Below are 129,768 nucleotides of genomic sequence, written 5' to 3' on the forward strand. Positions count from 1 at the left end.
GGATGGTGCTTGTGAAGAAGGGAGAGGGGGCAAGGGAGAGGGGGGAAGGGAGGTCGTGCAAGGAGGCAAGAAAAAGAGACTGGAGAAACAGAGAACAGAAGAGAAGAGAAGAGAAGAGAAGAGAAGAGAAGAGAAGAGAAGAGAAGAGAAGAGAAGATGTGCGTGCTGCAAGGGCGGGACAGACAGCGGGGTGAGGGGAAAGGTGTTGTCTTGGGTGCTCTCCCCAAGGGCTCCATTTAACCACCGTACATATTTGCCCACTTCCGGCTTGTATTGACTTTGCCTTTTATTTATAGTTGTTTTCCTTTCCTTTTCCATTAGCTTTAAAATAATAACCCTAAATTCCCAGTTACAAGTAAGACCTTTTTAAACAGTCTTTTTAAACGCTGCGTTCCAAAATCTCTTCCTCCCTCAGCCCCTCCCCGCTCTTTGGGAAGACAAGCAGTTTGACAGAGATGATTGACGGCGTGCAAAATATTTCCACGTTAGCCGTGCTGCAGAAGCAAACTTAAAACAGGTAAAGAAAAGAAGGAGCCGCCACCAATCTACTGTTGGACTTCATGCCTTCTGCCTATGAACCGGAGCAGCATTGTTCTTTGTGGGTCCTTTGTGATCGTCTAGAATTTTGGAGAACGGCTGAGCCGTTCCCAGGCGATCATCATACAGTATGCTGATACCGTGTACAGTGTATTCTTCTAGGTCTGCCCAGTTCACTTTGCCTGAGGTCCTGATAGTCTCAACAGGCATTACCAAAATCACCCTGCTCCTCCTTCCTTATGCCGCATTTGTATTCCATCCCAATCTTAGACCACCACTTGTTGAGCTCTCTCCCCGTTGATGGACGGGCCCTCACTTTCCGAACCATTGCCAGCACCAGAACAGCCGCCATAAATGCTTGTGTATCAACAAGCTCATTTCCCTTTTCTTTCATCTCTTTGGGATGCAGACCTGGCAGGGGTATTCCTACGTCAAAGGTGGTGCATACTTTTATGCTTTGGGAGGCGTACTTTCAAATTATTCTTTGGGATGGCGGAACTAGCTCAATCTCCGAGGATGATGCATTAGGGTCCTGCCTTTTCCCCATCCATCCCAGCATTTCTCCTTTTCTTTTTCTGGCATTTGAGTCAGTCTCCTAGGTGTCCAGTGGTATCTCAGAAATTTTTCAATGTGCATTCCTTTAGGGGTTACTCACTTCCACCATTTTTCTCAAGTCCCTCTTGATTTCTTTGCTCAATCTCCCCATCGCCATCTTTTGAGTGCTTATCAGCTCAAGAAGGCTTCTTCTGTTTAAAATTTAGCTCAATTCCCTATATCCTGTGGAAATGAGGACTATATCAGAGAAACTTCTTACCAAACCTGTGCCCAGGTTCTTGCTTTTGCTGTATTTTGTTTCTGCAAAAGCTTTCCGTTTCATGTAACTTCAATCCATTTTTCTTGGGCAATCTTATATTTTGTTTGCCCATAAGGTGTTTTCTTACCCATAGATTGGGTAGGTACATTTTCCCACATTCCTCTAACTTATTTATGATATCACTCTTTTTTGGTCTGAATCATTGGTCCATGTTGATATCCACCTTGGTATACGGTATGGAAGGCTGGCTTATACCTCATTTCTGCCACAGACTCTCCAGTTTTCTTGGCAATTTCTTTCAAAAGCTGAGTCGCTTCCCCCCCCCCAAACCCTGTATCTTTGGGTTATCACGTACTAGATCGATTCAGCCAGTCACTGCTGTGTAGCGTGTACCTAATTTACCCCTGCTGATCAAGCAGACCACTCTATTTCTTAGCCAGTAATAGACTGCCCTAGGGCAGCTAGGTGGTGCCTTGGATGGAGTGTTGGGCATGGAGTCAGAAAGACTTCACCTTCACCTTAGATGCTTATCACTTGTTCCTTCCTAGTCACATCACTAAACCCTGTTTGCCTCCGTTTCCTCATCAGTAACCGAATCTAGAGAAGGAAATGGCAAAGCCTTGTAGCACCTCTGCCAGGAAAACCCCAGTAAACATGAGAAAGGCCTGAAAGTAGCTGAACCACAATGCCGAATTGGGATGATGATGGCCGCTTTTTCATACAGTTTGAAATCTGGAACCGCTTGGCTTTTTCTTTCATTGCTTCCCTTGATATGCTTGCCATTTGTTCTTGCACATGAACTTCATTATTTTTCTAGTTCCATAAGATTATTTTTGGTGGTTTGAAAGATATCGTCCTAAATACATACATTTGATAGAATTGTCATTTTATGCATATTGGCTTAGTCTGCCCATGAGTATTAACATTTCACCATTTGTATGAATCTGTTTTTATGTGAAAGAGGTTTTGTAAATGCTATACTTTGAGATTGTCTTGGCAGGTAAACTCCCAAATAGTGAAGTTGTTTTAAGTGGAATTCATTTTATTGTTTCTTCTTGCTGGGTTTTGGCGGTAAGGTATAGATTCCCCAAACTTAGAACTTTTTGCTTTTGAAACACATGATTTCTCTACCTATTTGCTCCTACGAATTATATTCAAGTCTGTTTTGCTCATCTACTCTTTTGTTTCTTAACCTGTTCCAGACACTTTTTATAATTACTTCTTTATAATATAATTTTAGATCTGGTACTAATTAACCCCCATCCTTTATCTTTATTTTTTCAGTAGTTACTATGATATACTTGAACTTTTGTTACTTTTATGTGATTTTATCATTTTATTCTAACTCATTAAAAGCATTTTGGGTGATTTAATTGGAATGACATTGAATGTATAGTTTAAACAAAGTCTCCAATGTATTGTATTGGCCCCACCTACTCAACCTAATTAATGAAATCTGATTTTATTTGTAGAAGCATTTTTTTTAAAAAAACAATTTTGTTCAGATGCTACTCAGATTTGGGGGGGGCAAGTGTGCTCCCAGATATGTTATAGCTGTGTAGAGATATTTTTAAGGCTTTATTTGTGATATATAGGAATGCTGATGAATTAAGTGTATTTACATTATATCTGGCTACTTTGCTAAAAATTACCAATTGTTTGAATTAACTTATTAACTGAATCTTTAAGTATTGAATGGGTATGTCACCTTATTTTGCAAAAGGAGGAAATTTTATTACTTCATCTCTTATTCTGATTCTTTCTATTTCTTTTGCTTCTCTTATTGCTAATTGCTAAGATTTCTACTGTAATATTGAATAATATTAGTCATCATGGGCATCTCTGTTTCATACCTGATTTTATTGGCAAAGCTGATTCGTATTAGGAATAATGCTTGCTGATGGCTTTGGGTTTTTTTATTTAAGGATCAACTTATTTAAGGATAAATCCATTTGTGCATATACATTCAAGTGTTTTCATAGAAGGGAATGTTGTTCTTTATCAAAAGATTTTCATGCATATGTTAATATTATCACTGATTTTGTTTTTTTAAATATAATATAATCAATAGTTAATAAATTTCTCTATGTTTAACCATCCCTTCATTCCTGGTATTAATGTTACTTGGTCATAATGTACAATCTTTGTAGTACAAGTTAAATGTTGATACATTATTTGGAAAAATTATTTGAAGATCTGGCAATCATCTAGTTAAAAATTGGGCATAGAGAAATATTTTGAACCATTTACCAAGACAAGGTCTGAGTGAATACCTAATTTTGATATAAAGGGAAATATTGCGAAAAATTTGAAGAACATGCGTTTATTGTCTATCAGACTTATGCATAGGCAAACTCATGAGTACAAAAGTGATGGGGTCTTCAGTGTTAAGTGTGGTCAGTAGAGGAATGGATCTCTGAGGTGGGCAAGGAAAAGACTTTGATAGAAATCCTATTGGCTCCATGGAACCCCCTCTGGACAGATGATCAAGTCTGAAATTGAAGGTATGTCCAATATGAGAGAAAATATTTTAAAAGCTTCATTATGGAGTAGGTGCGTATAGCATAGGCAAAGTGAAAGAATCAGTGGGCGCTCAACAGAATGAATCATTTTGAGGGAATGTAAGCATTTTAATGGAAAACATTCAGAAACAGCATTTGAATCACTTGAAAGTAAAGGAGAAAATTCTTTCAATTATAAACAAATGCGCTGTTAAATTTTGGGTAAAATATTTCAGTGACAAACCTGAAACTAAGTAAAACAGGTTGTTAACAAAATAAAATCGCAAGGTATCAAGTCAACTTAAAATGCAACCTTTATTCAATTAAAGTTTTTTCATACACTTGTGATTTCAGAAAAAGACCGTAAATTATGCAAGATTTGTCTCTTTTCTAGAGTTATTTAGTGCTAAGCATCAAAACTATTTTAAGCCCAATCATTCCAGAGGCAGGCCATTAACCCAACATTCAAAACTCAATCACAGTAAAGCTCAACAGATACTTCTCTTTGAAATTAATATAGATGTTGTTGTCTCTTTGGTTCTTCATATATAACTAGACTTACTGTTCTTACTGAAACAAACAAATAATAATACAAAGTGCTAAGATTTTTCGGTAACTTTCCATCATCAGTAACACAAAAAGCCAAACTTATCAAGTGGGTACAGTTTTTGATGTTAAAAAAGGATTTTTCCTTGTGAGGAAAGATCTGTCATTGTTTCCCACCCCAAATTCAGTATATGATGACAGGAACAAATTCAAGAAGTCTCTAGATCAAAAGGAATATCTGCATGGAAAGTGAAAGTTTGTCAGATAGATATTTTCCATGCAAACACAGGATTAGGTAGTTATAAATGTATATATATATTCATAATGTTCATATTCTTTTTATTTTATTTTAATTTTTTCTCAGTATTTTGGTTTTCTTCAGACACAGCATTGGTTTTTAAAACTTTTTTTTCATTACCTGCTTCTTAATTTATTGTCTTTGGAGGTCTCAAAATGCCACTTGAATATTTTTCAGCGCAAACATTTTAAACTTTCTAGTAATATGAAATGTAACAAGGCGTTCTTTCTGGATGTCATGGCTACCTTCCCTGTCTAAACAACTTTTTCTAAAGTCAACATTCATATTATCAAAAGGAAGCATCACATTTTTTATGCAAAATGAACCATTTTAAAGGGAAATAATTCATGAGTTTTTTTAAAGGCATCTCATTGGAGTTATTTGAAGTAATACCAAGATTTGAGAAGTTACTCATATAATAAAATGATTGTCATAATAGCAGAGACCTGACTGCAAAATTTAAATTCATTTGAATTAATTTTCCAATATATGTTAAAGTGTGTAGAGCTTCTGTATTTGGAACATCTCAGAACTTGAACTGACTTCTCAGTGACTCTCACATATTGAAAAGATGGGCTTAAACATGCTAAAAATACTTGTTCCATGAAGGAAAAAATAAAAAATTTCGCTCATCATAAATAAATATAATCGTTAATTTGAAACAAATGATATAACAAGTCTCATGCCATGAGAAAATAGGTCCAATATTCCCATGTCAAAAACACAAATTTAAAATACAATATCTTTCTCACAAATAGGTAGTTTCATGACTATAATGAATGTTGTTCACTTTGCCAATTACCTTTGGAAATATAAACTTCCTTGAATAGCAATATGAATAACAATAGACATGAATTGATGTAGCAATAGATGATAGCTAGGCTATCTCATATTAAATTTAGGGAAGTTTTGCATCTGTCTTAAACATAACTAACAGATAATAAAAATTCTAAAAAGTAAATATCTTGATTGTATTTTTTATCGATTTCTAGACTAATTCTTATTATTTCTCATTGCATATGGAGTCATTTTTCAGGTTATTTCATAACAGGAATTTAAACTTCTAGGTAGGTTAAAATAAGTCAAATAAAATCATTGTTACTAAAAGTTTTAGTTTAAGGATCATGTGAGTGTCAGCTTTTAAGCAAGAGGTCTAGAATTTTTCTAAGTAATATACGTTTAAACAGGATGAATTATTTCAAATACTGTGAATTCATATATTTAAATAAACAGAAAAAATTCTGTTTTTGACTAGCGGCTACCATAAGATCACATTTAATGTAATCTGCCTTTAAAAGGGCAACATTATTACAAAGAGTATCATTCTTCCTTATTTATAAATTGCTGATATCCTAACCTGGATTGGGTTAATGCCTTTAAATTTAAGATGCTCTGACTCAGAATTGTAAGCCCTTTAACAAAATTCATATGAACATAACAGAAATAACTTCTATAGTTTTTTAAACACCTCATTCTACTCTAGTAAATATTCACATCTAGGCACCACTACAAACATTTTAAAAGTTCTTTACAATAAATTTTCTTAAACATGCATTCATACTGTGTTTAGAATTAAAGACACTAAAAGAAACAAAATAATTAAAAATAAGGAACTAAAAGGAAATGCAAAATTTAAAACTGCATCACTTTTGCATCATGTTGAGGATCATTTCCAAATTAATTTCTGTTTGTGGTTCTTCAACATCAGTTGTTATCCCATATACAGCAGTAACCATTTCATTTGTCGCATTCTCTATGTTTAGAGTAGAAATATCTTCAATTGGCATCTGCTCAATAACTTTACATGAAAAAAGAGACAAAAATAAGCATTAGCAATGAAACATTAAAATCAGAATTTACAAACTGCAAATGTATAAATTTGTGCTGAAATGTAAGTTGATCTGTAGCATAAAATCCAATATTTTAGAGCATTAATCCATAATGATGGTATAATAAAGACACTTCCGTTTTTTTCCCCTGTATTGATATGGTTGTTTTAGGCAACAAAAAGATATATTTTGAAGACCAACTGAGTATTTCATTGGCTCTTTTTACTCCAAATCAAAAATGTATTCTAGCAAACAAATATTTTATTTCATTTATCTCATAACTATCTAAATTATTCTTTCTAAACAGTTTTATTTCTGTTAGAAACAGGACACAAATAGTATCATTAAAAAACCTGCTACAATCCATTTCTCTACTACTTCTAGTTTGTTCAAATCAATCAGTGTTTATTGTGTTCCTTTCACATCCAAGGCATTAGCATATGAAGTAACAGATTTTTTTGTTCCCAATCACAGCAAACTTAAACCCTATAATGGGGATTAAAAAAATCGTTCCAAATATTTGCACAAGTAACTGTTATTCATACTATTTGATACACTTTTTTATTGGCCATGAACATCCAAGTAATATTCTACTGCTACAAACACTAGAAGGAAGAACAGCTTTAATTTAAAACATCACAGGGGTTTTGAAAAAGAAATGCCAACAATTTATATCAATGAGAGTGTTTTAAATTTGTTTCCAATTCCTGTTTTTAAAAAAAAGTGACACTGTACTTAATCTTCCCAAGAGGTCTAGCAATAGTTAGGCTATTTAAGACAAGTATGCCAAAAAGCACAATGTTCTCTTCTCACCAGTGGAATAAAGTAGAAGCATTAGATAATAATCTGAGTAAAATGAGAGAAAGCATCAACTATGAAATGAAGCTTCTGAATTCCATTGTTCAAAATAATTTCATCAATTTTATGCTTTGCTCTGGTAGTGCAGGCTAACATGATTTTTTCACGGTTAGTAGCATTCTCCGTTGACAACAGTGAAAAGTAGCCAAAATGGGGAGACAGGCATTTGACATATTAGAGAGTGTTCTGGATTTGGAGGCATGAAAAGCCAAGTTCAGAATCCATGACAATTGTTAATTGTGTAAATTTAGCCAAATCATTTAGCTTTCCTGATTTTGTTTGATTGATTTCTTAACTCTTGGGCAGTTTGAAATCCAAATAATACTAATATTCATCTTTTTAAATGAATCATCTTGGAACTTAATTTTAAATTTATGCTTTGTTTGCCCTCTTAATGTTTTTTTCTTACTTACCCCCATACTTTGATTCATAGTAAAAGATACTAATGTTCAATTAAATCCATAAATATCTATTCAAAATGGGCTAATAAGGTAATAACGTTCCTATCTTAATTGTCACCCATACTTTTGCCTTTTATTGTCTCCATCTGAAGAAATTTTACAGATTCAAACGTAGTCTGAAAATGGGAAAATAAATATGAACTGAAATGCAACTTTTGTATATTTGTAAAAAATTTCCAACCTTGACAAGCATCAACAGTCAAGATCAGCAGTTACTAGATTCTAACTCTAAGCTTAACAAAGGTGTGTTGGTAATCAAGTGTCTAAGCCATACCAACAAAAATTTAAGGTCCTTTTATTAAATATATCAATCTTTAAACTTTAAATGTTTTGCTAATTTTTATTTGTATTAGGATTTTTAATTGCAAGAAATTACCAGAAGGTGCTTGCATTTCCAAATTTACTTATTGTATCAAAAATATTTAGTTATTATACCCAAATATACATTTATTACTCAAATCAATATCCACATTTTTTGGTAAAAATTGTGTATGTATTGCTCATTATTTAAATAAAAGAAAAAAAATTAAAACTATATCTGCAATTGTAATACTTTATAGAAATAAATAAATATTTACTCAGGATGCTTTTCTGCATTTTTTCTGCATAGAGTCTGAATATTAGGACATCTGAAGTGTACATTATAATTTACTGATTATACTTAGAATATTATTATTTCATAATCCCTGCTATGAAAATTAAAAATATTCATTAGATGCAATGAAATGATTTAGGAAAATCACAGACTAGCAGTATAACTTAAAATAATGCATTTTCCTATTTGTATTTCTAGTGATGTAGTTAATATCTGAAGAAACAAAATATATGGTTTTAATCAATTACTAAAAGCTAGTAGAAATGGTCCAAATTTCTGGGGAAATACAAAAACCAAACTCTACCCTATAAGGCCAGAGAATCTGCACTATTATCCTTCATCTCATGAATTTCCTGTGGCTCTTGAAACAGTGTTTACCTTCTTCCCTTGCACCTTGTCCTGGGCCCTTTTGTTTTTTCTCGTTTTTTTTTCTTCCATTTGCTGATAGAACAACAGCCTTTCCTCTCACCACTTCACAATGCTCAGAATGTTTGCGCATATTATTCTGTTGGTAAAATGTTTTAGACTCAGTATAATGAAAGAACTAATATTTTGGTAAAATATATATGATGTAAGGCATTAATACTGAGAAAACACTGAGCCAAATCTTCCTTTCGCCACTTGTACAAATAAAGATGATGCTATTTATTAGTAGGGATATTTTCATCCATGTACATCTAAATGATTCATGGTTTTGTAGAATTAACAGAATTATGCAGATCCTGTAGAAATGAAACTTCGCCTATTAAGAATTTTCAGTTCACCTAAAATAGCATTTGCTTAAATGTTCAATCATAGACTTGTTGAATAAATCCTGTTAGGAAAAGGAGAAAGTAAAGTCAAACTTAAAGAACTGTGAATGTGCAGGAGGAATAAGAAGAAATTGCTATCATTTGATAAAACAACATAATGTGTATCAAGATAAGACTTTGTTGCTAAGAAGGCAGAACAATATACCATTTAGGCCAGCCACCTCATTTTAAGAGTTGGTGAAGCTGAGGCCCAAAGAAGGTCAGCTCTTTGCCCAAAGTCACAAGAATGATGAATGGCACAGCTCAGACTTAATTCAAACTCTCTGAATCTTACCATTCTCTCCACTAGGTCATGATACCTTCTTAGACATAAATTTCTCCAAGCCTCTGAATTTGCAGGACAGAAAATGAGACCCAGTGAAGAATGACTTGCTCAAGATTACACAGTTTTTTAGTAGGATGGCCATGATTTAAATACATTTCTCCATACTCTTAGTCCAGTACTCTGGTACTGCTGATAAAAATTACATAGAAAATTCTAAGCATATTCAAATTAAGTTTATTTGAAGTGTTAGTGCCCTTTTCTAAATTTCTAAATTTTCTAAATTTCTTCTGCGCCCAACCGGGTATCTAATATACCCGGTTTTAACGCTAGATTATACTTCTTTCTATTCTTTTTTCTTTTTTTCCATTGTATTTCTTGTTCTTTTTTTTAATTTGTTAAAATTAATTTTATAATTATAACTTTTTTTGACAGTACATATGCATGGGTAATGTTTTACAACATTATCCCTTGCACTCACTTCTGTTCAGAATTTTCCCCTCCTTCCCTCCACCCCCTCCCCTAGATGGCAGGCAGTCCCATACATGTTAAATGTGTTTTAGTATATCCTAGATACAATACATGTGTGCAGAACTGAATTTCTTGCTGCACAGGAAGAATTGGATTCAGAACGGAAAAATAACCTGGGAAGAAAAACAAAAATGTAAACAGTTTACACTCATTTAACTTCTCTGGGTGTATCTGATCCATCATTGATCAACTGGAACTGAATTAGATCTTCTTCTTGTTGAAGATATCCATTTCCATCAGAATACATCCTCACACAGTGGTGTTGTTGAAGTGGGTTATACTTCTTTCTAACCCTGAGTTTTCCATCCAAAATTATTTTAAGAAAAAATAAGCAAAAAGCATGTGGTAGTTCTGGATGGAGTCAGACTGAACAACTGTCAGAACAGTCTCATAAAATAAATATGTAAAATATTTAAATAAACATTTAAATAGAAAGTAAAGATTTTGGGAATTCTGAAAGCTTTTCAGCAATTGACATAGATGTCATCAACATTTAGAGTGCTATGTGCACATCACTTTAGAGTGATGATTCATGTCAAATTTCTATTTTTAATCTAAACTTTGGACACAGTGTTCCAACTGGATGGAATCAATAACGGGAAAAAAAGAACATAAGCACATGCCACAATAATCCATCCATAGCATCACCTTTGGAAACAGGAAAACCACTGAAAAAACACAGAAGCTGCCCCAAACTGGTGAAATGGTGGAACAAGATATGGTGGGTGAATATAATGGAATATTATGTTGCATGAAATTAAGAATAAGAGAACCTGCTGCAGAATGAAGAACTTAGATCCAGGAAACAATGCATACAACTACAACAATAATATAAATGAAAACAACACTGAAACCCATTAGAAATTAGATTAAATACAATTACTAATACTCATTCTAAAAGGTCATTGATGGGACATTTCCCTCCCTTAAGTAAACAGGCACCAGACTGAGTGGGAAATGCAGCATGTCTTGTCTGACTTAATTGCTGCATCAGTTGTTTTGAATTGACTATTTTTCTTTGTGGAGAGGGAGAAAACGATAGGAAGAATGCAATCACTGAGCAGCATCTTGTAACAAACAAAAAGGATCAAAAAATATCGCAAACGTTAAAAGCAACAAAAGAAGAATAAAAATGATCTTATAATTACATTTTAAAGTATTAAAAGTGTCTAAGTTGTGTGCCTTGGAACAATAAAGGCATAATACATGTGCTTAGTGACTTGCAAAGCTTTAGCAATAGAGAAAAGTTGGTTTCTAATACAATTCTCATCTCTATCACAACAGAATCTTTCTAGAATTAACTGTCTTTGTAAATTAACTTACCAATCGTGAAAAACCTTTACCACAATTAGGACATTCATGAACAGGAGCAACAGACGTTTCTTCATGGTGTTTCTTAAAATGAACTTTCAGAAGTTGTTTCTGCCTGAAACTTTTGTTGCAGGAAAGGCAGGTAAATGGTTTCTCTCCTGTGTGGATACGTTTATGTATAGTCATGTGCTGTGCCTGGAAAGAAAAAAAGCCAAGTAAGCAAAAACCCTAAAACAGCAGTCATACTATGCATTATATTTTAAATGAATTGTTCTCTCTTAAAGAACTTAAAGAGTGGTCAGTAGTAGATAGCATATCCTCAATAAATATTTGGTTGATTGCAATTTTGAAAGATCTCAGAAAAATCTCCCCTAAAAAGACTGAGTTGCACATAAAATATTGTAAAAAAAAAAAAAAAAAGTATCTGCAGGTATCTATTTTCTCCTTGCCCTCGAACAATTAACCACACAGATTATATATGATATCTGGTCATTTCATTACTTGCTGATTTTCTAGATTTCTACACACTGTCCTGTAATGGAACCTCATATTAATGGTTTGCCCTGCAAAAATAAGTTATGAGTTTGAATGTTAATTATCATATTTATACTTACATGGATTTTATTGCTAACATGAACATGCAGGTTAATAAATTCTATGGTGATGCTGAGTTTGTCAAATTTATTGTTCTTTAAAATCAGAGTACCTCTAGAATTGTAAATAAATTCTCCAGAAATGGCATATTCTAACACTCAAAGTTTACTACAAATAATTTTTAAAACATCCCAATAAACAATTTCTACCTAATACATCTGGTAATATGAGTTGGAAAGGACTTTATGAAATCCATGCTAAGAAATCTGAGCTTCGTTTAGCTAATAATGGGAAAGGCCTGCAAGTTTTTTTCAGCAGCAGACACAGAGATTTGGAAAGTAGGATGGATTCTGGGGAGAGGGGGCAAAGAAACTGGAGGCAAAGGTATTATAATAATCCAAGTTAACAGAAAAAAGAGCCTTAATTAGGGTGGCAATCTAAGTAAGAGTGTAAATGAGGGTAGGAATGCAAGAGACATTATGAAGGTAGAATCTATAGGACTTAGCAGCAAAGTGAATGTTGGAACTAAGGCAGAGGAAGGAAGCTAAGGTGACTCCAAAGCATCCACTTTATAGGAGGCTTAGAATGCAAGTAACATTGATAGAGATCAGGAGGTTAGAAAATGAAATTGATCTTTTGTAGATGGCATAAAAGTGGGTACTAATTCATATGGAATAATCCATTTTTACCTATGAATGGCAAAATATCTTTAATAGGAGATAAATTTTAAAGCACCAGCTTATGGGAGATTTCTCTTGATTCTGAATATGGAAATGGATCTATGACCTCATCCATGTGGATATTGTTTCAGATGATGCATACTGTGAACTATCCATGTCTACACCCTGCGTGTACCCTCCTCCCCTAAGTTCATCATGGGGTGAGGGAGGAGCAGGCAGAGGTGGGAGTCCATTCCCTTGTAATGCTGGAGAAATTGAGGCAAGAAAGAGATTAGAAAGTATTTAATAATTTATTTGAAAGGGAGAGATTTACTGGGACCAAATGAATCCATAGTTTGGTCCCAGGGCTGAATGAGATTATCGTCTCCAAGAATCCAGCATCCAGCATCCAGCATCCAGCTGGATGACATATTTGTACACAGTAGCTAAACAAAGGCAGGGGGGTTGAGTGCAAACTCTGGTGAGCGGAAATCTCCAGGCAGGAGCCACAAATCCAGTTCTGATAGGTTGTGGGGTAGGACCATAAATGCTAAAATGCTGGGAGTTAAGAAAGTGTCTGGCTAGAGACAGAATGCCTGGGTTGCCCCTTTTTGAGTTTACACGTTGACAATTTACAACCTCAGAGCAAATAGCCCTGTGTTCATGAACCAGAGGAGGGGTGAGTTTGCAAGTAAGGGGATTGAGGCAGAACAATTAAGGAAACTAAGGGAGGACCAATTAGGGAAACTGAGGCAGAACAATTAGTGAAACTGAGTCAGGACCAATTGTGGAAACTAAGTCAGGACCATAAAAGAGAACTGTGGCACAACAGAGTATTCTAGTGGAAACATTCTGAAATTTTCCTTTAAAAACAGGAGGGGTTCAGTAAGAGCCTAAAAATTCCAGGAACACCTGCAGCATTCTATCAGTTAAAATACACTATTGCCACGTCTTCCAGAACTTCCATACACTCACACAGAAAATACCTGTTTGCAGGCATAACTGCAGACATCACATTTGAACCGTTTTTCATTTCTGTGAGTTTTCTCGTGCTGGATGAGAGGGTAGCGTTCGTGGAATACAGCGGTGCAGTAACGGCATTTCATCTCTGTAGCACTATAGGAATGCAGGTTTCGCAAATGGACACCTAAAAGCATTTAACAGAACAACCTTGTACCTATCAGCTCCCAATAAGATTGGTCATTCTTTGCTTCTCTGAGGAAGCCATCTACTAAAATCTCACTTCAGTAACACTCATCCCTAGAGAATGGAATTATTAGGATAAGATGCTGATGTAGGTTGACTGCAGAACCAGATGATGGTTTTAAAGAGTTTTTCATATACTCCCCACATTCTAAAGAAACCAGGGTCCTTTCTTCTATTTTCAAATTTAAGAACACATTTGGAAATGGTTAGTTCACATTCTCAGGATTCAAGCACTAAGAATACAAGAATACTACAAGTAAACACCACTTCAGGTGTCTCTTGTCATTGATAGGTTTATCAAGACCCAATTAAGCAAATTTATTGTGATTTCTGCTCAATTGAATCAGGCTTTTGTGCATCACAATTCAGCTACACTCTCTGTGACAAACCAAAGAAAAAGCTGATAATTGCATCCCACTGATGCTGACTCCTGCTTATGCAAATATCTTCTGTTAAGAATACCACAATTTGCAAGCCAATTGGCTAGGGCAAACACACCAACTTACTTTGGGAAGTATGGAATACAGTTATTCCATATATGATTTTGCTTTGTATGATTTGGTGAAGCTATTGAGGTTAAGGGAGGTGCTCAGAGTCAGACAGCTAGAAAGAGTTAAATGTCTGAGGCCACATTTGAACTCAGATCCTCCTTAATCCGGGGTCGGGATTCTCTCCACCGTGCCATCTAGCTGCCGCTGGAATGATTTCTTTTCTTTTCTTTTCTTTTTTCTTTTCTGAGGCAATTGGGGATAATTGACTTGTTCAGGGTCACACAGCTAGATAGTGTTAAGTGTCTAAAGGTAGATTTGAACTCAGGTTCTCCTGAGGTCAGGGCTGGCTCTTGGAATGAATTTTTTCTAGAGTTTGTTACATAAATCCATGTGTTTGGGACAAAAAGCCCTACCCAAAATGACTACTACAGAGATCACTCATAGAAAGCAGAATTATTTAATAGAATCTCGAGATGCAGACCCCATCCTGGTATGTGAGACAGATTTCATAGCAAGATACGGCCAGAGCCTTAAATATGATTATAGCTTTTAGACTTTTCAGACAAAACCTCCAAAGTCCCGCCCTCTGTATGTTGTGATTGGTCACCTAAGCCTGTATTCCCCTATTGGGTCAGTGGAATGTAGCAGACAGGGTGATATACAGGTTCTTTGGCCATGTATATATATTTAATCCCTTCTTGGGACAATTGACTGTAGTCCAGACCTTAACTAAAATCACATGACTCCACATCAGCTGAAACTGAGGCCTATAGGCTTGATCTACTTTAGCTAACAGTCTCTGATCAATATAGGCTTAACCTGTAAGTTGTTCACCTTTCCACACACATGCTATTTTATGTTAATAGCCTCTTCATGTAACAATGAGCTAAAGTAAAAATTTCCTTTTTTGGCAGCCATTAATCTATTAGAACCAGGGAGAATTATCCGTACCCCGATTTGGGCAAGAAATCAAAGAGATACTTGGGAACAAGAGAATTGAATCTTTTAAGAGATATAAATATACTAAAACTCCTGTCATAGCATTGGTTAATGTTTTCAACATTACTTGCAAAAGTACTGAACCCTGATCCTTATGAGCTCCAACTTCCACAAATTGAATCATAGCAAAGATCTGATGATTCAAATTAATGTTTTCATTCCTTGAAGCAGATTACTGGACTTAAATATTAATTCAAAAATCTCCAAAACGAATGGGAAGGAGAATGCTATTATGGAGACCACTGGTTCAGAAGTCAAACCTGCAATGTGGTCTTCTCTTTCTCAGTTCCCAGCCTTGTGCACGTCAATCAAGGGCTCTTAGCCTCAGTATCCTCATCTGTACAAGGTGGAGAGAACAAGGCCCTGCCTACCTTCAAGGCTTTTACAGAAACCCAGCAAAGCAACTCTATGTGACACAGCTTTGACACTCAGCTCTACAAACATGAGATCACTGTGTGATGGACATGTACTTGTCACTGTAGCCACAAGGGGGCACCAGATCACATTGTGAAAATATTACTTTTAGCATCTGGGACAAATCAACACATGTGAGAAGGAAAATCAATGTACGGGGTGACTGAAACCATCAACTACTCACGTAGGTCGCTTTTTCTTCTAATGAGCGTAGCACAGTGAGGACACTGATATTTGGGGGCGTTTTCACTATGTTTCTGAAGTATATGTATCTTTAAGGTACCACTCTGGCTGAATCTGGCAGAGCAGATGGAGCATTCATAAGGTTTTTCACCTATGAGTCAGGATGAGAGATGAAACAGATGTGTCTGGGTTAAATGGGTCCAGTAAAACTGCCTACCATTTCACAAAGCAGGGAAGGAAAGACAGGAGGGAGAAATCACATCTGGAACTCGACACACCAAAAAAGTTAAAATAATTTCAACATATAATTATGGAAAAGCAAAATATTTTAAAAATAAATAAATGGCTCTAGTACAATGAGAGACACGTTGTGGTCCAATGCACACAAGCAATTCAAACAAAGAGCTAAGAAAATTCTACTTCTGTTAAATATGCAAGACACTGAAAATACAAAATCAAAGTAACTTTAAACCCGCCACCTCAAGGAAGTCATAAGCTACTGGGAAGGATTCAACATAAGTAAGTTTAAGATAATTTTTAGAGGGGGGGAACATTCTAACAAATGCAGGGGGTAAAGAGAAATGAAGAAAAGCTTCATGAAAGGCATGAGGCCAGTTTCTATCTGAATTTTGTTTATTCCTTTGTTCCTTAGCCGAACTATTCATTTCAGTCCCTTTCTGAAGTGCTAGTTACCTAATTAACTCAGATGACTTCAGTCAAATGAAATGAATATATATTTGGACTTGAAAGGGATCTAAGCAGTCCAGTCCAACCCTATCAAAGGATCTAAAGGACAATTGGGAAAAAGGAAGCTATTTTATATGGCTTTTCATCCACTAAATAATAGTCAGAGCTCCAAAAAAGTAACCTAATTAAAGTTTATAGAATTATTTTTGGAAATTTTATTTTAAGTATTACAACAATTCAGAAAAGAAAACATCAGAAAATGAAACAAAAATTCAGAAAAGACCATGTTGTAGTCTTCCATAAGTATACCTTAAACACAAATTCCTAGGGACATGTGACTGTTCTTGATGTTTAGTAAAATTTATACATGTTAAAATCTCAGTATCAAACTTTAAGATTCAGGATATACTTTTGCAGCATAAATAACTTGAGATATGGAAAGACAATTGGTACCCAGAGGATTTGAGTTCAAATCTCAGCCATGTTATTTGTGTGACCTTTGATAAATCCTTTGAATTCTCTGGGCCATTTTGTACTCTTCTCCAAAGTTAAAATATTGTACTAGTTCAATTATACGATCCCCTTTAGCTCCAAATATGTTCTGTAATAATTCTATACTCTTTATATAAATTCCAAAATTCTACTGTAAAATACAATTGTTCCATTACTAATCTGTAATTATCCCTGACTATCACATTTGAACATGGTGGTACTTGGGCCACTTCAATACAAAAAAGCATTTACCTGAATGAGATGTCATGTGTCTTTTCAGTTTAAAGATATCTTTGCTGGCATAGTTACAGAAATCACAGGGAAAAGGGCGTTCTCCCGTATGTGAACGCATGTGACGTTTCAATTTGCTTGCCTAATACACAAGTGAAAGATATAAAAAGAGAAACGTTGTTGTAACACCAAAAAGTGGAAAAAAATAAACAATTGCCAGGCTTTAAAATATCTAGTAATTTATTGAAAATGGCTTAGTATTTTTTGTATCAATTGTTTTTTAAAGGTGTTTTTAGACTAGATATGTAAGTCACCATTTTGATAGACATTACTATTCAAAATTAAAAGAAGAGTGACTACAATTTCTTGCAAGATAATATCAGACTTTAACCATGTGAAAAGTAAGTATTTCGGAGCATCTAGAACTGCACTTACTTCTACACTAGCATAGTTGCACATTGAACACTTAAATGGTTTCTCATGAGTATGTTTATAACGCCTGTGTCGCACAAGTTCACCACTCGTCACAAATGCCATTTCACAGTCGCTGCATTTATATGGTCTGGTGCCTGTAAAAGACAATTTTTTTTAACTTTAAAATTTTGTGAATGAAGCTTACTCGTTACGTTTCCCAGCAAAAAAATCAAAGATATGAAGATATGTCAGGCCTGGACAAAGAACATTTAAGGAAATGGATGATTAAAAAGACCACATTTAGGCGTCTGCAATTAACTTCAGGTGGTTTCATTCTGGGATGACTGATTTTCACATTTAAAAAAACAGAAATATTTAAGATCATGCCACTATTACCTCTTGGCTCCTTCCCTTATTAATTCCCACAGTGAGAAAAGAGTATCTTGATGACTTTATGATTCAAGTATTTAGTTTCAAGCTTGATTTGATACTGAAGGAGTATGTTGGCACATTCTGCAAATTTGATTCAATTTTGTGAGTGTCAAGTCATAAACTATTAGACATATCCTACAAAGGTACATAGGTATTCCTCTATTCTCTTCTCTCCCAGGATGAATCTCCCTTTTCAACTTTGTCTCTCCTGAACATGTATAATTAACCACCTCTTTAATTACACTCCTCTTTAATATGGCAGCATCCCACTCTTACAGGTCTTAAATCTTTTCACCCATTTAAAAGCCATTTTCCCTTCTTTCCTTCTTGTCCCCTTTACCTCAACAGCTACTCATACTTATTGACTTAAGTTACAACCACTTTCCAAATACAGGATTTTGGGTTAATCAGGAAGTATTAATTACCTATGTGATATTTTTGGATAATTTTGATAATTATTTGCAAATATGTAATTAGAGTATGTTACTCATCCTTTGGCTTTGTTTGAAATGGTTCATGCTGAGACCCACCTTCCTCTCAAACTCTAATCCTATTGCAAGATGCAGTTCTTACTCTACTCATGTAATATGATTCTGTGTAAGAAGATGAAGTTTGTTCGGTTTTGATAACCATCAAATAAATGTATTTCTCACATTGTTTTACCTGTATGTGTATTTAGATGATTCCGTAGAAGAGTACCAGTACGAAAGGCTTTTGGACACAGATGACACATATGAGGTTTTTCATCAGTGTGAGTTTTCATATGCCGATTCAAACGTGACATTTTGGAAGAGGTGAATTCACAGATTTCACAGTGGAAGGTCCGTTTCCTTCCTAGGAGAGAGAAATATTGCATTGACATTCACTTAGAAAAAGTGTTCTTCATTCGTGAAAAATGTGCTTACCCTTGTATTCCATTAAACATATTTAACCTGAAAACTGCTCATTTACATATCTGACAGATGGAAACATATTTAAACAATGAGGGAAGAAAAACCCCATTGTATTGTAGGCACCAAACATGTAAGGATGACTCCTCCAAAACATCAAACTAATTAGGAAATGAATTTACTTAATATTTTAGAATATCTGTGATTCCATCAAAGTGTATACGGTCAAATCTGTGCATGTCCTGAGGGATGTAACTCACAGTACATCAGAGTTTATGATTTCACAGGGTCATGGATTTAAAGGCAGAAGGGACTCCAGAAGCCATCTAGATCAGCCCCTTCATTTTAGATATGAGGCAACTGAGGACAGGGAGTTTCAGTGAAGTGGTCAAGGTGATAGGGCTAGTAATGATCAGAAGTGGGATGAGCAGGTGTTATGGCTAAAAAATATCATTCTCCGATGGGTAATCTTCCAGTGATGAAATTTTCAGACTTAACCTAGTTTTATGTTACATAAAACAATAAATTGATTAGTGATCAAAATATACATATCATTAAAATCTTTGCAACTTGTCAGAAGTCATGTTCTGCCAGGATAATCTTTTAAAAAACATCTCTTCTATAACAGGTTGGAACTCTACAATTTGTACTCAATTAAAAATTAATGTGTATTCATTACGCTCCAATTAATCAAATCATCAACACTTAATTATTATTGTGATCTGGAAATAATTCTGAATTCTCAAGGGCCATAACAGCAAAATGTAAACTCTGGCCTATGTTACAAGGGTGAAATGGGTCCAAATATGGGTCAAACAAGAGATCACATGTATTATCTCAACACCAGAATAGCTAAACTCAGATAGATTTTACCACCACAGTAATGGCAACCTGCTGACAGTCTTTTTGATCTAATTACTTTATGAAATCATCTATTAGGGGCATGGAAAGGTTTGTGCTCAGCATAGAAGCATTTCTGAAAGTGAAACTGAGGATCTTTAAAGTATTAAAGTAAAACATAAACAATATATTCAAAAGGAATTTTAATTTAAACTAGTTCTCAATCGTGGATAATTGAGAGAATAATTATCTCTAAATTCCAATCTACCAAAATGTCCCAAAACTGCAACCATAAAAATTCTTAATTACTCACCTGTGAAACGAGAGAACAAAAATAACGGATTCCTTCTGATGATACTAACAATGAAAAAATGGAGACCCACTTGTTTTCATTCAGGTTGAAAACAGCAAAATTAAACTTTTTCTGTGACATATGAAAATCACTTTTTAAAAAGAGTTTAGCTTAACATCCCTTAATACCATATACTAATTTAAATGACTTGAGGATACCTACCTTGTTTTCCCATGGAGAAAACACACTAAATAGAAAATAACAATCTAAGCCATGAGGTAGGTCTATAGAACCCCAAATAAGAAGCTACCAATATTACAAAAATGAATGTTTTGATATGTGTGAAACATTGCAGGTGTTAACCTGTGATACATTTTCTGTGCAAATAAGCTCTAGGGTAACATAGAAGGTTGCCTGTGAGAACACATCATCATACATGCATTTCTACTGCAGTTCTAAAGTTAAATCTATATTCAGTTCAAACATTTTTGGCTATTTAAAAATAATTAATTTATTCAAAAATAATTAACTTTCATACTAGCTTTGGAATCAGGAAAACTGTTCAAGTGCAATTTTGGACAAGCAAGGCAGTCAACCTGTGAGTGCTCTGGATAATTCTCTACAAAATAAATGAAAGAAGACTTAGGACTTTTATCCATATTGGAAATTTCCAAAGCGTACATGTCAATGAAAAAAAAGAAACCTTGAGTTAATCAGATATCCATTTGTCATCTGTCATTTGAAGACAATTCAAAATTACCCACTTGTAACAGCACCCACTTTACATGACATGAGATTACTTTAATTTTGCCTACCCTTTGTCGCTGCTTCATCTTTTGCAGGTCGGGAAGCCTCATCAAGGCCTTGCTGTGGTGAATGTATATCTTCATGCTCTTGTGTTTCTGAGTTGGCAGGTAGCAGAATGATTTCTTCCTTTTCTTGGTCTCTGAAGGTTTCAAAATTAACTATTTCTTCTTTTGGATCAGTATATGCTCTCTCTTGCCAGAATTCTTGGGCTCCCCATTCAGCCCCATATATATCTTTGCCTTGATACTAATACAGAAAGATATAGTCATTTACAGAATATCAAACTTGTGCAGATTTAATACATTAACTCTATTTCCCACTCTTAAATGTAAATGAAAATGTAATCATTTCAATGCTAACATGCATCTAAAATATACAAGGAAGCTCTTTATTCACTCTTCATCTCAGGGCATGTACCACATTTATCCCTGAGCACTTTATGTAGATTTGTGTTTTAATTGAAAAAAAACAAAACAATAATGCCATCTTTAATTCTGCAGAGAGTGACTAAAAGTTGTTGCCCTCAAGAGCACTGTACATATATATATAATAAAAGTTTTGTACCTTTAATGATTCTGTGACTTCATGAAAAGGTAAGTCAAGTGTCCATTTATCTAGTTCATCGAAAAAATGAGCATTTTCTTCCCTGATATAATTCTCTATCATCTCCATTTCTCGAAGTGAAAAGAGGTGTTCTGGAATGCTTAGCTCAACACAGCGGGGCAAATTCTGTTGGGGTGTCTCGTTTAACTCGGGCTGGTCATCGATGTATTGCCCCAGCCCTAGCAAGGGTTGTAAACCACTTTCTCCCTGCGGCCCCATGACGTGCATCCCTTCTGCTGGCTGCACCGCCAAGTGGCTCATCTCCGGGTCAGTGTCATCTGTGGTAAAAGGCACCGTCTGCAAGGTGAGTAGGTGCCTCTCATTCTCTTCATCTGAGGGACCCAATTCCAGCTCTCCTTCCACAATCTGGGCTCCAAAGGTCCAGCCATCATCCACAACAGGGCCTGCTCTTTTAGGGAAGCGTGGTGCTGAGCGGGGGGCTTCCGGCCCCATTCTGGAGGCCTATTTCAGGGAAACCAAGAAGGCTCTGTCAGCGGCCACCCGGGCCCGGTGCTTCACCATCTCCCAGGCCTGATCTCGGGCCCCGCCCAGCTGCTGCCCTCCACTCGGAGCCATCACTTTCTTTCTGAAAACCGCAGCCAGTGACCTCCTGTGAAACCCAGGTCAGTGCGGGCCTTTGGCTCCCTGGGCTGGCCCCCGGAGACTGCTGACCCAGGCGGGACAACGACCTTCCTTCCGCAAAGCAGGACTGGCCCCTTGCCTATCCCGCAGAAGGGCTGCTACAACGGCTTTCTGGCCACTGGGGCCCTGCTGCGTTCTGCTGACGGGGGTTGAGCCATAGCCTCCCCGGAAGCAGATATGGCCCGTTGCCTTCTGCTGATCCGGGTTCACACTACCGGTGTTTTTTGTGGTTCTCTGACCACCTTCCGCTAATCCGGGTTCCCCCATAGCCTCCCCGGAATACGATGGGCCCTGCTGCCTTCCGCTAATCGGGGTTCCCCCAATGGTGTCGAAGGTCCCGCCGCTTCCGCTGAGGATTCGCTCATTGCCTCCCTCTAACAAAACATGGCCTGCTGCCTTCTGCTCGCTGGGTGTCGCCAGGATGGGGTTTGAGGTGCTCGCGCACGAGCTTCCGCTACCGGGAGCCCGCCCGGGCCTTCATTAGGCCCCTTGTTAACTCGTGCTGGGGTTGCCCTGGCACTAACCAAAGCGGGGTCCCGTTGCATTCCACCAAGTTGGGCCTTCTGCCCCACCCCCACCGCGAATGCAGGCGGACCCCAGCAGCCTAGCCCAGGCCAGCGCGTCCCTGGATCTGGACCCCGCAGGCACTTATGGAGGCCCACCTCCCAGGACTTCCCTCAAGACCCCCTCACTTGCTGGCCCTGTAACCCACGCTGACTAAATGCCGGCTGACAGGCTGTGCCACGAGCCGCAGGCCTCCCACCCTCAGCCCCGCGCCTCGCCTTCCCGGCCTGACCTTCCCTCCCGCTCAGCTCAAAATGCCAGCCTGCGGCTTCCAGCCACGAGCTCTCTTCCCCCTCCTCCCGACACCCCCAGAGTTCTTGGGCTTTTCCTTGTGATTCACCTCCCTCACCTCCAAGGGCCTCCTCTGCCCTTTTCCAGCCTCCAGCCGGGAGCTCAACTCTGCAGCTCCTGCCAGCCCCTGCCGAGCCTCTCGGTAATCTGGGAGAAGAGCTCCCTCGGATGGAAGGGAGGGATGCGCCCGGAAGTGTGGGGGCGCGCCAGAGGGAGGGCCACAAATAAGAAGGCACAGGCCTTGTGCAAGCTCAGCAGCAAGACCAAAAGGAGGCTAGAAAAGAGCGGGAAAGGACTGTGTGGGCGGGGACAGGGGGGAGGGGGAGGGATATTGTAGGGCTGGGGAGAGGGCAGGAACGTGGGGGCGTGGCCAGAGGAGGCTTGGGATGGTGCTTGTGAAGAAGGGAGAGGGGGCAAGGGAGAGGGGGGAAGGGAGGTCGTGCAAGGAGGCAAGAAAAAGAGACTGGAGAAACAGAGAAGAGAAGAGAAGAGAAGAGAAGAGAAGAGAAGAGAAGAGAAGAGAAGAGAAGAGAAGAGAAGAGAAGAGAAGAGAAGAGAAGAGAAGAGAAGAGAAGAGAAGAGAAGAGAAGAGAAGAGAAGAGAAGAGAAGAGAAGAGAAGAGAAGAGAAGAGAAGAGAAGAGAAGAGAAGAGAAGAGAAGAGAAGAGAAGAGAAGAGAAGAGAAGAGAAGAGAAGAGAAGAGAAGAGAAGAGAAGAGAAGAGAAGAGAAGAGAGAGAGAGGTGCATGCTGCAAGGGCGGGACAGACAGCGGGGTGAGGGGAAAGGTGTTGTCTTGGGTGCTCTCCCCAAGGGCTCCATTTAACCACCGTACATATTTGCCCACTTCCGGCTTGTATTGACTGCCTTTTATTTATAGTTGTTTTCCTTTCCTTTTCCATTAGCTTTAAAATAATAACCCTAAATTCCCAGTTACAAGTAAGACCTTTTTAAACAGTCTTTTTAAACGCTGCGTTCCAAAATCTCTTCCTCCCTCACTCAGCCCCTCCCCCGCTCTTTGGGAAGACAAGCAGTTTGACAGAGATGATTGACGGCGTGCAAAATATTTCCACGTTAGCCGTGCTGCAGAAGCAAACTTAAAACAGGTAAAGAAAAGAAGGAGCCGCCACCAATCTACTGTTGGACTTCATGCCTTCTGCCTATGAACCGGAGCAGCATTGTTCTTTGTGGGACCTTTGTGATCGTCTAGAATTTTGGAGAACGGCTGAGCCGTTCCCAGGCGATCATCATACAGTATGCTGATACCGTGTACAGTGTATTCTTCTAGGTCTGCCCAGTTCACTTTGCCTGAGGTCCTGATAGTCTCAACAGGCATTACCAAAATCACCCTGCTCCTCCTTCCTTATGCCGCATTTGTATTCCATCCCAATCTTAGACCACCACTTGTTGAGCTCTCTCCCCGTTGATGGACGGGCCCTCACTTTCCGAACCATTGCCAGCACCAGAACAGCCGCTATAAATGCTTGTGTATCAACAAGCTCATTTCCCTTTTCTTTCATCTCTTTGGGATGCAGACCTGGCAGGGGTATTCCTACGTCAAAGGTGGTGCATACTTTTATGCTTTGGGAGGCGTACTTTCAAATTATTCTTTGGGATGGCGGAACTAGCTCAATCTCCGAGGATGATGCATTAGGGTCCTGCCTTTTCCCCATCCATCCCAGCATTTCTCCTTTTCTTTTTCTGGCATTTGAGTCAGTCTCCTAGGTGTCCAGTGGTATCTCAGAAATTTTTCAATGTGCATTCCTTTAGGGGTTACTCACTTCCACCATTTTTCTCAAGTCCCTCTTGATTTCTTTGCTCAATCTCCCCATCGCCATCTTTTGAGTGCTTATCAGCTCAAGAAGGCTTCTTCTGTTTAAAATTTAGCTCAATTCCCTATATCCTGTGGAAATGAGGACTATATCAGAGAAACTTCTTACCAAACCTGTGCCCAGGTTCTTGCTTTTGCTGTATTTTGTTTCTGCAAAAGCTTTCCGTTTCATGTAACTTCAATCCATTTTTCTTGGGCAATCTTATATTTTGTTTGCCCATAAGGTGTTTTCTTACCCATAGATTGGGTAGGTACATTTTCCCACATTCCTCTAACTTATTTATGATATCACTCTTTTTTGGTCTGAATCATTGGTCCATGTTGATATCCACCTTGGTATACGGTATGGAAGGCTGGCTTATACCTCATTTCTGCCACAGACTCTCCAGTTTTCTTGGCAATTTCTTTCAAAAGCTGAGTCGCTTCCCCCCCCCCCAAACCCTGTATCTTTGGGTTATCACGTACTAGATCGATTCAGCCAGTCACTGCTGTGTAGCGTGTACCTAATTTACCCCTGCTGATCAAGCAGACCACTCTATTTCTTAGCCAGTAATAGACTGCCCTAGGGCAGCTAGGTGGTGCCTTGGATGGAGTGTTGGGCATGGAGTCAGAAAGACTTCACCTTCACCTTAGATGCTTATCACTTGTTCCTTCCTAGTCACATCACTAAACCCTGTTTGCCTCCGTTTCCTCATCAGTAACCGAATCTAGAGAAGGAAATGGCAAAGCCTTGTAGCACCTCTGCCAGGAAAACCCCAGTAAACATGAGAAAGGCCTGAAAGTAGCTGAACCACAATGCCGAATTGGGATGATGATGGCCGCTTTTTCATACAGTTTGAAATCTGGAACCGCTTGGCTTTTTCTTTCATTGCTTCCCTTGATATGCTTGCCATTTGTTCTTGCACATGAACTTCATTATTTTTCTAGTTCCATAAGATTATTTTTGGTGGTTTGAAAGATATCGTCCTAAATACATACATTTGATAGAATTGTCATTTTATGCATATTGGCTTAGTCTGCCCATGAGTATTAACATTTCACCATTTGTATGAATCTGTTTTTATGTGAAAGAGGTTTTGTAAATGCTATACTTTGAGATTGTCTTGGCAGGTAAACTCCCAAATAGTGAAGTTGTTTTAAGTGGAATTCATTTTATTGTTTCTTCTTGCTGGGTTTTGTCGGTAAGGTATAGATTCCCCAAACTTAGAACTTTTTGCTTTTGAAACACATGATTTCTCTACCTATTTGCTCCTACGAATTATATTCAAGTCTGTTTTGCTCATCTACTCTTTTGTTTCTTGACCTGTTCCAGACACTTTTTATAATTACTTCTTTATAATATAATTTTAGATCTGGTACTAATTAACCCCCATCCTTTATCTTTATTTTTTCAGTAGTTACTATGATATACTTGAACTTTTGTTACTTTTATGTGATTTTATCATTTTATTCTAACTCATTAAAAGCATTTTGGGTGATTTAATTGGAATGACATTGAATGTATAGTTTAAACAAAGTCTCCAATGTATTGTATTGGCCCCACCTACTCAACCTAATTAATGAAATCTGATTTTATTTGTAGAAGCATTTTTTTTAAAAAAACAATTTTGTTCAGATCCTACTCAGATTTTGGGGGGGCAAGTGTGCTCCCAGATATGTTATAGCTGTGTAGAGATATTTTTAAGGCTTTATTTGTGATATATAGGAATGCTGATGAATTAAGTGTATTTACATTATATCTGGCTACTTTGCTAAAAATTACCAATTGTTTGAATTAACTTATTAACTGAATCTTTAAGTATTGAATGGGTATGTCACCTTATTTTGCAAAAGGAGGAAATTTTATTACTTCATCTCTTATTCTGATTCTTTCTATTTCTTTTTCTTCTCTTATTGCTAATTGCTAAGATTTCTACTGTAATATTGAATAATATTAGTCATCATGGGCATCTCTGTTTCATACCTGATTTTATTGGCAAAGCTGATTCGTATTAGGAATAATGCTTGCTGATGGCTTTGGGTTTTTTTATTTCAGGATAAACTTAATTATTTAAGGATAAATCCATTTGTGCATATACATTCAAGTGTTTTCATAGAAGTTAATGTTGTTCTTTATCAAAAGAGTTTTATGCATGTGTTAATATAATCACTGATTTTGCTCTTAATTATTAATAAAATCAATAGTTAATAAATTTCTCTATATTTAACCATCCCTTCATTCCTGGTATTTATGTTACTTGGTCATAATGTACAATCTTTGTAGTACAAGTTAAATGTTGATACATTATGTGAAAAAATTATTGGAAGATCTGGCAATCATCTAGTTAAAAATTGGGCATAGAGAAATATCTTGAAAGATTTCCCAAGACAAGGTCCAAATGAATACTTAATTTTGATATAAAGTGAGAACATGCATTTATTGTCTATCAGACTTATGCATAGGCAAACTCATGAGTACAAAAGTGATGGGGTCTTCAGTGTTAAGTGTGGTCAGTAGAGGAATGGATCTCTGAGGTGGGCAAGGAAAAGACTTTGATAGAAATCCTATTGGCTCCATGGAACCCCCTCTGGACAGATGATCAAGTCTGAAATCGAAGGTATGTCCAATATGAGAGAAAATATTTTAAAAGCTTCATTATGGTGTAGGTGCGTATAGCATAGGCAAAGTGAAAGAATCAGTGGGCGCTCAACAGAATGAATCATTTTGAAGGAATGTAAACATTTTAATGGAAAACATTCAGAAACAGCATTTGAATCACTTGAAAGTAAAGGAGAAAATTCTAATAATTTTCAAACAAATGCGCTGTTACATTTTGGGTAAAATATTTCAGTGACAAACCTGAAACTAAGTAAAACAGGTTGTTAACAAAATAAAATCGCAAGGTATCAAGTCAACTTAAAATGCAACCTTTATTCAATTAAAGTTTTTTCAGACACTTGTGATTTTAGAAAAAGACCGTAAATTATGCAAGATTTGTCTCTTTTCTAGAGTTATTTAGTGCTAAGCATCAAAACTATTTTAAGCCCAATCATTCCAGAGGCAGGCCATTAACCCAACATTCAAAACTCAATCACAGTAAAACTCAACAGATACTTCTCTTTGAAATTAATATAGATGTTGTTGTCTCTTTCCTTCTACATATATAACTAGACTTACTGTTCTTACTGAAACAAACAAATAATGATACAAAGTGCTAAGATTTTTCGGTAACTTTCCATCATCAGTAACACAAAAAGCCAAACTTATCAAGTGGGTACAGTTTTTGATGTTAAAAAAAGATTTTTCCTTTGGAGGAAAGATCTGTCATTGTTTCCCACCCCAAATTCAGTATATGATGACAGGAACAAATTCAAGAAGTCTCTAGATCAAAAGGAATATCTGCATGGAAAGTGAAAGTTTGTCAGATAGATATTTTCCATGCAAACACAGGATTAGGTAGTTATAAATGTATATATATATTCATAATGTTCATATTCTTTTTATTTTATTTTAATTTTTTCTCAGTATTTTGGTTTTCTTCAGACACAGCATTGGTTTTTAAAACTTTTTTTTTTCATTACCTGCTTCTTAATTTATTGTCTTTGGAGGTCTCAAAATGCCACTTGAATATTTTTCAGCGCAAACATTTTAAACTTTCTAGTAATATGAAATGTAACAAGGCGTTCTTTCTGGATGTCATGGCTACCTTCCCTGTCTAAACAACTTTTTCTAAAGTCAGTATTCATATTACCAAAAGGAAGCATCACATTTTTTATGCAAAATGAACCATTTTAAAGGGAAATAATTCATGAGTTTTTTTAAAGGCATCTCATTGGAGTTATTTGAAGTAATACCAAGATTTGAGAAGTTACTCATATAATAAAATGATTGTCATAATAGCAGAGACCTGACTGCAAAATTTAAATTCATTTGAATTAATTTTCCAATATATGTTAAAGTGTGTAGAGCTTCTGTATTTGGAACATCTCAGAACTTGAACTGACTTCTCAGTGACTCTCAAATATTGAAAAGATGGGCTTAAACATGCTAAAAATACTTGTTCCATGAAGGAAAAAAGAAAAAATTTCGCTCATCATAAATAAATATAATCGTTAATTTGAAACAAATGATATAACAAGTCTCATGCCATGAGAAAATAGGTCCAATATTCCCATGTCAAAAACACAAATTTAAAATACAATATCTTTCTCACAAATAGGTAGTTTCATGACTATAATGAATGTTGTTCACTTTGCCAATTACCTTTGGAAATATAAACTTCCTTGAATAGCAATATGAATAACAATAGACATGAATTGATGTAGCAATAGATGATAGCTAGGCTATCTCATATTAAATTTAGGGAAGTTTTGCATCTGTCTTAAACATAACTAACAGATAATAAAAATTCTAAAAAGTAAATATCTTGATTGTATTTTTTATCGATTTCTAGACTAGTTCTTATTATTTCTCATTGCATATGGAGTCATTTTTCAGGTTATTTCATAACAGGAATTCAAACTTCTAGGTAGGTAAAATAAGTCAAATAAAATCATTGTTACTAAAAGTTTTAGTTTAAGGATGATGTGAGTGTCAGCTTTTAAGCAAGAGGTCTAGAATTTTTCTAAGTAATATACGTTTAAACAGGATGAATTATTTCAAATACTGTGAATTCATATATTTAAATAAACAGAAAAAATTCTGTTTTTGACTACCGGCTACCATAAGATCACATTTAATGTAATCTGTCTTCAAAAGGGCAACATTATTACAAAGAGTATCATCCTTCCTTATTTATAAATTGCTGATATCCTAACCTGGATTGGGTTAATACCTTTACAGTTAAGATGCTCTGACTCAGAATTGTAAGCCCTTTAACAAAATTCATATGAACTGAAATAACTTCAATAGATTTCTAAATAACTTATTCTACCCTAGTAAATATGCAAATCTAGGCACCACCACACACATATGAAAAGTTCTTTACAATCAATGTTTACAAACATGCATTCATACTGTGTTTAGAATTAAAGACACTAAAAGAAACGAAATAATTAAAAATGAGGAACTAAAAGGAAATGCAAAATTTTAAACGCATCACTTTTCCATCATGTTGAGGATCATTTCCAAAGTAATTTCTGTTTGTGGTTCTTCAACATCAGTTGTTGTCCCACATACAACAGGAACCATTTCATTTGTCGCATTCTCTATGTTTACAGTAGAAATATCTTCAATTGGCATCTGCTCAATAACTTTATGTGAAAAAAAGAGCAAAATAAGCATTAGCAATGAAACATTAAAATCAGAATTTACAAACTGCAAATGTATAAAATTGTGCTGAAATGTAACTTGATCTGTAGCATAAAATCAAATATTTTAGAGCATTAATCCATAATGATGGTATAATAAAGACACTTCCGTTTTTTTCCCCTGTATTGATATGGTTGTTTTAGGCAACAAAAAGATATATTTTGAAGACCAACTGAGTATTTCATTGGCTCTTTTTACTCCAAATCAAAAATGTATTCTAGCAAACAAATATTTTATTTCATTTATCTCATAACTATCTAAATTATTCTTTCTAAACAGTTTTATTTCTGTTAGAAACAGGACACAAATAGTATCATTAAAAAAGCTGCTATGATCCACTTCTCTACTACTTCTGGTTTGTCTGCTCAATCAATCAGTGTTTACTGTGTTCCTTTCACATTCAAGGCATTATCTTAGGTGGTATGAAGCATATGAAGTAACAGATTTTTTTGTTCCCAATCACAGCAAACTTAAACCTTAAAATGAGGATTTTTAAAAAATCATTCCAAATATTTGTACTAGTAACTATTATTCATACTATTTGATACACTTTCTTGTTGGCCATGAACATCCAAGGGAATACTCTGCTGCTACAAACATTAGAAGGAAGAACAGCTTTAATTTAAAATCAAATGGGGCTTTAAAAAAATGTTAATAATTTATATCTATGAGTGTGTTTTAAATTTGTTTCGAAATCCTGTTAAAAAAAAAAGTGAAAAAAAAAAAAGTGACTAGTGACTTAATCTTCCCAAGAGGTCTAGCAATAGTTAGGCTATTTAAGACAAGTATGCCAAAAAGCACAATGTTCTCTTCTCACCAGTGGAATAAAGTAGAAGCATTAGATAATAATGTGAATAAAATGAGAAAGCATCAACAATGAAATGAAGCTTCTGAATTCCATTGTTCAAAATAATTTCATCAATTTTATGCTTTGCTCTGGTACTAAAGGCTAACATGAATTTATCACGGTTAGTAGCGTACTCCTTTAACAAAAATGAAAAGTAGCCAAAATGGGAAGACAGGCATTTGGCATATGTGTTCTGGATTTGGAGGCATGAAAAGCCAAGTTCAGAATCCATGACAATTGTTAATTGTGTACATTTAGCCAAATCATTTAGCTTTCCTGAGGCTCAGTTTGATTAATTTCTTACCTATTGGGCAGCTTGAAATGCAAATAATACTAAAATTGATCTTTTACATGAATCACTTTGGAACTTTATTTTAATTTTTTGCTTTGAGACTCTTCATGTTTTTTTCTTATTTATCCCAATACTTTGATTCATACTAAAAGATACTAATGTTCAATTAAATCCTGAATATATATTCAAAAATGAGCTAATAATGTCATAACATTCCTATCTTATTTGTCACACATATTTTTGCCTTTTATTGTCTCCATCTGAAGAAATTTTGGAGATTCACAAGTAGTCTGAAAATGGGAAAATAAATATGAACTGAGATGTACCTTTTGTCTATTTATAAAATATTTCCAATCTTAATAAGTATCAACAGTCAAGATCAGCAGTTACTAGATTCTAACTCTAAGCTTAACAAAAATGTGTTGTTATCAAGTGTCTAAGCCACAACAACAAAAATTTTAGGGCCTTTTATTAATTACATCAATCTTTAAACTTTAAACATTTTGCTAATTTTTATTTGTATTAGGATTTTTAATTGTAAGAAATTACCAGAAGGTGCTTGCATTTCCAAATTTACTTATTGTATCAAAAATATTTAGTTATTATACCCAAATATACATTTATTACTCAAATCAATATCCACAGTATTTTGGTAAAAATTGTGTATGTATTGCTCATTATTTAAATAAAAGAAAAAAATTAAAAGTATATCTGCAATTGTAATACTTTATAGAAATAAACAAATATTTACTCAGGATGCTTTTCTGCATTTTTTCTGCATAGAATCTGAATATTAGGACATCTGAAGTGTACATTATAATTTACTGATTATACCTAGAATATTATTATTTCATAATCCCTGTTATGAAAATTAAAAATATTCATTAGATGCAATGAAATGATTTAGGAAAGCCACAGAGTAGCAGTATAATTTGAAATAATGCATTTTCCTATTTGTATTTCCTGTGATGTATTTAATATCTGTAGAAACAATATATATGGTTTTAATCAATTACTAAAAGCTAGTAGAAATGGTCCAAATTTCTGGGGAAATAAAAAACCAAACTCTACCCTATAAGGCCAGAGAATCTGCACTATTATCCTTCATCTCATGAATTTCCTGTGGCTCTTGAAACAGTGTTTACCTTCTTCCCTTGCACCTTGTCCTGGGCCCTTTTGTTTTTTCTCGTTATTTTTTCTTCCATTTGCTGATAGAACAACAGCCTTTCCTCTCACCACTTCACAATGCTCAGAATGTTTGCGCATATTATTCTGTTGGTAAAAGGTTTCAGACTCAGTATAATGAAAGAACTAATATTTTAGTAAAATACTTGTGATGTAAGGCATTAATACTGAGAAAACACTGAGCCAAATCTTCCTTTCGCCACTTGTACAAATAAAGATGATGCTATTTATTAGTAGGGATATTTTCATCCATGTACATCTAAATGCTTCATGGTTTTGTAGAATTAACAGAATTATGCAGATCCTGTAGAAATGAAACTTCGCCTATTAAGAATTTTCAGTTCACCTAAAATAGCATTTGCTTAAATGTTCAATCATAGACTTGTTGAATAAATCCTGTTAGGAAAAGGAGAAAGTAAAGTCAAACTTAAAGAACTGTGAATGTGCAGGAGGAATAAGAAGAAATTGCTATCATTTGATAAAACAACATAATGTGTATCAAGATAAGACTTTGTTGCTAAGAAGGCAGAACAATATACCATTTAGGCCAGCCACCTCATTTTAAGAGTTGGTGAAGCTGAGGCCCAAAGAAGGTCAGCTCTTTGCCCAAAGTCACAAGAATGATGAATGGCACAGCTCAGACTTAATTCAAACTCTCTGAATCTTACCATTCTCTCCACTAGGTCATGATACCTTCTTAGACATAAATTTCTCCAAGCCTCTGAATTTGCAGGACAGAAAATGAGACCCAGTGAAGAATGACTTGCTCAAGATTACACAGTTTTTTAGTAGGATGGCCATGATTTAAATACATTTCTCCATACTCTTAGTCCAGTACTCTGGTACTGCTGATAAAAATTACATAGAAAATTCTAAGCATATTCAATTTTAGTTTAATGGAAGCATATTCAAATTTAGTTTATTGGAAGTACTAGTGCTCATTTCTAAATTTCTAAATATTCTACATTTCTTCTTTGCCCAACCGGATATATTAGTTTTAATGCGAGATTATACTTCTTTCTTTTTCATTTCATTTCTTGTTCTTTTTTTTTTAATTTGTTAAAATTAATTTTATAATTATAACTTTTTTTGACAGTACATATGCATGGGTAATGTTTTACAACATTATCCCTTGCACTCACTTCTGTTCAGAATTTTCCCCTCCTTCCCTCCACCCCCTCCCCTAGATGGCAGGCAGTCCCATACATGTTAAATGTGTTTTAGTATATCCTAGATACAATACATGAGTGCAGAACCGAATTTCTTGCTGCACAGGAAGAATTGGATTCAGAACGGAAAAATAACCTGGGAAGAAAAACAAAAATGTAAACAGTTTACACTCATTTAACTTCTCTGGGTGTATCTGATCCATCATTGATCAACTGGAACTGAATTAGATCTTCTTCTTGTTGAAGATATCCATTTCCATCAGAATACATCCTCACACAGTGGTGTTGTTGAAGTGGGTTATACTTCTTTCTAACCCTGAGTTTTCCATCCAAAATTATTTTAAGGAAAAATAAGCAAAAAGCATGTGGTAGTTCTGGATGGAGTCAGACTGAACAACTGTCAGAACAGTCTCATAAAATAAATATGTAAAATATTTAAATAAACATTTAAATAGAAAGTAAAGATTTTGGGAATTCTGAAAGCTTTTCAGCAATTGACATAGATGTCATCAACATTTAGAGTGCTATGTGCACATCACTTTAGAGTGATGATTCATGTCAAATTTCTATTTTTAATCTAAACTTTGGACACAGTGTTCCAACTGGATGGAATCAATAACGGGAAAAAAAGAACATAAGCACATGCCACAATAATCCATCCATAGCATCACCTTTGGAAACAGGAAAACCACTGAAAAAACACAGAAGCTGCCCCTAACTGGTGAAATGGTGGAACAAGATATGGTGGGTGAATATAATGGAATATTATGTTGCATGAAATTAAGAATAAGAGAACCTGCTGCAGAATGAAGAACTTAGATCCAGGAAACAATGCATACAACTACAACAATAATATAAATGAAAACAACACTGAAACCCATTAGAAATTAGATTAAATACAATTACTAATACTCATTCTAAAAGGTCATTGATGGGACATTTCCCTCCCTTAAGTAAACAGGCACCAGACTGAGTGGGAAATGCAGCATGTCTTGTCTGACTTAATTGCTGCATCAGTTGTTTTGAATTGACTATTTTTCTTTGTGGAGAGGGAGAAAACGATAGGAAGAATGCAATCACTGAGCAGCATCTTGTAACAAACAAAAAGGATCAAAAAATATCGCAAACGTTAAAAGCAACAAAAGAAGAATAAAAATGATCTTATAATTACATTTTAAAGTATTAAAAGTGTCTAAGTTGTGTGCCTTGGAACAATAAAGGCATAATACATGTGCTTAGTGACTTGCAAAGCTTTAGCAATAGAGAAAAGTTGGTTTCTAATACAATTCTCATCTCTATCACAACAGAATCTTTCTAAATTAACTTACCAATCGTGAAAAACCTTTACCACAATTAGGACATTCATGAACAGGAGGAACAGACGTTTCTTCGTGGTGTTTCTTGAAATGAACTTTCAGAAGTTGTTTCTGCCTGAAACTTTTGTTGCAGGAAAGGCAGGTAAATGGTTTCTCTCCTGTGTGGATACGTTTATGTATAGTCATGTGCTGTGCCTGGAAAGAAAAAAAGCCAAGTAAGCAAAAACCCTAAAACAGCAGTCATACTATGCATTATATTTTAAATGAATTGTTCTCTCTTAAAGAACTTAAAGAGTGGTCAGTAGTAGATAGCATATCCTCAATAAATATTTGGTTGATTGCAATTTTGAAAGATCTCAGAAAAATCTCCCCTAAAAAGACTGAGTTGCACACAAAATATTGTAAAAAAAAAAAAAAAAAGTATCTGCAGGTATCTATTTTCTCCTTGCCCTCGAACAATTAACCACACAGATTATATATGATATCTGGTCATTTCATTACTTGCTGATTTTCTAGATTTCTACACACTGTCCTGTAATGGAACCTCATATTAATGGTTTGCCCTGCAAAAATAAGTTATGAGTTTGAATGTTAATTATCATATTTATACTTACATGGATTTTATTGCTAACATGAACATGCACCTTAATAAATGCTATGATGATGCTGAACTGGTCAAATTTATTCTATTCTAATTTTTAAAGGTTACGACAAATAATTTTTAAAACATCCCAATAAACAAATTCTACCTAATACATCTGGTAAAAAAAGTTGTAAAGGAGTTTACAAAATCCACACAGTAGCTAAACAAAGGCAAGGGACTGAGTCAAAACTCTGGTGAATAGTAATCTCCAGGCAGGAGCCATAAATCCAATTCTGACACGTTGGGGGGATAGGACCACAAATTCTAAAATGCTGGCAGTTAAGAAAGTGTCTGGCTAGAAACTGAATGTCTGGATTGCCCCTTTTTGAGTTTACACATTGGCAATTTACAACATTAGAGTTACATCACTATTTATGAACCACAGGCGGGTTGGGTTTGCAAGTAAGGCTATTGAGACAGTACAACTAAGGAAATTGAGGGAGGACCAATTAGGGAAACTGAGGCAGAAGCAATATAGGGAAACTGACTTAGGACAATAAAAGAAAAGTGTGGTACAACACAGTATTCTGAAATTGTACTTTAAAAACTGGAGGGGTTCAGTAAGATCCTAAAAATTCCAGGAACACCTGCAGCATTCTATCAGTTAAAATACACAATTGCCACGTCTTCCAGAACTTCCATACACTCACACAGAAAATACCTGTTTGCAGGCATAACTGCAGACATCACATTTGAACGGTTTTTCATTTCTGTGAGTTTTCTCGTGCTGGATGAGAGGGTAGCGTTCGTGGAATACAGCGGTGCAGTAACGGCATTTCATCTCTGTAGCACTATAGGAATGCAGGTTTCGCAAATGGACACCTAAAAGCATTTAACAGAACAACCTTGTACCTATCAGCTCCCAATAAGATTGGTCATTCTTTGCTTCTCTGAGGAAGCCATCTACTAAAATCTCACTTCAGTAACACTCATCCCTAGAGAATGCAATTTACTGTTAGGATAATATATTATTGTTTGCTGACTGTAGAACCAGGGGATGGTTTTAAAGATAGTTTTTCATATACTCTCCCCCTTCTAAAGAAACCAGGTTGCATTCTTCTATTTTCAAATTTAAGAACACATTTGGAAATGGTTAGTTCACATTCTCAGGATTCAAGCACTAAGAATACAAGAATACTACAAGTAAACACCACTTCAGGTGTCTCTTGTCATTGATAGGTTTATCAAGACCCAATTAAGCAAATTTATTGTGATTTCTGCTCAATTGAATCAGGCTTTTGTGCATCACAATTCAGCTACACTCTCTGTGACAAACCAAAGAAAAAGCTGATAATTGCATCCCACTGATGCTGACTCCTGCTTATGCAAATATCTTCTGTTAAGAATACCACAATTTGCAAGCCAATTGGCTAGGGCAAACACACCAACTTACTTTGGGAAGTATGGAATACAGTTATTCCATATATGATTTTACTTTGTATGATTTGGTGAAGCTATTGAGGTTAAGGGAGGTGCTCAGAGTCAGACAGCTAGAAAGAGTTAAATGTCTGAGGCCACATTTGAACTCAGATCCTCCTTAATCCGGGGTTGGGATTCTCTCCACCGTGCCATCTAGCTGCCGCTGGAATGATTTCTTTTCTTTTCTTTTCTTTTTTCTTTCTTTTTTTTTTTTTTCTGAGGCAATTGGGGATAATTGATTTGTTCAGGGTCACACAGGTAGATAGTGTTAAGTGTCTAAAGGTAGATTTGAACTCAGGTTCTCCTGAGGTCAGAGCTGGCTCTTAGAATGAATTTTTCTAGCGTTTGTTACATAAATCCATGTTTGGGACAAAAAGCCCTACCCAAAATGACTACTACAGAGATCACTCATAGAAAGCAGAATTATTTAATAGAATCTCGAGATGCAGACCCCATCCTGGTATGTGAGACAGATTTCATAGCAAGATAGGGCCAGAGCCTTAAATATGCTTATAGCTTTTAGACTTTTCAGACAAAACCTCCAAAGTCCCGCCCTCTGTATGTTGTGATTGGTCACCTAAGCCTGTATTCCCCTATTGGGTCAGTGGAATGTAGCAGACAGGGTGATATACAGGTTCTTTGGCCATGTATATATATTTAATCCCTTCTTGGGACAATTGACTGTAGTCCAGACCTTAACTAAAATCACATGACTCCACATCAGCTGCAACTGAGGCCTATAGGCTTGACCTACTTTAGCTAACAGTCTCTGATCAATATAGGCTTAACCTGTAAGTTGTTCACCTTTCCACACACATGCTATTTTATGTTAATAGCCTCTTCATGTAACAATGAGCTAAAGTAAAAATTTCCTTTTTTGGCAGCCATTAATCTATTAGAACCAGGGAGAATTATCCGTACCCCGATTTGGGCAAGAAATCAAAGATACTTGGGAACAAGAGAATTGAATCTTTTAAGAGATATAAATATACTAAAACTCCTGTCATAGCATTGGTTAATGTTTTCAACATTACTTGCAAAAGTACTGAACCCTGATCCTTATGAGCTCCAACTTCCACAAATTGAATCATAGCAAAGATCTAATGATTCAAATTAATGTATTCAATTCCTTCAAGTTGATTGCTGGACTTAAATATTAATTCAAAAATCTGCAAAACCAATGGGAAGGAGAATGCTATTGTAGAGGTCACTGGTTCAGAAGTCAAACCAGCTATCTGATCTTCTGTTTCCCAGTTCCCAGCCTTGTGCATGTCAATCAAGGGCTCTTAGCCTCAGTATCCTCATCTGTACAAGGTGGAGAGAACAAGGCCCTGCCTACCTTCAAGGCTTTTACAGAGACCCAGCAAAGCAACTCTATGTGACACAGCTTTGACACTCAGCTCTACAAACATGAGATCACTGTGTGATGGACATGTACTTGTCACTGTAGCCACAAGGGGGCACCAGATCACATTGTGAAAATATTACTTTTAGCATCTGGGACAAATCAACACATGTGAGAAGGAAAATCAATGTACGGGGTGACTGAAACCATCAACTACTCCCGTAGGTCGCCTTTTCTTGTAATGAGCGTAGCACAGTGAGGACACTGATATTTGGGGACGTTTTCACTATGTTTCTGTTGTATATGTAATTTCAAGTAACCACTCTGGCTGAATCTGGCAGAGCAGATGGAGCATTCATAAGGTTTTTCACCTATGAGTCAGGATGAGAGATGAAACAGATGTGTCTGGGTTAAATGGGTCCAGTAAAACTGCCTACCATTTCACAAAGCAGGGAAGGAAAGACAGGAGGGAGAAATCACATCTGGAACTCGACACACCAAAAAAGTTAAAATAATTTCAACATATAATTGGGGAAAAGCAAAATATTTTAAAAATAAATAAATGGCTCTAGTACAATGAGAGACACGTTGTGGTCCAATGCACACAAGCAATTCAAACAAAGAGCTAAGAAAATTCTACTTCTGTTAAATATGCAAGACACTGAAAATACAAAATCAAAGTAACTTTAAACCCGCCACCTCAAGGAAGTTATAAGGATTCAATATAAGTAAATTCAAGATAATTTTTAGGGTGGGAGGAGACAAATGCAGGAGATAAAGAGAAATGAAGACAAGCTTCATGAAAGACATGAGGCCAGTTTGTATCTGGATTTTGTTTATTCCTTTGTTCCTTAGCCGAACTATTCATTTGAGTCCCTTTCTGAAGTGCTAGCTACCTAATTAACTCAGATGACTTCAGTTAAACAAAATGAATATATATTTGGACTTGAAAGGGATCTTAGCAGTCCAGTACAATCCTGTCAAACAAAGGATCTAGGGGACTATTGGAAAAAGGAAGCTATTTTATATGGTTTTTCATCCACTAAATAATAGTCAGAGCTCCAAAAATGTTACCTAATTAAAGTTAATGGATTTATTTTTGGAAATTTTATTTTAAGTATTACAACAATTCAGAAAAGGAAACAAAAGACAATGAAACAAAAATTCAGAAAAGACCATGTTGTAGTCTTCCATAAGTATACCTTAAACACAAATTCCTAGGGACATGTGACTGTTCTTGATGTTTAGTAAAACTTATACATGTTAAAATCTCAGTATCAAACTTTAAGATTCAGGATATACTTTTGCAGCATAAATAACTTGAGATTTGGAAAGACAATTGGTACCCAGAGGATTTGAGTTCAAATCTCAGCCATGTTATTTGTGTGACCTTTGATAAATCCTTTGAATTCTCTGGGCCATTTTGTCCTCTTCTCCAAAGTTAAAATATTGTACTAGTTCAATTATACGATCCCCTTTAGCTCCAAATATATGTTCTGTAATAATTCTATACTCTTTATATAAATTCCAAAATTCTACTGTAAAATACAATTGTTCCATTACTAATCTGTAATTATCCCTGACTATCACATTTGAACATGGAGGTACTTGGGCCACTTCAATACAAAAAAGCATTTACCTGAATGAGATGTCATGTGTCTTTTCAGGTTAAAGATATCTTTGCTGGCATAGTTACAGAAATCACAGGGAAAAGGGCGTTCTCCCGTATGTGAACGCATGTGACGTTTCAATTTGCTTGCCTAATACACAAGTGAAAGATATAAAAAGAGAAACGTTGTTGTAACACCAAAAAGTGGAAAAAAATAAACAATTGCCAGGCTTTAAAATATCTAGTAATTTACTAAAAATGGCTTAGTATTTTTTGTATCAATTGTTTTTTAAAGGTGTTTTTAGACTAGATATGTAAGTCACCATTTTGATAGACATTACTATTCAAAATTAAAAGAAGAGTGACTACAATTTCTTGCAAGATAATATCAGACTTTAACCATGTGAAAAGTAAGTATTTCGGAGCATCTAGAACTGCACTTACTTCTACACTAGCATAGTTGCACATTGAACACTTAAATGGTTTCTCATGAGTATGTTTATAACGCCTGTGTCGCACAAGTTCACCACTCGTCACAAATGCCATTTCACAGTCGCTGCATTTATATGGTCTGGTGCCTGTAAAAGACAATTTTTTTTAACTTTAAAATTTTGTGAATGAAGCTTACTCGTTACGTTTCCCAGCAAAAAAATCAAAGATATGAAGATATGTCAGGCCTGGACAAAGAACATTTAAGGAAATGGATGATTAAAAAGACCACATTTAGGCGTCTGCAATTAACTTCAGGTGGTTTCATTCTGGGATGACTGATTTTCACATTTAAAAAAACAGAAATATTTAAGATCATGCCACTATTACCTCTTGGCTCCTTCCCTTATTAATTCCCACAGTGAGAAAAGAGTATCTTGATGACTTTATGATTCAAGTATTTAGTTTCAAGCTTGATTTGATACTGAAGGAGTATGTTGGCACATTCTGCAAATTTGATTCAATTTTGTGAGTGTCAAGTCATAAACTATTAGACATCTCCTACAAAGGTACATAGGTATTCCTCTATTCTCTTCTCTCCCAGGATGAATCTCCCTTTTCAACTTTGTCTCTCCTGAACATGTATAATTAACCACCTCTTTAATTACACTCCTCTTTAATATGGCAGCATCCCACTCTTACAGGTCTTAAATCTTTTCACCCATTTAAAAGCCATTTTCCCTTCTTTCCTTCTTGTCCCCTTTACCTCAACAGCTACTCATACTTATTGACTTAAGTTACAACCACTTTCCAAATACAGGATTTTGGGTTAATCAGGAAGTATTAATTACCTATGTGATATTTTTGGATAATTTTGATAATTATTTGCAAATATGTAATTAGAGTATGTTACTCATCCTTTGGCTTTGTTTGAAATGGTTCATGCTGAGACCCACCTTCCTCTCAAACTCTAATCCTATTGCAAGATGCAGTTCTTACTCTACTCATGTAATATGATTCTGTGGAAGAAGATGAAGTTTGTTCGGTTTTGATAACCATCAAATAAATGTATTTCTCACATTGTTTTACCTGTATGTGTATTTAGATGATTCCGTAGAAGAGTACCAGTACGAAAGGCTTTTGGACACAGATGACACATATGAGGTTTTTCATCAGTGTGAGTTTTCATATGCCGATTCAAACGTGACATTTTGGAAGAGGTGAATTCACAGATTTCACAGTGGAAGGTCCGTTTCATTCCTAGGAGAGAGAAATATTGCATTGACATTCACTTAGAAAAAGTGTTCTTCATTCGTGAAAAATGTGCTTACCCTTGTATTCCATTAAACATATTTAACCTGAAAACTGCTCATTTACATATCTGACAGATGGAACCATATTTAAACAATGAGGGAAGAAAAACCCCATTGTATTGTAGGCACCAAACATGTAAGGATGACTCCTCCAAAACAACAAACTAATTAGGAAATGAATTTACTTAATATTTTAGAATATCTGTGATTCCATCAAAGTGTATACGGTCAAATCTGTGCATGTCCTGAGGGATGTAACTCACAGTACATCAGAGTTTATGATTTCACAGGGTCATGGATTTAAAGGCAGAAGGGACTCCAGAAGCCATCTAGATCAGCCCCTTCATTTTAGATATGAGGCAACTGAGGACAGGGAGTTTCAGTGAGGTGGTCAAGGTGATAGGGCTAGTAATGATCAGAAGTGGGATGAGCAGGTGTTATGGCTAAAAAATATCATTCACTGATGGGTAATCTTCCAGTGATGAAATCTTCAGACTTAACCTAGTTTTATGTTACATAAAACAATAAATTGATTAGTGATCAAAATATACATATCTTTAAAGTCTTTGCAATTTGTTAGAAATCATGTTCTGCCAGGATAACGATTTAGAAAGTATCTCTTCAACATCAGGATGGAATTCTAAAATTTGTACTCAATTTAAAAATTAATGTGTATTTATTATTTTCTAATTAATCAAATAATCAACACTTAATTATTATTGTGATGTGGAGATAATTCTGAACTCTCAAGGGCCATAACAGCAAAATGTAAACTCTGGCCTATGTTACAGGACTGAAATGGGTCCAAATATGGGTCAAACAAGAGATCACATGTATTATCTCAACACCAGAATAGCTAAACTCAGATAGATTTTACCACCACAGTAATGGCAACCTGCTGACAGTCTGTTTGATCTAATTACTTTATGAAATCATCTATTAGGGGCATGGAAAGGTTTGTGCTCAGCATAGAAGCATTTCTGAAAGTGAAACTGAGGATCTTTAAAGTATTAAAGTAAAACATAAACAATATATTCAAAAGGAATTTTAATTTAAACTAGTTCTCAATCGTGGATAATTGAGAGAATAATTATCTCTAAATTCCAATCTACCAAAATGTCCCAAAACTGCAACCATAAAAATTCTTAATTACTCACCTGTGAAACGAGAGAACAAAAATAACGGATTCCTTCTGATGATACTAACAATGAAAAAATGGAGACCCACTTGTTTTCATTCAGGTTGAAAACAGCAAAATTAAACTTTTTCTGTGACATATGAAAATCACTTTTTAAAAAGAGTTTAGCTTAACATCCCTTAATACCATATACTAATTTAAATGACTTGAGGATACCTACCTTGTTTTCCCATGGAGAAAACACACTAAATAGAAAATAACAATCTAAGCCATGAGGTAGGTCTATAGAACCCCAAATAAGAAGCTACCAATATTACAAAAATGAATGTTTTGATATGTGTGAAACATTGCAGGTGTTAACCTGTGATACATTTTCTGTGCAAATAAGCTCTAGGGTAACATAGAAGGTTGCCTGTGAGAACACATCATCATACATGCATTTCTACTGCAGTTCTAAAGTTAAATCTATATTCAGTTCAAACATTTTTGGCTATTTAAAAATAATTAATTTATTCAAAAATAATTAACTTTCATACTAGCTTTGGAATCAGGAAAACTGTTCAAGTGCAATTTTGGACAAGCAAGGCAGTCAACCTGTGAGTGCTCTGGATAATTCTCTACAAAATAAATGAAAGAAGACTTAGGACTTTTATCCATATTGGAAATTTCCAAAGCGTACATGTCAATGAAAAAAAAGAAACCTTGAGTTAATCAGATATCCATTTGTCATCTGTCATTTGAAGACAATTCAAAATTACCCACTTGTAACAGCACCCACTTTACATGACATGAGATTACTTTAATTTTGCCTACCCTTTGTCGCTGCTTCATCTTTTGCAGGTCGGGAAGCCTCATCAAGGCCTTGCTGTGGTGAATGTATATCTTCATGCTCTTGTGTTTCTGAGTTGGCAGGTAGCAGAATGATTTCTTCCTTTTCTTGGTCTCTGAAGGTTTCAAAATTAACTATTTCTTCTTTTGGATCAGTATATGCTCTCTCTTGCCAGAATTCTTGGGCTCCCCATTCAGCCCCATATATATCTTTGCCTTGATACTAATACAGAAAGATATAATCATTTACAGAATATCAAACTTGTGCAGATTTAATACATTAACTCTATTTCCCACTCTTAAATGTAAATGAAAATGTAATCATTTCAATGCTAACATGCATCTAAAATATACAAGGAAGCTCTTTATTCACTCTTCATCTCAGGGCATGTACCACATTTATCCCTGAGCACTTTATGTAGATTTGTGTTTTAATTGAAAAAAAACAAAACAATAATGCCATCTTTAATTCTGCAGAGAGTGACTAAAAGTTGTTGCCCTCAAGAGCACTGTACATATATATATAATAAAAGTTTTGTACCTTTAATGATTCTGTGACTTCATGAAAAGGTAAGTCAAGTGTCCATTTATCTAGTTCATCGAAAAAATGAGCATTTTCTTCCCTGATATAATTCTCTATCATCTCCATTTCTCGAAGTGAAAAGAGGTGTTCTGGAATGCTTAGCTCAACACAGCGGGGCAAATTCTGTTGGGGTGTCTCGTTTAACTCGGGCTGGTCATCGATGTATTGCCCCAGCCCTAGCAAGGGTTGTAAACCACTTTCTCCCTGCGGCCCCATGACGTGCATCCCTTCTGCTGGCTGCACCGCCAAGTGGCTCATCTCCGGGTCAGTGTCATCTGTGGTAAAAGGCACCGTCTGCAAGGTGAGTAGGTGCCTCTCATTCTCTTCATCTGAGGGACCCAATTCCAGCTCTCCTTCCACAATCTGGGCTCCAAAGGTCCAGCCATCATCCACAACAGGGCCTGCTCTTTTAGGGAAGCGTAGTGCTGAGCGGGGGGCTTCCGGCCCCATTCTGGAGGCCTATTTCAGGGAAACCAAGAAGGCTCTGTCAGCGGCCACCCGGGCCCGGTGCTTCACCATCTCCCAGGCCTGATCTCGGGCCCCGCCCAGCTGCTGCCCTCCACTCGGAGCCATCACTTTCTTTCTGAAAACCGCAGCCAGTGACCTCCTGTGAAACCCAGGTCAGTGCGGGCCTTTGGCTCCCTGGGCTGGCCCCCGGAGACTGCTGACCCAGGCGGGACAACGACCTTCCTTCCGCAAAGCAGGACTGGCCCCTTGCCTATCCCGCAGAAGGGCTGCTACAACGGCTTTCTGGCCACTGGGGCCCTGCTGCGTTCTGCTGACGGGGGTTGAGCCATAGCCTCCCCGGAAGCAGATATGGCCCGTTGCCTTCTGCTGATCCGGGTTCACACTACCGGTGTTTTTTGTGGTTCTCTGACCACCTTCCGCTAATCCGGGTTCCCCCATAGCCTCCCCGGAATACGATGGGCCCTGCTGCCTTCCGCTAATCGGGGTTCCCCCAATGGTGTCGAAGGTCCCGCCGCTTCCGCTGAGGATTCGCTCATTGCCTCCCTCTAACAAAACATGGCCTGCTGCCTTCTGCTCGCTGGGTGTCGCCAAGATGGGGTTTGAGGTGCTCGCACACGAGCTTCCGCTACCGGGAGCCCGCCCGGGCCTTCATTAGGCCCCTTGTTAACTCGTGCTGGGGTTGCCCTGGCACTAACCAAAGCGGGGTCCCGTTGCATTCCACCAAGTTGGGCCTTCTGCCCCACCCCCACCCCGAATGCAGGCGGACCCCAGCAGCCTAGCCCAGGCCAGCGCGTCCCTGGATCTGGACCCCGCAGGCACTTATGGAGGCCCACCTCCCAGGACTTCCCTCAAGGCCCCCTCACTTCCTGGCCCTGTAACCCACGCTGACTAAATGCCGGCTGACAGGCTGTGCCACGAGCCGCAGGCCTCCCACCCTCAGCCCCGCGCCTCGCCTTCCCGGCCTGACCTTCCCTCCCGCTCAGCTCAAAATGCCAGCCTGCGGCTTCCAGCCACGAGCTCTCTTCCCCCTCCTCCCGACACCCCCAGAGTTCTTGGGCTTTTCCTTGTGATTCACCTCCCTCACCTCCAAGGGCCTCCTCTGCCCTTTTCCAGCCTCCAGCCGGGAGCTCAACTCTGCAGCTCCTGCCAGCCCCTGCCGAGCCTCTCGGTAATCTGGGAGAAGAGCTCCCTCGGATGGAAGGGAGGGATGCGCCCGGAAGTGTGGGGGCGCGCCAGAGGGAGGGCCACAAATAAGAAGGCACAGGCCTTGTGCAAGCTCAGCAGCAAGACCAAAAGGAGGCTAGAAAAGAGCGGGAAAGGACTGTGTGGGCGGGGACAGGGGGGAGGGGGAGGGATATTGTAGGGCTGGGGAGAGGGCAGGAACATGGGGGCGTGGCCAGAGGAGGCTTGGGATGGTGCTTGTGAAGAAGGGAGAGGGGGCAAGGGAGAGGGGGGAAGGGAGGTCGTGCAAGGAGGCAAGAAAAAGAGACTGGAGAAACAGAGAAGAGAAGAGAAGAGAAGAGAAGAGAAGAGAAGAGAAGAGAAGAGAAGAGAAGAGAAGAGAAGAGAAGAGAAGAGAAGAGAAGAGAAGAGAAGAGAAGAGAAGAGAAGAGAAGAGAAGAGAAGAGAAGAGAAGAGAAGAGAAGAGAAGAGAAGAGAAGAGAAGAGAAGAGAAGAGAAGAGAAGAGAAGAGAAGAGAAGAGAAGAGAAGAGAAAGAGAAGAGAAGAGAAGAGAAGAGAAGAGAAGAGAAGAGAAGAGAAGAGAAGAGGTGCATGCTGCAAGGGCGGGACAGACAGCGGGGTGAGGGGAAAGGTGTTGTCTTGGGTGCTCTCCCCAAGGGCTCCATTTAACCACCGTACATATTTGCCCACTTCCGGCTTGTATTGACTTTGCCTTTTATTTATAGTTGTTTTCCTTTCCTTTTCCATTAGCTTTAAAATAATAACCCTAAATTCCCAGTTACAAGTAAGACCTTTTTAAACAGTCTTTTTAAACGCTGCGTTCCAAAATCTCTTCCTCCCTCAGCCCCTCCCCGCTCTTTGGGAAGACAAGCAGTTTGACAGAGATGATTGACGGCGTGCAAAATATTTCCACGTTAGCCGTGCTGCAGAAGCAAACTTAAAACAGGTAAAGAAAAGAAGGAGCCGCCACCAATCTACTGTTGGACTTCATGCCTTCTGCCTATGAACCGGAGCAGCATTGTTCTTTGTGGGACCTTTGTGATCGTCTAGAATTTTGGAGAACGGCTGAGCCGTTCCCAGGCGATCATCATACAGTATGCTGATACCGTGTACAGTGTATTCTTCTAGGTCTGCCCAGTTCACTTTGCCTGAGGTCCTGATAGTCTCAACAGGCATTACCAAAATCACCCTGCTCCTCCTTCCTTATGCCGCATTTGTATTCCATCCCAATCTTAGACCACCACTTGTTGAGCTCTCTCCCCGTTGATGGACGGGCCCTCACTTTCCGAACCATTGCCAGCACCAGAACAGCCGCTATAAATGCTTGTGTATCAACAAGCTCATTTCCCTTTTCTTTCATCTCTTTGGGATGCAGACCTGGCAGGGGTATTCCTACGTCAAAGGTGGTGCATACTTTTATGCTTTGGGAGGCGTACTTTCAAATTATTCTTTGGGATGGCGGAACTAGCTCAATCTCCGAGGATGATGCATTAGGGTCCTGCCTTTTCCCCATCCATCCCAGCATTTCTCCTTTTCTTTTTCTGGCATTTGAGTCAGTCTCCTAGGTGTCCAGTGGTATCTCAGAAATTTTTCAATGTGCATTCCTTTAGGGGTTACTCACTTCCACCATTTTTCTCAAGTCCCTCTTGATTTCTTTGCTCAATCTCCCCATCGCCATCTTTTGAGTGCTTATCAGCTCAAGAAGGCTTCTTCTGTTTAAAATTTAGCTCAATTCCCTATATCCTGTGGAAATGAGGACTATATCAGAGAAACTTCTTACCAAACCTGTGCCCAGGTTCTTGCTTTTGCTGTATTTTGTTTCTGCAAAAGCTTTCCGTTTCATGTAACTTCAATCCATTTTTCTTGGGCAATCTTATATTTTGTTTGCCCATAAGGTGTTTTCTTACCCATAGATTGGGTAGGTACATTTTCCCACATTCCTCTAACTTATTTATGATATCACTCTTTTTTGGTCTGAATCATTGGTCCATGTTGATATCCACCTTGGTACACGGTATGGAAGGCTGGCTTATACCTCATTTCTGCCACAGACTCTCCAGTTTTCTTGGCAATTTCTTTCAAAAGCTGAGTCGCTTCCCCCCCCCCCAAACCCTGTATCTTTGGGTTATCACGTACTAGATCGATTCAGCCAGTCACTGCTGTGTAGCGTGTACCTAATTTACCCCTGCTGATCAAGCAGACCACTCTATTTCTTAGCCAGTAATAGACTGCCCTAGGGCAGCTAGGTGGTGCCTTGGATGGAGTGTTGGGCATGGAGTCAGAAAGACTTCACCTTCACCTTAGATGCTTATCACTTGTTCCTTCCTAGTCACATCACTAAACCCTGTTTGCCTCCGTTTCCTCATCAGTAACCGAATCTAGAGAAGGAAATGGCAAAGCCTTGTAGCACCTCTGCCAGGAAGACCCCAGTAAACATGAGAAAGGCCTGAAAGTAGCTGAACCACAATGCCGAATTGGGATGATGATGGCCGCTTTTTCATACAGTTTGAAATCTGGAACCGCTTGGCTTTTTCTTTCATTGCTTCCCTTGATATGCTTGCCATTTGTTCTTGCACATGAACTTCATTATTTTTCTAGTTCCATAAGATTATTTTTGGTGGTTTGAAAGATATCGTCCTAAATACATACATTTGATAGAATTGTCATTTTATGCATATTGGCTTAGTCTGCCCATGAGTATTAACATTTCACCATTTGTATGAATCTGTTTTTCTGTGAAAGAGGTTTTGTAAATGCTATACTTTGAGATTGTCTTGGCAGGTAAACTCCCAAATAGTGAAGTTGTTTTAAGTGGAATTCATTTTATTGTTTCTTCTTGCTGGGTTTTGTCGGTAAGGTATAGATTCCCCAAACTTAGAACTTTTTGCTTTTGAAACACATGATTTCTCTACCTATTTGCTCCTACGAATTATATTCAAGTCTGTTTTGCTCATCTACTCTTTTGTTTCTTAACCTGTTCCAGACACTTTTTATAATTACTTCTTTATAATATAATTTTAGATCTGGTACTAATTAACCCCCATCCTTTATCTTTATTTTTTCAGTAGTTACTATGATATACTTGAACTTTTGTTACTTTTATGTGATTTTATCATTTTATTCCAACTCATTAAAAGCATTTTGGGTGATTTAATTGGAATGACATTGAATGTATAGTTTAAACAAAGTCTCCAATGTATTGTATTGGCCCCACCTACTCAACCTAATTAATGAAATCTGATTTTATTTGTAGAAGCATTTTTTTTAAAAAAACAATTTTGTTCAGATGCTACTCAGATTTTGGGGGGGCAAGTGTGCTCCCAGATATGTTATAGCTGTGTAGAGATATTTTTAAGGCTTTATTTGTGATATATAGGAATGCTGATGAATTAAGTGTATTTACATTATATCTGGCTACTTTGCTAAAAATTACCAATTGTTTGAATTAACTTATTAACTGAATCTTTAAGTATTGAATGGGTATGTCACCTTATTTTGCAAAAGGAGGAAATTTTATTACTTCATCTCTTATTCTGATTCTATTTCTTTTGCTTCTCTTATTGCTAATTGCTAAGATTTCTATTGTAATATTGAATAATATTAGTCATCATGGGCATCTCTGTTTCATACCTGATTTTATTGGCAAAGCTGATTCGTATTAGGAATAATGCTTGCTGATGGCTTTGGGTTTTTTTATTTAAGGATCAACTTATTTAAGGATAAATCCATTTGTGCATATACATTCAAGTGTTTTCATAGACGTTTATATTGTACTCTATTAAAAGATTTTATGCATATATTATTATAATCATTGATTTTGTTTTTTTTATTATAATATAATCAATAGTTAATAAATTTCTCTATGTTTATCCATCCCTTCATTCCTGGTATTAAGGTTACTTGGTCATAATGTATAATCTCTGTAGTACAAGTTAAACGTTGATACATTATGTGAAAAAATTATTGGAAGATCTGGCAATCATCTAGTTAAAAATTGGGCATAGAGAAATATCTTGAAAGATTTCCCAAGACAAGGTCCAAATGAATACTTAATTTTGATATAAAGTGAGAACATGCATTTATTGTCTATCAGACTTATGCATAGGCAAACTCATGAGTACAAAAGTGATGGGGTCTTCAGTGTTAAGTGTGGTCAGTAGAGGAATGGATCTCTGAGGTGGGCAAGGAAAAGACTTTGATAGAAATCCTATTGGCTCCATGGAACCCCCTCTGGACAGATGATCAAGTCTGAAATTGAAGGTATGTCCAATATGAGAGAAAATATTTTAAAAGCTTCATTATGGTGTAGGTGCATATAGCATAGGCAAAGTGAAAGAATCAGTGGGCGCTCAACAGAATGAATCATTTTGATGGAATCTGAGCATTTTAATGGAAAACATTCAGAAACAGCATTTGAATCACTTGAAAGTAAAGGAGAAAATTCTAATAATTTTCAAACAAATGCGCTGTTACATTTTGGATAAAAATATTTCAGTGACAAACCTGAAACCAAGTAAAACAGGTTGTTAACAAATTAAAATTGCAAGGTATCAAGTCAGTTTAAAAAGCAACCTTTATTCGATTAATTTTTTTTCATACAAAAAAAGGCAGTAAATAATACAAGATTTGTTTGTTTTCTAGGCTTATTTAGTGCTAGGCATCAAAAGTATTTTAAGCCCAATCATTCCAGAGGCAGGCCATTAAACAAATATTCAAAACTCAATCATAGAAAAGCTCAACAAATACTTCTCTTTGAAATTAATATAGATGTTGTTGTCTCTTTCCTTCTACATATATAACTAGACTTACTGTTTACTGAAAGAAACAACGATTTAACATTGCCTTTGTCCGATTAGTATAAATCAATGATACAAAGTGCTAAGATTTTTCGGTAACTTTCCATCATCAGTAACACAAAAAGTCAAACTTATCAAGTGGGTACAGTTTTTGATGTTAAAAAAAAAGACTTTCCTTGTGAGGAAAGATCTGTCATTGTTACAGTATATGATGACAGGAACAAATTCAAGAAGTCTCTAGATCAAAAAGTATATCTGGATGGAAAGTGAAAGTTTGTTATATGGATATTTTCCATGCAAACACAGGATGAGGAATATATGTATGTATGTATGTATGTATGTATGCATATATATATATATATATTCAAAATGTTCATATACTTTTTATTTTATTTTAATTTTTTTCTTAGTGTTTTGATTTTCTTCAGACACTGCATTGTTTTTTAAAACTTTTTTTTTTCATTATCTGCTTCTTAATTTATTGTCTTTGGAGGTCTCAAAATGCTACTTGAACATTTTTCAGCGCAAACATTTTAAACTTTCTAGTAATATGAAATGTAACAAGGCGTTCTTTCTGGATGTCATGGCTACCTTTCCTGTCTAAACAATTTTTTCTAAAGTCAATATTCATATTACCAAAAGGAAGCATCACATTTTTTAATGCAAAATGAACCATTTTAAAGGGAAATAATTCATGAGTTTTTTTAAAGGCATCTCATTGGAGTTATTTGAAGTAATAGCAAGATTTGAGAAGTTACTCATATAATAAAATGATTGTCATAATAGCAGAGACCTGACTGCAAAATTTAAATTCATTTGAATTAATTTTCCAATATATGTTAAAGTGTGTAGAGCTTCTGTATTTGGAAAATCTCAGAACTTGAACTGACTTCTCAGTTACTCTCAAATATTGAAAAGATGGGCTTAAACATGCGAAAAATACTTGTTCCATGAAGGAAAAAAGAAAAAATTTCGCTCATCATAAATAAATATAATCGTTAATTTGAAACAAATGATATAACAAGTCTCCTGCCATGAGAAAATAGGTCCAATATTCCCATGTCAAAAACACAAATTTAAAATACAATATCTTTCTCACAAATAGGTAGTTTCATGACTATAATGAATGTTGTTCACTTTGCCAATTACCTTTGGAAATATAAACTTCCTTGAATAGCAATATGAATAACAATAGACATGAATTGATGTAGCAATAGATGATAGCTAGGCTATCTCATATTAAATTTAGGGAAGTTTTGCATCTGTCTTAAACATAACTAACAGATAATAAAATTTCTAAAAAGTAAATTTCTTTATTGATTAAATAAAGTTTTGTAAGTAATATACATTTTAAACAGGATGAATTATTTGAAAATACTGTGAATTCATATATTTAAATAAACAGAAAAAATTCTGTTTTTGACTACCGGCTACCATAAGATCACATTTAATGTAATCTGTCTTCAAAAGGGCAACATTATTACAAAGAGTATCATCCTTCCTTATTTATAAATTGCTGATATCCTAACCTGGATTGGGTTAATACCTTTACAGTTAAGATGCTCTGACTCAGAATTGTAAGCCCTTTAACAAAATTCATATGAACTGAAATAACTTCAATAGATTTCTAAATAACTTATTCTACCCTAGTAAATATGCAAATCTAGGCACCACCACACACATTTGAAAAGTTCTTTACAATCAATGTTTACAAACATGCATTCATACTGTGTTTAGAATTAAAGACACTAAAAGAAACAAAATAATTGAAAATGAGGAACTAAAAGGAAATGCAAATTTTAAAACTGCATCACTTTTCCATCATGTTGAGGATCATTTCCAAAGTAATTTCTGTTTGTGGTTCTTCAACATCAGTTGTTGTCCCACATACAACAGGAACCATTTCATTTGTCGCATTCTCTATGTTTACAGTAGAAATATCTTCAATTGGCATCTGCTCAATAACTTTATGTGAAAAAAAGAGCAAAATAAGCATTAGCAATGAAACATTAAAATCAGAATTTACAAACTGCAAATGTATAAAATTGTGCTGAAATGTAACTTGATCTGTAGCATAAAATCAAATATTTTAGAGCATTAATCCATAATGATGGTATAATAAAGACACTTCCGTTTTTTTCCCCTGTATTGATATGGTTGTTTTAGGCAACAAAAAGATATATTTTGAAGACCAACTGAGTATTTCATTGGCTCTTTTTACTCCAAATCAAAAATGTATTCTAGCAAACAAATATTTTATTTCATTTATCTCATAACTATCTAAATTATTCTTTCTAAACAGTTTTATTTCTGTTAGAAACAGGACACAAATAGTATCATTAAAAAAGCTGCTATGATCCACTTCTCTACTACTTCTGGTTTGTCTGCTCAATCAATCAGTGTTTACTGTGTTCCTTTCACATTCAAGGCATTATCTTAGGTGGTATGAAGCATATGAAGTAACAGATTTTTTTGTTCCCAATCACAGCAAACTTAAACCTTAAAATGAGGATTTTTAAAAAATCATTCCAAATATTTGTACTAGTAACTATTATTCATACTATTTGATACACTTTCTTGTTGGCCATGAACATCCAAGGGAATACTCTGCTGCTACAAACATTAGAAGGAAGAACAGCTTTAATTTAAAATCAAATGGGGCTTTAAAAAAATGTTAATAATTTATATCTATGAGTGTGTTTTAAATTTGTTTCGAAATCCTGTTAAAAAAAAAAGTGAAAAAAAAAAAAGTGACTAGTGACTTAATCTTCCCAAGAGGTCTAGCAATAGTTAGGCTATTTAAGACAAGTATGCCAAAAAGCACAATGTTCTCTTCTCACCAGTGGAATAAAGTAGAAGCATTAGATAATAATGTGAATAAAATGAGAAAGCATCAACAATGAAATGAAGCTTCTGAATTCCATTGTTCAAAATAATTTCATCAATTTTATGCTTTGCTCTGGTACTAAAGGCTAACATGAATTTATCACGGTTAGTAGCGTACTCCTTTAACAAAAATGAAAAGTAGCCAAAATGGGAAGACAGGCATTTGGCATATGTGTTCTGGATTTGGAGGCATGAAAAGCCAAGTTCAGAATCCATGACAATTGTTAATTGTGTACATTTAGCCAAATCATTTAGCTTTCCTGAGGCTCAGTTTGATTAATTTCTTACCTATTGGGCAGCTTGAAATGCAAATAATACTAAAATTGATCTTTTACATGAATCACTTTGGAACTTTATTTTAATTTTTTGCTTTGAGACTCTTCATGTTTTTTTCTTATTTATCCCAATACTTTGATTCATACTAAAAGATACTAATGTTCAATTAAATCCTAAATATATATTCAAAATGAGCTAATAATGTCATAACATTCCTATCTTATTTGTCACACATATTTTTGCCTTTTATTGTCTCCATCTGAAGAAATTTTGGAGATTCACAAGTAGTCTGAAAATGGGAAAATAAATATGAACTGAGATGTACCTTTTGTCTATTTATAAAATATTTCCAATCTTAATAAGTATCAACAGTCAAGATCAGCAGTTACTAGATTCTAACTCTAAGCTTAACAAACATGTGTTGTTATCAAGTGTCTAAACCACAACAACAAAAATTTTAGGGCCTTTTATTAATTACATCAATCTTTAAACTTTAAACATTTTGCTAATTTTTATTTGTATTAGGATTTTTAATTGCAAGAATTACCAGAAGGTGCTTGCATTTCCAAATTTACTTATTGTATCAAAAATATTTGGTTATTATACCCAAATATACATTTATTACTCAAATCAATATCCACAGTATTTAGGTAAAAATTGTGTATGTATTGCTCATTATTTAAATAAAAGAAAAAAATTAAAAGTATATCTGCAATTGTAATACTTTATAGAAATAAACAAATAAATATTTACTCAGGATGCTTTTCTGCATTTTTTCTGCATAGAATCTGAATATTAGGACATCTGAAGTGTACATTATAATTTACTGATTATACCTAGAATATTATTATTTCATAATCCCTGTTATGAAAATTAAAAATATTCATTAGATGCAATGAAATGATTTAGGAAAGCCACAGAGTAGCAGTATAATTTGAAATAATGCATTTTCCTATTTGTATTTCCTGTGATGTATTTAATATCTGTAGAAACAATATATATGGTTTTAATCAATTACTAAAAGCTAGTAGAAATGGTCCAAATTTCTGGGGAAATAAAAAACCAAACTCTACCCTATAAGGCCAGAGAATCTGCACTATTAACCTTCATCTCATGAATTTCCTGTGGCTCTTGAAACAGTGTTTACCTTCTTCCCTTGCACCTTGTCCTGGGCCCTTTTGTTTTTTCTCGTTATTTTTTCTTCCATTTGCTGATAGAACAACAGCCTTTCCTCTCACCACTTCACAATGCTCAGAATGTTTGCGCATATTATTCTGTTGGTAAAAGGTTTCAGACTCAGTATAATGAAAGAACTAATATTTTAGTAAAATACTTGTGATGTAAGGCATTAATACTGAGAAAACACTGAGCCAAATCTTCCTTTCGCCACTTGTACAAATAAAGATGATGCTATTTATTAGTAGGGATATTTTCATCCATGTACAGCTAAATGCTTCATGGTTTTGTAGAATTAACAGAATTATGCAGATCCTGTAGAAATGAAACTTCGCCTATTAAGAATTTTCAGTTCACCTAAAATAGCATTTGCTTAAATGTTCAATCATAGACTTGTTGAATAAATCCTGTTAGGAAAAGGAGAAAGTAAAGTCAAACTTAAAGAACTGTGAATGTGCAGGAGGAATAAGAAGAAATTGCTATCATTTGATAAAACAACATAATGTGTATCAAGATAAGACTTTGTTGCTAAGAAGGCAGAACAATATACCATTTAGGCCAGCCACCTCATTTTAAGAGTTGGTGAAGCTGAGGCCCAAAGAAGGTCAGCTCTTTGCCCAAAGTCACAAGAATGATGAATGGCACAGCTCAGACTTAATTCAAACTCTCTGAATCTTACCATTCTCTCCACTAGGTCATGATACCTTCTTAGACATAAATTTCTCCAAGCCTCTGAATTTGCAGGACAGAAAATGAGACCCAGTGAAGAATGACTTGCTCAAGATTACACAGTTTTTTAGTAGGATGGCCATGATTTAAATACATTTCTCCATACTCTTAGTCCAGTACTCTGGTACTGCTGATAAAAATTACATAGAAAATTCTAAGCATATTCAATTTTAGTTTAATGGAAGCATATTCAAATTTAGTTTATTGGAAGTACTAGTGCTCATTTCTAAATTTCTAAATATTCTACATTTCTTCTTTGCCCAACCGGATATATTAGTTTTAATGCGAGATTATACTTCTTTCTTTTTCATTTCATTTCTTGTTCTTTTTTTTTTAATTTGTTAAAATTAATTTTATAATTATAACTTTTTTTGACAGTACATATGCATGGGTAATGTTTTACAACATTATCCCTTGCACTCACTTCTGTTCAGAATTTTCCCCTCCTTCCCTCCACCCCCTCCCCTAGATGGCAGGCAGTCCCATACATGTTAAATGTGTTTTAGTATATCCTAGATACAATACATGAGTGCAGAACCGAATTTCTTGCTGCACAGGAAGAATTGGATTCAGAACGGAAAAATAACCTGGGAAGAAAAACAAAAATGTAAACAGTTTACACTCATTTAACTTCTCTGGGTGTATCTGATCCATCATTGATCAACTGGAACTGAATTAGATCTTCTTCTTGTTGAAGATATCCATTTCCATCAGAATACATCCTCACACAGTGGTGTTGTTGAAGTGGGTTATACTTCTTTCTAACCCTGAGTTTTCCATCCAAAATTATTTTAAGGAAAAATAAGCAAAAAGCATGTGGTAGTTCTGGATGGAGTCAGACTGAACAACTGTCAGAACAGTCTCATAAAATAAATATGTAAAATATTTAAATAAACATTTAAATAGAAAGTAAAGATTTTGGGAATTCTGAAAGCTTTTCAGCAATTGACATAGATGTCATCAACATTTAGAGTGCTATGTGCACATCACTTTAGAGTGATGATTCATGTCAAATTTCTATTTTTAATCTAAACTTTGGACACAGTGTTCCAACTGGATGGAATCAATAACGGGAAAAAAAGAACATAAGCACATGCCACAATAATCCATCCATAGCATCACCTTTGGAAACAGGAAAACCACTGAAAAAACACAGAAGCTGCCCCAAACTGGTGAAATGGTGGAACAAGATATGGTGGGTGAATATAATGGAATATTATGTTGCATGAAATTAAGAATAAGAGAACCTGCTGCAGAATGAAGAACTTAGATCCAGGAAACAATGCATACAACTACAACAATAATATAAATGAAAACAACACTGAAACCCATTAGAAATTAGATTAAATACAATTACTAATACTCATTCTAAAAGGTCATTGATGGGACATTTCCCTCCCTTAAGTAAACAGGCACCAGACTGAGTGGGAAATGCAGCATGTCTTGTCTGACTTAATTGCTGCATCAGTTGTTTTGAATTGACTATTTTTCTTTGTGGAGAGGGAGAAAACGATAGGAAGAATGCAATCACTGAGCAGCATCTTGTAACAAACAAAAAGGATCAAAAAATATCGCAAACGTTAAAAGCAACAAAAGAAGAATAAAAATGATCTTATAATTACATTTTAAAGTATTAAAAGTGTCTAAGTTGTGTGCCTTGGAACAATAAAGGCATAATACATGTGCTTAGTGACTTGCAAAGCTTTAGCAATAGAGAAAAGTTGGTTTCTAATACAATTCTCATCTCTATCACAACAGAATCTTTCTAGAATTAACTGTCTTTGTAAATTAACTTACCAATCGTGAAAAACCTTTACCACAATTAGGACATTCATGAACAGGAGGAACAGACGTTTCTTCGTGGTGTTTCTTGAAATGAACTTTCAGAAGTTGTTTCTGCCTGAAACTTTTGTTGCAGGAAAGGCAGGTAAATGGTTTCTCTCCTGTGTGGATACGTTTATGTATAGTCATGTGCTGTGCCTGGAAAGAAAAAAAGCCAAGTAAGCAAAAACCCTAAAACAGCAGTCATACTATGCATTATATTTTAAATGAATTGTTCTCTCTTAAAGAACTTAAAGAGTGGTCAGTAGTAGATAGCATATCCTCAATAAATATTTGGTTGATTGCAATTTTGAAAGATCTCAGAAAAATCTCCCCTAAAAAGACTGAGTTGCACATAAAATATTGTAAAAAAAAAAAAAAGTATCTGCAGGTATCTATTTTCTCCTTGCCCTCGAACAATTAACCACACAGATTATATATGATATCTGGTCATTTCATTACTTGCTGATTTTCTAGATTTCTACACACTGTCCTGTAATGGAACCTCATATTAATGGTTTGCCCTGCAAAAATAAGTTATGAGTTTGAATGTTAATTATCATATTTATACTTACATGGATTTTATTGCTAACATGAACATGCACCTTAATAAATGCTATGATGATGCTGAACTGGTCAAATTTATTCTATTCTAATTTTTAAAGGTTACGACAAATAATTTTTAAAACATCCCAATAAACAAATTCTACCTAATACATCTGGTAAAAAAAAAGTTGTAAAGGAGTTTACAAAATCCACACAGTAGCTAAACAAAGGCAAGGGACTGAGTCAAAACTCTGGTGAATAGTAATCTCCAGGCAGGAGCCATAAATCCAATTCTGACACGTTGGGGGGATAGGACCACAAATTCTAAAATGCTGGCAGTTAAGAAAGTGTCTGGCTAGAAACTGAATGTCTGGATTGCCCCTTTTTGAGTTTACACATTGGCAATTTACAACATTAGAGTTACATCACTATTTATGAACCACAGGCGGGTTGGGTTTGTAAGTAAGGCTATTGAGACAGTACAACTAAGGAAATTGAGGGAGGACCAATTAGGGAAACTGAGGCAGAAGCAATATAGGGAAACTGACTTAGGACAATAAAAGAAAAGTGTGGTACAACACAGTATTCTGAAATTGTACTTTAAAAACTGGAGGGGTTCAGTAAGATCCTAAAAATTCCAGGAACACCTGCAGCATTCTATCAGTTAAAATACACAATTGCCACGTCTTCCAGAACTTCCATACACTCACACAGAAAATACCTGTTTGCAGGCATAACTGCAGACATCACATTTGAACGGTTTTTCATTTCTGTGAGTTTTCTCGTGCTGGATGAGAGGGTAGCGTTCGTGGAATACAGCGGTGCAGTAACGGCATTTCATCTCTGTAGCACTATAGGAATGCAGGTTTCGCAAATGGACACCTAAAAGCATTTAACAGAACAACCTTGTACCTATCAGCTCCCAATAAGATTGGTCATTCTTTGCTTCTCTGAGGAAGCCATCTACTAAAATCTCACTTCAGTAACACTCATCCCTAGAGAATGGAATTATTAGGATAAGATGCTGATGTAGGTTGACTGCAGAACCAGATGATGGTTTTAAAGAGTTTTTCATATACTCCCCACATTCTAAAGAAACCAGGGTCCTTTCTTCTATTTTCAAATTTAAGAACACATTTGGAAATGGTTAATTCCCATTCTCGGGATTCAAGCACTAAGAATACAAGAATACTACAAGTAAACACCACTTCAGGTGTCTCTTGTCATTGATAGGTTTATCAAGACCCAATTAAGCAAATTTATTGTGATTTCTGCTCAATTGAATCAGGCTTTTGTGCATGACAATTCAGCTACACTCTCTGTGACAAACCAAAGAAAAAGCTGATAATTGCATCCCACTGATGCTGACTCCTGCTTATGCAAATATCTTCTGTTAAGAATACCACAATTTGCAAGCCAATTGGCTAGGGCAAACACACCAACTTACTTTGGGAAGTATGGAATACAGTTATTCCATATATGATTTTGCTTTGTATGATTTGGTGAAGCTATTGAGGTTAAGGGAGGTGCTCAGAGTCAGACAGCTAGAAAGAGTTAAATGTCTGAGGCCACATTTGAACTCAGATCCTCCTTAATCCGGGGTTGGGATTCTCTCCACCGTGCCATCTAGCTGCCGCTGGAATGATTTCTTTTCTTTTCTTTTCTTTTTTCTTTCTTTTTTTTTTTTCTGAGGCAATTGGGGATAATGGACTTGTTCAGGGTCACACAGCTAGATAGCGTTAAGTGTCTAAAGTTAGATTTGAACTTAAGTCCTCCTGAGGTCAGAGCTGGCTCTTGGAATGAATTTTTCTAGAGTTTGTTACATAAATCCATGTTTGGGACAAAAAGCCCTACCCAAAATGACTACTACAGAGATCACTCATAGAAAGCAGAATTATTTAATAGAATCTCGAGATGCAGACCCCATCCTGGTATGTGAGACAGATTTCACAGCAAGATAGGGCCAGAGCCTTAAATATGCTTATAGCTTTTAGACTTTTCAGACAAAGAACCTCCAAAGTCCCGCCCTCTGTATGTTGTGATTGGTCACCTAAGCCTGTATTAGCCTATTGGGTCAGTGGAATGTAGCAGACAGGGTGATATACAGGTTCTTTGGCCATGTATATATATTTAATCCCTTCTTGGGACAATGGACTGTAGTCTAGACCTTAACTAAAATCACATGACTCCACATAAGCTGAAACCGATACCTATACTCTTGATCTACTTTATGCTACAATATAGGCTTAACCTGTAAGTTGTTCACCTTTCCACACACATGCTATTTTATGTTAATAGCCTCTTCATGTAACAATAAGCTAAAGTAAAAATTTCCTTTTTTGGCAGCCATTAATCTATTAGAAGCAGGGAGAATTATCAGTACCCCGATTTGGGCAAGAAATCAAAGAGATACTTGGGAACAAGAGATTTGAATCTTTCAAGAGAAATATAAGCTATACTCTAAAACTCCTGTCATAGCATTAGTTAATTGTTTTCAGCTCTAATTACAGAAGTTCTGAACCCTGATCTTTATGAGCTCCAACTTCCACAAATTGAGTCATAGCAAAGATCTAATGATTCAAATGAAAGTTTTCAATTCCTTCAAGTTGATTGCTGGACTTAAATATTAATTCAAAAATCTGCAAAACCAATGGGAAGGAGAATGCTATTGTAGAGGTCACTGGTTCAGAAGTCAAACCAGCTATCTGATCTTCTGTTTCCCAGTTCCCAGCCTTGTGCATGTCAATCAAGGGCTCTTAGCCTCAGTATCCTCATCTGTACAAGGTAGAGAGAACAAGGCCCTGCCTACCTTCAAGGCTTTTACAGAAACCCAGCAAAGCAACTCTATGTGACACAGCTTTGACACTCAGCTCTACAAACATGAGATCACTGTGTGATGGACATGTACTTGTCACTGTAGCCACGAGGGGGCACCAGATCACATTGGAAAAAATACTTCTAGCAGCTAAGACAAATCAACACATGTGAGAAGGAAAATCAATGTACGGGGTGACTGAAACCATCAACTACTCCCGTAGGTCGACTTTTCTTGTAATGAGCGTAGCACAGTGAGGACACTGATATTTGGGGGCGTTTTCACTATGTTTCTGTTGTATATGTAATTTCAAGTAACCACTCTGGCTGAATCTGGCAGAGCAGATGGAGCATTCATAAGGTTTTTCACCTATGAGTCAGGATGAGAGATGAAACAGATGTGTCTGGGTTAAATGGGTCCAGTAAAACTGCCTACCATTTCACAAAGCAGGGAAGGAAAGACAGGAGGGAGAAATCACATCTGGAACTCGACACACCAAAAAAGTTAAAATAATTTCAACATATAATAGGGGAAAAGCAAAATATTTTAAAAATAAATAAATGGCTCTAGTACAATGAGAGACACATTGTGGTCCAATGCACACAAGCAATTCAAACAAAGAGCTAAGAAAATTCTACTTCTGTTAAATATGCAAGACACTAAAAATACAAAATCAAAGTAACTTTAAACCCCCCCACCTCAAGGAAGTTATAAGGATTCAATATAAGTAAATTCAAGATAATTTTTAGGGTGGGAGGAGACAAATGCAGGAGATAAAGAGAAATGAAGACAAGCTTCATGAAAGGCATGAGGCCAGTTTCTATCTGAATTTTGTTTATTCCTTTGTTCCTTAGCCGAACTATTCATTTGAGTCCCTTTCTGAAGTGCTAGCTACCTAATTAACTCAGATGACTTCAGTTAAACAAAATGAATATATATTTGGACTTGAAAGGGATCTTAGCAGTCCAGTACAATCCTGTCAAACAAAGGATCTAGGGGACTATTGGAAAAAGGAAGCTATTTTATATGGTTTTTCATCCACTAAATAATAGTCAGAGCTCCAAAAATGTTACCTAATTAAAGTTAATGGATTTATTTTTGGAAATTTTATTTTAAGTATTACAACAATTCATTAAAGGAAACAAAAGACAATGAAACAAAAATTCAGAAAAGACCATGTTGTAGTCTTCCATAAGTATACCTTAAACACAAATTCCTAGGGACATGTGACTGTTCTTGATGTTTAGTAAAACTTATACATGTTAAAATCTCAGTATCAAACTTTAAGATTCAGGATATACTTTTGCAGCATAAATAACTTGAGATTTGGAAAGACAATTGGTACCCAGAGGATTTGAGTTCAAATCTCAGCCATGTTATTTGTGTGACCTTTGATAAATCCTTTGAATTCTCTGGGCCATTTTGTCCTCTTCTCCAAAGTTAAAATATTGTACTAGTTCAATTATACGATCCCCTTTAGCTCCAAATATATGTTCTGTAATAATTCTATACTCTTTATATAAATTCCAAAATTCTACTGTAAAATACAATTGTTCCATTACTAATCTGTAATTATCCCTGACTATCACATTTGAACATGGAGGTACTTGGGCCACTTCAATACAAAAAAGCATTTACCTGAATGAGATGTCATGTGTCTTTTCAGGTTAAAGATATCTTTGCTGGCATAGTTACAGAAATCACAGGGAAAAGGGCGTTCTCCCGTATGTGAACGCATGTGACGTTTCAATTTGCTTGCCTAATACACAAGTGAAAGATATAAAAAGAGAAACGTTGTTGTAACACCAAAAAGTGGAAAAAAATAAACAATTGCCAGGCTTTAAAATATCTAGTAATTTATTGAAAATGGCTTAGTATTTTTTGTATCAATTGTTTTTTAAAGGTGTTTTTAGACTAGATATGTAAGTCACCATTTTGATAGACATTACTATTCAAAATTAAAAGAAGAGTGACTACAATTTCTTGCAAGATAATATCAGACTTTAACCATGTGAAAAGTAAGTATTTCGGAGCATCTAGAACTGCACTTACTTCTACACTAGCATAGTTGCACATTGAACACTTAAATGGTTTCTCATGAGTATGTTTATAACGCCTGTGTCGCACAAGTTCACCACTCGTCACAAATGCCATTTCACAGTCGCTGCATTTATATGGTCTGGTGCCTGTAAAAGACAATTTTTTTTAACTTTAAAATTTTGTGAATGGAGCTTACTCGTTACGTTTCCCAGCAAAAAAATCAAAGATATGAAGATATGTCAGGCCTGGACAAAGAACATTTAAGGAAATGGATGATTAAAAAGACCACATTTAGGCGTCTGCAATTAACTTCAGGTGGTTTCATTCTGGGATGACTGATTTTCACATTTAAAAAAACAGAAATATTTAAAATCATGCCACTATTACCTCTTGGCTCCTTCCCTTATTAATTCCCACAGTGAGAAAAGAGTATCTTGATGACTTTATGATTCAAGTATTTAGTTTCAAGCTTGATTTGATACTGAAGGAGTATGTTGGCACATTCTGCAAATTTGATTCAATTTTGTGAGTGTCAAGTCATAAACTATTAGACATCTCCTACAAAGGTACATAGGTATTCCTCTATTCTCTTCTCTCCCAGGATGAATCTCCCTTTTCAACTTTGTCTCTCCTGAACATGTATAATTAACCACCTCTTTAATTACACTCCTCTTTAATATGGCAGCATCCCACTCTTACAGGTCTTAAATCTTTTCACCCACTTAAAAGCCATTTTCCCTTCTTTCCTTCTTGTCCCCTTTACCTCAACAGCTACTCATACTTATTGACTTAAGTTACAACCACTTTCCAAATACAGGATTTTGGGTTAATCAGGAAGTATTAATTACCTATGTGATATTTTTGGATAATTTTGATAATTATTTGCAAATATGTAATTAGAGTATGTTACTCATCCTTTGGCTTTGTTTGAAATGGTTCATGCTGAGACCCACCTTCCTCTCAAACTCTAATCCTATTGCAAGATGCAGTTCTTACTCTACTCATGAAATATGATTCTGTGTAAGAAGATGAAGTTTATTGGATTTTGATAACCATCAAATAAATGTATTTCTCACATTGTTTTACCTGTATGTGTATTTAGATGATTCCGTAGAAGAGTACCAGTACGAAAGGCTTTTGGACACAGATGACACATATGAGGTTTTTCATCAGTGTGAGTTTTCATATGCCGATTCAAACGTGACATTTTGGAAGAGGTGAATTCACAGATTTCACAGTGGAAGGTCCGTTTCATTCCTAGGAGAGAGAAATATTGCATTGACATTCACTTAGAAAAAGTGTTCTTCATTCGTGAAAAATGTGCTTACCCTTGTATTCCATTAAACATATTTAACCTGAAAACTGCTCATTTACATATCTGACAGATGGAAACATATTTAAACAATGAGGGAAGAAAAACCCCATTGTATTGTAGCCACCAAACATGTAAGGATGACTCCTCCAAAACATCAAACTAATTAGGAAATGAATTTACTTAATATTTTAGAATATCTGTGATTCCATCAAAGTGTATACGGTCAAATCTGTGCATGTCCTGAGGGATGTAACTCACAGTACATCAGAGTTTATGATTTCACAGGGTCATGGATTTAAAGGCAGAAGGGACTCCAGAAGCCATCTAGATCAGCCCCTTCATTTTAGATATGAGGCAACTGAGGACAGGGAGTTTCAGTGAGGTGGTCAAGGTGATAGGGCTAGTAATGATCAGAAGTGGGATGAGCAGGTGTTATGGCTAAAAAATATCATTCACTGATGGGTAATCTTCCAGTGATGAAATCTTCAGACTTAACCTAGTTTTATGTTACATAAAACAATAAATTGATTAGTGATCAAAATATACATATCTTTAAAGTCTTTGCAATTTGTTAGAAATCATGTTCTGCCAGGATAACGATTTAGAAAGTATCTCTTCAACATCAGGATGGAATTCTAAAATTTGTACTCAATTTAAAAATTAATGTGTATTTATTATTTTCTAATTAATCAAATAATCAACACTTAATTATTATTGTGATGTGGAGATAATTCTGAACTCTCAAGGGCCATAACAGCAAAATGTAAACTCTGGCCTATGTTACAAGGGTGAAATGGGTCCAAAATATGGGTCAAACAAGAGATCACATGTATTATCTCAACACCAGAATAGCTAAACTCAGATAGATTTTACCACCACAGTAATGGCAACCTGCTGACAGTCTTTTTGATCTAATTACTTTATGAAATCATCTATTAGGGGCATGGAAAGGTTTGTGCTCAGCATAGAAGCATTTCTGAAAGTGAAACTGAGGATCTTTAAAGTATTAAAGTAAAACATAAACAATATATTCAAAAGGAATTTTAATTTAAACTAGTTCTCAATCGTGGATAATTGAGAGAATAATTATCTCTAAATTCCAATCTACCAAAATGTCCCAAAACTGCAACCATAAAAATTCTTAATTACTCACCTGTGAAACGAGAGAACAAAAATAACGGATTCCTTCTGATGATACTAACAATGAAAAAATGGAGACCCACTTGTTTTCATTCAGGTTGAAAACAGCAAAATTAAACTTTTTCTGTGACATATGAAAATCACTTTTTAAAAAGAGTTTAGCTTAACATCCCTTAATACCATATACTAATTTAAATGACTTGAGGATACCTACCTTGTTTTCCCATGGAGAAAACACACTAAATAGAAAATAACAATCTAAGCCATGAGGTAGGTCTATAGAACCCCAAATAAGAAGCTACCAATATTACAAAAATGAATGTTTTGATATGTGTGAAACATTGCAGGTGTTAACCTGTGATACATTTTCTGTGCAAATAAGCTCTAGGGTAACATAGAAGGTTGCCTGTGAGAACACATCATCATACATGCATTTCTACTGCAGTTCTAAAGTTAAATCTATATTCAGTTCAAACATTTTTGGCTATTTAAAAATAATTAATTTATTCAAAAATAATTAACTTTCATACTAGCTTTGGAATCAGGAAAACTGTTCAAGTGCAATTTTGGACAAGCAAGGCAGTCAACCTGTGAGTGCTCTGGATAATTCTCTACAAAATAAATGAAAGAAGACTTAGGACTTTTATCCATATTGGAAATTTCCAAAGCGTACATGTCAATGAAAAAAAAGAAACCTTGAGTTAATCAGATATCCATTTGTCATCTGTCATTTGAAGACAATTCAAAATTACCCACTTGTAACAGCACCCACTTTACATGACATGAGATTACTTTAATTTTGCCTACCCTTTGTCGCTGCTTCATCTTTTGCAGGTCGGGAAGCCTCATCAAGGCCTTGCTGTGGTGAATGTATATCTTCATGCTCTTGTGTTTCTGAGTTGGCAGGTAGCAGAATGATTTCTTCCTTTTCTTGGTCTCTGAAGGTTTCAAAATTAACTATTTCTTCTTTTGGATCAGTATATGCTCTCTCTTGCCAGAATTCTTGGGCTCCCCATTCAGCCCCATATATATCTTTGCCTTGATACTAATACAGAAAGATATAGTCATTTACAGAATATCAAACTTGTGCAGATTTAATACATTAACTCTATTTCCCACTCTTAAATGTAAATGAAAATGTAATCATTTCAATGCTAACATGCATCTAAAATATACAAGGAAGCTCTTTATTCACTCTTCATCTCAGGGCATGTACCACATTTATCCCTGAGCACTTTATGTAGATTTGTGTTTTAATTGAAAAAAAACAAAACAATAATGCCATCTTTAATTCTGCAGAGAGTGACTAAAAGTTGTTGCCCTCAAGAGCACTGTACATATATATATAATAAAAGTTTTGTACCTTTAATGATTCTGTGACTTCATGAAAAGGTAAGTCAAGTGTCCATTTATCTAGTTCATCGAAAAAATGAGCATTTTCTTCCCTGATATAATTCTCTATCATCTCCATTTCTCGAAGTGAAAAGAGGTGTTCTGGAATGCTTAGCTCAACACAGCGGGGCAAATTCTGTTGGGGTGTCTCGTTTAACTCGGGCTGGTCATCGATGTATTGCCCCAGCCCTAGCAAGGGTTGTAAACCACTTTCTCCCTGCGGCCCCATGACGTGCATCCCTTCTGCTGGCTGCACCGCCAAGTGGCTCATCTCCGGGTCAGTGTCATCTGTGGTAAAAGGCACCGTCTGCAAGGTGAGTAGGTGCCTCTCATTCTCTTCATCTGAGGGACCCAATTCCAGCTCTCCTTCCACAATCTGGGCTCCAAAGGTCCAGCCATCATCCACAACAGGGCCTGCTCTTTTAGGGAAGCGTGGTGCTGAGCGGGGGGCTTCCGGCCCCATTCTGGAGGCCTATTTCAGGGAAACCAAGAAGGCTCTGTCAGCGGCCACCCGGGCCCGGTGCTTCACCATCTCCCAGGCCTGATCTCGGGCCCCGCCCAGCTGCTGCCCTCCACTCGGAGCCATCACTTTCTTTCTGAAAACCGCAGCCAGTGACCTCCTGTGAAACCCAGGTCAGTGCGGGCCTTTGGCTCCCTGGGCTGGCCCCCGGAGACTGCTGACCCAGGCGGGACAACGACCTTCCTTCCGCAAAGCAGGACTGGCCCCTTGCCTATCCCGCAGAAGGGCTGCTACAACGGCTTTCTGGCCACTGGGGCCCTGCTGCGTTCTGCTGACGGGGGTTGAGCCATAGCCTCCCCGGAAGCAGATATGGCCCGTTGCCTTCTGCTGATCCGGGTTCACACTACCGGTGTTTTTTGTGGTTCTCTGACCACCTTCCGCTAATCCGGGTTCCCCCATAGCCTCCCCGGAATACGATGGGCCCTGCTGCCTTCCGCTAATCGGGGTTCCCCCAATGGTGTCGAAGGTCCCGCCGCTTCCGCTGAGGATTCGCTCATTGCCTCCCTCTAACAAAACATGGCCTGCTGCCTTCTGCTCGCTGGGTGTCGCCAGGATGGGGTTTGAGGTGCTCGCACACGAGCTTCCGCTACCGGGAGCCCGCCCGGGCCTTCATTAGGCCCCTTGTTAACTCGTGCTGGGGTTGCCCTGGCACTAACCAAAGCGGGGTCCCGTTGCATTCCACCAAGTTGGGCCTTCTGCCCCACCCCCACCCCGAATGCAGGCGGACCCCAGCAGCCTAGCCCAGGCCAGCGCGTCCCTGGATCTGGACCCCGCAGGCACTTATGGAGGCCCACCTCCCAGGACTTCCCTCAAGGCCCCCTCACTTGCTGGCCCTGTAACCCACGCTGACTAAATGCCGGCTGACAGGCTGTGCCACGAGCCGCAGGCCTCCCACCCTCAGCCCCGCGCCTCGCCTTCCCGGCCTGACCTTCCCTCCCGCTCAGCTCAAAATGCCAGCCTGCGGCTTCCAGCCACGAGCTCTCTTCCCCCTCCTCCCGACACCCCCAGAGTTCTTGGGCTTTTCCTTGTGATTCACCTCCCTCACCTCCAAGGGCCTCCTCTGCCCTTTTCCAGCCTCCAGCCGGGAGCTCAACTCTGCAGCTCCTGCCAGCCCCTGCCGAGCCTCTCGGTAATCTGGGAGAAGAGCTCCCTCGGATGGAAGGGAGGGATGCGCCCGGAAGTGTGGGGGCGCGCCAGAGGGAGGGCCACAAATAAGAAGGCACAGGCCTTGTGCAAGCTCAGCAGCAAGACCAAAAGGAGGCTAGAAAAGAGCGGGAAAGGACTGTGTGGGCGGGGACAGGGGGGAGGGGGAGGGATAATGTAGGGCTGGGGAGAGGGCAGGAACGTGGGGGCGTGGCCAGAGGAGGCTTGGGATGGTGCTTGTGAAGAAGGGAGAGGGGGCAAGGGAGAGGGGGGAAGGGAGGTCGTGCAAGGAGGCAAGAAAAAGAGACTGGAGAAACAGAGAAGAGAAGAGAAGAGAAGAGAAGAGAAGAGAAGAGAAGAGAAGAGAAGAGAAGAGAAGAGAAGAGAAGAGAAGAGAAGAGAAGAGAAGAGAAGAGAAGAGAAGAGAAGAGAAGAGAAGAGAAGAGAAGAGAAGAGAAGAGAAGAGAAGAGAAGAGAAGAGAAGAGAAGAGAAGAGAAGAGAAGAGAAGAGAAGAGAAGAGAAGAGAAGAGAAGAGAAGAGAAGAGAAGAGAAGAGAAGAAGTGCATGCTGCAAGGGCGGGACAGACAGCGGGGTGAGGGGAAAGGTGTTGTCTTGGGTGCTCTCCCCAAGGGCTCCATTTAACCACCGTACATATTTGCCCACTTCCGGCTTGTATTGACTGCCTTTTATTTATAGTTGTTTTCCTTTCCTTTTCCATTAGCTTTAAAATAATAACCCTAAATTCCCAGTTACAAGTAAGACCTTTTTAAACAGTCTTTTTAAACGCTGCGTTCCAAAATCTCTTCCTCCCTCAGCCCCTCCCCGCTCTTTGGGAAGACAAGCAGTTTGACAGAGATGATTGACGGCGTGCAAAATATTTCCACGTTAGCCGTGCTGCAGAAGCAAACTTAAAACAGGTAAAGAAAAGAAGGAGCCGCCACCAATCTACTGTTGGACTTCATGCCTTCTGCCTATGAACCGGAGCAGCATTGTTCTTTGTGGGTCCTTTGTGATCGTCTAGAATTTTGGAGAACGGCTGAGCCGTTCCCAGGCGATCATCATACAGTATGCTGATACCGTGTACAGTGTATTCTTCTAGGTCTGCCCAGTTCACTTTGCCTGAGGTCCTGATAGTCTCAACAGGCATTACCAAAATCACCCTGCTCCTCCTTCCTTATGCCGCATTTGTATTCCATCCCAATCTTAGACCACCACTTGTTGAGCTCTCTCCCCGTTGATGGACGGGCCCTCACTTTCCGAACCATTGCCAGCACCAGAACAGCCGCTATAAATGCTTGTGTATCAACAAGCTCATTTCCCTTTTCTTTCATCTCTTTGGGATGCAGACCTGGCAGGGGTATTCCTACGTCAAAGGTGGTGCATACTTTTATGCTTTGGGAGGCGTACTTTCAAATTATTCTTTGGGATGGCGGAACTAGCTCAATCTCCGAGGATGATGCATTAGGGTCCTGCCTTTTCCCCATCCATCCCAGCATTTCTCCTTTTCTTTTTCTGGCATTTGAGTCAGTCTCCTAGGTGTCCAGTGGTATCTCAGAAATTTTTCAATGTGCATTCCTTTAGGGGTTACTCACTTCCACCATTTTTCTCAAGTCCCTCTTGATTTCTTTGCTCAATCTCCCCATCGCCATCTTTTGAGTGCTTATCAGCTCAAGAAGGCTTCTTCTGTTTAAAATTTAGCTCAATTCCCTATATCCTGTGGAAATGAGGACTATATCAGAGAAACTTCTTACCAAACCTGTGCCCAGGTTCTTGCTTTTGCTGTATTTTGTTTCTGCAAAAGCTTTCCGTTTCATGTAACTTCAATCCATTTTTCTTGGGCAATCTTATATTTTGTTTGCCCATAAGGTGTTTTCTTACCCATAGATTGGGTAGGTACATTTTCCCACATTCCTCTAACTTATTTATGATATCACTCTTTTTTGGTCTGAATCATTGGTCCATGTTGATATCCACCTTGGTACACGGTATGGAAGGCTGGCTTATACCTCATTTCTGCCACAGACTCTCCAGTTTTCTTGGCAATTTCTTTCAAAAGCTGAGTCGCTTCCCCCCCCCCCCAAACCCTGTATCTTTGGGTTATCACGTACTAGATCGATTCAGCCAGTCACTGCTGTGTAGCGTGTACCTAATTTACCCCTGCTGATCAAGCAGACCACTCTATTTCTTAGGCAGTAATAGACTGCCCTAGGGCAGCTAGGTGGTGCCTTGGATGGAGTGTTGGGCATGGAGTCAGAAAGACTTCACCTTCACCTTAGATGCTTATCACTTGCTCCTTCCTAGTCACATCACTAAACCCTGTTTGCCTCCGTTTCCTCATCAGTAACCGAATCTAGAGAAGGAAATGGCAAAACCTTGTAGCACCTCTGCCAGGAAAACCCCAGTAAACATGAGAAAGGCCTGAAAGTAGCTGAACCACAATGCCGAATTGGGATGATGATGGCCGCTTTTTCATACAGTTTGAAATCTGGAACCGCTTGGCTTTTTCTTTCATTGCTTCCCTTGATATGCTTGCCATTTGTTCTTGCACATGAACTTCATTATTTTTCTAGTTCCATAAGATTATTTTTGGTGGTTTGAAAGATATCGTCCTAAATACATACATTTGATAGAATTGTCATTTTATGCATATTGGCTTAGTCTGCCCATGAGTATTAACATTTCACCATTTGTATGAATCTGTTTTTCTGTGAAAGAGGTTTTGTAAATGCTATACTTTGAGATTGTCTTGGCAGGTAAACTCCCAAATAGTGAAGTTGTTTTAAGTGGAATTCATTTTATTGTTTCTTCTTGCTGGGTTTTGGCGGTAAGGTATAGATTCCCCAAACTTAGAACTTTTTGCTTTTGAAACACATGATTTCTCTACCTATTTGCTCCTACGAATTATATTCAAGTCTGTTTTGCTCATCTACTCTTTTGTTTCTTAACCTGTTCCAGACACTTTTTATAATTACTTCTTTATAATATAATTTTAGATCTGGTACTAATTAACCCCCATCCTTTATCTTTATTTTTTCAGTAGTTACTATGATATACTTGAACTTTTGTTACTTTTATGTGATTTTATCATTTTATTCCAACTCATTAAAAGCATTTTGGGTGATTTAATTGGAATGACATTGAATGTATAGTTTAAACAAAGTCTCCAATGTATTGTATTGGCCCCACCTACTCAACCTAATTAATGAAATCTGATTTTATTTGTAGAAGCATTTTTTTTAAAAAAACAATTTTGTTCAGATGCTACTCAGATTTGGGGGGGGCAAGTGTGCTCCCAGATATCTTATAGCTGTGTAGAGATATTTTTAAGGCTTTATTTGTGATATATAGGAATGCTGATGAATTAAGTGTATTTACATTATATCTGGCTACTTTGCTAAAAATTACCAATTGTTTGAATTAACTTATTAACTGAATCTTTAAGTATTGAATGGGTATGTCACCTTATTTTGCAAAAGGAGGAAATTTTATTACTTCATCTCTTATTCTGATTCTTTCTATTTCTTTTGCTTCTCTTATTGCTAATTGCTAAGATTTCTACTGTAATATTGAATAATATTAGTCATCATGGGCATCTCTGTTTCATACCTGATTTTATTGGCAAAGCTGATTCGTATTAGGAATAATGCTTGCTGATGGCTTTGGGTTTTTTTATTTAAGGATCAACTTATTTAAGGATAAATCCATTTGTGCATATACATTCAAGTGCTCTTCATAGACGTTTATATTGTACTCTATTAAAAGATTTTATGCATATATTATTATAATCATTGATTTTGTTTTTTTTATTATAATATAATCAATAGTTAATAAATTTCTCTATGTTTATCCATCCCTTCATTCCTGGTATTAAGGTTATTTGGTCATAATGTACAATCTTTGTAGTACAAGTTAAATGTTGATACATTATTTGGAAAAATTATTTGAAGATCTGGCAATCATCTAGTTAAAAATTGGGCATAGAGAAATATTTTGAACCATTTACCAAGACAAGGTCTGAGTGAATACCTAATTTTGATATAAAGGGAAATATTGCGAAAAATTTGAAGAACATGCATTTATTGTCTATCAGACTTATGCATAGGCAAACTCATGAGTACAAAAGTGATGGGGTCTTCAGTGTTAAGTGTGGTCAGTAGAGGAATGGATCTCTGAGGTGGGCAAGGAAAAGACTTTGATAGAAATCCTATTGGCTCCATGGAACCCCCTCTGGACAGATGATCAAGTCTGAAATCGAAGGTATGTCCAATATGAGAGAAAATATTTTAAAAGCTTCATTATGGAGTAGGTGCGTATAGCATAGGCAAAGTGAAAGAATCAGTGGGCGCTCAACAGAATGAATCATTTTGAGGGAATGTAAGCATTTTAATGGAAAACATTCAGAAACAGCATTTGAATCACTTGAAAGTAAAGGAGAAAATTCTTTCAATTATAAACAAATGCGCTGTTAAATTTTGGGTAAAATATTTCAGTGACAAACCTGAAACTAAGTAAAACAGGTTGTTAACAAAATAAAATCGCAAGGTATCAAGTCAACTTAAAATGCAACCTTTATTCAATTAAAGTTTTTTCATACACTTGTGATTTTAGAAAAAGACAGTAATTTATGCAAGATTTGTCTCTTTTCTAGAGTTATTTAGTGCTAGGCATCAAAACTATTTTAAGTCCAATCATTCCAGAGGCAGGCCATTAACCCAACATTCAAAACTCAATCACAGTAAAACTCAACAGATACTTCTCTTTGAAATTAATATAGATGTTGTTGTCTCTTTGGTTCTTCATATATAACTAGACTTACTGTTCTTACTGAAACAAACAAATAATGATACAAAGTGCTAAGATTTTTCGGTAACTTTCCATCATCAGTAACACAAAAAGCCAAACTTATCAAGTGGGTACAGTTTTTGATGTTAAAAAAAGATTTTTCCTTTGGAGGAAAGATCTGTCATTGTTTCCCACCCCAAATTCAGTATATGATGACAGGAACAAATTCAAGAAGTCTCTAGATCAAAAGGAATATCTGCATGGAAAGTGAAAGTTTGTCAGATAGATATTTTCCATGCAAACACAGGATTAGGTAGTTATAAATGTATATATATATTCATAATGTTCATATTCTTTTTATTTTATTTTAATTTTTTCTCAGTATTTTGGTTTTCTTCAGACACAGCATTGGTTTTTAAAACTTTTTTTTTTCATTATCTGCTTCTTAATTTATTGTCTTTGGAGGTCTCAAAATGCCACTTGAATATTTTTCAGCGCAAACATTTTAAACTTTCTAGTAATATGAAATGTAACAAGGCGTTCTTTCTGGATGTCATGGCTACCTTCCCTGTCTAAACAACTTTTTCTAAAGTCAGTATTCATATTACCAAAAGGAAGCATCACATTTTTTATGCAAAATGAACCATTTTAAAGGGAAATAATTCATGAGTTTTTTTAAAGGCATCTCATTGGAGTTATTTGAAGTAATACCAAGATTTGAGAAGTTACTCATATAATAAAATGATTGTCATAATAGCAGAGACCTGACTGCAAAATTTAAATTCATTTGAATTAATTTTCCAATATATGTTAAAGTGTGTAGAGCTTCTGTATTTGGAACATCTCAGAACTTGAACTGACTTCTCAGTGACTCTCAAATATTGAAAAGATGGGCTTAAACATGCTAAAAATACTTGTTCCATGAAGGAAAAAAGAAAAAATTTCGCTCATCATAAATAAATATAATCGTTAATTTGAAACAAATGATATAACAAGTCTCATGCCATGAGAAAATAGGTCCAATATTCCCATGTCAAAAACACAAATTTAAAATACAATATCTTTCTCACAAATAGGTAGTTTCATGACTATAATGAATGTTGTTCACTTTGCCAATTACCTTTGGAAATATAAACTTCCTTGAATAGCAATATGAATAACAATAGACATGAATTGATGTAGCAATAGATGATAGCTAGGCTATCTCATATTAAATTTAGGGAAGTTTTGCATCTGTCTTAAACATAACTAACAGATAATAAAAATTCTAAAAAGTAAATATCTTGATTGTATTTTTTATCGATTTCTAGACTAGTTCTTATTATTTCTCATTGCATATGGAGTCATTTTTCAGGTTATTTCATAACAGGAATTCAAACTTCTAGGTAGGTAAAATAAGTCAAATAAAATCATTGTTACTAAAAGTTTTAGTTTAAGGATCATGTGAGTGTCAGCTTTTAAGCAAGAGGTCTAGAATTTTTCTAAGTAATATACGTTTAAACAGGATGAATTATTTCAAATACTGTGAATTCATATATTTAAATAAACAGAAAAAATTCTGTTTTTGACTACCGGCTACCATAAGATCACATTTAATGTAATCTGCCTTTAAAAGGGCAACATTATTACAAAGAGTATCATCCTTCCTTATTTATAAATTGCTGATATCCTAACCTGGATTGGGTTAATACCTTTACAGTTAAGATGCTCTGACTCAGAATTGTAAGCCCTTTAACAAAATTCATATGAACTGAAATAACTTCTATAGTTTTCTAAACACCTTTTTCTACCCTAGTAAATATGCAAATCTAAGTACCACTAAAAACATTTTTAAAGTTCTTTACAATAAATTTTCTTAAACATGCATTCATACTGTGTTTAGAATTACTCCAAAAGAAACAAAATAATTGAAAATGAGGAACTAAAAGGAAATGCAAAATTTAAAACTGCATCACTTTTCCATCATGTTGAGGATCATTTCCAAAGTAATTTCTGTTTGTGGTTCTTCAACATCAGTTGTTGTCCCACATACAACAGGAACCATTTCATTTGTCGCATTCTCTATGTTTAGAGTAGAAATATCTTCAATTGGCATCTGCTCAATAACTTTATATGAAAAAAAGAGCAAAATAAGCATTAGCAATGAAACATTAAAATCAGAATTTACAAACTGCAAATGTATAAAATTGTGCTGAAATGTAACTTGATCTGTAGCATAAAATCAAATATTTTAGAGCATTAATCCATAATGATGGTATAATAAAGACACTTCCGTTTTTTTCCCCTGTATTGATATGGTTGTTTTAGGCAACAAAAAGATATATTTTGAAGACCAACTGAGTATTTCATTGGCTCTTTTTACTCCAAATCAAAAATGTATTCTAGCAAACAAATATTTTATTTCATTTATCTCATAACTATCTAAATTATTCTTTCTAAACAGTTTTATTTCTGTTAGAAACAGGACACAAATAGTATCATTAAAAAAGCTGCTATGATCCATTTCTCTACTACTTCTGGTTTGTCTGCTCAATCAATCAGTGTTTACTGTGTTCCTTTCACATTCAAGGCATTATCTTAGGTGGTATGAAGCATATGAAGTAACAGATTTTTTTGTTCCCAATCACAGCAAACTTAAACCTTAAAATGAGGATTTTTAAAAAATCATTCCAAATATTTGTACTAGTAACTATTATTCATACTATTTGATACACTTTCTTGTTGGCCATGAACATCCAAGGGAATACTCTGCTGCTACAAACATTAGAAGGAAGAACAGCTTTAATTTAAAATCAAATGGGGCTTTAAAAAAATGTTAATAATTTATATCTATGAGTGTGTTTTAAATTTGTTTCGAAATCCTGTTAAAAAAAAAAGTGAAAAAAAAAAGTGACTAGTGACTTAATCTTCCCAAGAGGTCTAGCAATAGTTAGGCTATTTAAGACAAGTATGCCAAAAAGCACAATGTTCTCTTCTCACCAGTGGAATAAAGTAGAAGCATTAGATAATAATGTGAATAAAATGAGAAAGCATCAACAATGAAATGAAGCTTCTGAATTCCATTGTTCAAAATAATTTCATCAATTTTATGCTTTGCTCTGGTACTAAAGGCTAACATGAATTTATCACGGTTAGTAGCGTACTCCTTTAACAAAAATGAAAAGTAGCCAAAATGGGAAGACAGGCATTTGGCATATGTGTTCTGGATTTGGAGGCATGAAAAGCCAAGTTCAGAATCCATGACAATTGTTAATTGTGTACATTTAGCCAAATCATTTAGCTTTCCTGAGGCTCAGTTTGATTAATTTCTTACCTATTGGGCAGCTTGAAATGCAAATAATACTAAAATTGATCTTTTACATGAATCACTTTGGAACTTTATTTTAATTTTTTGCTTTGAGACTCTTCATGTTTTTTTCTTATTTATCCCAATACTTTGATTCATACTAAAAGATACTAATGTTCAATTAAATCCTGAATATATATTCAAAATGAGCTAATAATGTCATAACATTCCTATCTTATTTGTCACACATATTTTTGCCTTTTATTGTCTCCATCTGAAGAAATTTTGGAGATTCACAAGTAGTCTGAAAATGGGAAAATAAATATGAACTGAGATGTACCTTTTGTCTATTTATAAAATATTTCCAATCTTAATAAGTATCAACAGTCAAGATCAGCAGTTACTAGATTCTAACTCTAAGCTTAACAAAAATGTGTTGTTATCAAGTGTCTAAGCCACAACAACAAAAATTTTAGGGCCTTTTATTAATTACATCAATCTTTAAACTTTAAACATTTTGCTAATTTTTATTTGTATTAGGATTTTTAATTGTAAGAAATTACCAGAAGGTGCTTGCATTTCCAAATTTACTTATTGTATCAAAAATATTTGGTTATTATACCCAAATATACATTTATTACTCAAATCAATATCCACAGTATTTTGGTAAAAATTGTGTATATATTGCTCATTATTTAAATAAAAGAAAAAAATTAAAAGTATATCTGCAATTGTAATACTTTATAGAAATAAACAAATATTTACTCAGGATGCTTTTCTGCATTTTTTCTGCATAGAGTATGAATATTAGGACATCTGAAGTGTACATTATAATTTACTGATTATACCTAGAATATTATTATTTCATAATCCCTGTTATGATAATTAAAAATATTCATTAGATGCAATGAAATGATTTAGGAAAGCCACAGAGTAGCAGTATAATTTGAAATAATGCATTTTCCTATTTGTATTTCCTGTGATGTATTTAATATCTGAGGAAACAAAATATATGGTTTTAATCAATTACTAAAAGCTAGTAGAAATGGTCCAAATTTCTGGGGAAATAAAAAACCAAACTCTACCCTATAAGGCCAGAGAATCTGCACTATTATCCTTCATCTCATGAATTTCCTGTGGCTCTTGAAACAGTGTTTACCTTCTTCCCTTGCACCTTGTCCTGGGCCCTTTTGTTTTTTCTCGTTATTTTTTCTTCCATTTGCTGATAGAACAACAGCCTTTCCTCTCACCACTTCACAATGCTCAGAATGTTTGCGCATATTATTCTGTTGGTAAAAGGTTTCAGACTCAGTATAATGAAAGAACTAATATTTTAGTAAAATACTTGTGATGTAAGGCATTAATACTGAGAAAACACTGAGCCAAATCTTCCTTTCGCCACTTGTACAATTAAAGATGATGCTATTTATTAGTAGGGATATTTTCATCCATGTACAGCTAAATGCTTCATGGTTTTGTAGAATTAACAGAATTATGCAGATCCTGTAGAAATGAAACTTTGCCTATTAAGAATTTTCAGTTCACCTAAAATAGCATTTGCTTAAATGTTCAATCATAGACTTGTTGAATAAATCCTGTTAGGAAAAGGAGAAAGTAAAGTCAAACTTAAAGAACTGTGAATGTGCAGGAGGAATAAGAAGAAATTGCTATCATTTGATAAAACAACATAATGTGTATCAAGATAAGACTTTGTTGCTAAGAAGGCAGAACAATATACCATTTAGGCCAGCCACCTCATTTTAAGAGTTGGTGAAGCTGAGGCCCAAAGAAGGTCAGCTCTTTGCCCAAAGTCACAAGAATGATGAATGGCACAGCTCAGACTTAATTCAAACTCTCTGAATCTTACCATTCTCTCCACTAGGTCATGATACCTTCTTAGACATAAATTTCTCCAAGCCTCTGAATTTGCAGGACAGAAAATGAGACCCAGTGAAGAATGACTTGCTCAAGATTACACAGTTTTTTAGTAGGATGGCCATGATTTAAATACATTTCTCCATACTCTTAGTCCAGTACTCTGGTACTGCTGATAAAAATTACATAGAAAATTCTAAGCATATTCAATTTTAGTTTAATGGAAGCATATTCAAATTTAGTTTATTGGAAGTACTAGTGCTCATTTCTAAATTTCTAAATATTCTACATTTCTTCTTTGCCCAACCGGATATATTAGTTTTAATGCGAGATTATACTTCTTTCTTTTTCATTTCATTTCTTGTTCTTTTTTTTTTTAATTTGTTAAAATTAATTTTATAATTATAACTTTTTTTGACAGTACATATGCATGGGTAATGTTTTACAACATTATCCCTTGCACTCACTTCTGTTCAGAATTTTCCCCTCCTTCCCTCCACCCCCTCCCCTAGATGGCAGGCAGTCCCATACATGTTAAATGTGTTTTAGTATATCCTAGATACAATACATGAGTGCAGAACCGAATTTCTTGCTGCACAGGAAGAATTGGATTCAGAACGGAAAAATAACCTGGGAAGAAAAACAAAAATGTAAACAGTTTACACTCATTTAACTTCTCTGGGTGTATCTGATCCATCATTGATCAACTGGAACTGAATTAGATCTTCTTCTTGTTGAAGATATCCATTTCCATCAGAATACATCCTCACACAGTGGTGTTGTTGAAGTGGGTTATACTTCTTTCTAACCCTGAGTTTTCCATCCAAAATTATTTTAAGGAAAAATAAGCAAAAAGCATGTGGTAGTTCTGGATGGAGTCAGACTGAACAACTGTCAGAACAGTCTCATAAAATAAATATGTAAAATATTTAAATAAACATTTAAATAGAAAGTAAAGATTTTGGGAATTCTGAAAGCTTTTCAGCAATTGACATAGATGTCATCAACATTTAGAGTGCTATGTGCACATCACTTTAGAGTGATGATTCATGTCAAATTTCTATTTTTAATCTAAACTTTGGACACAGTGTTCCAACTGGATGGAATCAATAACGGGAAAAAAAGAACATAAGCACATGCCACAATAATCCATCCATAGCATCACCTTTGGAAACAGGAAAACCACTGAAAAAACACAGAAGCTGCCCCAAACTGGTGAAATGGTGGAACAAGATATGGTGGGTGAATATAATGGAATATTATGTTGCATGAAATTAAGAATAAGAGAACCTGCTGCAGAATGAAGAACTTAGATCCAGGAAACAATGCATACAACTACAACAATAATATAAATGAAAACAACACTGAAACCCATTAGAAATTAGATTAAATACAATTACTAATACTCATTCTAAAAGGTCATTGATGGGACATTTCCCTCCCTTAAGTAAACAGGCACCAGACTGAGTGGGAAATGCAGCATGTCTTGTCTGACTTAATTGCTGCATCAGTTGTTTTGAATTGACTATTTTTCTTTGTGGAGAGGGAGAAAACGATAGGAAGAATGCAATCACTGAGCAGTATCTTGTAACAAACAAAAAGGATCAAAAAATATCGCAAACGTTAAAAGCAACAAAAGAAGAATAAAAATGATCTTATAATTACATTTTAAAGTATTAAAAGTGTCTAAGTTGTGTGCCTTGGAACAATAAAGGCATAATACATGTGCTTAGTGACTTGCAAAGCTTTAGCAATAGAGAAAAGTTGGTTTCTAATACAATTCTCATCTCTATCACAACAGAATCTTTCTAGAATTAACTGTCTTTGTAAATTAACTTACCAATCGTGAAAAACCTTTACCACAATTAGGACATTCATGAACAGGAGGAACAGACGTTTCTTCGTGGTGTTTCTTGAAATGAACTTTCAGAAGTTGTTTCTGCCTGAAACTTTTGTTGCAGGAAAGGCAGGTAAATGGTTTCTCTCCTGTGTGGATACGTTTATGTATAGTCATGTGCTGTGCCTGGAAAGAAAAAAAGCCAAGTAAGCAAAAACCCTAAAACAGAAGTCATACTATGCATTATATTTTAAATGAATTGTTCTCTCTTAAAGAACTTAAAGAGTGGTCAGTAGTAGATAGCATATCCTCAATAAATATTTGGTTGATTGCAATTTTGAAAGATCTCAGAAAAATCTCCCCTAAAAAGACTGAGTTGCACACAAAATATTGTAAAAAAAAAAAAAAAGTATCTGCAGGTATCTATTTTCTCCTTGCCCTCGAACAATTAACCACACAGATTATATATGATATCTGGTCATTTCATTACTTGCTGATTTTCTAGATTTCTACACACTGTCCTGTAATGGAACCTCATATTAATGGTTTGCCCTGCAAAAATAAGTTATGAGTTTGAATGTTAATTATCATATTTATACTTACATGGATTTTATTGCTAACATGAACATGCACCTTAATAAATGCTATGATGATGCTGAACTGGTCAAATTTATTCTATTCTAAATTTTTAAAGGTTTACGACAAATAATTTTTAAAACATCCCAATAAACAAATTCTACCTAATACATCTGGTAAAAAAAGTTGTAAAGGAGTTTACAAAATCCACACAGTAGCTAAACAAAGGCAAGGGACTGAGTCAAAACTCTGGTGAATAGTAATCTCCAGGCAGGAGCCATAAATCCAATTCTGACACGTTGGGGGGATAGGACCACAAATTCTAAAATGCTGGCAGTTAAGAAAGTGTCTGGCTAGAAACTGAATGTCTGGATTGCCCCTTTTTGAGTTTACACATTGGCAATTTACAACATTAGAGTTACATCACTATTTATGAACCACAGGCGGGTTGGGTTTGTAAGTAAGGCTATTGAGACAGTACAACTAAGGAAATTGAGGGAGGACCAATTAGGGAAACTGAGGCAGAAGCAATATAGGGAAACTGACTTAGGACAATAAAAGAAAAGTGTGGTACAACACAGTATTCTGAAATTGTACTTTAAAAACAGGAGGGGTTCAGTAAGATCCTAAAAATTCCAGGAACACCTGCAGCATTCTATCAGTTAAAATACACAATTGCCACGTCTTCCAGAACTTCCATACACTCACACAGAAAATACCTGTTTGCAGGCATAACTGCAGACATCACATTTGAACGGTTTTTCATTTCTGTGAGTTTTCTCGTGCTGGATGAGAGGGTAGCGTTCGTGGAATACAGCGGTGCAGTAACGGCATTTCATCTCTGTAGCACTATAGGAATGCAGGTTTCGCAAATGGACACCTAAAAGCATTTAACAGAACAACCTTGTACCTATCAGCTCCCAATAAGATTGGTCATTCTTTGCTTCTCTGAGGAAGCCATCTACTAAAATCTCACTTCAGTAACACTCATCCCTAGAGAATGCAATTTACTGTTAGGATAATATATTATTGTTTGCTGACTGTAGAACCAGGGGATGGTTTTAAAGATAGTTTTTCATATACTCTCCCCCTTCTAAAGAAACCAGGTTGCATTCTTCTATTTTCAAATTTAAGAACACATTTGGAAATGGTTAGTTCACATTCTCGGGATTCAAGCACTAAGAATACAAGAATACTACAAGTAAACACCACTTCAGGTGTCTCTTGTCATTGATAGGTTTATCAAGACCCAATTAAGCAAGTTTATTGTGATTTCTGCTCAATTGAATCAGGCTTTTGTACATGACAATTCAGCTACACTCTCTGTGACAAACCAAAGAAAAAGCTGATAATTGCATCCCACTGATGCTGACTCCTGCTTATGCAAATATCTTCTGTTAAGAATACCACAATTTGCAAGCCAATTGGCTAGGGCAAACACACCAACTTACTTTGGGAAGTATGGAATACAGTTATTCCATATATGATTTTGCTTTGTATGATTTGGTGAAGCTATTGAGGTTAAGGGAGGTGCTCAGAATCAGACAGCTAGAAAGAGTTAAATGTCTGAGGCCACATTTGAACTCAGATCCTCCTTAATCCGGGGTTGGGATTCTCTCCACCGTGCCATCTAGCTGCTGCTGGAATGATTTTTTTTCTTTTCTTTTCTTTTCTTTTTTCTTTTTTTTTTCTTTTCTTTTCTGAGGCAATTGGGGATAATTGACTTGTTCAGGGTCACACAGCTAGATAGCGTTAAGTGTCTAAAGTTAGATTTGAACTTAAGTCCTCCTGAGGTCAGAGCTGGCTCTTGGAATGAATTTTTCTAGAGTTTGTTACATAAATCCATGTTTGGGACAAAAAGCCCTACCCAAAATGACTACTACAGAGATCACTCATAGAAAGCAGAATTATTTAATAGAATCTCGAGATGCAGACCCCATCCTGGTATGTGAGACAGATTTCACAGCAAGATAGGGCCAGAGCCTTAAATATGCTTATAGCTTTTAGACTTTTCAGACAAAGAACCTCCAAAGTCCCGCCCTCTGTATGTTGTGATTGGTCACCTAAGCCTGTATTAGCCTATTGGGTCAGTGGAATGTAGCAGACAGGGTGATATACAGGTTCTTTGGCCATGTATATATATTTAATCCCTTCTTGGGACAATGGACTGTAGTCTAGACCTTAACTAAAATCACATGACTCCACATAAGCTGAAACCGATACCTATACTCTTGATCTACTTTATGCTACAATATAGGCTTAACCTGTAAGTTGTTCACCTTTCCACACACATGCTATTTTATGTTAATAGCCTCTTCATGTAACAATAAGCTAAAGTAAAAATTTCCTTTTTTGGCAGCCATTAATCTATTAGAAGCAGGGAGAATTATCAGTACCCCGATTTGGGCAAGAAATCAAAGAGATACTTGGGAACAAGAGATTTGAATCTTTCAAGAGAAATATAAGCTATACTCTAAAACTCCTGTCATAGCATTAGTTAATTGTTTTCAGCTCTAATTACAGAAGTTCTGAACCCTGATCTTTATGAGCTCCAACTTCCACAAATTGAGTCATAGCAAAGATCTAATGATTCAAATGAAAGTTTTCAATTCCTTCAAGTTGATTGCTGGACTTAAATATTAATTCAAAAATCTGCAAAACCAATGGGAAGGAGAATGCTATTGTAGAGGTCACTGGTTCAGAAGTCAAACCAGCTATCTGATCTTCTGTTTCCCAGTTCCCAGCCTTGTGCATGTCAATCAAGGGCTCTTAGCCTCAGTATCCTCATCTGTACAAGGTAGAGAGAACAAGGCCCTGCCTACCTTCAAGGCTTTTACAGAAACCCAGCAAAGCAACTCTATGTGACACAGCTTTGACACTCAGCTCTACAAACATGAGATCACTGTGTGATGGACATGTACTTGTCACTGTAGCCACGAGGGGGCACCAGATCACATTGGAAAAAATACTTCTAGCAGCTAAGACAAATCAACACATGTGAGAAGGAAAATCAATGTACGGGGTGACTGAAACCATCAACTACTCCCGTAGGTCGACTTTTCTTGTAATGAGCGTAGCACAGTGAGGACACTGATATTTGGGGGCGTTTTCACTATGTTTCTGTTGTATATGTAATTTCAAGTAACCACTCTGGCTGAATCTGGAAGAGCAGATGGAGCATTCATAAGGTTTTTCACCTATGAGTCAGGATGAGAGATGAAACAGATGTGTCTGGGTTAAATGGGTCCAGTAAAACTGCCTACCATTTCACAAAGCAGGGAAGGAAAGACAGGAGGGAGAAATCACATCTGGAACTCGACACACCAAAAAAGTTAAAATAATTTCAACATATAATAGGGGAAAAGCAAAATATTTTAAAAATAAATAAATGGCTCTAGTACAATTAGAGACACATTGTGGTCCAATGCACACAAGCAATTCAAACAAAGAGCTAAGAAAATTCTACTTCTGTTAAATATGCAAGACACTAAAAATACAAAATCAAAGTAACTTTAAACCCCCCCACCTCAAGGAAGTTATAAGGATTCAATATAAGTAAATTCAAGATAATTTTTAGGGTGGGAGGAGACAAATGCAGGAGATAAAGAGAAATGAAGACAAGCTTCATGAAAGGCATGAGGCCAGTTTCTATCTGAATTTTGTTTATTCCTTTGTTCCTTAGCCGAACTATTCATTTGAGTCCCTTTCTGAAGTGCTAGCTACCTAATTAACTCAGATGACTTCAGTTAAACAAAATGAATATATATTTGGACTTGAAAGGGATCTTAGCAGTCCAGTACAATCCTGTCAAACAAAGGATCTAGGGGACTATTGGAAAAAGGAAGCTATTTTATATGGTTTTTCATCCACTAAATAATAGTCAGAGCTCCAAAAATGTTACCTAATTAAAGTTAATGGATTTATTTTTGGAAATTTTATTTTAAGTATTACAACAATTCATTAAAGGAAACAAAAGACAATGAAACAAAAATTCAGAAAAGACCATGTTGTAGTCTTCCATAAGTATACCTTAAACACAAATTCCTAGGGACATGTGACTGTTCTTGATGTTTAGTAAAACTTATACATGTTAAAATCTCAGTATCAAACTTTAAGATTCAGGATATACTTTTGCAGCATAAATAACTTGAGATTTGGAAAGACAATTGGTACCCAGAGGATTTGAGTTCAAATCTCAGCCATGTTATTTGTGTGACCTTTGATAAATCCTTTGAATTCTCTGGGCCATTTTGTCCTCTTCTCCAAAGTTAAAATATTGTACTAGTTCAATTATACGATCCCCTTTAGCTCCAAATATATGTTCTGTAATAATTCTATACTCTTTATATAAATTCCAAAATTCTACTGTAAAATACAATTGTTCCATTACTAATCTGTAATTATCCCTGACTATCACATTTGAACATGGAGGTACTTGGGCCACTTCAATACAAAAAAGCATTTACCTGAATGAGATGTCATGTGTCTTTTCAGGTTAAAGATATCTTTGCTGGCATAGTTACAGAAATCACAGGGAAAAGGGCGTTCTCCCGTATGTGAACGCATGTGACGTTTCAATTTGCTTGCCTAATACACAAGTGAAAGATATAAAAAGAGAAACGTTGTTGTAACACCAAAAAGTGGAAAAAAATAAACAATTGCCAGGCTTTAAAATATCTAGTAATTTATTGAAAATGGCTTAGTATTTTTTGTATCAATTGTTTTTTAAAGGTGTTTTTAGACTAGATATGTAAGTCACCATTTTGATAGACATTACTATTCAAAATTAAAAGAAGAGTGACTACAATTTCTTGCAAGATAATATCAGACTTTAACCATGTGAAAAGTAAGTATTTCGGAGCATCTAGAACTGCACTTACTTCTACACTAGCATAGTTGCACATTGAACACTTAAATGGTTTCTCATGAGTATGTTTATAACGCCTGTGTCGCACAAGTTCACCACTCGTCACAAATGCCATTTCACAGTCGCTGCATTTATATGGTCTGGTGCCTGTAAAAGACAATTTTTTTTAACTTTAAAATTTTGTGAATGAAGCTTACTCGTTACGTTTCCCAGCAAAAAAATCAAAGATATGAAGATATGTCAGGCCTGGACAAAGAACATTTAAGGAAATGGATGATTAAAAAGACCACATTTAGGCGTCTGCAATTAACTTCAGGTGGTTTCATTCTGGGATGACTGATTTTCACATTTAAAAAAACAGAAATATTTAAAATCATGCCACTATTACCTCTTGGCTCCTTCCCTTATTAATTCCCACAGTGAGAAAAGAGTATCTTGATGACTTTATGATTCAAGTATTTAGTTTCAAGCTTGATTTGATACTGAAGGAGTATGTTGGCACATTCTGCAAATTTGATTCAATTTTGTGAGTGTCAAGTCATAAACTATTAGACATCTCCTACAAAGGTACATAGGTATTCCTCTATTCTCTTCTCTCCCAGGATGAATCTCCCTTTTCAACTTTGTCTCTCCTGAACATGTATAATTAACCACCTCTTTAATTACACTCCTCTTTAATATGGCAGCATCCCACTCTTACAGGTCTTAAATCTTTTCACCCACTTAAAAGCCATTTTCCCTTCTTTCCTTCTTGTCCCCTTTACCTCAACAGCTACTCATACTTATTGACTTAAGTTACAACCACTTTCCAAATACAGGATTTTGGGTTAATCAGGAAGTATTAATTACCTATGTGATATTTTTGGATAATTTTGATAATTATTTGCAAATATGTAATTAGAGTATGTTACTCATCCTTTGGCTTTGTTTGAAATGGTTCATGCTGAGACCCACCTTCCTCTCAAACTCTAATCCTATTGCAAGATGCAGTTCTTACTCTACTCATGAAATATGATTCTGTGTAAGAAGATGAAGTTTATTGGATTTTGATAACCATCAAATAAATGTATTTCTCACATTGTTTTACCTGTATGTGTATTTAGATGATTCCGTAGAAGAGTACCAGTACGAAAGGCTTTTGGACACAGATGACACATATGAGGTTTTTCATCAGTGTGAGTTTTCATATGCCGATTCAAACGTGACATTTTGGAAGAGGTGAATTCACAGATTTCACAGTGGAAGGTCCGTTTCATTCCTAGGAGAGAGAAATATTGCATTGACATTCACTTAGAAAAAGTGTTCTTCATTCGTGAAAAATGTGCTTACCCTTGTATTCCATTAAACATATTTAACCTGAAAACTGCTCATTTACATACCTGACAGATGGAAACATATTTAAACAATGAGGGAAGAAAAACCCCATTGTATTGTAGCCACCAAACATGTAAGGATGACTCCTCCAAAACATCAAACTAATTAGGAAATGAATTTACTTAATATTTTGGAATATCTGTGATTTCATCAAAGTGTATACGGTCAAATCTGTGCATGTCCTGAGGGATGTAACTCACAGTACATCAGAGTTTATGATTTCACAGGGTCATGGATTTAAAGGCAGAAGGGACTCCAGAAGCCATCTAGATCAGCCCCTTCATTTTAGATATGAGGCAACTGAGGACAGGGAGTTTCAGTGAAGTGGTCAAGGTGATAGGGCTAGTAATGATCAGAAGTGGGATGAGCAGGTGTTATGGCTAAAAAATATCATTCTCCGATGGGTAATCTTCCAGTGATGAAATTTTCAGACTTAACCTAGTTTTCTGTTACTTAAAACTATAATTTGAATGGTGATCTAAACATACATATCATTAAAATCTTTGCAACTTGTCAGAAGTCATGTTCTGCCAGGATAATCTTTTAAAAAACATCTCTTCTATAACAGGTTGGAACTCTACAATTTGTACTCAATTAAAAATTAATGTGTATTCATTATGCTCCAATTAATCAAATCATCAACACTTAATTATTATTGTGATCTGGAAATAATTCTGAATTCTCAAGGGCCATAACAGCAAAATGTAAACTCTGGCCTATGTTACAGGATTGAAATGTGTCCAAATATGGGTCAAACAAGAGATCACATGTATTATCTCAACACCAGAATAGCTAAACTCAGATAGATTTTACCACCACAGTAATGGCAACCTGCTGACAGTCTTTTTGATCTAATTACTTTATGAAATCATCTATTAGGGGCATGGAAAGGTTTGTGCTCAGCATAGAAGCATTTCTGAAAGTGAAACTGAGGATCTTTAAAGTATTAAAGTAAAACATAAACAATATATTCAAAAGGAATTTTAATTTAAACTAGTTCTCAATCGTGGATAATTGAGAGAATAATTATCTCTAAATTCCAATCTACCAAAATGTCCCAAAACTGCAACCATAAAAATTCTTAATTACTCACCTGTGAAACGAGAGAACAAAAATAACGGATTCCTTCTGATGATACTAACAATGAAAAAATGGAGACCCACTTGTTTTCATTCAGGTTGAAAACAGCAAAATTAAACTTTTTCTGTGACATATGAAAATCACTTTTTAAAAAGAGTTTAGCTTAACATCCCTTAATACCATATACTAATTTAAATGACTTGAGGATACCTACCTTGTTTTCCCATGGAGAAAACACACTAAATAGAAAATAACAATCTAAGCCATGAGGTAGGTCTATAGAACCCCAAATAAGAAGCTACCAATATTACAAAAATGAATGTTTTGATATGTGTGAAACATTGCAGGTGTTAACCTGTGATACATTTTCTGTGCAAATAAGCTCTAGGGTAACATAGAAGGTTGCCTGTGAGAACACATCATCATACATGCATTTCTACTGCAGTTCTAAAGTTAAATCTATATTCAGTTCAAACATTTTTGGCTATTTAAAAATAATTAATTTATTCAAAAATAATTAACTTTCATACTAGCTTTGGAATCAGGAAAACTGTTCAAGTGCAATTTTGGACAAGCAAGGCAGTCAACCTGTGAGTGCTCTGGATAATTCTCTACAAAATAAATGAAAGAAGACTTAGGACTTTTATCCATATTGGAAATTTCCAAAGCGTACATGTCAATGAAAAAAAAGAAACCTTGAGTTAATCAGATATCCATTTGTCATCTGTCATTTGAAGACAATTCAAAATTACCCACTTGTAACAGCACCCACTTTACATGACATGAGATTACTTTAATTTTGCCTACCCTTTGTCGCTGCTTCATCTTTTGCAGGTCGGGAAGCCTCATCAAGGCCTTGCTGTGGTGAATGTATATCTTCATGCTCTTGTGTTTCTGAGTTGGCAGGTAGCAGAATGATTTCTTCCTTTTCTTGGTCTCTGAAGGTTTCAAAATTAACTATTTCTTCTTTTGGATCAGTATATGCTCTCTCTTGCCAGAATTCTTGGGCTCCCCATTCAGCCCCATATATATCTTTGCCTTGATACTAATACAGAAAGATATAGTCATTTACAGAATATCAAACTTGTGCAGATTTAATACATTAACTCTATTTCCCACTCTTAAATGTAAATGAAAATGTAATCATTTCAATGCTAACATGCATCTAAAATATACAAGGAAGCTCTTTATTCACTCTTCATCTCAGGGCATGTACCACATTTATCCCTGAGCACTTTATGTAGATTTGTGTTTTAATTGAAAAAAAACAAAACAATAATGCCATCTTTAATTCTGCAGAGAGTGACTAAAAGTTGTTGCCCTCAAGAGCACTGTACATATATATATAATAAAAGTTTTGTACCTTTAATGATTCTGTGACTTCATGAAAAGGTAAGTCAAGTGTCCATTTATCTAGTTCATCGAAAAAATGAGCATTTTCTTCCCTGATATAATTCTCTATCATCTCCATTTCTCGAAGTGAAAAGAGGTGTTCTGGAATGCTTAGCTCAACACAGCGGGGCAAATTCTGTTGGGGTGTCTCGTTTAACTCGGGCTGGTCATCGATGTATTGCCCCAGCCCTAGCAAGGGTTGTAAACCACTTTCTCCCTGCGGCCCCATGACGTGCATCCCTTCTGCTGGCTGCACCGCCAAGTGGCTCATCTCCGGGTCAGTGTCATCTGTGGTAAAAGGCACCGTCTGCAAGGTGAGTAGGTGCCTCTCATTCTCTTCATCTGAGGGACCCAATTCCAGCTCTCCTTCCACAATCTGGGCTCCAAAGGTCCAGCCATCATCCACAACAGGGCCTGCTCTTTTAGGGAAGCGTGGTGCTGAGCGGGGGGCTTCCGGCCCCATTCTGGAGGCCTATTTCAGGGAAACCAAGAAGGCTCTGTCAGCGGCCACCCGGGCCCGGTGCTTCACCATCTCCCAGGCCTGATCTCGGGCCCCGCCCAGCTGCTGCCCTCCACTCGGAGCCATCACTTTCTTTCTGAAAACCGCAGCCAGTGACCTCCTGTGAAACCCAGGTCAGTGCGGGCCTTTGGCTCCCTGGGCTGGCCCCCGGAGACTGCTGACCCAGGCGGGACAACGACCTTCCTTCCGCAAAGCAGGACTGGCCCCTTGCCTATCCCGCAGAAGGGCTGCTACAACGGCTTTCTGGCCACTGGGGCCCTGCTGCGTTCTGCTGACGGGGGTTGAGCCATAGCCTCCCCGGAAGCAGATATGGCCCGTTGCCTTCTGCTGATCCGGGTTCACACTACCGGTGTTTTTTGTGGTTCTCTGACCACCTTCCGCTAATCCGGGTTCCCCCATAGCCTCCCCGGAATACGATGGGCCCTGCTGCCTTCCGCTAATCGGGGTTCCCCCAATGGTGTCGAAGGTCCCGCCGCTTCCGCTGAGGATTCGCTCATTGCCTCCCTCTAACAAAACATGGCCTGCTGCCTTCTGCTCGCTGGGTGTCGCCAGGATGGGGTTTGAGGTGCTCGCGCACGAGCTTCCGCTACCGGGAGCCCGCCCGGGCCTTCATTAGGCCCCTTGTTAACTCGTGCTGGGGTTGCCCTGGCACTAACCAAAGCGGGGTCCCGTTGCATTCCACCAAGTTGGGCCTTCTGCCCCACCCCCACCGCGAATGCAGGCGGACCCCAGCAGCCTAGCCCAGGCCAGCGCGTCCCTGGATCTGGACCCCGCAGGCACTTATGGAGGCCCACCTCCCAGGACTTCCCTCAAGGCCCCCTCACTTGCTGGCCCTGTAACCCACGCTGACTAAATGCCGGCTGACAGGCTGTGCCACGAGCCGCAGGCCTCCCACCCTCAGCCCCGCGCCTCGCCTTCCCGGCCTGACCTTCCCTCCCGCTCAGCTCAAAATGCCAGCCTGCGGCTTCCAGCCACGAGCTCTCTTCCCCCCTCCTCCCGACACCCCCCAGAGTTCTTGGGCTTTTCCTTGTGATTCACCTCCCTCACCTCCAAGGGCCTCCTCTGCCCTTTTCCAGCCTCCAGCCGGGAGCTCAACTCTGCAGCTCCTGCCAGCCCCTGCCGAGCCTCTCGGTAATCTGGGAGAAGAGCTCCCTCGGATGGAAGGGAGGGATGCGCCCGGAAGTGTGGGGGCGCGCCAGAGGGAGGGCCACAAATAAGAAGGCACAGGCCTTGTGCAAGCTCAGCAGCAAGACCAAAAGGAGGCTAGAAAAGAGCGGGAAAGGACTGTGTGGGCGGGGACAGGGGGGAGGGGGAGGGATATTGTAGGGCTGGGGAGAGGGCAGGAACGTGGGGGCGTGGCCAGAGGAGGCTTGGGATGGTGCTTGTGAAGAAGGGAGAGGGGGCAAGGGAGAGGGGGGAAGGGAGGTCGTGCAAGGAGGCAAGAAAAAGAGACTGGAGAAACAGAGAAGAGAAGAGAAGAGAAGAGAAGAGAAGAGAAGAGAAGAGAAGAGAAGAGAAGAGAAGAGAAGAGAAGAGAAGAGAAGAGAAGAGAAGAGAAGAGAAGAGAAGAGAAGAGAAGAGAAGAGAAGAGAAGAGAAGAGAAGAGAAGAGAAGAGAAGAGAAGAGAAGAGAAGAGAAGAGAAGAGAAGAGAAGAGAAGAGAAGAGAAGAGAAGAGAAGAGAAGAGAAGAGAAGAGAAGGGAAGGGAAGGGAAGAGAAGATGTGCATGCTGCAAGGGCGGGACAGACAGCGGGGTGAGGGGAAAGGTGTTGTCTTGGGTGCTCTCCCCAAGGGCTCCATTTAACCACCGTACATATTTGCCCACTTCCGGCTTGTATTGACTGCCTTTTATTTATAGTTGTTTTCCTTTCCTTTTCCATTAGCTTTAAAATAATAACCCTAAATTCCCAGTTACAAGTAAGACCTTTTTAAACAGTCTTTTTAAACGCTGCGTTCCAAAATCTCTTCCTCCCTCAGCCCCTCCCCGCTCTTTGGGAAGACAAGCAGTTTGACAGAGATGATTGACGGCGTGCAAAATATTTCCACGTTAGCCGTGCTGCAGAAGCAAACTTAAAACAGGTAAAGAAAAGAAGGAGCCGCCACCAATCTACTGTTGGACTTCATGCCTTCTGCCTATGAACCGGAGCAGCATTGTTCTTTGTGGGTCCTTTGTGATCGTCTAGAATTTTGGAGAACGGCTGAGCCGTTCCCAGGCGATCATCATACAGTATGCTGATACCGTGTACAGTGTATTCTTCTAGGTCTGCCCAGTTCACTTTGCCTGAGGTCCTGATAGTCTCAACAGGCATTACCAAAATCACCCTGCTCCTCCTTCCTTATGCCGCATTTGTATTCCATCCCAATCTTAGACCACCACTTGTTGAGCTCTCTCCCCGTTGATGGACGGGCCCTCACTTTCCGAACCATTGCCAGCACCAGAACAGCCGCTATAAATGCTTGTGTATCAACAAGCTCATTTCCCTTTTCTTTCATCTCTTTGGGATGCAGACCTGGCAGGGGTATTCCTACGTCAAAGGTGGTGCATACTTTTATGCTTTGGGAGGCGTACTTTCAAATTATTCTTTGGGATGGCGGAACTAGCTCAATCTCCGAGGATGATGCATTAGGGTCCTGCCTTTTCCCCATCCATCCCAGCATTTCTCCTTTTCTTTTTCTGGCATTTGAGTCAGTCTCCTAGGTGTCCAGTGGTATCTCAGAAATTTTTCAATGTGCATTCCTTTAGGGGTTACTCACTTCCACCATTTTTCTCAAGTCCCTCTTGATTTCTTTGCTCAATCTCCCCATCGCCATCTTTTGAGTGCTTATCAGCTCAAGAAGGCTTCTTCTGTTTAAAATTTAGCTCAATTCCCTATATCCTGTGGAAATGAGGACTATATCAGAGAAACTTCTTACCAAACCTGTGCCCAGGTTCTTGCTTTTGCTGTATTTTGTTTCTGCAAAAGCTTTCCGTTTCATGTAACTTCAATCCATTTTTCTTGGGCAATCTTATATTTTGTTTGCCCATAAGGTGTTTTCTTACCCATAGATTGGGTAGGTACATTTTCCCACATTCCTCTAACTTATTTATGATATCACTCTTTTTTGGTCTGAATCATTGGTCCATGTTGATATCCACCTTGGTACACGGTATGGAAGGCTGGCTTATACCTCATTTCTGCCACAGACTCTCCAGTTTTCTTGGCAATTTCTTTCAAAAGCTGAGTCGCTTCCCCCCCCCCCCAAACCCTGTATCTTTGGGTTATCACGTACTAGATCGATTCAGCCAGTCACTGCTGTGTAGCGTGTACCTAATTTACCCCTGCTGATCAAGCAGACCACTCTATTTCTTAGCCAGTAATAGACTGCCCTAGGGCAGCTAGGTGGTGCCTTGGATGGAGTGTTGGGCATGGAGTCAGAAAGACTTCACCTTCACCTTAGATGCTTATCACTTGCTCCTTCCTAGTCACATCACTAAACCCTGTTTGCCTCCGTTTCCTCATCAGTAACCGAATCTAGAGAAGGAAATGGCAAAACCTTGTAGCACCTCTGCCAGGAAAACCCCAGTAAACATGAGAAAGGCCTGAAAGTAGCTGAACCAGAATGACGAATTGGGATGATGATGGCCGCTTTTTCATACAGTTTGAAATCTGGAACCGCTTGGCTTTTTCTTTCATTGCTTCCCTTGATATGCTTGCCATTTGTTCTTGCACATGAACTTCATTATTTTTCTAGTTCCATAAGATTATTTTTGGTGGTTTGAAAGATATCGTCCTAAATACATACATTTGATAGAATTGTCATTTTATGCATATTGGCTTAGTCTGCCCATGAGTATTAACATTTCACCATTTGTATGAATCTGTTTTTCTGTGAAAGAGGTTTTGTAAATGCTATACTTTGAGATTGTCTTGGCAGGTAAACTCCCAAATAGTGAAGTTGTTTTAAGTGGAATTCATTTTATTGTTTCTTCTTGCTGGGTTTTGGCGGTAAGGTATAGATTCCCCAAACTTAGAACTTTTTGCTTTTGAAACACATGATTTCTCTACCTATTTGCTCCTACGAATTATATTCAAGTCTGTTTTGCTCATCTACTCTTTTGTTTCTTAACCTGTTCCAGACACTTTTTATAATTACTTCTTTATAACATAATTTTAGATCTGATACTAACTAACCCCCATCCTTTATCTTTATTTTTCAGTAGTTACTATGATATACTTGAACTTTTGTTACTTTTATGTGATTTTATCATTTTATTCCAACTCATTGAAAGCATTTTGGGTGATTTAATTGGAATGACATTGAATGTATAGTTTAAACAAAGTCTCCAATGTATTGTATTGGCCCCACCTACTCAACCTAATTAATGAAATCTGATTTTATTTGTAGAAGCATTTTTAAAAAAAAAAACAATTTTGTTCAGATGCTACTCAGATTTTGGGGGGGCAAGTGTGCTCCCAGATATGTTATAGCTGTGTAGAGATATTTTTAAGGCTTTATTTGTGATATATAGGAATGCTGATGAATTAAGTGGATTTACATTATATCTGGCTACTTTGCTAAAAATTACCAATTGTTTGAATTAACTTATTAACTGAATCTTTAAGTATTGAATGGGTATGTCACCTTATTTTGCAAAAGGAGGAAATTTTATTACTTCATCTCTTATTCTGATTCTTTCTATTTCTTTTGCTTCTCTTATTGCTAATTGCTAAGATTTCTATTGTAATATTGAATAATATTAGTCATCATGGGCATCTCTGTTTCATACCTGATTTTATTGGCAAAGCTGATTCGTATTAGGAATAATGCTTGCTGATGGCTTTGGGCTTTTTTATTTAAGGATCAACTTATTTAAGGATAAATCCATTTGTGCATATACATTCAAGTGTTTTCATAGAAGTGAATGTTGTCCTTTATCAAAAGATTTTCATGCATATGTTAATATAATCACTGATTTTGTTTTTTTAAATATAATATAATCAATAGTTAATAAATTTCTCTGTGTTTAACCATCCCTTCATTCCTGGTATTAATGTTACTTGGTCATAATGTACAATCTTTGTAGTACAAGTTAAATGTTGATACATTATTTGGAAAAATTATTTGAAGATCTGGCAATCATCTAGTTAAAAATTGGGCATAGAGAAATATTTTGAACCATTTACCAAGACAAGGTCTGAGTGAATACCTAATTTTGATATAAAGGGAAATATTGCGAAAAATTTGAAGAACATGCATTTATTGTCTATCAGACTTATGCATAGGCAAACTTATGAGTACAAAAGTGATGGGGTCTTCAGTGTTAAGTGTGGTCAGTAGAGGAATGGATCTCTGAGGTGGGCAAGGAAAAGACTTTGATAGAAATCCTATTGGCTCCATGGAACCCCCTCTGGACAGATGATCAAGTCTGAAATTGAAGGTATGTCCAATATGAGAGAAAATATTTTAAAAGCTTCATTATGGTGTAGGTGCATATAGCATAGGCAAAGTGAAAGAATTGGTGGGTGCTCAACAGAATGAATCATTTTGAGGGAATGTAAACATTTTAATGGAAAACATTCAGAAACAGCATTTGAATCACTTGAAAGTAAAGGAGAAAATTCTAATAATTTTCAAACAAATGGGCTGTTACATTTTGGGTAAAAATATTTCAGTGACAAACCTGAAACTAAGTAAAACAGGTTGTTAACAAAATAAAATCGCAAGATATCAAGTCAGTTTAAAAAGCAACCTTTATTCAATTTAATTTTTTATACACTTGTGACTTTTTTAAAAATACAGTAAATTATACAAGATTTGTCTATTTTCTAGACTTATTTAGTGCTAGGCATCAAAACTATTTTAAGCCCAATCATTCCAGAGGCAGGCCATTATCCCAAAATTCAAAACTCAATCACAGTAAAACTCAACAGATACTTCTCTTTGAAATTAATATAGATGTTGTTGTCTCTTTCCTTCTACATATATAACTAGATTTACTGTTCTTAATGAAAGAAACAACGATTTACCATTACCTTTGTCCAATTAGTACAAATTAATCATACAAAGTGCTAAGATTTTTCAGTAACTTTCCATCATCAGTAACACAAAAGGTCACACTTATCAAGTGGGTACATTTTTTGATGTTAAAAAAAGATTTTTCCTTGGGAGGAAAGATCTGTCATTGTTTCCCACCCCAAATTCAGTATATGATGACAGGAACAAATTCAAGAAGTCTCTAGATCAAAAAGTATATCTGGATTGAAAGTGAAAGTTTGTTACATGGATATTTTCCATGCAAACACAGGATTAGGAAGTTACAATTATATACAAGTGTGTGTGTGTGTGTGTATGTGTGTGTGTATTACATATAATATATGTTATTCCTTGAATAACAATAGATATGAATTGATGTACTAATAGATGATAGCTAAGCTATCTCATATTAAATTTAAGGGAGTTTTGCATCTGTATAAAACCTAACTAACAGACAATAAAAATTCTAAAAAATAAATCTCTTTATTGATTTCTAGACTAATTTTTGATATTATTTCTCATTCCATATGGAGTCATTTTTCAGGTTATTTCAAAATAGGAAATCAAACTTCTATGTAGGTTCAAATAAGTCAAATAAAATCATTGTTACTAAAAGTTTTAATTTAAGGTTTATGTCAGTGTCAGCTTTTAAGCAAGAGGTCTAGAATTTTTCTAAGTAATATACATTTTAAACAGGATGAATTATTTGGAAATACTGTGAATTCATATATTTAATTAAACAGAAAAAATTCTGTTTTTGACTACTGGTTACCATAAGATCACATTTAATGTAGTCTATCCTCAAAAGAGTAACATTATTACAAAGAGTAACATTATTACAAAACATTATTACAAACCCTAAATTCTTCATTATTTATAAAATGCTAATATCCTAACCTGGATTGATTTAATGCCTTTACATTTAAGATGCTCTGATTCAGAATTTTAAGCCCTTTAACAAAATTGATATGAGCAGAAATAACGTCTATAGATTTCTAAACACCTTAGTCTACCTTAATAAATATGCAAATTAGGCACCACTACAAACATTTGAAAAGTTCTTTATAAAAAAATTTTCTTAAACATGCATTCATATTGTGTTTAGAATTAAAGACACTAAAAGGAACCAAATAATTAAAAATAAGGAACTAAAAGGAAATGCAAATTTTCAAACTGCATCACTTTTCCATCATATTGAGCATCATTTTACTTTTGAAATGATCATTTCAAAAGTAATTTTTGTTTGTGGTTCTTCAACATCAGTTGTTATCCCATATACAATAGGAACCATTTCATTTGTCTCATTCTCTATGTTTACAATAGAAATATCTTCAAATGGCATCTGCTCAATAACTTTATATGAAAAAAGAGACCATAATTAGCAATGAAACATTATAATCAGAATTTACTAGCTGCAAATGTGGAAATTTATGGTGAAATGTAACTTGATCTAAAGCATAAAATCAAGTATTTTAGAGCATTAATCCTTGATTTTGGTATAATATAAATACTTCCATTTTCCCACTTCTATTGGTGTGTTTGTTTTGTTCTGCCACAGTTCCCTTTTATTGTCCTGACTCAGTTTCCCTAATTGTCCTTCCTCAGTTTCCTTGAGTTGTTCTGTGTCAGTTTTCCTGGTTGCAACTTCCCTTTTCTGCTCATTAGAACAGAGATAGAGGGGAGGAGCCAAGATGGCGGAGAAGATGCATGTGAATTTCAAACTCCCCTCTAACCTCAATACCAATTAGTTAAATCAGCCTCAAAAATAACGTTGGACTGATAAAAACCACAAGGATTAGAAGCACAACTTACCAGGCAAAGAGAATCTGGAATTTCAATAGAAAAGGTCGGTTCCAAGGGGAGGAAAAAAAAAGACCGGCACAGACAGGGTTGGACTAGAGGCTAGCACATTGTGCCAAACAAGCTGGGGAGAACTCTGGGATGAGAGAAGCTACTGAGATAAAGGATCTGTCATAGGCTGAAAGCTCTACTCTGCTTGTAAAATGACAGATCAGAAATGAAATCAAAGCCACTTTAAAATAAAAAGCCAGAAATTATAATCACCCCAAACCGCAAGTGACCCAACACCAATCTTGGCATGGCTGTGCAGCCGCCTTCTGCCGTCTGGGGCTTTTCCTTGGGACAGTTAAGAACCTGAACAGCGGGGAACATATCCCAGGGCAGCCTCTAATCCGCATAGTGCGGGGCTCAGCCTGAGGCAGTGGAATTCTCCCAGTAGCGAAACTCCAGCAGTGGAACCCCCCCACAACAGTAACTGTGCTTTCCACGCAGAGATGTCTTGTTTGAGTGCAGGGGCTTCTTGCGCGTCAGCTGGTAATATCCATGGCCTCAAGGGAGGCTTTGGCTGGGGTTTGTGACACTTTTACTGTTCAGCCTCTAATCTCAGGGCAGTTGCTAGGCCACATAGTAGGTGTCCTTCACTGGGCACTCCTCACAACACAGACGTGCTAACTCCCTCTGAGTCATTTGGGGGGTAGGGGAACTCTCTCCTAGAGCTCTCTCATAGTCCAGTCACAATTTTTTCTCCTTTCCAGCCTATCTGGGAGGAAGCTGGTAAATTTCCTACCCAAAGGGCTGACTCCACCAAATTTTGACAATAAGTAAGAAACTGAAGAGAATGATTGACACCTTCTATACAGAGAAAGAGGGGGTATCCAACCCCGAGGAGGCTAACAGCAGACAGTCTCCAGATAACACCCTAAAAATGAATGATACCTGCCCTCCATCACATAACTCTCTCCTAGAAGAGACTATTAAAAAATTAAGAGAGTTTGAAGAAAAATGGGGAAAGGAAAGAGAAGCTATGATAGAGAATAACAACGTCCTGAAATTTGAGTTGGAAAAAATAAAGAATTCACAGGAGATGCAGGGAAACAAAATTTGTGAATTAGAAAAGGTTAAAAATCACAGGAAAGTAGGATTTCTGAATTGGAAAAGATAAAAACTTCCCAAGAAAGTAGGACTTGTGATTTGGAAAAAGAAAATAACTCATAAAAAAAAATTAGTGAAATGGAATAAAATTCAACAGAGCAAAATAATTCATTTAAAAACTCAATTGGAAATATACAAAAAGAACTAAAAAATGTGAATGAAGAAAATAACTCATTAAAAATCAGGACTGAACAAATAGAAAGGAATAATTAATTGAGACACCAGTCAAACAAAACAAAAACAAACAAACAAAAAAAGAAAATCTAGAGAATAACGTCAAATATTTACTGGGAAAATCTATAGACCTGTAAAATAAAACTAGGAGAGATAATCTGAGGATCATTGGACTTCCTGAAAATTATGATGAAAAAAAGAGCCAAGATTCTATTTTACAGGAAATCATCAAAGAGAACTGTCCAGAGATAATAGAAACAGAAGGGAAAATAGGCATTGAAAGAATCCATTGAACACCTTCTGAAAAAGATCCTAAAAAAGAACTCCATGGAATATTGTGGCTAAGCTGCATAACTACCAAACTAAGGAAAAAATATTGCAAGCAGCTAGGAAAAAACAATTGAAATATCAAGATGCTGCAATAAGGGTCACTCAAGATCTGGCTACCTCCACATTATAGGATCGAAGGGCCTGGAATCTGATATTCCCAAAGGCAAAAGATCAAAGATTGAAACCAAGAATAAACTACCCAGCTAAGTTTAGCATTTTCTTCCATGGAAGAAGATGGACATTTAATGAAACAGAGGAATTCAATTTGTTTCTAAGAAAAAAAAAAAAAAAAAAGACTTAAATAAAAAATTTGATCTACATCCACAAGACTCAAGAGAAGCAGAAAAAGGTAAAAAGAACTCTTGAGAACTGTATTTCTGTTGTGGATATACAGAAAGTCCACATGGATAATTTGATTTTACTGATATAGCATAAAAAAGGAAGTAATAAAGGGAAGGGGATAGTATCAGAAAACAGGAAAGGAGAGATAAAAAGAGGGAAACTACATCCCAGGAAGAGGCAAAAAAAAAAAAATTACCACATCTGAGGGAATTTAGAGAGGGGGAGAAACATTGTGTGAATCTTACTCTCATCAGAAGAGGCTCAAAGAGTAAATAATTGACATATTTGTTTTTCAGAGAATTTTCTCTCACTTCATTAAAAGGGGGAAGAGGAAAAGGGAAAAGGAAAAGATGAATAAGGGAAGGGTACAAGAAAGGGGAAGGGACTTAAAAGGAGGGGGAGGGATACTAAAAAGGGAGGATTGCATGTCACAACTAGGATCTATAAATTCAATACAAGGGGAAAAAACATAATCAGGGGATAATATGATGGCAGGAAATACAGAATTAGTAATTTTAACTGTAAATGTGAATGGGATGAACTCTCCCATTAAATGGAGGTGGATAGCAGACTGGATCAAAACTCAGAACCCTACAATATGTTGTTTACAGGAAACACACTTAAAGCAGGGAGATACATACAGAGTAAAGGTAAAAGGCTGGAGCAGAATCTATTATGCTTCAGGTGAAGCCAAAAAAGCAGGGGTAGCCATCCTTATCTCAGATCAAGCAAAAGTAGAAATTGATATAATTAAAAAAGATAAGGAAGAAAACTATATCCTGCTAAAAAGTTGCATAGACAATGAAGCCATATCAATACTAAACATATATGCACCAAGTGGTATAGCATCTAATTTCCTAAAGGAAAAATTAAGAGAGTTGCCAGAAGAAATAGACAGCAAAACTATAATAGTGGGAGGTCTCAACCTTGCACTCTCAGAATTAGCTAAATCAAACCACAAAACAAATAAGAAAGAAATTAAAGAGGTAAATAGAACATTAGAAAAACTAGGTATGATAGACCTTTGGAGAAAACTGAAAGATAAAAGAAAGGAGTATACTTTCTTCTCAGCAGTTCATTGAACCTATACAAAAATTGACCATATATTGGGACATAAAGATCTCAAAATTAAATACAGGAAGGCAGAAATAGTAAATGCTTTCTTCTCAGATCACAATGCAATAAAAACTACATTCAACAAGAAGATAGGAGTAAATAGACCAAAAAGTAATTGGAAACTAAATAATCTCATCTTAAAGAATGACTGGGAGAAATAGCAAATTATAGACACAATGAATAATTTCACCCAAGATAATGACAATAATAAGACATCATACCAAAATTTGTGGGATGCAGCTAAAGTGGTAATAAGGGGAAATTTTATATCTTTAGAGGGTTATTTGAATAAAATACAGAAAGAGAAGATCAATGAATTGGGCCTGCAACTTAAAAAGCTAGAAAAAGATCAAAGTAAAAACCCCCAAACCAAAAATTAAACTTGGAATACAAAAATTAAAAGGAGAAATCAATAATACTGAAAGTAAAAAAAAAAAAAACTATTGAATTAATAAATTAAACTAAGAGTTGGTTTTTATGAAAAAGCCAATAAAATAGATAAACCTTTGGTAAATCTGATCAGAAAAAGGAAAGAGGAAAATCAAATTGTTAGTCTTACAAATGAAAAGGGAGATCTTTCCACCAATAAAGAGGAAATTAGAGAAATAATAAGGAGTTTCTTTGCCCAACTTTATGCCAATAAATTTGATAACTTAAGTGAAATGGATGACTACCTCCAAAAATATAGGCTTCCTAGATTAACAGGAAGAGAGGTAAACTGCTTAAATACTCCCATTTCAGAAAAAGAAATAGAACAAGCTATTTTTTTTCATTTTCTTTTTTTTTATTAATTTTTCCAAATTATCCCTTCCCTCCATCCACTCCCTCCCCCCGATGACAGGTAATCCCATACATTTTACATGTGTTACACTATAACCTAGATACAATATATGTGTGTAAATACCATTTTCTTGTTGCACATTATTAGCTTCCAAAGGTATAAGTAACCTGGGTAGATAGCCAGTAGTGCTATCAATTTACATTCACTTCCCAGTGTTCCTTCTCTGGGTGTAGTTATTTCTGTCCATCATTGATCAACTGGAAGTGAGTTGGCTCTTCTTTATGTTGAAGATTTCCACTTCCATCAGAATACATCCTCATACAGTATTGTTGTTGAAGTGTACAGCGATCTTCTGGTTCTGCTCATTTCACTCAACATCTATTGATGTCAGTCTCTCCAAGCCTCTCTGTATTCCCCCTGCTGGTCATTTCTTACAGAGCAATAATATTCCATAACCTTCATATACCACAATTTACCCAACCATTCTCCAACTGATGGACATCCATTCATCTTCCAGTTTCTAGCTACAACAAAAAGAGCTGCCACAAACATTTTGGCACATACAGGTCCCTTTCCGCTCTTTAGTATTTCTTTGGGATATAATCCCAATAACAGCAATGCTGGGTCAAAGGGTATGCACAGTTTGACAACCTTTTGGGCATAGTTCCAAATTGCTCTCCAGAATGGCTGGATTCTTTCACAACTCCACCAACAATGTATCAGTGTCCCAGTTTTCCCACATCCCCTCCAACATTCATCATTATTTGTTCCTGTCATCTTAGCCAATCTGACAGGTGTGTAGTGGTATCTCAGAGTTGTCTTAATTTGCATTTCTCTGATCAGTAGTGATTTGGAACACTCTTTCATATGAGTGGATATACTTTCAATTTCATCATCTAAGAATTGTCTGTTCATATCCTTTGACCATTTATCAATTGGAGAATGGTTTGGTTTCCTATAAATCAGGGTCAGTTCTCTATATATTTTGGAAATGAGACCTTTGTCAGAACCTTTCCTTTTAAAAATATTTTCCCAATTTGTTACTTCCCTTCTAATCTTGTTTGCATTAGTATTGTTTGTACAGAAACTTTTTAGTTTGATGTAATCAAAATCTTCTATTTTGTGATCAGTAATGATCTCTAATTCTCCTCTGGTCATAAATTCCTTCCTCCTCCACAAGTCTGAGAGGTAGACTATTCTCTGTTCCTCTAATCTATTTATGATCTCATTCTTTATGCCTAAATCATGGACCCATTTTGATCTTATCTTGGTATATGGTGTTAAGTGTGGGTCCATATCTAATTTCTGCCATACTAATTTCCAGTTTTCCCAACAGTTTCTTCTGAATAATGAATTTTTGTCCCTAATGTTGGTATCTTTGGGTTTGTCAAAGATAAGATTGCTATAGATGAACCCTTTTTTGTCCTTTGTATCTAATCTGTTCCACTGATCTACCGGTCTATTTCTTAGCCAATACCAAATGGTTTTGGTGACTGCTGCTATATAATATAGCTTTAGATCAGGTACACTTAGACCACCTTCCTCTGACTTTTTTTTTTCATTAGTTCCCTTGCAATTCTTGACCTTTTATTCTTCCATATGAATTTTGTTGTTATTTTTTCTAGGTCATTAAAATAGTTTCTTGGGAGTCTGATTGGTATAGCACTAAATAAATAGATTAGTTTGGGGAGTATTGTCATCTTAATTATATTCGCTCGGCCTATCCAAGAGCACTGAATGTCTTTCCACTTATTTAAATCTGACTTTATTTTTCTGGCAAGTGTTTTCTAATTTTTCTCATATAATTCCTGACTATTCTTTGGTAGATGGATTCCCAAATACTTTATACTCTCAACATTTGTTTGGAATGGAATTTCTCTTTGTATCTCTTGCTGTTGCATTTTGTTGGTGATATATAAGAATGCTGAGGATTTATGTGGATTTATTTTGTATCCTGCCACTTTGCTAAAATTCTGAATTATTTCTAATAGCTTTTTAGCAGAGTCTTTGGGGTTCTCTAAGTATACCATCATGTCATCTGCAAAGAGTGATAGTTTGATTTCCTCATTTCCTACTCTAATTCCTTGAATCTCTTTCTCGGCTCTTATTGCCGAGGCTAGCGTTTCTAGTGCTATATTGAATAGTAATGGTGATAGTGGGTAACCTTGTTTCACTCCTGATCTCACTGGGAAAGGTTCCAGTTTATTTCTATTGCATATTATGCTTACTGAAGGTCTTAAATATATGCTCCTGATTATTCTAAGGAATAATCCATTTATTCCTATACTCTCAAGAGTTTTTAGTAGGAATGGATGTTGGATTTTGTCAAATGCTTTTTCTGCATCTATTGAGATGATCATATGGTTTTTATTAATTTGATTATTAATATGGTCAATTATACTAATAGTTTTCCTAATATTAAACCAGCCCTGCATTCCTGGTATGAATCCTACTTGATCATAGTGTATTATCCTGGGGATGATTTTCTGAAGTCTTTTTGCTAATATCTTATTTAAGATTTTAGTATCAATATTCATTAAGGAAATTGGTCTATAATTTTCTTTCTCAGTTTTCGATCGACCTGGTTTAGGTATCAGTACCATGTCTGTGTCATAAAAGGAGTTTGGTAGGACTCCTTCATTCCCTATTTTTTCAAATAGTTTATATAGCATTGGGGCTAATTGTTCTTTAAATGTTTGGTAGAATTCACATGTGAATCCATCTGGTCCAGGGATTTTTTCCTGAGGAGTTGATTAATAGCTTGTTCTATTTCTTTTTCTGAAATGGGACTATTTAAGCAATTTATTTCCTCCTCTGTTAATCTAGGAAGCCTATATTTTTGGAGGAAGTCATCCATTTCACTTAAGTTATCAAATTTATTGGCATAAAGTTGGGCAAAGTAACTCCTTATTATTTCTCTAATTTCCTCATCATTGGTGGAAAGATCCCCCTTTTCGTTTGTAAGACTAACAATTTGATTTTCCTCTTTCCTTTTTCTGATCAGATTTACCAAAGGTTCATCTATTTTATTGGCTTTTTCATAAAACCAACTCTTGGTTTTATTTATTAATTCAATATTTTTTACTTTCAATATTATTGATTTCTCCTTTTAATTTTTGTATTTCAAGTTTAATTTTTGGTTGGGGGTTTTTAATTTGGTCTTTTTCTAGCCTTTTAAGTTGCAAGCCCAATTCATTAACCTTCTCTTTCTCTATTTTCTTTCAAATAAGCCTCTAAAGATATGAAATTTCCCCTTATTACTGCTTTAGCTGCATCCCACAGATTTTGGTATGATGTCTCATCATTGTCATTATCTTGGGTGAAATTATTAATTGTTTCTATAATTTGCTCTTTCACCCAGTCATTCTTTAAGATGAGATTATTCAGTTTCCAATTACTTTTTGGTCTATTTACCCCTAACTTTTTACTGAATGTAGCTTTTATTGCATTGTGATCTGAGAAGAAGGCATTTATTATTTCTGCCTTCCTACATTTAATTTTGAGATCTTTATGTCCTAATATATGGACAATTTTTGTACAGGATCCATGAACTGCTGAGAAGAAAGTATATTCCTTTCTATTGCCATTCAATTTTCTCCAAAGGTCTATCATACCTAGTTTTTCTAATGTTCTATTCACTTTTTAAATTTCTTTCTTGTTTTTTTTGTGGTTTGATTTAGCTAATTCTGAGAGTGCAAGGTTGAGATCTTCCACTAGTATAGTTTTGCTGTCTATTTCTTCTGGCAACTCTCTTAATTTTTCCTTTAGAAAGTTAGATGCTATACCACTTGGTGCCTATATGTTTAGTATCGATATGTCTTCATTATTTATGCTACCTTTCAGCAGGATATAGTTTCCTTCCTTATCTCTTTTAATTAGATCAACTTCTGCTTTTGCTTGATCTGAGATAAGGATAGCTACCCTGCTTTTTTGGCTTTACCTGAAGCATAATAGATTCTGCTCCAACCTTTTACCTTTACTCTATATGTATTTCCCTGCTTTAAGTGTGTTTCCTGTAAACAACATATTGTAGGGTTCTGGTTTTTGATCCAGTCTGCTATCCGTCTCCGTTTGATGGGAGCGTTCATCCCATTCACATTTACAGTTAAAATTACTAATTCTGTAATTCCTGCCATTATATTATCCCCAGATTATGCTTTTTCCCTTGTCCCCCCTGATCCCCCTCCCTGATATTTAATTCATAGACCCCCCTTGTGATGCACAGCCCTCCCTTTTTTTTAGTATCCCTCCCCCCTCCCTCCACGTCCCTTCCCTTGTTCTCCTTTTCCTTTAACCTTTTCCTCTCCCCCCTTTTAATGAGGTGAGAGAGAATTCTCTGAAAAACAAATATGACAATTATTTACTCTTTGAGCCTCTTCTGATGAGAGTAAGATTTACACAATGATTCTCCCCCTCTCTAAATTCCCTCAGATATGGTGTATTTTCTATGCCTCTTCCTGGGATGTAGTTTCCCTCTTTTTATCACACCCTCCCCTTTTTCTGATACTACCCCCTTCCCTTTAATACACCCCCTCCTTTTTTTTTCTTTTATATCAGTAAAATCAAATTATCCATGCGTACTTTCTATATACCCACAACAGAGTTACAGTTCTCAAGAGTTCTGTGTACCTTTTTCTGTTTCTCTTCAGTCCTGTGGATGTAGATCAAATTTTTTGTTTAAGTCTGGTTTTTTTCTTAGAAACGTATGGAATTCCTCTATTTCATTGAATGACCAGATTCTTCCATGGAAAAAGATGCTAAACTTAGCTGGGTAGTTTATTGTTGGTTGCAATCCTTGATCTTTTGCCTTTTGGAATATCAGGTTCCAGGCCCTTCTATCTTTTAATTTGGAGGCAGCCAGATCTTGTGTGACCGTTATTGTGGCACCTTGGTATTTAAATTGTTTTTTTCTAGCTGCTTGCAAGATTTTCTCCTTTGTGTGGTAATTCTGCAGCTTAGCCACTATATTCCGTGGTGTTCTTTTTTTAGGGTCTATTTCAGAAGGAGTTCGATGAATTCTTTCAACATCTACTTTCCCCTCTGTTTCTATTATCTCTGGACAGTTCTCTTTGATAATTTCCTGTAAAATAGAATCTAGGCTCTTTTTTTGGTCATAGTTTTCGGGAAGTCCAATGACCCGCAGATTATCTCTCCTAGATCTATTTTCCAGGTCTATAGATTTTCCCAGTAAGTATTTGACGTTATTCTCCAGCTTTTCATTTTTTTTTGTTTTGTTTGACTGATTCTTGGGTTCTCTGTGAATCATTCATTTCTATTTGTTCCATCCTGACTTTTAAGGAGTCATTTTCTTCTTTCATAGTTTTTAGGTTTTTTTGTAAATGCCCAATTTCGTTTTTAAATGAATTATTTTGCTCTATTCAATTTTTTTCCATTTCCCTAATTTTTTTTGAGAATTATTTTCTTTTTCCAATTCAGAAATCCTATTTTCTTGAGACTTTTTTATCTTCTCCAATTCAGAAATCCTACTTTCCTGTGATTTTTTTTACCTTTTCTAATTCACTAATTTTGTTTCCCTGCATCTCCTGTGAATTCTTTATTTTTTCCAACTCCAATTTCAGAACGTTGTTATTCTCTATCAGAGCTTCTCTTTCCTTTCCCCATTTTTCTTCAAACTCTCTTAACTTTTTAATAGTCTCTTCAAGGAGAGAGTTATGTGATGGGGGGCAGGAATCACTCCCCTTTAGGTTGTTATCTGCTGACTCTCTGCTGTTAACTTCCTCGGGGTTGGATACCCGCTCTTTCTCTGTGTAGAAGGAATATATAGGTTTTTTTGGCTTTTTATTCATACTTAAAAAATCTTTTGGGGTCTGTCCCTGGGGTAGGAAATTATTTATTTATTTCTTTACCAGCTTCCTCCCAGACCAGATGGATGCAGCGGCTCCTGCGCCTGAGCTAAGAGAGAGTTCTGGGAGAGAGTTCCCAACCCCCTCCCTGGAAGTGCCTCAGAGGTGATTAGCACTGCTTTGCTTTGAGGGCGCTGTGTTCTAGCTGCTTCCCTGAGGTTTGAGATTGAACAGTAAAGGCGACTCAAAGCCTAGCCTATGAGTCCCGGTGGGGCGTGGATGTCTGCAGCAGGTGACGTGAAAGGCCCCTGTGCTCAAACTGGAAGTGTCTGCCAGAAACCGGGGTCCCTAGTTCAAAGGTTCCACTTCTCTGGGACTTCCCGGGGCTGAGTTCCACAGCCTCCAGCCGAGCAAGGCACTATGTGTTACCGCCCCGCCCACTTTTCAATCTCTTAACTACCCCCAGGTGAAAGCCTGGATTGCCTATGTCGGCCACACCCACAGTGCCAAGATCTGCTGAGTCACCCCCGGGATCTGGGAAGATCTAATCTGGTTTTAAATTAAATTGGCTTGATTTCTCTTCTGAACTGCTGTATTATAAGCAGAGAAGAGCAAACAGCCTGTGCCAGATTCTTCTATCTCAGTGGCTTCTCTGATCCCAGAGCCCTCCCCAGCGAGATCGGCGCAGTGTGCCACTACCCCACCGTCTGTGCTGGCCTTTCTTCTTCCTCCCCTGGGAGCTGACCTTTCCTGTTGAAACTCCAGATTCTCTTCAGCTTGTAAGTCGTGCTTCCAGTCCTTGTAGATTCTATCAGTCCAGCGCTATTTCTGAGGCTGATTATATCTAGTTGGTTGTGAGGGAAGAAAGGAGCTTACACAGTGGCGTGTATCTTCTCCGCCATCTTGGCTTCGCCCCCTAGAACAAGCTATTAATCAACTGCCCAGGACAAGATGGATTTACATGTGAATTCTACCAAACATTTAAAGAACAATTAGCCCCAATGCTATATAAACTATTTGAAAAAATAGAGGATGAAGGAGTCCTACCAAACTCTTTTATGACATAGACATAGTACTGAAAACTAAACCAAGTAGTTTGAAAACTGAGAAAGAAAATTATAGACCAATTTCCTTAATGAATATTGATGCTAAAATCTTAAATAAGATATTAGGAAAAAGACTTCAGAAAATCATCCCCAGGATAAGTAGGATTTATACCAGGAATGCAGGACTGGTTTAATATTAGAAAAACTATTAGTAAAATTGACCATATTAATAATCAAATTAATAAAAACCATATGATCATCTCAATAGATGCAAAAAAAAGCATTTGATAAAATATAACATCCATTCCTACTAAAAACGCTTGAGAGTATAGGAGTAAACGGACTATTCCTTAGAATAATCAGGAGCATATATTTAAGACCGTCAGTAAGCATAATATGTAATGGAGATAAACTGGAACCTTTCCCAGTAAGAACACGAGTGAACCAAGGTTGCCCACTACCACTATTAGTATTCAATTTTGTATTAGAAATGCTAGCCTTGGCAATAAGAGTGGAGAAAGAGATTAAAGGAATAAGTGTAGGAAATGAGGAAATCAAACTATCACTCTTTGCAGATGATATGATGGTATACTTAGAGAACCCCAGAAATACTAATAAAAAGTTATTAGAAATAATTCACAACTTTAGCAAGGTTGCTGGATACAAAATAAACCCACATAAATCCTCAGCATTTTTAGACATCACCAACAAAATGCAACAGCAAGAGATTCAAAACATCTGTTAAGCGTATAAAATATTTGGGAATTCATCTACCAAAGGAAAGTCAGGAATTATATGAGCAAAATTAGAAAATACTTGCCACAAAAATAAAGTCAGATTTAAATAATTGGAAAGACATTAAGTGTTCTTGGATAGGCTGAGTGAATATAATAAAGATGACAATACTCCTTAAACTAATCTATTTATGTAGTGCTATACCAATCAGACTCCCAAGAAACTATTTTAATGACCTAGAAAAAATAACAACAAAATTCATATGGAAGAATAAAAGGTCTAGAATTTCAAGGGAATTAATGAAAAAAAAGTCAGATGAAGATGGTCTAGCTGTACCTGATCTAAAACTATATTATTAATCAGCAGTCACCAAAACCATTTGGTATTGGCTAAGAAATAAACTAGTCGATCAGTGAAACAGATTAGATACATAGGACGAAATAGGGCACAACTATAGCAATCTAATGTTTGACAAACCCAAAATCCCAATTTTGGGGATAAAAATTCATTATTCGGAAAAAACTGTTGGGAAAACTGGAAATTAGTATGGCAGAAATTAGATATGGATCCACACTTAACACCATATAGCAAGATAAGATCAAAATGGGTCCATGATGTAGGCATAAAGAATGAGATCATAAATAGATTAGAGGAACAGAGGATAGTCTACCTCTCAGACCTGTGGAGGAGGAAGGAATTTATGACCAGAGGAGAACTAGAGATCATTATTGATCACAAAATAGAAGATTTTGATTACATCAAACTAAAAAGCTTTTGTACAAACAAAACTAATGCAAACAAGATTAGAAGGGAAGTAACAAATTGGGAAAATATTTTTACAATTAAAGATTCTGACAAAGGTCTCATTTCCAAAATATATAGAGAACTGACTCTAATTTATAAGAAATCAAACCATTTTCCAATTGATAAATGGTCAAAGGATATGAAGACAATTTTCAGATGATGAAATTGAAACTATTTCCACTCATATAAAAGAGTGTTCCAAATCACTACTGATCAGAGAAATGCAAATTAAGATAACTCTGAGATACCACTACACACCTGTCAGATTGGCTAAGATGACAGGAACAAACAATGATGAATGTTGGAGGGGATGTGGGAAAACTGGGACACTGAGGCATTGTTGGTGGAGTTGTGAAAGAATCCAGCCATTCTGGAGAGCAATCTGGAATTATGCCCAAAAAGTTATCAAACTGTGCATACCCTTTGACCCAGCCGTGCTACTCCTGGGCTTACATCCCAAGGAAATACTAAAGAGCGGAAAGGGACCTGTATGTGCCAAAATGTTTGTGGCGGCCCTTTTTGTAGTGGCTAGAAACTGGAAGATGAATGGATGTCCATCAATTGGAGAATGGTTGGGTAAATTATGGTATATATATGTTATGGAATATCATTGCTCTGTAAGAAATGACCAGCAGGGGGAATACAGAGAGGCTTGGAGAGACTTACATCAACTGATGCTGAGTGAAATGAGCAGAACCAGGAGATCATTATTCACTCCAACAACGATACTATATGAGGATGTATTCTGATGGAAGTGGAAATCTTCAACATAAAGAAGATCCAACTCACTTCCAGTTGATCAATGATGGACAGAATCTATTACACCCAGAGAAGGAACACTGGGAATTGAATGTAAACTGTTAGCACTACTGTCTATCTACCCAGGTTACTTATACCTTCGGAAGCTAATTAATGTGCAACAAGAAAATGGTATTTACACACATATATTGTATCTAGGTTATACTGTAACACATTTAATATATATGGGATTGCCTGTCATCTAGAGGAGGGAGTAAAGGGAGGGAGGGGAAAATTTGGAAAAATCAATACAAGGGATAATGTTGTAGAAAAAATTACTCCTGCATATGTACTGTCAAAAAAATTATAATTATAAAATTAATTTTTAAAAAAGCACAGAGATAATTAGGGCCGTGGAAATCTGATATTCCAGAAGATAAACTGTCAGATGCCTAATTGGTATCTTTAAGTTTCAGACTTCCATTCTGTAGCTGGACATCTCCTTAACTCCCAATTTGGTAGAATTTATGATCCTAACCCTGCCCCAACCTGTCAGAACCGGATTGATAGTCCTCTTCTTGAAGATTTCCACCACCCACCCATCCCCCGCCTTTGTTTAGCTACCCCAGCCTGAAGCTATGTATATATATAAATGTCATTGAGAACTCACATTCATGGCTGGATGCTTTGGACATCAGCCCTGGGGGCAACATGCCTCCAGCACAATCTCTCCCTCTCAAAATCCAAGTAAAATATTAAAAAACTCTCTAATCTTTATCTTGCCTCAGTTTCTCCAGCATTACACTTCGAGGTCCCACCGAGATATGAGGGCAGGATTAGAGATTAGAGACCTGCAGGTCTCATCCTTGGGCCATGGATCAGCTGAGATCTGGGCTCTTTGGAAAGGCTAGCCCTCTGGATTTCTCCAGAGTTTCCAGGAGGAGAAGTTTCTCAGCTGGGACAAGACTTAGTGCAGATGCTTCTATTTGACCAAAGGAGAGTGTTTTAAAGTCCCTGAAGAGTGAGTGGTTTTTTGTCTGTTCTAGCTTCGGGTCCCTAGATATTAGACTGACGAATGGTAAAATTCTGGATGGTACTGCAGTACATGGCTGTTGATGCCATCGGGTTCTGGTTCTGAGTCTGATTTTGTGTGCCAGTGGCACAACTCTGGTTCTGAGTGCCTTTGGGCACTATCTGGATATATCTGGGCACTCTCTATGAAGGCAAAGAAATGCACCAAACTGGGGCTTGGAAGCTTAGAAAAACTCTGTTTGTATTCTGGGAGGGAAGAATCTCTAGCTGAAACAAACTTCCCTCAGGGTTATTCCTGGGGAAAAGCCCTAGTCTCTGTTTTAAATGTTTTATTTAATATTGTAACTTTGTAATCTATGTCTGTGTGATGTGTTCTTTGTTCTGTGTGGCTTGTCTGTCTGTTTTGTTGATTTAAGTTCTTAAAACTTAAGCATAATGATTGAGAAATTTGGCAATTGGTTATTTCAATGTTGTAACTGTGCTTAGTATATAAAATTGCTTGTGATTTTAAACTTTTTAACCGTTGTGCTAATTTGTAAGTAAAGGAACAGAAAAGTTTGACTATTTTAAAACTGGCAGATTGGTTTTTCCTTAAAGCAGGTTTTCAAAGCCTGCTAGAGTCAAGGGCAATAAAACCTTATCTGATTGAGGCTTGGCCTAGAGAAATATGAAAGAGCAAATTGCTGTAAGAAGAACACTCAGGCAGAAAAAAGAAAACCTTTTTTTAAAAAAACTGCATTGGGTTTGATTCAGTTTGTTACCTTCTGAAACATATTAGGTAATTTGCAAACATAAGTTATGCTTTGCTAGACACGTGTGGGTTTTATGCAGTTATTTAGCTGTAGTATGAATCTTAAAAGTTTTGAGGGGAAAGAAAAGGAGAATGAGGGTAATTTATGAAGGATTGATTTGTAGGAGCAATTAAAGGTTTGCATGATTTTAGGAAGTAAGAGAAAGCATTGGGAAGGTATTTGGGAGGAGAAAGAAAAGGTGGGGGAGGGAGAAACTGGAGAGAATCCTTTGTCTTCAAAGATAAAGATTCAACTCACCCTCTCCACTGCTTTCTGCTACTTTAGCAATGAAACATCTAGTTAGTAGGGTTGGGAATTGTTTAAAGTATGTAGCTAAGGGAAAGAGAATTTTTAATTAAGGAAAGAAAGAGGAAAGTTTTTATTGAAAGGATTTCTGTGTGGGGAAAATTGAGTGGGAAATGAGAGGGAATCATTTGTCCAGGGGTGCAGTTTAGCTCGACTTACCTCTCCCCTGCCTCTTTGGAGGTGGAGTGGGGGGAAGGGTGGCCACATGGAATCCCCCCCAAGTGTGTTCCAGCCGGGTTTTTTTGTTCGTTTGTTTTTTTTTATCAAGTTGCTGCCAGTGCAGCAGAGACATGCCTACTTTTTAATTAATTGACTGAACATTTGTTTTTTTTAGATACATAATGGTCTCCTTGTTTAGGAATATGGTCATAAATGTAATCTATAATTTGATAGGGTTATTTCTAAAAGTTTAATTAATATTTTTAAGAACTTCTTGGATTCTTTTATGTGGAATTAGGATATTCTGTATAAGTTTTAATTGATTGTATTGATCTTATCCTGAGGTTATGCCCATTATTTAAAGGGCCTCTAAAAAAAAGTTTTTTTTTTCCTTTGTCCTTTTAAAAATGTTTCTGTTATGGACATGATGCAATTTGGAATTTTTCTATGTACTGGGTATTTTGAAGCAAAATGATCTGTATAATGTTCACTTATGAAACATCTACTTGGATATGAGAGATAAGTTGTGAACTTACTGGGAAAAATTTCTTACTGTTATCAATATAAGGTCATGGTAAATACCTGTTTAGGATTTATCTGAAATTTTAGTTAATGGGATTTGTTATGGGAGGTAAAATTTCTTGGGCTTATAGTTAATACTATTTGGGAGTTTTAAAGCTCCACTCTCTGACAGTAATGGAGTAATTAACTGGAATAAAACTGAGTTAAGACTATATTGATAATGCTGTATATAGCTGTATGTGCTGAAGGATTGAAGTGCCCAGACAAGAGAAAATACAGGACAGACAAAATGAAATTAATGAAAATTTAAGAGCGTTTATTCCTAGCTGGCGACTGAACCCCACCAGAACAGGGAAGTCAGTATCAAGCAATTTCAGAGACACATATTTATAGAAACATAAAAGTTCCCTAATACATTTGTCATACTAAAGGAATTTCATCCTGGACAGGAGGCAAAGGTTATCACACTAAGGGTGCCATTCCCAAACAGGAACTAAGACAGTATTTCTTTATGTTTATCAAGTTGTGAAGGTCTTAGGTTTTTTAGGGCAGCATATCTGGGGGTGTAAAAATACCATCTGCATTAGGATGTGAAGAGCTAGTAACAAACTTCTAACTACAGAGTTATGTTTCTCATGGTCCAGAGGGGCATCCTTCCACTTAACTCCCCCTCCTTTCTTGTGTTTAGAGACTGGACTCATCAGAGGCCAGGGGACAGTAAGTGGTTTGATGACAAACAACTTAACAGTCTGGGTCCTCTTCCTGATATATGTAGTTAAACAGTTAATCAAATAAGGGGAAATTAGTAGAGCCAGCAGAAAAATAGTAAGAAGCCTATAAAGGAGGTCATCAAGGGGGACCAAATGAAAAGTGACTGGTACCAAGACATTGAATGGAGTTGAGTCGTCTCCTGTTCCTCAATCTGCTGTCTAACTGCAAATAGGTACTCTCTTATTACTCCCAGTTGTTAGCATAGAAATAGCAAGCTTCCTCAAGGGCCATACCTACTCCTCCCTGTTTAATATAGAGCAAATCCAGACCCTGACGATTCTGTAGGACCACTTCTTCCAAGGAGTTTAGGGAGTTCTCCAGGATGGATACTTGATTTTCCAGGTCCTTCAAATCCTGGCTAACCTAGGAACCCAGATTTAACAACTGGCTATCACCATGGATCAGGGCAGCGGTCCCCACAGCTATGGAACCTGCTATTCCCAACCCCACTAGGAGGGTAACTACAATAGGAGCAGCCTTTCTTTCCCTATCTAACAGATCAAAATATTCTTTGGCCTCTTCCTCAGAATTTAGATAAACCTGAGGGAGCACATAAACAAGTCAGCAAAGCTCAGGGGATTCTTCCAAGGCTAAAGTGAATTCACTGTTATAAAGGGTTAGTCCCATGCAAAGTTAGTATATGCAAAAATAGGACCCTGCCAGGGCCCACATTAGGGAGTTTACAATATTTTTGTATGGGGGAACCTTGGTAACTCTTACGCAGTGCTTTTTGTACAGGGAGTGCTCCAGATCTTAGCCCTCCGATTTGATGCACTGTGCCTCACTCTCCATCCCTCCCAAAGGTAACTTGGGAATGTGAGCAATGTACTCTGGGGGCAGGTTCTGGGCTGAGAGTGAAAGATTCAGGATGGAGTGGGCCTCTGTCCCTCAGGTGGCACATATGCCTATGTCTACAAAGTAGGGGGGCTGGGTCCAGGTAGAGCCAACAGCTTGTGGTGAGGGTGAGACTGGTCAGCTGGTATACTCGATCAAGGGCTGACATAAAGATCTTATAGGGAGACAGCAGCCTTCTGGGAAGTGGAGGCAAAGGGGGTGTGGAGACAACTGTTGTGGTTTCCCCTCCAGATGAAAAGTGGTCTCGCGGCTGGTCTCAGGGGTAAATAAGGGGGATTAATAACTGCATTAGGGCCTATGGGCATGTTTTCCCTTGGGAGGGTCCTTCTTTGGATTGTGAGCAGATCTCCCAAATTTCTTTCTGCCACAGAAAACCTGATACCCCAGGTAGTCCCCAATCCCCAGGCCTCATTGTACCATTCTTTCATTGTGACTGCAATGGGATTGCAGGTGCCTTCCTTTTAGCATTGTTGTGATGGTGTTAACCTATACACCTTAATGTAGGTTTTTTACCTCCTCAGAGAGCCAATCTGCTGTGGTCTCACAACCCCATGATCCGCAGTTATACTGGCCCAACCCCTGACACTTACACGATCCATCCACCAGGCATATATAGTTACTGGGTTTTCCCCAACCCTTTCTTCATGCTCAAGAACCCACATCCTTATGAGGGGAGGGCCATGTTCCTACACTCTCTTCTCTTTACTTGGAAGGACCGTTTTTCATGAGTGTTACAAAACACTGCTGGCAGGAGGAAGTGGAATTCCAAGAGCTGCCCAAGAGCTGGCATAGATCTAAATAGAACCATGGCGGCCCGTAAGTCTCATTCCAGGTCGCCACCTCCCCCCCAGTAGTTCTTATTAGGTTCCACACATATCTATGGGGAGAATAGTGGCTGGGCTTCCCCAATAGGGTGGGGGAAGCAAGAGGGAGAATCAGGCTGCAAAAGGGGATAAGATATGAAAACACAATCTTCCTGAGTCGGGTCCTACAGGCACATCAGGAGCAGGGCAAGGCCTCACATGTGAATGATGGATCCAAGCCTTACGGTGGGCCACCTTCACTGCTGAAGGATTGGAGAGGATGACCTGGTGTGAGCTGGATCAGTGGGGTTCCAATGCAGAGCCACGAGGAAATGTTCTGGTCAGGATCCAATCCCCAGGTGGAGGTTCGATCCAGCAGGCTGGGGCGGGGAAGGCCAGGCAGAGGTATGATGTAGAGCTCTGACTGCTGCCCGGGTGTCCTGGAAAGTCTGTAGAGAAATCATTAGTAATATCATAATCATTAGTAATATCATAAGAGCTGTCCTGCCCCATATGGGGAAAGATGGGGGTGGAGCACTGAATAGGCTCCCACCCAGGTCTCACCAGTTCCCAACCAAGGCTTAGAAATGTGCTCCTTAAGTATCCTGTTCATTCTTTCTACCTGACCCGAACCCTGTGGTCCATAGGCACAGTGCAGGTGCCCTTGAACCCGAGGCCCTGTGCCAGGGACTGAACAACATTAGAAACAAAAGCTGGGCCATTGTCAGACCCGAGGGAGAAAGGGAGTCGGAACCGGGATAATCTCAGTCATAAGTTTCTTGGCTACGACCAAAGCTGATTCGGATTTTACAGAAAAGGCTTTGGGCCAACCTGAGAAGGTGTCAACAAAAAGGTGTCAACATGTCCATGAAATTAACTCCCCAGTGTTTGTGGGTGTGAGTCCTTGGGGGCACAGAGCAGGCACAGTGGGGGATGGGCAGGGTTCGCTTTGGCACAGGTCAGGCATTGACGGAAAGCAGTCTCAGTGAGGGATTCCATTCCAGGTGAGAAAAAGAAACAGAAAAGTAGATCACATAAGGGAGTCCCCCCTAAGTGAGTTAGAGAGGGCAGTTTTGAAACAAAGGATAGCTCAAGGCTTTTGGAAGAATCCCATGTCCTTCTGCAGGGCGCTGCCAGCCCTGGCCATCAGCCAGGCCAGGAGGATCTTGAGGCCTGTAGGAGGGTCGGTTTTGTTGAACTCCCCCTTATCTTAAGTTTACACATTTACAATTTATAACCTAAGTTATATCAATGATAGTGAACAGGAAGTGGGGGGGGGGTTGCAAATAGGGGGACCGAGGCAGAACAATTCAGGGAAACTGAGGTAGGGCCATTAAAGGGAACTGTGGCACAACAGTTCAAATCATTGAATTACCTTCCTCTAGATACCTGGAAGGTCTCAGCATCATAATGTTGACCATCCCTATTTGAGGCAAATAAACCAAAATAAAAGTAGAAAAATGCAAGGATTTATATGTCAAGAGCAAGTCTCTCCCTGACAGCCCCAGCTCCCTGTTGCATCATGTCAGATGGAGCACCCTCTCAGCCAGAGAATCCAGTTTGAGGTAGACAGTTCACTGTGAGTTAGGTGGTCTTCAGTCATTTGTGCCCTTAACTCGGCCTCTGCTTATATAGGGAGTAGCAGGGCTCAAGACAGTTGTGCTGCCCATTCAGAGGAGCACCCCACTCCAGGATGAGGAACAGACAGGGCTGCCACTAGGATACAGATTTCTGAGCAGAGCTATCAGAGTATGCACAGTTAGACCATCACGGTAGGCAAACTCCGAACTTTTAGAGGTCTGATACCAAACTGCAAGGTCCTTTAAGAATGATGAAATACCCCAAGGAAATACTTAAGAAGGGAAAGGGACCTGTATGTGACAAAATGTTTGTGGCAGTCCTTTTCATAGTGGCCAGAAACTGGAAAATGAATGGATGCCCATCAATTGGAGAATGGTTGGGTAAATTACGGTATATGAAGGTTATGGAATATTATTGCTCTGTAAGAAGTGACCAACTGGAGGAATACAGAGAGGCTTGGAGAGACTTACATCAACTGATGCTGAGTGAAATGAGCAGAACTAGAGGATCATTATACACTTCAACAACAATACTGTATGAGGATGTATGCTGATGGAAGTGGATTTCTTCAACATAGAGAAGAGCTAATCTAATTCCAATTGATCAATGATTGACAGAATCAGCTACATCCAGAAAAGGAACACTGGGAAATGAGTGTAACTGAGAGCATTTTTTTTTTTGTTTTTCTTCCCAGATTATTTTTACCTTCCGAATACAATTCTTCCTTTGAAACAACAACAAATTTGGTTCTACACATATATTTTGTACCTAGGAAATACTATATTTAATATGTATGGGAATGCCTGCCATCTAGGGGAGGGGGTGGAGGGAAGGAGGGGAAAAACTCGGAACAGAAGGGAGTACAAGGGATAATGTTGTAAAAAAAAATTACCTATGCATATGTACTGTCAAAAAAATGTTACAATTATAAAAATTAATTTAAAAAAAGAATGATGAAATACTAATTAAGGAACTGAGATTACAGGAATGGAGACTGCCCATTCCCCAGGTGCCTAATTTTTGGTTGTTTCATTAAAAAAAATCCCCAAAACTGAGTCTGCCAGGGCAAACAGAATAAGGGGTTTCAAAGTTAAAGCATAACCACCAGTCACATCCCAGTAGGTTTAAGCAAGGAGTAAAAACAAAAAAGGACTGTTTAAAGGGATTTCAATTCAATCTGAACTAGGGAGATAGAAAGTGAGGCAGAAGTGCCTAGGGCAAAGTGAACAGGAAACGAGGGGTTCCCATTATTTCAGGTATTTTTGAGAAAAATCCACCAGATTCCCCAATTTCCTATCTCTTCTCCCCCCTTTTTTCTTTCAGGCAAATGTAATCATCCAAAAAAAGAAAATAAATTGTCAACCATCCCACAGATAAATCCCAAGAGTGAATTCCTACACATATTACAGTAGGGTTTCCTAAAAATCATTCAAACATAACAGCAAGAGTTACACAATTTTAACAATTTTCATCCCAACTTCAACACACAGTAATAAATGACCAATTCAGAGTTTAACAGTCATTCATCAACCATTTTCCAATTCCCCATATCAGTCTATCAGGGTCAGGGGTGAAGCATCTCATTCAAAAACTGCTTCATGCTAATTAGGGGCAAATACAGTCTGAGATAGAAAGACTTGTCCACAAGAATTGCTGTAAGATGTGGGGAGTCCAAAATAGACCAGCCAGAACTGCCCATGTAAAGAAACATGCTTGTCTCACAGGACAGCCAAATGGCTGTCAGCTATAGTCACAATAAAAACAGCAGTTAGGTTTCACAGACCACTGTTAATTGTCCTCTCATCATTTAGAAACCTTTAAAAACCTGAATATCCTCATACACGAATATCTAGTAACAGATAGATGACCAGGCTAAACACTCATTTGCCTAAATATTTAGGATATAATGATTACATGTAACCAGTTAAACAGCAAGGTATAACATAATTGAATTGCATTAACAAATTCTATTGACCATTGGCTCCTATTAGTCACAGAAGGGAACAAAATGCAGGAATATGACTATAACATAATATAAAAAAAATAAGTCTTCATCACATACAAGACACAGGATAAAGTAGCTTTAACTCCAGGAAATTGTCCCACTAACCATCAGAGGGTGGAGCTTTAAAACTCCCTATAAATATTAATTACAAGTCCCCCAAAATTTACCTCCAATAACAAATTCCATTAACCAAAATTTCAGATAAATCCCAGAGATTTACCATGACCTTATATTGATAACAGTAAGAAATTTGTCCCAGTAAGTTCACAACTTATCTTTCATATCTAAATAGGCAGTTTCATAAATTGAACATTATAGAAATTATTTTGCTTTAAAATACACAATACATAGAAAAATTCCAAATTACATATTGCCCATAAGAGAAACATTTTCAAAAAGACAAAGAAAAACACTACTATTTTCAGAAGCCCTTTAAAGGATGGGCATAATCAATCAATACAATCAATTAAAACTTATACAGAATATCCTAATACCACATAAAAGAATCTGAAAGATTCTTAAAAATATTGATTAAACGTTTAAAAATAACTCTACCAAATTATAGATCACATTCATGACCATATTCCTTAATCAAGGAAACCATTATGTATCTTTAAAAAAAAAGTAAGCCTATTTATTTAAAATCACAGTTTGCTCCTTTCAGCCAAAAAGCAGACGGCTTTGACTTGACAGCAAAAAAGCTGGAACACACTTAGTGGGGGGGAAGGGAGGAGGAAAGGAAGGCAAGCTAAAATCTACACAGAAGATTCCCTCCTGTTCCCCACTCAAGTTTCCCCACACAGAAATCCTTTCAGTTGTTTTTTTTTTCTTTTTCTCTTCCTACTTAACTCTTTCCTTTTCCTCAGCTACATACTTTAAACAAAGTCTAACAACCCTTGTAACTAGATGCTCCATTGACAAAGTAGCAGAAGCAGTGAGGGGGGCAGTTGAATATTTACCTTTGAAGTCAAAAGTTCCTCTACCGTTTTTCCCTCCCCCACCCTATTCTCTTCCTTACGCCTAAGACCCTTCAAACCTACAACTGCTCCTACAAATCAATCTTTCATAAATCACTGTCATTCTCCTTTCTTTTTCCCTTCAGAAGTTTTAATATGCACAAGACAGCGAATAGATAAATAACTCCATAAAACCCACATGGCCAGCAAACATAACTTATAATGGTAACAAATCACCCAAAGTTTCAGTAGCAAACCAAATAGTTTTCTTTTAGTTTTTTCTTCCTTCTGCCTGAGTGTTTCAAGGCCACTAGCATAAACTTCTTTTTCCCAGGCGGCATCAAGCAGATAAGGTTTTATTGTCATTACTCCTCTCTAGCAGGCTTTGAAAATCTGCTTTTCAGGGAAAACTTCCCCACCAGTTTAAAATAGTCAAGATTTTCTGTTCTTTTACTTACAAATTAGTACAACAGGTTAAAAAGTTTAAAATCACAAGCAAATTTTTATACTAAACACAGTTGCAACACTGAAATAACTAATTGCCAAATTTCTTAATCATTGTTCTTAAAACTTAACAGAGCTCTTTAAATCAATACAACAGACAAGTCACAAACACAGCACACAAATCACACATTACAACATTAAACAAAACATTTAACATCTACAGACTAGGGGCTATTCAGAAACCTTAGAATAGCCCTGAGGGAAGTTGTTGCAGCTCGAGAGTCTTCCCTCCCAGAATCCAAATGGAGCTTTTTAGGCATCCAAACCCCTGTTTGGTGCATTTCTCTGCCTTCACAGAGAATGCCCAGAGAACCAGAGAGTGCAAACAGGCTCTCAGAACCAGAGATGTGCCACTGGCACACAGAACCAGATAGACTCAAGTACACTTAAACACAAAGAGACAGTAGACAAACAATTCTGGAACATAGAAGACAACCAACCAGCCAGGGCACTCCAACAGCATCCTGTGGAGCCCAGTAGGCGTTACTGTTGCTCCGTCCAGCATAACTACCTACTATCCCCAAGTACTCACTCAGAATGGAACTGGTTCCCAGAACGCTTGAAGCCAATTCAGTCAAATTTATGTCTCCTTGCCTGGTCCACAAAAATGGGTTACCGAGGTCCGAGGCTAAGGAATATCTCTTAGTGGCCACCCCCTAGAGACGGTAACCCCCTTCACCCTCCAGGGAAAGGGACTGTCAAACAGTGCCAAAGGCTATCTCGCTGGGGCCTCCAAATGAAGTGCCCACAGTGAGAGGAAATACAGGACAGCCAAAATAAGAGCGTTTATTGCTAGCTAGCAACTGAACTCCACCAGAACAGGGGAGTTGGTATCAAGCAATTTCAGAGATGCATTTATAAAAAGAAACATAAAAGTTACCTAATACATTTGTCGTACTAAAGGAATTTCATCCTAGATAGGAAGCAAAGGTTATCACAGTAAGGGTGCCATTCCTAGTATTTCTTTATGGCAATAAAGACAGTATTTCTTTATGTTTATCTAGTTGTCAAGGTCTTAGAATTTTTAGCGCAGCACATCTGGGAGTGTAGAAATACCATCTGCATTAGGATGTGAAGAGCTAGTAACAAAATTCTAACTACAGAGTTTCAAGGTTATGTTTCTCACCGTCCAGAGGGGTGTCCTTCCACTTCAGGATCAGTTTTCATATTGTTATCGTTATGTTCCTGCATTTTTTCCTCCTGTGACTGATTTCTATGATCAGAACAATAGTCAATAAGAAATGTTAATGCAATTCAATTATGTCATACCTTGCTGTTTCCAATCTGATTGCATGTGATCATTATATTCTAAATACTTAGGTAAATGAGTATTTAGCCTAGTCATCAATATGTTACTGAATATTTGTGTCTGTGGATATTCAGATTTTTTAAAAAAAGTTTCTTAATAATGAGAGGACACTTAACAGTTGTCTGTGAAACCTAACTGCTGTTTTTATTGGGAATATAGCTGTTTGCCTATCCTGTGAAGCAAACTTGTTCCTTCACATAGTTGCTGCTGGCTAGTTTATACTGACCTCTTCACATTTGTAGCACACTGTTCTAATCTTTATTTGTTAGACCTTTTTTGTTTTTGTTTTGTTGTTGTTGTTGTTCTAGATTTTGGTCAAATTACAGCTATATTGACCTGCTTCTGGGACCTGGAAGCTTTGATTGATCAGCACACCACTTCCTGCTTGGACTGAGAACCTCTGCCCCTTTTCAGCATGAATCAGTTTTTGAATGAGAAGCTTCACTCCTGCCTTGATGGACTTTGTGATGGGGAACTTGGGAGTAGTTGATGAATGACTATTAAACCCTAACTGTGTATATAAGATTTGAGATGGAAATTGTTAAACTTGTGTAACTATTGCTGTTATGTTTGTGGGATTTTTAGGAAACCCTACTGTATCAGTCTTTTATGTATAGGAATTTTGATTCACTCTTGGGATTTATATGCGGGATGGTTATTTGATAATTCCTTTCCATGAAGAAGAAAAAAAGGGAGGAAGAGATAAGAAATTGGGGAAACTGGTGGATTTTTCTCAATACCTGAAAGAATGGGAACCCCTAGTTCTTATTCACTTTGCCTTAGACACTTCTGCCCCAACCCCTATCTCACCAGTTCAGACTGAATTGGAAGTCCTTCCAAGCAGTCCTTTAAACTTACTGGACTATGGTTGCTGGTTATGCTTTAGCTTTGTAATCCCTTATTCTGTTGGAATTGCCCTGGCAGACTCAGTTTTGGGGCCTATATTTTAGGAAATCTCCAAGATCAGACACCTGTCTTGGGACTGGCAATCTCTCTGATCTGTTTCTCCAATCCTGTAAACCAATTAATTAGTATGTCAGCACTCTCAAGGGACCTTGTAGTTTGGTATCAGGTCTCTAAAATTTCAGGGTTTGCCTACCTTAATGGTATAACTGTGCATACTCTGATGACTCTTCTCAGAAATCTGGATCCTTTCTGGATCCTCGTAGTAGCTCCTGTTCTTCTGAGCAGGGACAGGTGGAGCTACTCCAGGCCCCACTTTTTCCCCTCTTTGGAGTCACTGACAGATTTGGGGTGTCCCTTCAACATGGGCAGCAGGACTGTCTTGAACTCTGCTTGAACTACTCCCTGTATAAGCAGAGGCTGAGTTAAATGCACAAATGACTGCAAACAATCTCAAACTGGATTCTCTGGCCAAGATGTTGCTCCAACTGCAGAGGACCTGACAGGCTAGCAACAGGGAGTCTTTGTACTGTTGATAACTCTGGGGTTGTCAGAGAGACATAAGTCCTTGCCATAAGTCCTTGAATTTTTCTAGTTTTATTTTGGTTTATCTGACTCACATAAGGTTGATCAAATTTATGGTGCTAAAACCTTCCAGGTATCTAGAAGAAGGCAATTCAATGATTTGAAAATTCAGAAGAGAGAGTTTGGAATGTTGTGTCACAGTTCCCTTTTACTGCCCTGATTCAGTTTCCCTAATTGTTCTGCCTCAGTTCCTTAAATTGTCCTGCCTCGTTGCCCTGAATTGTTCTGCCTCAGTTTCCCTGGTTGCAAATCCCCTTTTCTGCTCATTAGAATGAAGATTATTGGGGCTGTGGAGATCTGACATTCCAGAAGATAAACTCTATATATCTTATCTCAGATACCTAATTGGTATCTCTAAGTTTCAGACTTCCTATCTCTAGCTGGACACCTCCTTAACTCCCAGTTTGTTAGAATTTATGGTCCTATCCCCCAACCTGTCAGAACCGGGTTGATGGTCCCTTCCTGGAGATTCCTGCTCACCAAAGTTTGGACTCTACCCTCCTTTGTGTACCTGAACTTAGAGCTTGGTATATATTTCATTGAGAACTCACATTCCAGTCTGGATGCTTTGGACATCAGCCCTGGGGGCAACATGCCTCCAGCACAACCTCTTCCTCTCAGAAATCCAAATAAAATATTAAAAACACTCTAAGCTCTATCTTGCCTCAGTTTCTCCAGCATTACAGTTTTAGGCCTCAAAATCTTATTTAGGCCCCAAGATCTTATTTTGAAGATCAGCTGAATGTTTGATTGGATCTTTTGCTCTAAATCAGAAATATATTCGAGGAAAACAATATTTTATTTCTTTTATTTCATAAAAGTTTAACAATTCAAGTTATTCTTTTGCAAACAATTTTATTTCTTTTAGAAACAGGACACCAACTGTGCCATCCAAAAAGCTGTTACACTCCATTTGTCTATTTCTTCCCGTTTGTCTGCTCAATTAATGTTTACTGAGTACCTGTCAGATCCAAGGCATTGTCTTAGGTGCTATTAAGCTAAGTCGTTTTCCCCCCCAAAACCTGAATTTTGGGTTATCACGTACTAGATCGATTCAGCCAGTCACTGCTGTGTAGCGTGTACCTAATTTACCCCTGCTGATCAAGCAGACCACTCTATTTCTTAGGCAGTAATAGACTGCCCTAGGGCAGCTAGGTGGTGCCTTGGATGGAGTGTTGGGCATGGAGTCAGAAAGACTTCACCTTCTCAGTGCAAATCAGGCCTTAGATGCTTATCACTTGTTCCTTCCTAGTCACATCATTAAACCCTGTTTGCCTCCGTTTCCTCATCTGTAAAAGAAGCTAGAGAAGGAAATGACAAATCTCTCTAGAATCTTTGCCAGGAAAACCCCAGTAAACAGTGAGAGAGGCCTGAAAGTAGCTGGAAAAGAATACTGGATTGTTATGATGATACTGAATGATACTGGTGATAAAAGGTATTTCTGTTTCACACCTGACTTTACTGGGAAAGCTGATCCGTATTACACATAATGATTGCTAGTGGATTTAGGTAAATACCTATTATTTATTTAAGGAAAACTCCATTTCTGCATATACTTTCAATTGTCTTCAATAGAAATACATGTTGCACTTTATCTAAAGCTTTTTGTGCATCTATTAATATTATCATTGATTTTTGTTACTTTTATTATTGATATAAACGATTATGCTAATAATTTTCTTTATGTTAAATTATCCCTTCATTCCTGGTATACATCCTGCTTAATCATAATGTATAATATTTGAAATATGCTATAAACTTTGCTTTATTATTTGGTAAAAATTATTGCAAGAGCTAAAAAGCAATCTAGTAAAAAAAAAAAACTGGACATAGAGAAATATCTTTTTTCCTTTTTTTATTTAAGATTTTTATTCTCAAAACATGCATGGACAATTTTTCAACACTGAACCTTGCAAAGCCTTGTGTTCCAAATTTCCTCTCTATCCCCCATCCACTCCCCTAGATGGCAAGTAATCCAATATATATATAAAACATGTTCAATTTTTCTATACATATTTTTACAAATATCTTGCTGCACAAGAAAAATCACATCAAAAAGGAAAAAATAGAGAAAGAAAACAAAATGCAAGAAAACAACAACAAAAAGAATGAAAATACTATGATGTGATCCACACTCAGTTCCCACAGTCTTCTCTCAGGGTATAGATGGCTCTCTTCATCACAAGATCAGTGTTCAATCATCTGTGCTCAATCATCTCATTGTTGAAAAGAGCCACATCCATCAGAATAAATCATGACAGGGGGCAGAGCCAAGATGGTGGAGAAGATACACTCGACTCTGTGAGCGTCCTTATTCCCTCACAACCAATTAGATAAATTCAGCCTCAAAAATAGCGCTGGACTGACTTCCGGCCAAGATGGCGGCGTGGAGGCAGACAGCTGCTTGAGCTCCTCGTTTTCTCTCAGAACTTACTTCATGACAAGCCTCTGACTTAATGCTTGACCCAGAAAGAAATCCACAAATTATCACCAAGAGAAGACATCCTTGAAAGTCGCCAGAAAAGGTCTGTGTTTGCTCGGGGGAGGGTCAATCAGACTGGGCGCAGACTGAGGGCAGGCAGCCAGAGCAAGACAGGCAGCTCACACAACTCAGACTGGAGGGGGAGCGGTGTGATCTCTGCCATTTCTGTGAAAGGGCTTTTGCCCCAGTGTGGATGCTCCGTCTTGGCAGCAAGCCAGGAGCAGCTGAGAGGGTGTAAACACCGGAGGTGAAGATTAAAACCCCAGAAAGCCAGCGTCTCTCAGAGCCCGGCCACCCCCAACCCCCACCTGGACTAATTCAGTGCGTTCTCAGAGCCTCAGAGCCCAGACAAAGTACAGTCATTGCTGTTCTGTTAGTGCCTCTCTGCTGCCCTACCCCCAGTCTGTAGAGGAAGCCCATTAATACCATCCAGCCCCATCCCCCACAAAACAGACCAATTGTTTCTCTTGTCAGTTTGTTTTATTTGATTCCTACTCTGACAAAATGAACAAAAAATTCAAAAGGGCTCTAACCATTGACAGCTTCTGTGTGGAGAGGGAGCAGACTTCAAACGCTGAGGAGACTAGGAAAAGACTGTCCCCAGATGTATCCCCTGGGAGGGATATAAGCTGCTCCTCAATACAAAAGAACCTCATAGAGGAAATCAAAAAGGCTCTCACAAGAGAGCTGGAAGAGAAATGGGAAAAGGAAAGGGAAGCTTGGCAAGAGAGCCTGGAGAAGTCATCCCATGCATTCAAAGACAGAGTGGATAAAGAAATCAAATCATTGAGAAACAAGATTAGTGAGCTGGAAAAGGTAAACAACTCCAAGGAAAACAGGATTAGTGAGCTGGAAAAGGTAAACAACTCCAAGGAAAATAGGATTAGTGAGCTGGAAAAGGTAAACAACTCCAAGGAAAACAGGATTAGTGAGTTGGAAAAAGAAATCAGCTCTCTAAAAAATAAAATGGATAAAATGGAAAAAAATTCCATAGAAGATAAAAACTCAATTGGACAATTACAAAGAGATATAAAAAAAAGTGAGTGAAGAAAATACATCATTGAAAATTAGACTGGAACAAGTGAAACCAAGAGGTAGTCAAGCAAAACCAGAGAAACAATTGAAAAGAATGTCAAGTACCTTACCAGAAAGACAACAGACCTGGAAAACAGATCCAGGAGAGACAATTTGAGAATAATCGGACTCCCTGAAAAATGGGAGGAAAAAAAGAGCTTGGACACCATTTTCGAGGAAATTATCAAAGAGAACTGCCCAGACATTCTGGAAACAGAGGGTAAAATAGACATTGAAAAAATTCATCGATCACCTACTGAAAGGGACCCTAAAATCAAAACGCCAAGAAATATAGTGGCCAAGTTCAAGAACCATCAGACAAAGGAAAAGATATTGGAAGCTGCTAGAAAAAAGCAATTCAGATATGGAGGATCCACAATAAGGATAACCCAGGATCTAGCAGCGTCCACATTAAAAGAACGCAGGGCCTGGAAGATGATATTCCGAAAGGCTAAGGAACTTGGTATGCAGCCAAGAATAACTTACCCAGAAAGAATGAGCATCGTTTTCCAGGGAAGAAGATGGACATTTAACGAAATAAATGAATTCCATCTATTTTTGATGAAAAAACCAGACCTACATAAAAGGTTTTATCTTCAAATACAGAACTCAAGAGATTTCTAAAAAGGTAAAAAGAAATCTTAAGAACTATACTTCTGTCAAAAAAATATGTAAAGAACATATGTACAATTTGTCTTAGAAACTAGAGGTGGAAAGGAGATTATATCATAAAAAAGTGTAAAGTGGTGGTACTACATCTCATGAAGAGGCAAAGGTAACCTATTATATCTGAGAGAAAGAAAGGAGGGAGATGAACATAGTGTGTATCAATAGACATATTCGATTTATGGTGAAACTTCTTCCACTTCATTGAAAAGTGAAAGGGAAGGAGTAAGCTAAGGGGAAGGGAATACAGTAATTTTGAGGAAAAGGGGTAAAATAAGGGGAGGATCTTTAAGGTGCGGGAGGGATCCTAAAAAGGGAGGGCTGTGAAAAGCAAGTGGTGTTCACCAGTTTAATACTGGATAGGAGGGTAAAAGGGAAGGAAAGGGGAAAAGCATAAGCAGGGGTTAATAGGATGGCAAGCAATATAGACTTAGTCCTTGTAACCATAAATGTGAATGGGGCAAACTGCCTCATAAAGAGGAAGCAGTTAGCAGAATGGATTAAAAGTCAAAACCCTACTATATGTTGTTTACAGGAAACACACCTGAAACAGGGTGAGACATTCAAACTAAAAGTAAAAGGGTGGAGCAGAATCTATTATGCTTCAGGCAAAACCAAAAAAGCAGGAGTAGCCATCCTCATCTCAGATCAAGCAAAAACAAAAATTGATCTAATTAAAAGTGATAAGGGCATTATATCCTGCTAAAGGGCAGCATCAATAATGAAGCAGTATCAATATTAAACATATATGCACCAAGTGGTGTAGCATCTAAATTCTTAAAAGAGAAATTAAGAGAGCTGCAAGAGGAAATAGATAGCAAAACTATAATAGTGGGAGATGTCAACCTTGCACTCTCAGAATTAGATAAATCAAACCACAAAATAAATAAGAAAGAAGTCAAAGAGGTAAATAGAATACTAGAAAAGTTTGATATGATAGATCTTTGGCGAAAGCTAAATGGAGACAGAAAGGAATATACTTTCTTCTCAGCAGTTCATGGAACCTATACAAAAATTGATCATATACTAGGGCATAAAAACCTCAAAATCAAATGCAGTAAGGCAGAAATAGTAAATGCATCCTTATCAGACCATAATGCAATCAAAATTACATTTAATAAAAAGCCAGGGGAAAATAGACCAAAAAATAATTGGAAACTAAATAATCTTATACTAAAGAATGAGTGGGTAAAACAGCAAATCATAGACATAATTAATAACTTCACCCAAGAGAATGACAATAATGAGACATCATACCAAAATGTGTGAGATACAGTCAAAGCAGTAATAAGGGGAAGTTTTATATCTCTACAGGCCTACTTGCATAAAATAGAGAAAGAGAGGGCCAACGAATTGGGCTTACAACTAAAATTGCTAGAAAAGGAACAAATTAAAAACCCCCAGACAAACACAAAACTTGAAATTCAAAAAATAAAAGGTGAGATTAATAAAATTGAAAGTAAAAAAACTATTG

At 37.0% G+C, this 129,768-nt stretch overlaps 4 protein-coding genes across 4 annotated transcripts; all 4 read right to left on the minus strand.

Moving 5' to 3' along the window:
* Nucleotides 1-6,339: 6,339 nt before the first annotated feature.
* On the minus strand, nt 6,340-22,042 carry LOC141549092 (transcriptional repressor CTCFL-like). The gene is made up of 10 exons (XM_074278412.1): nt 21,551-22,042; nt 20,995-21,232; nt 18,821-18,991; nt 17,747-17,880; nt 17,333-17,453; nt 15,903-16,052; nt 13,595-13,755; nt 11,368-11,550; nt 8,818-8,944; nt 6,340-6,494 (listed from the first exon to the last, which is right to left on the minus strand). The coding sequence occupies exons 1-10, from the start codon at nt 22,040-22,042 to the stop codon at nt 6,340-6,342; spliced, it is 1,932 nt and encodes a 643-aa protein (XP_074134513.1).
* Nucleotides 22,043-28,390: 6,348 nt separating this feature from the next.
* Nucleotides 28,391-45,956, minus strand: LOC141548374 (transcriptional repressor CTCFL-like). Its single transcript, XM_074277234.1, has 10 exons — nt 45,872-45,956; nt 44,278-44,778; nt 43,722-43,959; nt 41,547-41,717; nt 40,473-40,606; nt 40,059-40,179; nt 36,317-36,477; nt 35,025-35,207; nt 32,488-32,614; nt 28,391-30,145 (listed from the first exon to the last, which is right to left on the minus strand). Exons 2-10 carry the CDS (start codon nt 44,767-44,769, stop codon nt 29,991-29,993), a joined length of 1,782 nt encoding a protein of 593 aa, XP_074133335.1. The 5' UTR covers nt 44,770-44,778; nt 45,872-45,956; the 3' UTR covers nt 28,391-29,990.
* A 6,619-nt stretch (nt 45,957-52,575) lies between these two features.
* LOC141549093 (transcriptional repressor CTCFL-like) lies at nt 52,576-67,364 on the minus strand. The gene is given in 10 exon segments (XM_074278413.1): nt 52,576-52,730; nt 55,075-55,201; nt 57,630-57,812; nt 58,921-59,104; nt 61,230-61,383; nt 62,653-62,773; nt 63,067-63,200; nt 64,141-64,311; nt 66,317-66,554; nt 66,873-67,364. Coding segments are annotated over 10 exon segments (1,959 nt in total).
* Nucleotides 67,365-75,298: 7,934 nt separating this feature from the next.
* Nucleotides 75,299-90,097, minus strand: LOC141549094 (transcriptional repressor CTCFL-like). Its single transcript, XM_074278414.1, is given in 10 exon segments — nt 75,299-75,453; nt 77,793-77,919; nt 80,349-80,531; nt 81,641-81,824; nt 83,965-84,118; nt 85,388-85,508; nt 85,802-85,935; nt 86,876-87,046; nt 89,050-89,287; nt 89,606-90,097. Coding segments are annotated over 10 exon segments (1,959 nt in total).
* Nucleotides 90,098-129,768: the final 39,671 nt, after the last annotated feature.

This window comes from Sminthopsis crassicaudata, chromosome X, assembly GCF_048593235.1.
Source record: "Sminthopsis crassicaudata isolate SCR6 chromosome X, ASM4859323v1, whole genome shotgun sequence".
Lineage (NCBI taxonomy): Eukaryota > Metazoa > Chordata > Mammalia > Dasyuromorphia > Dasyuridae > Sminthopsis > Sminthopsis crassicaudata.

What these genes read in the sequence shown, in the direction of transcription:
- LOC141549092 (XM_074278412.1), bottom strand. Translation starts at nt 22,042, where the DNA reads ATGGGGCCGGAAGCCCCCCGCTCAGCACCACGCTTCCCTAAAAGAGCA. An exon ending in ACACATGACATCTCATTCAG is followed by an intron (nt 16,053 to 17,332) that starts GTAAATGCTTTT and finishes CCTGACTCATAG; the next exon opens with GTGAAAAACCTTATGAATGC. An exon ending in GTAAAGGTTTTTCACGATTG is followed by an intron (nt 8,945 to 11,367) that starts GTAAGTTAATTT and finishes TTTTACCAACAG; the next exon opens with AATAATATGCGCAAACATTC.
- LOC141548374 (XM_074277234.1), bottom strand. Translation starts at nt 44,769, where the DNA reads ATGGGGCCGGAAGCCCCCCGCTCAGCACTACGCTTCCCTAAAAGAGCA. An exon ending in AGATGAAGCAGCGACAAAGG is followed by an intron (nt 41,718 to 43,721) that starts GTAGGCAAAATT and finishes TCTCTCTCCTAG; the next exon opens with GAATGAAACGGACCTTCCAC. An exon ending in GCAACTATGCTAGTGTAGAA is followed by an intron (nt 40,180 to 40,472) that starts GTAAGTGCAGTT and finishes CTTGTGTATTAG; the next exon opens with GCAAGCAAATTGAAACGTCA.